General features: G+C 34.3%; 6 protein-coding genes, 1 long non-coding RNA gene and 1 other non-coding gene across 10 annotated transcripts; 3 read left to right on the top strand and 5 right to left on the bottom strand.

The window, feature by feature from the left end:
• Positions 1 to 15,084: 15,084 nt before the first annotated feature.
• Positions 15,085 to 15,751, bottom strand: LOC120272460. Its single transcript, XM_039279286.1, has one exon. It carries the CDS (start codon positions 15,699 to 15,701, stop codon positions 15,177 to 15,179), a length of 525 nt encoding a protein of 174 aa, XP_039135220.1. The 5' UTR covers positions 15,702 to 15,751; the 3' UTR covers positions 15,085 to 15,176.
• An 8,021-nt stretch (positions 15,752 to 23,772) lies between these two features.
• On the bottom strand, positions 23,773 to 23,879 carry LOC120272778. The gene has a single exon (XR_005540314.1). It is a non-coding gene; the product is annotated as a small nucleolar RNA R71 (small nucleolar RNA).
• A 15,615-nt stretch (positions 23,880 to 39,494) lies between these two features.
• On the top strand, positions 39,495 to 46,356 carry LOC120272081 (cyclin-dependent kinase F-4-like). Of its 2 annotated transcripts, none has more exons than XM_039278822.1 (16): positions 39,495 to 39,629; positions 41,379 to 42,114; positions 42,195 to 42,273; positions 42,368 to 42,436; positions 42,518 to 42,607; positions 42,706 to 42,844; positions 43,628 to 43,730; positions 43,808 to 43,860; positions 43,957 to 44,023; positions 44,195 to 44,303; positions 44,875 to 44,946; positions 45,084 to 45,152; positions 45,231 to 45,297; positions 45,394 to 45,516; positions 45,594 to 45,719; positions 45,877 to 46,356. In XM_039278822.1, exons 2-16 carry the CDS (start codon positions 42,107 to 42,109, stop codon positions 46,125 to 46,127), a joined length of 1,425 nt encoding a protein of 474 aa, XP_039134756.1. In that variant the 5' UTR covers positions 39,495 to 39,629; positions 41,379 to 42,106; the 3' UTR covers positions 46,128 to 46,356. The 2 variants fall into 2 exon arrangements, with proteins under 2 accessions (XP_039134756.1, XP_039134757.1); XM_039278823.1 differs by having other exon boundaries at positions 44,881 to 44,946.
• A 1,932-nt stretch (positions 46,357 to 48,288) lies between these two features.
• Positions 48,289 to 51,167, bottom strand: LOC120272570 (growth-regulating factor 4-like). The gene is made up of 3 exons (XM_039279428.1): positions 50,822 to 51,167; positions 49,596 to 49,977; positions 48,289 to 49,012 (listed from the first exon to the last, which is right to left on the bottom strand). Exons 1-3 carry the CDS (start codon positions 50,985 to 50,987, stop codon positions 48,532 to 48,534), a joined length of 1,029 nt encoding a protein of 342 aa, XP_039135362.1. The 5' UTR covers positions 50,988 to 51,167; the 3' UTR covers positions 48,289 to 48,531.
• A 1,254-nt stretch (positions 51,168 to 52,421) lies between these two features.
• Positions 52,422 to 57,709, bottom strand: LOC120271923. Its single transcript, XR_005540079.1, has 4 exons — positions 57,366 to 57,709; positions 56,323 to 56,410; positions 53,324 to 53,427; positions 52,422 to 52,736 (listed from the first exon to the last, which is right to left on the bottom strand). It is a non-coding gene; the product is annotated as an uncharacterized LOC120271923 (long non-coding RNA).
• Positions 57,710 to 68,126: 10,417 nt separating this feature from the next.
• Positions 68,127 to 73,256, top strand: LOC120272476 (MOB kinase activator-like 1A). The gene is made up of 7 exons (XM_039279308.1): positions 68,127 to 68,264; positions 68,921 to 68,969; positions 69,561 to 69,669; positions 69,944 to 70,037; positions 70,111 to 70,244; positions 70,349 to 70,512; positions 72,981 to 73,256. Exons 1-7 carry the CDS (start codon positions 68,242 to 68,244, stop codon positions 73,053 to 73,055), a joined length of 648 nt encoding a protein of 215 aa, XP_039135242.1. The 5' UTR covers positions 68,127 to 68,241; the 3' UTR covers positions 73,056 to 73,256.
• A 41,768-nt stretch (positions 73,257 to 115,024) lies between these two features.
• On the top strand, positions 115,025 to 122,735 carry LOC120272537 (protein ENHANCED DISEASE RESISTANCE 2-like). 2 transcript variants are annotated; one of them, XM_039279375.1, is made up of 22 exons: positions 115,025 to 115,337; positions 115,426 to 115,500; positions 115,834 to 115,887; positions 116,095 to 116,160; positions 116,533 to 116,633; positions 117,183 to 117,238; positions 117,330 to 117,449; positions 117,622 to 117,662; positions 117,764 to 117,864; positions 117,939 to 118,034; positions 118,476 to 118,540; positions 118,639 to 118,710; positions 118,802 to 118,957; positions 119,433 to 119,668; positions 119,745 to 119,784; positions 119,874 to 120,007; positions 120,118 to 120,219; positions 120,823 to 120,867; positions 121,270 to 121,410; positions 121,554 to 121,649; positions 122,078 to 122,179; positions 122,344 to 122,735. In XM_039279375.1, exons 1-22 carry the CDS (start codon positions 115,200 to 115,202, stop codon positions 122,467 to 122,469), a joined length of 2,163 nt encoding a protein of 720 aa, XP_039135309.1. In that variant the 5' UTR covers positions 115,025 to 115,199; the 3' UTR covers positions 122,470 to 122,735. The 2 variants fall into 2 exon arrangements, with proteins under 2 accessions (XP_039135309.1, XP_039135310.1); XM_039279376.1 differs by having other exon boundaries at positions 116,536 to 116,633.
• A 128-nt stretch (positions 122,736 to 122,863) lies between these two features.
• Positions 122,864 to 124,357, bottom strand: LOC120271552 (abscisate beta-glucosyltransferase-like). The gene has a single exon (XM_039278238.1). It carries the CDS (start codon positions 124,355 to 124,357, stop codon positions 122,864 to 122,866), a length of 1,494 nt encoding a protein of 497 aa, XP_039134172.1.
• Positions 124,358 to 144,179: the final 19,822 nt, after the last annotated feature.

Below are 144,179 nucleotides of genomic sequence, written 5' to 3' on the forward strand. Positions count from 1 at the left end.
ATTGAAAAAGTCATTTTAAGAATGCACATCCAAACAACTTCACACATATAAAAGTAGTTCTACATTCATTTATCCAAATATAAAATATAGAGAAACATTTAAATTACTCTGAGAAGCATTTTTTTAAAAGTTCTTCTACCAAACTTAAAAAAACACTTTTTTTTAATCCAATCCAAACACTAAAAAGCATTTACTCTAATCTTGTTATTTAGTAAAGAACAATCAATCGATCAAGAGTAAACACTAAAATAGCGATCAATGATGAAATGAACTAAAGTCAAGGAAGTTAAGAAGCAATAGACAATGGGAGAAGATGGTGCCCAGATATGATTTCACTTGGAAATTAAACATTAAAGTTATTGCACTTAACATAGATTGAACCCTAGTAGATTGGACCGAGGGATTTTAAACATATCCGGTGCTCTCTTGAGGTGCCCCAATACCTAATCCTATACTACAGTAGGAATGAATATCTTCTAATCCTACTTTCACACGATTGTAAAGAGATCAAGGAAATCCCTAATTAGAAGTTAGAGCTCTCGCTACACAACCCTAGTCAAAAGAATCACAAGTGACGTATCTCTAGCACACACTCTTAATTCTCTTCATCTATGAGTGATCTCACTTGATTAATCTCTCGATCTCAATCACACAATCAAAATGAAATAGCTACTCTCGTTACACTAAATTAACAATATAGAGACATAGCTGAACCCAACAAATAGAAGAAAATCTATATTAAAGCAATAAAGTGTGAATATCCCAAGCTACATCAATCCGGACACCCAAGGAAGTTAGCCCTCTTTGGGGTCAATATTAAAAGCAAAGCAATGGAACTAAAGCCCTCAAATACTATCCATGGAAAAGCCGCGACCCCCTTCTGTCTCCCTGGATCGTCACTCCGGTGACTCCTTCCTCTTCCTTTGATTCACCTTCAAACCCTAGCAGACAACCCTAAAGTCACTTTCCCAAAACCAAGATGATGAGTACCTTTTTCAGCTTCCTTTTATACCCTCATGAATCTAGTAAGTACATGGGCAAGTACACAAGTGTGTATTTTATTAGTGTAGATCTCTAGATGAATTGAAAACATAATTCCTGGGTATATCTCTTCATCTTACTATGTATATCTCTAGAAGATCTTCTCTTTAGTTCTTGAGATACACAAGCGTGTGGTTCTCTTCGGCTCGTGTTCTCCTTTGGATCATACTTTATAACTTCCTGTACATACATAAGTGTGCACATCATTTACATGGTCGTGTTCTTTATAGAACTTTGGGCTGGGAGTGCACGGTCATGTACATGGCCATATGCATGGTTCATGTATTTCTTTGGATGCTCAACTTGTAGATGCTTTAAAGGATTTACTGGTAGGTATAGGGGCGTGTACCTTACTCATGTAGTTCTCTGTTTGATGTTTTCGGCTCCATTTTACTCTCGATTTCATTCCTTCAGTTCTAGTTTTTTTTTTATCAAGACCTGTGAGTATAATGGAACAAACTAAGTACCAAATTATCGATAAAAATACTCTTAAATACCACTTAAGTGCAAAATATAATCAATATGATATGTATAATATATCACTTAACAACACCATCTTTGCTTCTTTGTGCCATGGGACATAATCAACCATTTCTTATTGTAATATGTTGTAAAGTTGGGTAAAGTTAGGTATGACGCTGGAGCCTTACTTCACCATCTGGTAGAAGCTTGGATGGCAAGAGCAAGCGCCTGGGCACTTCGCCGAGAGCAAGTGAGAAACTTCATTGCCATGTCTTGGGCGAGTCAGGGTCATTAGGACAGATCCAAAAGATAGTGTAGACATAAGGAGCGACCAGTCTGGAGACTAGTAGAGTTATGTTTTTATGACAAAAGAATGACTTCCCGTGCTAAGGGGCCAAGGAGGAGGGCTAGTACCACTGCCTCTTTGTTTGGTAACATTTGGAAATGATACCAAAGACTTCTCAAGTTGTGAAGACTTGTGACTTCAACTTCGGCGCTATGGAGACAAGGGGATAGAAGTTGAAGACTTTGACAACATAGAAAACTTCTTAAATGATGGTGAAATTTGTAAAAGGATAATTTTAAATTATCTGAATGCCTTTAATCAAACGAGGGCATTGGACTCTTCAAGTGGGGGAAGTTTGTAATGGCCCAAATGGGCGCCCAATGGTAATGCGGTGCTGTTGAGCAAGCTTAGCCAAGAGGAGGAGGACCAAGAAAATTCTAAGTCTGGGAGCAGTCAAAGATGGTCGATCAAGTGGAAAGGTAGCAGCGCACATACTTGGGCATGCCGAGGCCGGCTGTCACACAAGAGCACCATGCCAAGACCGAGCAGACACAACCAGGTGCAAGCCAGTAGGTTGTTGCGTGTGTGTGATCGAGAGCCATGATAGGTTGCTATGTGCCAATGGTCAGGCGGGCATAGAGTAAACTTGCCTTGGCGAGGTGCATGACTAACAAAGCTGAGAAATCCTGTCTTAGCTGGGCAAGCCAAGCAAGCATGACCGAAAGGCATGGGCGTGCTCGCTTAAGTAGGCTGCATCGCGCGCATGGCCAGGCGGGTGCTAGCATGGGCAAACTGCTGCACTTGCATGACCAAGAGACCTGCAGAGTGGTGTACACACATGGCCAGAGGGCATGGCAGAGAGTTGGGCATGAACGATTGCACCGACCAGTTGCCAGAAGCAAGTTGAACCACTTTCTCAAAGACATGGACACCTAGTAAGCGATGGAGCATAGTCAACCCCATGCCCTAGTTGTGGTTAGCTATTATAACAAGCATGTTCTCTCTTATAACTTGGACAAAGGCATTTGGTAGAGAATTTTGTAGGACGATTCATTATCGAGCGATGAAATAAAAGTCTAACTATTTTGGGTTGCCTCTCTTTTGTATTTCTTTTCATTTGCTTGTTGTGATACTTGTGATGAGGCAATTTTTGGCTAGCTGCGAGCACAGGAAGCGACCTGCCATCATAGCCTTGATGGGAGAATAAAAAACTAAGTGTGGGAAGGAGAATTTCCCTTCAGTAAAGCTGTGACTGTTATTTGGTTGATGACTTTACCCACATTCTCCAACCAAATACCCATAAATGATCCAATCAATCATTACTTACAAGATTTAATTATTTTAATTACTTCATTTATATATTTCTAAAATATTTATATTAAAAATATACATTTTTAATTATATAAAGTAAAATTTAAACTTTAAAATATTTAACTTCGATAAGTTTTAAATAAATAAAAAATGTGGTAAATCGTATAAATTTTTTTCCTCTAAACTAATTTGTCCAAAACCAATTCTTTTAAATTACATATTATAATTTATTAATTAAACATAACCATAATATTTTCACATGGCGTTTCACATGGTGTTTAACATGGCAACATATTTCACATATCTCAATAATTGGGTACACTCTATTATTCACCCCAACATATTATAGGCATCCATCCTAGGTTGAATATTAGATTGATTTGGTTTAAGAAAAAAATGAATGATATTGCATCTACATTTCCAAAATTTGAAATGAGAATAAAAACATCAACAATTAAACTGATTTTAAATCTGTTTTATTGTTAAATCCATTTTATGAAGAGGAGCCTTTGAGCTTGTTTGTTTTCAATTCTAATAACCAATTTAATCAAAGAATGTACACTATCAAACTTTAATTTCATTTCTTCTATTATAATGTAGATCAATAAATACAAATCTAACCAAAGTTAGATTTTAGAAAAGTTAAGAAGGGAATATAGAATGCATTTTAGGTATTTCTTCTTTAAAATATGGTTTACATACCATGACAAATATCCTCAAAACCCGGCCCCATCCAACACTACTCAACCAAAGTTTGATGGGGAAAACCTACTTTGATTGAGTTTTAGATCAGATTTGGGTAAATTGTGTAAAATCCAACAACTATGAAACTGGGGGGGTATAGGGATCTTGATACCCGACCCGAACCCTCCCCCGAACTCGACCCAAAAAAATAAAATTATAAAAAAACCCATATATCATGTATATAATATTAATGACAAATATCCCAAAACTTTATTATTTTGGATTGACAATTTTAATTTCTAGTTTTTATATGATGGGTGCTTTGTCAAAAATTATACTTCCCATGGTTTTCCAACATTATATTTTTTTTTATTAAATATTTTTAGGTAGAGGCGAGGCGGGGGCTGGAATCCCCACGAGTACCCTAATCGCCGTCAAATTTGGATGTGGAATGTTTTGAAAACCCAATGGATATCAGGGGCGGGGTAGCTGTAGGGGTGCTGGTGGGGGTCCAAGGATGGGGGAGGAGAAGGCAAAACCCACCCTCGACTCGATCTATTGCCATTCCTACACCTAGGTTGGTCTAGGCCAAAATGAAACATCGAAAGGCCAGGGATGAGTCTTCCAAATCTTTCTAGATGATCTATTATTCCGTTGCTTTCCCTAGGTATGTATTCCACCGACAAGCCCGAATTGCACTCAATGAGTATCTTCACTTGTCCTACATCTTCCTGAATTCTCTAATCATATAGCGAATCATCCAGACTTAACAAATCCAATATAGTTGGGCATCTATAAAAATACTGTTCATATTCAATAATATCATTCTGCACCACTCTAATCCAACCTTTACTATATTAAGCTCAACTTCCAAACTAGTTGCTTTTAGGTCACTCGTCGCACTTGCAAGTACGATTCTATCTCGATCATCAATGATGACAAAGCCTATGCCACAAATAGAGTTATAGTTAGTCTAAGATGCATCACCAAAAAGAGAAGTAGAAACTAAGGAGAAAAAGTTAGAAATAAGCTCCTTAAGTTTTCCTTTATCTATCTGAAGTAGTCTCATGCATTCCTTAGGGTGATCTGCAAAACGTGGCTCATAGATGGGATTTTTTGTTGAATACCATCTAATATCTACTCTTCTAGATTGTCCAAGCACCAATGGCAATTAAATTCTTTAGGTCTACTTTGTGATCTCCTACCCACCAGTCTTCTAGAAGCCATTGATCATCTTTAAAATTTTCCCTATCACTAATACTCACACCTACATAATTTTCAATTAAGACCCATAATTCCATACCACATAAGGAACCTAGCAGCTATGAATCAATTCTTAATTTGAATAGATACTTGAATGTTGGCATTCTGTCATGTAGAAATCTCCACAAGTTTTGACTCGTGGAGCTACTGGCAGCCTTCATAGAATGTGCCAACCTTTCCACTCCTCAGAATCAATAATTTTGTTCAATTGATTATAAACAACACTAGAATTCCTAACTGAGGAATCACCCGAAAGCCAAGTCCAATGATTATATTATCACATGAAAACACCATATTAGCTAATAGGTCTTAGTCCAAAAAATTTCACAAATAATTAACTATAGCATCACAGTTAAGACCATTGCCAATTATAAAATCATAAATATGAACGGAGTCCAATGGAAGCTCCATATTGAGAAATGTAGGTTTGCAACTCAGGGACACATCAAAAATCTAGGGGGTCTCTGAGAAAACAACTAGTCAGAGGATTACACATATCAATTCCTAAGTTAAGCCTAAAAACAGTAGTACTCTTACAAGGCATGTTATAAAACCAAGAGGCCTTATAAGGTTGTGAGTTGGTCCAATATCTAATTTACCATATTTCAACTCCAAAATATGAATCCAACATCTATCCTCCCTGTTAAGAACATCAAAAACCTTTTTTTTGCCATGAGGGTAGTTCTGCCATTCCTTAGATTCTGAATTTTCAAACCCCTCTCAAACTTGGAAAGAGTAGTAGTATCCCATCCAAGGAAGTGTAGGCCACTACTATTATCACCCTTGCTCCATAAAAATTTAATAGCAAGACTAGAAATTTTGTCAAGAATAGAATCAGGAACATGATAACAGGATAACAAATAGGTAGGAATGGAGAAGATAGAGTTATTAATAAAAACAACTCTGCCAACTAGGGATATAGCTGAATGATTTCAAGCATTAGCACAATTAGAATCTCTCTCAACAAGGTAATGATATTAGTGAACGGTCAACCTTTTTGGGAAATAAGAACTCCCAAATATTTAAAAGGAAGACAACCTAGTTTCATGCGAAAAATAGTTTTGATGACATCACTGATTCTTTTGTTACAATAACTACATAAGTGTATTGTAGACTTTTCAAGATTAGGTTTTTGGCGAGTTAAATATTTTTTAGATGACTAAACACATTTCAGAAAATCCAGCCGCACCCCTAGAAGCTTGAGTAACAATGATAAGATCATCGGCAAACATAAGGTAGTTAAAGTTGGTACTCAATCTCCTATCAAAATTTTTTTAGGAATTAGAACGATGTAGGTCTTGTCCTAAGAATTAGGAAGAGTGACAATTTGAAAAAAAAAAAAAAGTATTTAAAAGCTTTAAACAAAGAATCTTTGATCACATTCCAATAAAAAAGATAAAACTCAGCATTTAAACCATTGGACCTAAAACTCTTACCCCTAGGCATAGTTTAAGAGTATGATAAATTTCACCAAGGGTAACAAGCCTGGTGAGGCACCTCCCATCCCAATCAAAAAGAGTAGGGAGGTCATTTGAGAGAACATTCAAGTGATTAGGGATAGAATAGGTGTTATTGGAATTCTAAAGTTTATCATTAAAATCCAAAAAATAATTGCCAATGTTGGAATGATCATTATGGATCCAACCATCATCATCAACAATAGTCAAAATTTTAATTTTATAATTTCTAATCCAAGCATGAGTATGAAAAAATTCAGTATTAAAGTCCCCATTCTTAATCAACGTGAGTATAGCCCTTTGGACCCATTAAATAGCATTCTTCTTGAGTAAAATTAAATGTCTATTACACAAGGACCTAAGGTTGAGACTATCGGTGTTAAAGGCAGTGTTAGAGGTTTCAAGGGATTCTAGGTTGTAGTACCTCTGAACCTTTGAATAATTGTTGGGAGGTATATTCATGGAATTATTACAATAGTAGTAGGACTATTCTGTAGGGAAATTTTGTTGAAGAATCCAAGCGAAAAGCATAAGGACCTAAATGTGATAGTTTATAGAAGATTTTGGGCTCACGAGTAAATAGGAGGATTAGATTTGAAGTATTTCTGGATATTGAGGACTGATAGGTAAGTTCGCATGGAGCTTTTTGAAAGGATGTGTTATGATTCAAGGAACCTTGGTGAATTTTCAGGGACCTTTTTGTAGAAATTTTTCCTAGCAGGGACTGACAATAAACCCGCTCAAACTTGGGTTTTAACCAAACTTAAAAGTTGCTTCTGGACATGAGAAACCATTTCAATTGCCTTTAGATTTAGAAAACTCTTCAAGCTTCTAATCCTTCTTTAGCTTTTTAATGGCATCCTTAAGCTTAAACTTAGAGAAAATCTCAACCTCACAGTCTTCATCTCCTTCATCGTTGCCGACGTAACAACCTTCTTTCTTTATAGCACCAAGTCTTTCCTTTCTTCTCCATTCTTTCATTGAGGTGAGTTCTTGAATACTTGGCTTGGATGATGCATCATACTTGGTTAAAGCCTTGGAGAAACATTGTAGAAATCTAGCATGTTTTTGTGAGATTTGATTTGGATTTGAGTAGTAGCATAGTTTGTTGTTGTAGATAATTGGTGTTTCAATTTTTTTTGAAAATACTTCTATTTTTGAGTTAGATCATGCCTGAAATGGTGAAAAAATTCTCGAGATTACTGTAGTGGTGCTGTAGTATCCCAAATTAGGGTTAGTCTTGGTTAATTAAGATAAAGTGGTTGTTGTTGATGTTGATGTTGATGATGATGATGATGGTTGGAAATTGAGTTTATTGAGCTTAGTCCAACTGAGTTGATTGAGCCTAGCCAAATTGAGATGGTTGAGCTTAGTCCAATTGAGTTGGTTGAGTTTATTCAAATGGATTTGGAGTTGGGCTTGGCTAACCATGTTGAAGTAGGTCAGGTTCATTTGGGTTTGAGTGAGGTTAAAGTATTAGTTTGGTGCAACCAATTGAGGATTGATTTGATTTGGACCCTATGTGTAATTGAGTGAGTTGAATTCTTGTTTGTTCAGTCTAATTAGACTAAGGGTTCAATTAGGGTTTGGTTTAATTGAACCACCTCGGTTCAAAATTTGAAATTGGTTCAAGTTAAACTAGTTCAATTGGACTTAGTTCAGTGAAATTGAGGTTAGTTCAAGATGGTTTAAATTGGTTCAAGATGGTTCAAGAGGGTTTAGTCCAAATTGAGTTGGTTTAAGTGCAATTTGGATGTCAATTTGATTATGCAAGGTCGGGTTTGAGCAGATTAGAGTGAATGGGCTCAATTAGAGGGTCAATTATTATTATTTTTTTTGTACAGTTCTGTCATTAGTTCATTGTATTTATTTTTATTCCATTCTCTTATTAGGTGGGGTTCAGGCTTGGGAAAGTGTGCCAGGTCTATTTTGAAATAATTATTTAATGACTACATTTTGAAATAATTGTTTAATTATTTTATTATATTATGTTTAATAATTTATTTTGTAAAGGGGTACTTGTGTATATTTTAATTTGCAAATTCTTATGTTATGTCAATCATATACTTACTTTTATTACAGTTTGCTATGTCATAGCAATCGTATTAATACATCTGTTTTCGTATAACTATATGTAGATTCAGTTGTGGCAAATGCCTTTATATATGATTTAATTATTTATTTAAAATATTTATTTTAATGGTTATGTATATCTTGACTTTGAAAATGTTGAATAGCAAATGAAAGACTTTCTTGCTTAAATTATACCTTTGGTGAAAAGTTATATCGGCAAAGATTTCTATGTTGTGCATAGTTGGTTGCTAATATTCTAGAGTTACATAACTCTTTCGTGGTGATGGTCATGAGCTAGAGCTGGGTCTACTACAGTAGGGGGTCTACCCACGGACATACCTGTTTAAAAGGTGGCATGGATGGGCGGGGGAAAGTGGATTCCATTTGGATGGCACGGAGAGTCCACGATGGATAAGAGGGACGCCTCTATGTGAACTGAGATAGAGTGGACTCACTATCCAACGCCAAAATGAGCCTAAATATTATTTTTCTATGAGTATATGTATATATAAATATTTATAATGGGGCCTTGACTGACTCAGACTTAACTGTGATCACAGTTAAGACTAAGATGATTTTGGCTTGCCCTATTTTTGGTTTATGTTTTAATGGTTATGGTTTTCATCAATTATACTTTATGATACTGACTTTGTTACAATACATATATTGTATTTACAATTTTAGGCTAAGCAAAAGTTTGACTAATTGATCTTTGTATATTTTATATGTTTTTATTTAAAATTAAATAGCCACTATCAACCAGCTGAAATTTGTTACAGTTGTAGGAGCAGGACCTTCCTAGATCACTTGTGCTAGTATAGAGCCAATTAGGATTAAACCCGTGGTGGTAGTGGATCCCTATTTATTTATTCTTTTGTGGTGGTCTTGTAGCGGTTGTACCCGCAATTGAAATCTTTTGTATTATTTATGTATATGTCTATAGACTTGTATTCTTGTATATTGAGTTGTTTTCAGTATGTTGGTTGTTGTTCTTAGTGGCGTTTGTTTCCAGTTAAAATGGGTTTTTAACTTATGGGTGCCACATTTACCTCGGTAGAAAGGTTGTGTGTGACACGAGTGACTAATAACATATTCACTATTATAAATATCGACCTCCAAGGAATTCATCCCTATAGTCTTTCATTTAATCAATTGGGTTTTAGTATAAGAAATTAAATGTGACATAACATGCATAGGATTCGAATTGGATTGAAAATTCCAAGCCGATGTAATAGAATTATAACGACCTTCGTAATCAAACCAGTAGTTTTCAAAATGAAAGATCTTAGTCTTATGATAAGTATAAAACTTGGCTTTCAAAAAGATAAGACCATGATTAGAGAAGGTTCTAGGCAAGTGTTTATTAACATAAGAATAAAATCTAGAAACCCAAGCATTATTAGCCAAAAATCTATCCAAGTGGACCCTCCGCCTGGCCAAACCAAACTAACCATCACACCAAGTGAAATCAAGCCCATAAAACCCAAATCAAACAAGTGATTGCTAAGAACAAAATCATTAAAATTCCTAGGTTGATGGTAGAAAAATTGAAATTACCTCCCTTATAATTCAAGATAGAATTAAAGTTCCCAACTAGGAGCCATCGCAAGTCATGTTAATTGTAGAAAGATTTTTCCATAAGGGTTTTTTAATAGCAATACATTGGTCATTATAAACAATAATAAGCACCAATTCCTTAGGATTATCAACAAATATAACCAAATGTAAAGTATGCCTCGTGAAAGCGATAGGAGTTACCTTTCTGGAATTGGGCTTCTAGAAAGTTATAATACCTCCCAACATCCCCTTGACTGGTATAGATGCCTACTACAAATCTTCATCCAACCATGTACAAAAATAGGTGATCCTGTCCTCATTTATATAGGATTCTACCAAGAAGAGGTAGTCAGGCTTGAATCTCATTCTAAAATTTCTGATGTGATTGATAACTCATAAGCTTCCACAGCCCCTCCAATTACAACATATAATTTTAACATAGTCCATAAATCCTAATAAAAGTGGAAAGGGAAGAAAAATAAAAGACTAGGGAAAAGATCCAAAAGGAAAAACTCATTTAGTGGTAGGTGTAGTCCGGCTAACCTTCTTGGACTGAGATCCAGCTTGGATTTTTCCTCGCTAAACCAAGGCTTTCAGCTTTGCGTTTCTTTAATCTTGCACAAAGGGCCTATCGTCATCAAGTTCCTTTGATTCATCAAAGTCTTCCACCATGTCCTCCTTTATATCTTTTATCTCCTAGTCTAGGTTAGCATTGGCTGTTAGGAAACCATGGACAATTTTACTAACTAACTAATCATGGGCATCATAAAGGATGGCGGAGGAGCCTTAAGGCTATGTGGAGCTTGCATAGATGTGAGAATTTGGGGCAAGAGGGGTTATGAGATGAAGCTCTGTCCTTGTTGCCCATCCCATTATCTATCACACTATTAGAGATAACGGATTCCTACGTCGATAGTGTTTTTCTACAATCCCTCTAATCAATGGTTGAATTTTCTTCATTGTGAAAAGGAAGTGTTAAGTGGTTACTTGGGATCCACGTAAGAGACTTGTTGATCCAATTATATTGAAATTTCATCTATTAGATCCAACAGTGCTTCATCCCCCGAGGTGTTATCATCTAGAGAGAGAAAAACTGGATCGTAAGGCAGGTCGCCTATCTTTCCACGCGAGCCTCCACGTCCTTGAACATAGGCACTCTAATGTCACGCCTCTCCACATGTATAACATCATCATCAGGCTTTAGCAATATGTCCATCCTAGCATCAACCTCCATTTAAAGGAGAATAGAGCATGGGTCATGGCATCTAACTAGACCCCAACGCATTAAACCACCAGCCACGGGTCAAAGCTAGAATTGCCATCCAGCACCTCTTCCGGCCCACTACTCAGAGGGTTTTCATGATCAGACCGACACCAGAGTTTACTCATTTCCCCTCCATGCCAAATTGCATGTCGTGTAGGTGGGCATTCTAGTAAGCCTTCAACCTTGTGTTTTCTTCCCTACAATAAACCGATCTGTAAGGAAAGAGGTCATAGTTGCTCTCAGTATGCTTGATGCTACCGCAATGAAAAGAAAACAAGGGAAGTCATTCATATAAGACAACTACTATCCCTTTATTGTCATCATATCCTATCTATAGTTCTTCCTTCATGGGCTTTGACAAATCTATTTCAGCACACATACAAATAAACTTACCCCGAGAACAATTAAGTGTATGATCATCAATTTTGATGAGTCAACCAAAATGTTGGGCAATGTTCTCCGACATCTCAATTTACTAAAACTCCATGAGAATATGATGTGATTTGATCCATATTGCTGATATATCCATCCTTTCAGAGACAGCTTAGAAAATCTCTCCATGAGGTGAATTGAAGTACCATTCCATTGATGGTCCAAGGTCCCTCACACAACAAGGTGGACACCATGTCAACTAACTAGCATTTGATAAAGTAAACCCCAATTAGAAGATTGGCGATAAAGAAGTCTCCCAAACGTCTCCATATGCCTTTGAGTATGGCCTTCACCTAATCCAAGGGAAGGGCTTTGCCAAAAAACTTACTGCAGATAGAGGTCTTAATTCTCTGGAAGGCCCATTCTCGAAGCTCTTTATCAGTATGAAATCATTCACAAACCATTAGTTTCAACCTTACAAAGTTTTCTTTGGTGTCGATGGAGGTATTAGTAGCATCATCATTTGTCTCTCCATCTACAACATGAGCCCAAGACTTGCTTATCTGAGAAAGATGAACTTCTCAAGGAGTACTAGTGTCAAGCTTCAAATTTTTAATGATGAAGCTCCATCCCCCACCCGCCATTGCAAGTGCGAAAGAAGGAGAACAAGTGTCATTTGTGGAGGAGATAAGAAGAAGTTTTGTCTCAAAGGAAGATGAGTGTTTTTAAACAATCTAGAGTTCATCCTAAAGTGGCAAAAGGTGACATGGCGTTTGATGATGTGGCAAAGTTATTTTAGGCTATAGACTATTAAAAAGAAGCTATTTTTTGGAAGAGCTGTTAAAAATAAGGATTGTCTCTAATTGGGATCAAGCATGAGAAAACCAAATTAAGCAACGTTCAACTATTTAGAGGTCAAGTTAAAATAAAGAACGTATGGGAAGCTTAGTTTGGTAAGTGGCTAAATGTAGATACAATCCATATTTGGCAAGGTAACTTGAAGCTCAAACTTGGATGGAGCTTATGACTAAATATGATGAAGATTGAGGACATGATTGTGAAGAAGCAAACTTGGTTGAATGAAATATCAAGTTTGATAGTTAGAAGATTGTTGAATGGGAGATCAAGTTTAGTAACTTGAAGATTGTGAAGAACCAAACTCAGGTGATTTTAAAATCAAGTTTGGTAAAAAATCTTTGAGATCATTGAAAACTCTCTTTTGTATGGTAAAGACACCCCATGGTGGGGTGCTACCCTTGAGAAGGTAATGCTAACGGAACCATGAGGAATTTGGTTAGTTGCTAGCAAGCCGAGATTGGAAGGATTCTATGGCGTTTAACTCAGACATAACCATGAGGGTTCCAGGCACCTTAAGGTCGTGCTACAACTGAAGCTGAAACTCAATCAAGGTCAATATGAGGATCATGGTACAAGCTCAGTTACCACTAAAGTTGCAACTACTAAATTTGGAAAATGTTCAAGGTAATAGCCATGGAGATTCTAAAAAAAGAATGTGCTATTTTTGAAACATTGAGACGTCTATATAAGACCGTACTCTGAAGATTTAAGGTGGCAACATAGGGAGAGACCTAACAATGTGGTTGAGAGAGAGCGGGCATCATGAAATCAAAAAAGAGTGTTTGTAATCCTTATTAAGGACTCATATTTGTTCCCTCTTTTAGTTGATATATCTTTTGGCTTAGCCCTCAGACGTAGGCTATTGTTAAGCCAAACTAGGTAAATAATCCTTGTATCTCTTCTCTTGTTTTTGTGATGGAACTTTTTTTTTTTTTTTGCTATTGTTAATGTTTTCAAAATAAAAACATATTTGATACATAAGTTTATTGTGTATTTTGAAAAACTAAAAACACAAAATAGCACAAAATAATTGCAACCAAAATTATTGTAACGTTTTTTTTAACCATTTTCTCAAATTTGTTCTAGATTTAACATAGTACTTGCACATGGTTTTCTATTATAGTGGTCTTATAGTTTCATAAGGAAAATTTATTCTATATAAATTAATATCAAATCACACTAAGATAAACTAAAAAAAATGTTACATATACTTTATGCCCTTTTTTTAGTTAAGACCTAACCAAAAAACCATGCCTTATTATAGATAAAAACACTAAACACACCAAAAACAAAAGTACTACACAAGCAACATGAAAAAGAAATCTACTACATCATAAGCAAAATCCATCTTCAACACTAATCTCAAGTCTCGTAACAAAACTCCACATAAAACACAACCTTAGACAGCCAAGACAACATCTCACCTCTCACAAAGATTGATAGCCCTCCAGAATGGCAGAATGAGATTGACCAATGGATCTCTCTGTAAGAAAAGAGAGTGTGATTGCTTGGCATCATTTTTTTTTTTATGTTTTTAATGTTTTAAAAACAAAAACACATTTGATTACATAAATGGTTGTAGAGATCAATCACCAAATTTTTATGAGAAAAGATAGTGGGATCAGGATTTAGATTTTTCCAAATAATGAGTGAGATAAGAGGAACAGATCAAAAATCAAGAAGATGAAAACAAAATCTCACTTTTTGAAAGATTTGCGATGCTAGATGCTAGAGAACGAGCGAGCTCTAAACCCTTGACAAATAGAGGAACCAAATCAACTATCAAATCTCTATGAGAAAGTGATGGTTATCCAGCTTTAGACTTTCTACAGAGTTTAGGGTTAGAATAATGACACTCAAGATAAAATGGAATTAGGAAAACATTTTATTTTAATTTCTTTTTTCATGTGCTCGCTCAAACTTTTTCCAATTATATTCTGATAATTCAAGTTAAAGATAAAAGTTCTAATCATCAAATGCTTTAGTAGAAAAAAAAAATTTTAATAACAAAATCATATCACAATTAATCCTAGTTAAAATAAATACATGACACCCAAGATTATTATTATTATTTGTCAGTCATAATTGGACACTTATCAATAATTATTTAATTTCAAATATTGATTTATACAAGGTTATATTTATCAATTCTTTTCTTACACCGTTAGCCTTCTTGTTATGTGGATAAATGCTATAATTTATATTTTGTTTATCATTTTTAGAAATCAAATATATACATCACTACATAAATTATATTTTTAAATTCAGAAAAATAAAAGAAATCATTCAGTTATGTTTATGAATTTAAAGTCAATAGTAAAAAAAAAATAACATGAACTCCAAACTCCAAAAAAATTATAAATTATAGTTTTTAATCAGAAGTCCTTAAAAAGAGAGAGAGAGAGACAGAGATCCAAGTCTATATTGAACATAAAATGAACACCAAATCCAAAAAGATTTAAAACATAAACATCTGAGTTGAAACCCAAGCATTGGAACAATCTCACAAAAATTTCATCTTGAAAAGCAAATATTTCTAAACCAAGACCTAGTTCTTCTTTCTCGGCGAAGTCCGGCGAGGCTCCGAATTCACAGTCTCCTTCGTCTCCTTCTTCGTCTTCTTCTCCGAAGGACGAGGAGTTGGAACTCGGCTTCGAGTTCGAGAAGCAATCCCTTCATCTTCAGCAGCCTGCTCGAACTCCGCCCAGAGTCTACGCGCCCTCTTCCTCTCTCGAATCAAAGGGCTAGCGCTTCCATCCTCGGAGGAATCGGACTCAATGGGATCAGGATCGGGGATGATGGTGGTCTTCATCTTGTGTTTGGGAATTAGGGATTTATATTCCGCTTGGGCCTTGAGCTTCTTGATTGAGCCTTCGATGCGGCCTTGGAGACGGTGGCGTTGGGAGCTGAGACCGCCCATGGACCAGTGCGCTTCGCGAGCCCACTCGAGGAAGGGTTCCATCACTGGAGGTGGTGGATCGATGCGTTCCGGCGAGAGCTTGACGTCGGAGTAGAAGCGAGGCCTTGGGAGACTGCTCCCGTAGAACTTCCCTGGACCCAGAGCCACCACCATCGTCGCCGAGATCTAGAGATCGAGATTGAGAGAAGAGAGGAAGAGAGATTGGGGGGATGGAATTAGGGCGGAATTGGGGCTGATTTATTGGATTTAGGGTTTGGGGATTTGGCGGGAAGATTTGGCGGGGAACAGGATCACGTGGTCAGAAAAAGAAACCCGCGCGCGGGAAGAACTTTTAATTGAATTTGAGTGAAAAGGGTGGGAAATTTATCTGGTTTATTTAATTTTTTTTTTAAAAAAAAAAATAAGAATTTTTTTTTGAAAAAAAAAAAAATTTACTAAAAAAACTCTATCAAGATTTTCATTTTGATTAGGGTTGTCACCGAGCAAAGGATATGCCGGAGATATATTTTCCATCTTGATCTTACTTTCATACACTTTCTCTAGTTTTTTTTTTGTTCTTGATCCAGAGGGATTGATTTTTTTCCTCATTTTTTTTACATGCAGAGATTATTCGGATTCAGAACTATTCATTTCTCTTATTAATTTTTTATAAATATTATTGTTTAAAAAATAATATTAGCTAAAATATTTCATAAAAAAGTTTAATACAATAATTTAAAAAATAATTAGGGTTTACATCACCATGGTCCATATGTAATCACAAATCCATTACAAATTACAACTTAACTAAATAAAATTCTTAAAATAAAATAATAACAAAGCACTTCTCAAGCTTAGTAATGATTTAAAAAATTTATAAAAAATAAAATATAGATTGCACATGTCAAGGGTTTTATTTAGTTTTCTTTTCTTTGGTAATGTTTATTTAATTTGATAATCAAATAGATATATAGCTTCCTTTATTTATTTATTTTTATTTTTTATTTTTTGAAAAGAGTGACAAACGATTATTACTAAAACCAATTTTTAATTTTTTTTATTTAGACATTTATGATATATATATATAATTTAAATTATATGATTTAAAAGGATAGGGTTGAGCATTTGACTGTCCTCATCCTCGAGTGGGAAAGGTAATTTTTGAATTTAATCCCCATTTTTGATGGAGCAAGAAATCGGGTTCCCTAGGACAAAATTAATATCACTAATTCTAATTGTATATTCCATCTAAATTATTTATTTATTTTATAGTGTTTGTTTTTGAATTTTTTTTATGTGGTCCAGTGCTATTAATATTTTAATAGCATGTTGAAAATGACCAGAGCCCATTTAAGCAAAGAAGTGTGAGCTCACTTTAGACTAATGAAGACACAAGCGTAGCATAATGTTTTATAATTTTACTTTAATTTAAACTTTAAAACAAGAATCTAAAAATCAATGATGTTTTCAGGATTTGATAAATTTGAAGAATTTTTTTAGAAATTAATAGAGTTAAACCTACCTGATGTTACTTTTCAAAGTTTTTTTTATATATCGATAGCATTTTATCTCTAAATGGGATTTGATATTTATTTTATGAATATTAAAAAAAAATAGCTAACCTATCAACGGTTAAGAAAAAAAATCTTTTATATTATTTTTTTCCCCCATAAAGGTTCCATCACTGTTATTTTCAAAAGAAAAATTAGAGAATTTTTTTATAAAAATAAAGAAATATAAAAAATATTTTTTTTTTATAAGGTAGGCAAACCACTCCCATCAACCAATAACCAATATTATGAGAGAATTTATCCCTTATGCTATGTTTGGATTGAGGGGCGGGAAGGAAAAGCAAAGTAAATAGAGGGTTTTTTAGAGTCAAGTGAGTCATTCTCTTATTTGTATAGATATTTTTAATTTAACAAAGGGAAAAAAATGGTTAAATTTGACGCTCCGAAACCCTCCAAAAACCCTACTTTTTCTGGCCCACCGGTTGGGGGATAACCTCCTAAAAATTTTAAAATATTTTAAAAGTTCTTAATACCCTTAATTTTTTAAATTAATTACCTAACATCACTTCATAAGTGTTTCTTTTATTTTTTTTAATCTAATTTTATTTTAATCAAGTATTCACATGACACCTATCGCAGATCCTTGTTTTTATGTATTTCTTTGTTGTTTCTATGTTAATTTAATTACTTTATACTTTAGTAGACCTAACAAGCATCAGTCCATTGTGATGATGTAAATAGCAACATTTTTTTATTTATACAAGATAATAATGTATGCTATATTTCCTAAGAAAAGATAAATAGTGGTATTTGAGAAGCGGCAAAATTAAAGTATAAAAATCAAAATAATAATGATAATTATAATAATTATAATATTTATTGAAAAAATCTAATTAAAGTGTGAATTTATTGAGATATTTGTAATGCATGTGTTTAAATAGAAATAAGTACTTTTTTATTTAATAATAAGGGTATAATTGTTAAATCATATTATTATATATTCTTTCTTTTCCATTCCCTTTTTTAACCAAACAAGTTTTATGAAAAACTTTCATTTTCTTTCTTTCTATAAAATTTATCTATCCAAACAAGGAATTGACACTTCCTTTTCTTTCCTTTACTTTCCCTCTCCTTCCCTGTCTTTACTTTCTCTTCTACTTTTGAATCCGAACACTATATTAATCTTTTATTTAGTTAGAAAAAGAGTTATCATTCCTCTTATATGCACGTAGTATATAATATTGTGTACCCAACCATGCATCCAATATTATTAACAACAAATTTAAAACAATTAAGATTAATATTTCAAAATCTTGAAGGATATAAAGCAACTAATATATATACATATTTAAATATGGACCGCTTTTTTTTTCTTTATCATGTTATATTAAAGCATTCCTTTATTATTATTCCCATACTTTATGTTTTATATTAAATAATTGAATTATTTTTATTATATTAAAATAAATAAAATACCTGTCCTTATTTAATAAAAGAATTAAATCACGTTTTAGAGCAACTAATACACACACACACACACACATATATATATACATATTTAAATATATATTTAATAAAAGAACTAAATCACTTTTTAGAGCAACTAACACACACACACACACACACACACACACACACACACACACACATATATATATATATATTTACATATTTAAATATAGACCACTTTTTTTCTTTATCATATTATCCTAAAGCACTCCTTTATTATTATTTCCATACTTTAGGTTTTATATAAAATAATTGAAATATCTTTATTATATTAAAATAAATAAAATACCCATCTTTATTTAAAAAATAACTAAATCACTTAAAAAAAAAAAAAACTAAAATGCTCTTATCTGAGTGACGGACGTAAGTAATAACCAATGTTGTCAGACTCGGACTGGCCCGGTCGGTTCAATCGGAAAACCCGGGAACCGGCCATTTGGCCGGCCCGGGTATACCCCATTGAATCGGGTATGGAAAAACCCGGTGTTAACCCAGTGACCCGGGCAGTTCAACCGGGAACCGGTTGACCCGGCCGGGTCAATCGGGTCACAATATTAGAGTTTTTTTTTACAATATTTAATAATTTATTATTATTTTCTTATTAGAAACTACAAAATCATGTATATTTATTAATATTGTTTTTAAATTTATAATCAATAAATGGAATTACAAATATATATATATATATATATCATCAACATACCAACAAAAAAAATTAGCATTTAAAAATAAAATTTATTAATATGTTATGTAAATACAAATACTTTCTAAAATTTAATTTATTAAAAAAATAAAACAAATGAGTATAATTTTATTATAAAATATAAAAATAAATTATTTTAACTAAATAAAAAATATAAGAAAATTTAAAACAAAATAAAATCTCAATTGAAATTGGGTAAGTTACATAATTTATTGATAAAATGTGTCATCCATATAAAAGATAAGAATTAGTAAATTAAATTTCTTATTTATTACGACAAAATCAACCAATAAATAAACAAATAAATAAAAAACACCGAGAGAAGTTCAATAATTATATATTAATATATTAAATTTATAAATGTTTAAAAAAATTTAAAAATAAATGATATAATTAGAAAACACTAGTGCATATAAGGTCATTTATCAATTTAAATATTAAATTTGAGTAATTTTTTATATTATAATTATAGTTTTAATATTATATTTGTTCATTATTAATTATTATAATATTTTTTATATTTTATTATTGACCCCGGTTCAACCCCGGTTCAACTCGGTCGAACCCATTGACCCCTGACCCCTGACCTTAACCGGGTCAATATCCTAGCCGGATCTGACAACCTTGGTAATAACTAGATGGTAAAATATTTTAACTCTCATGCAATAAAGAAAATAGAAAGTTTGATTTTTTTTTTTTCTCAATGTACGTTTAGGTGTCATAATAAAAAAAATGTCAATTTGAAGTGATTTGTTGGCATTCTCAAAATTTTAAAAAAAAATAACTAAAACAACATAATATCCAAGGGTGTTATGCAATTCATGTATTAAGTAAATATTATATGCTCGGTCATCCATCAAACAAATCAAAACGTTATAATTAAAATACCCATTAATAAACTAATATGAATCAAACAACTCAATCTAGCGCTCTCATCTTTTAAATTTTGCACCTGGAAGTCGATAGGAGAATGTAACATTTTTATTTGTATAATATTTTTTCCTCTAATTAGTGTTTTAATTTCATGTTCCTTTTTATTTGACAACCCCTAAATATTAATAAGTTGCCAGCTATTTTTTTTATAATGTTTTAATTATTTAATTCTAATTTCATCAGTTATTTTAGACCTTACTTGTTGTAAAATATAGAGCCGAATAGAGAAATACAGTAGCAAATAAATGAAAATATATAATGCTGAAAAATAAAGAACACAAAGATGTTACGTGGAAAACCCCTAAATGATTAGGATAAAAACCACGGGTAAGGATAGAAGAAATTACTAAGTGAGAAAATTTCAGGAGTTATAAACTCTCTAATAATAAGGAGAAAACCAGTACTCTCTCTTGTAGTAGGAGAATAGACTAACTCTCAAAATAATTTTTCCATACTTCCTCACTCTTTTTCTTTCTCTTCTCTCTTATTTTTCTTACTTTCACTCTCACTTTTGGTTGTATTAAAATGGGATGAGAACCTCTCATATATATATAGGGGAGAAGAAGCCATGGTTTGGGCCATTAGTTTATGGTCCATTGGTTTGTCATCCATGGATTAAGAGGCCATTGGTTTGGATGAGCCATTGGTTTATAATCCATAGATTAAGAAGTTGATAGTTTGGAGGAGTTGGTATTGAGCCATTGGTTTGTGTTGATGGTTTATGCCAACAATTCTCCCACTTGAAGATTTGATTGAAAGACAATCAGATCTTCACACCATTCTTTCTATCTTGCCATTTAATGTTGCTTACGTCTTTGTCAGACCACAAGAGGATTGACACCATATGAATCTGTCAACGTTGATTGCTTTTGTCATAAAGTCTGCTAGATTGTCCTTGGTATGAATCTTTTGCATGTCCACTGTATCTTCTTCTACTTTCTCACGAACGAAGTGGTACTGAACTCTGATATGTTTTGCCTTTGAATGAAATGATGGGTTCCTTGCAAGATGCAATGCACTCTGGTTGTCACAATATAGAGTGATGTTCTCTTGTTTGTGCCTGAGTTCTTCCAACACCATCTTCAACCACATTACTTCATTCCTGGCTTGTGTAGATATAAAATACTCTGCTTCTGTCGTTGATGTAGCCACGACTGACTGCAGTTTTAAAACCAGCTCACAGCACCTTCTACTAGTGTGAACACATATTGATAAGTGCTTGAGTAGACATATTTTTATATATGTTTTACGTGCATTGAGCATCATTTTTACCATGGTTTATGTCTCATATTGTGTATTTGGTGTTCTTTTATGCATATAGGTTGTGAATGCCTTGAAGAGTAAAAAGGAAGCAAAGATAGGCTATAAAGACTCAATGTTGGGAGTTCTTGTTCAATTCAAGGACCAAGACACAAGAGGAGTTCATAAACGTGGAGATGTATATCAACTTCTAAGAAGATTCAAGTCAATTCAGTAGTTGGAAGGGCACAAAGGCAGCCACATCTTCATGTTCCTTCTCTTTGTGAAGATTGCAAGACCTCTCAAAGATACGTCGATGAAGAAAAGTTTTATAGCCTATCACATAGACGTGTGCCCGGATATGTGGCCTCAAGAGAAGAGTGTTAGGACCGCGTTTTGCGAAAAGTATTGCAACAAAATTACTGTTCACACGCCCCGCGTGGAAATTCCTGCAGACCACGCTTGCGCGTGGGGGCACGTGACAGACGCGGTCTAAAGCCTATAAATAGCCGTTTTGCCCTATTCTTTCTCATCTTTTGTGCGGCTCTTGAGGGGTGAGACGGATAGGGTTTGGAGAGGAGGTCTTTGCCGATTGAGAGGGTGTTCTTCACCAACTTTGATAGTTTCCTTCGCCGTCATAGCATTTGGGAAGCCACCGGCGACCTAACTTCGGAGAGGAATCCTTCAAGACGTTGAACTACCCATCAAGGCGAATCATCACGAATTCAAGGGGGTTTTCTCTATGGTTTTTGTTGCTTTTCATTGTATTAATCATTGTTTTGTAACTTTCCCTGTGGAGGGCTAAACCCTAGTAGGTATTTGGGCATGTGAACCCTAGGATCTATTCTTTTGTATTGATTTGCTTTATGTTTCTAGTTAACCCGAGTTGATTTGAGTTTTAATCTTGTGTTCCCATTGCTTGCATGTTTAATTGATCCTTGTGGTTGATTGTATATGCATGATTTGTTACTTTGATGAGAGAGAGGTCTCCATTAGAGTTAGAACTTCAAGGTTAAAGAGGGTTGAGAGGGTGAGTCATGAGATAGTGGAACGTCCCCTTTCCCTTCCGATTGAGTGTTTCCTATCTCCGTATTCCCTATACTCTATGAAACCATATTTGGTGTGAGGCGTGAGATTGAGAGATTTCTCCGCCAGGACCTTGTAGGCGGTTAGGGATCCTTCGCCGGGATTAGGGTTGGATCTATCTTTAGGAATCGGTTTTACTCTTCGGTGTCCCTAGAGCGTATTGCGGTCATATAGGGTGTGAGGTGTTGAGATTGAGCAATTTCTCCACGGGGACCTTGTAGGGGACTAGTACCGGTGGCTTGGAGGCAAGGGCCGGTTGTTCTTGGATTACCTCGACTCATTAGACTCGACTTAGAAGCATTTAGCGAATCTTAAACTTCATGTTAGATCCTAGGGGGAGCATTACCCGGGTACCTCATCTTTATTGATTGAGATCCTCCCTTCATTTCACCCTTGCATATTCATCTCCAGTATTCATTTCTTCGCACATTAGATCACCACTCCTTTCCATTTATCATTAGGCTAGAAAGCAGAGAAGAAGTTAGTACTCGTAGCCCTGTTCCCTGTAGATTCGACTACCCGACTCACCGGGTATTTTATTACTTCGACACCCGTGCACTTGCGGTTTACACGCATATTCAGACACGTGTCAAGTTTTTGCCTCCGTTGCCTGGGAACGGGATATTAGAAACACTAGGACTTGGTTACTTTAGTCACTCACATTTTCATTTACCATTTCTACTTCATACTTCTCTCTTTCGCCGTTCTTATTGTTTCTTTTCATTGATTTCAGCTACAGGTTATGACCCGAGGGAACCCTTCGACATTGGTTGAAGAGGATCCTGAAATTGAGCGAAGAATTCGTAGAATGGGCAAGGAACCTGTGCAAGAACAGAATTTTCCAGCTGAAATAGAGGTTGAAGAATATGAAAATATGGCAGAACAAGGGGGGCAACCAAGAACACTTTCAGATTTTGCTAGGCCTACAATTCGTGGGACACAATCGAGCATTGTTAGGCCACTGGTAGTAGCCCAGAATTTTGAGTTAAAGCCGGGTTTCATTTAAATAGTTCAACAGTCCGCACAATTTAATGGGTTAGCAGATAAAGACCCAAACAATCATATTGAGAATTTCCTTGAAGTTTGCGATATGTTGAAGATCAATGGGGTTTCGAATGATGCAATTCGCTTGAGGGCTTTTCCATTCTCATTGAAGGGAAGAGCCAAACAATGGCTCCATTCATTGCCAAGAGCTTCTATCACAACATGGAACGAAATGGCCGAGGCTTTCCTTCCAAGGTATTTTCCTCCGGGGAAATCGGCAAAACTTCGTAATGAGATATCATCATTTGTTCAAATGGAGCTTGAATCTTTATTTGAGACTTGGGAACGATTCAAGGACCTCTTGCGCAAGTGTCCACAATATGGGTTCCCCGATTGGATGGTCATTCAATCATTTTACAATGGGTTGAACTCAAGCAACAAACAGCTTCTTGATGCCGCCGCGGGAGGAACATTGGGAAATAAGACCCCCGAAGAAGCCCGACAATTGATTGAGTGAATGGGTTTGAATAGCTACCAATGGAATGCAAGAGAAAAGAATAAAGTGGTCGGACTTCATGAGATTGACACGGTTACATCTTTGGCAGCCCAAGTAGAAGCATTGAGAAAGAAATTAGACACTTTGACTTCATCAAAGATAGCCGCAATCACAAGTTGTGATGGTTGTGGGGGTTCACATATGCCATCGAATTGTCCTATCTCGATTACTACTTCACCCCCAATTGAACAAGTAGATTTTGTGGGCAATTCGGGAAGAGGACAAGGTAATCCGTATAGCAACACCTATAACCAAGGGTGGAGAAACCACCCAAATCTCTCATAGGGCAATCGAGGGCAGCAAAAGACCACTGTCCCACCAGGATTTCAGCAAACACTTTCGATTTCGGAGAGAGTTTCAAAATTAGAAAGGGTTTAATCAAAGTTTATTCAATCGACCGACACAAGGTTCCAAAACATAGAGGCAACACTCCGCAATCATACCCTTTTTTTACACAATTTGGAGAATCAAGTTAGACAAATAGCGAAGTCATTGGCGGAGAGGCCTTTAGGGAGCTTACCAAGTAACACCGAGACTAACCCAAGGAAGCAAGTGAAGGCGATCACTTTGAGAAGTGGTCGAGAGCTCCAAGAAGAGCTCACTGCTGAGAAAAATTCTAAAATTCTTCAAGCTAAAACCCCCACTGGGAAGACTGCTAAATTTCCTCAAGAAACGCCAAAAGATAAGGTGCAAAATAATGAGGGGCCAGCTGCGTCACTTCCTTCATATACTCCAAGGATCCCTTATCCGGCGTGTTTGAAGAAAGACCAAGTTGATGTGCAAAACAGGAAATTTCTAGATCTATTCAAACAGTTACACATTAACATTCCCTTTGTAGAGGCGTTATCTCAAATGCCTCGTTATGCAAAGTTCTTGAAGGACCTCTTGACCAACAAGAGGAAGATGGAGGAAAGTGTGGCTGTGGTGTTAGAAGGGAATTGTTTGGCAATGCTTCAGAAGAATTTGCCAAACAAAATGAAAGATCCGGGATGCTTTATCATACCTTGTGCAATCAGAGGTTTGGGGGAAGAAAAAGCTTTGGCCGATTCGGGAGCTAGTATTAATGTCATGCCATACACATTATTTCAGTAATTGGGGTTGGGAGAGCCAAGGTCAACCCGCATGACTTTACAGCTGGCCGATCGTTTCGTTTGTCACCGTCGAGGTATAATTGAAGATGTTTTGGTAAATGTTGATAAGTATATTTTTCCTACAGATTTTGTTGTGTTAGATGTCGATGAAGATGCGGAAGACCTTTCTTAAGAACCTCCAAGGCTCTCATTGACATGGATGGAGGCGAGATGACATTGCGCATTGGAGAAGAAAAGATCACATACCGTCTCGCCAAAGCAATGAAGCACCCTCTTGACTTTGATGATACTTGTTATTTTTTTGATGTCAATGATGAGATTTCTGATGAGTACCTGCAGGAATTTTTGAATCCAGATCCATATGAGGTGTGGCCGGATATTGAGGAGGAGAACACAACCAATTGTGAAAAACAAGTCCTCAATGAGCAACCTCAAGGAGGATTTTTGAAACAGATTTTTCGCCGAGTCAAGAGGCCGAGACGTCGCCACCGAAAATATTCCAACACACTAGGGGACAAGCACACAAAGGAAGAGCGCGACATTCCCTCATTCAGTAACATAGTTAAAAATTTCTCCTTGAGTATGAAGGATTTCTGTCTATCATGTGTGCAGGTTGCTAGGAAAGAGGTTTTTCATCTTTATGACCCACCATGAGGTAAGAACAGGTACGTCAAGCTAAGTGACGTTAAACAAGCGCTTCTTGGGAGGCAACCCAAGCTTTTAGTTAGTTTTTAGACTCAAAATTTAAATTCTACAGTAATAAATTCATGAGTGTGTGTCTTGATTAATTTTTGTTGATTGCTGGTGTTTTCTTGGAATTTTTCGGTGATTTGAATTGTTGTTCATGTGTATGACATGGTTTAGGGTGAATTTAATGTTTAATGTTGAAAAATTGGTGTTAATTTGGAGTTTCAGGCCCTTTGTGGACTGTCTGCAGAAATTTTGCAGTCCTCACGGCCGCGTGGAATTTCCATGCGGTCGTGTACAGTACCCACACAGGGGTGTGGAAAATCCATACCCCCATGTGCCTATAAGAATATGAAGGGGCACTATTCATCATCTTCCATTTTCATTGAGCCCTTTCATCTTCCACCCTTTCACTCCTATATAACCTAAGTTTTGATCTCTCAAACCAATTGTTTTCAACTTCTTGGAGGATTAGACAAAATTTTCCAGAGTTTTCACCGAGTTATCTTCTCCGATTTGCTCCGGTAAGCCTTCACTCCCCTCCATCCTTTCCATGTTCTTCAAGGCCATTTTCATGGAGTTTCCATGGTATTTTTATGATAGTTCTCATAGGGAATCATGCTAGAAACTTGTTCAATGTATGAGAATGATTTGTATGATGCGTAGGAGCCCAACTCCGGCCAAAACGCCGGAGTTCGGCACCCACGCGGTCGCGCGGCCTGCCCACGCGACCGCGTGGGCTGGCCGCGCGCAGCCCGTAGGGCCACGCGAGCGAGTGGCCCCTTTGGCCGAGAGCCGCCCCAGCCACACGACCATGTGGCTGGGGCACGCCCAAGCCAGCCACACATCCTCAAACACTTGATCTTCTCGCCAGATTCAAGTTTCACCCGCGCTTTGTAAAATTTGAAGACTTGAAACACATCATCCTTCCTCTTGATAGGGTACACCCAACATCTCCTGGAATAGTTATCAATAAATGATACAAAGTAATTTGTTCCTCCCAGGGATGTAACTGGTGCTTGCCACACATCAGAGTGAACCAATTCTAGAATTGCTTTGCTTCTAGAATTAGATGTGTTGAACTTGAGTCGATGTTGCTTGCTTATAATGCAATGTTCACAAAAGGGTAGTGTTACCTTTGTGAGACCTTGAAGTAGATTTTTCTCTGTAAGAATCTTCATTCCTTGCTCTGACATGTGTCCAAGTTTCCTGTGCCATGTCATTGTGCATCTTTTATTTGGACTACTTATGGCAACTGAAGCTTCTCCTTTTTGCAAAGTCTCTCCTTTCAGCATGTATAAATTTGCAGCTATCTTCTCACTCTTCATGCATACAAGCACTCCTCGAATTATCTTCATGATCTTGTTTTGAACTTCAATTTTGCAACCAAGATCATCAAGTTGTCCTATAGACAACAAATTCTTCTTGAGGCCCTCCACAAGTCGGACTTCTTAGATGGTCCGAACTGTGCCATTGTACATCCTCAGTGTGATGGTGCCAATGCCAACGAGCTTCAAGGCTTGATCGTTACAGCTGTACACAAATCCCCCAGAGATAGGTTCATAATGATGGAACCATTCTCTTCGGGAAGTCATGTGAAAAGTGGCTACAGAATCCAGAAGCCATACATCAGTAAATCTTTTACCTGATGTAGTTGTTGCTTCACACACCATGGCCTCTCCATCATCTGAAATGTTTGCAACATTCCCTTGAGGATTGGAATCTTTCTTATTTAGACTCCAACAATCCTTCTTCAAGTGACCTTTCTTGCCATAGTGGTAGCACTTGAAAGTCTTCTTACTCCTTGACTTTGATCTACCACGATTGTAGCTCCCATTGGATTCACGTTCTGTTAGTCTTCCTTTCGTCACCATCAAAGCCTCCGCTTATTGTGAACTTGCTAGCTTGTCTTCCATGTTCTTGCGGTGACTCTCTTCCTCCAGAACAGCAACTGCAATATTATCAAAGACTAGACTATCCGTGGGGACATTATTTGTTAAGTTGATGACGAGTTGATCATACGAATCTAGTAGACTTTGGAGTAGAATTTCTGTACGTTCACCCGACTCTATTATACATCCTAATGATGTGAGTTGGAAAAATAGAGTGTTCAGTGTGTTCATGTGCCCCGTCACTGAAGTAGATTCTGCCATACGCAAAGTATAGAGTCTCCTCTTAAGGAAAATTTTGTTGTGGAGTGATCCCAAATCTCCTTCGTCGTCTTCTTCTGCGCTATGCTTGATAGAACTCCATCAGCAAGTGCCAGATGAAGATCAGCAATGGCGTTCCCATCCATCTCATTCCACTTATCATCTTTGACCTCAGCTGGTTTTTCAGTGATGGCCGCCAAACAGTTGTCCTTCCTCAGGATTGCCTTTATCTTCAGCTTCCACAGTGAGAAATTACTCCCACTAAATTTTTCAATCTCATATTTCGCCGCCATTGCTTCTATTAGAAATTGCTGCAAGAGCAGTAATCAGTCTTTCCAAAAGTGAATAATTATCCAACTTATTTTTTGATGTAGAGGATCCACTAATAGTGGCAACTACAGAGCATACGATAAGTAGATATATTATACCAAGACCTAGCTCTGATACCATTTGTTGTAAAATATAGGACCGAATAGAGCAATACATTAGCAAAATAAATGAAAATAATGCTGAAAAATAAAGAACACAAAGATGTTACGTGGAAAACCCCTAAATAATTAGGGTAAAAACCACGGGCAAGGATAGAAGAAATTACTAAATGGGAAAATTCCAGGAGGTACAAACTCTCTAATAACAAGGAGAAAACTAGTACTCTCTCTTGTAGTAGGAGAATAGACTAACTCTCAAAATAATTTTTCCATACTTCCTCACTCTTTTTCTTTCTCTTCTCTCTTATTTTTCTTACTCTCACTCTCACTTTTGGTTGTATTAAAATGGGATGAGAACCTCTCATATATATAGGGGAGAAGAAGCCATGATTTGGGCCATTAGTTTATGGTCCATTGGTTTGTCATCCATGGATTAAGAGGCCATTGGTTTGGATGAACCATTGGTTTATAATCCATGGATTAAGAAGTTGATAGTTTGGAGGAGTTGGTAATGAGCCATTGGTTTGTGTAGATGGTTTATGCCAACAAATTTGTCCGTGGTTGGTTAATTTGGTACAAATTGGGTTATGAGTCACTGGAGTTTGTTTAGCCACCATAGCTCAGTGGTGGGCCAAACATATATTTAAAATTTTAGTTTGGTGTGAAATTTAATGTAGAGTTTAAATAATCTCTAACAAGCTAAGATTTCGTTTCTATTCACTCATGTATAAGTGGAGACATTTATAATTTGTGAAATTCCTATCGACAACATTTAAAAGCACAACCATACTTTTTTTTTATACAAATCTAAAATAAATCAGTATTTAAGTAATATATTAACATCATAACAACCAAAAGAGTATAACCCGTCTAGCTTACCCATAAGATGGAAAAAAGGTTTATATTTGTTAGGTCAACCACCATTTAATGGAGACCCCATGAATAAATGGAACAATGTCCATAATTTTTTTAACTTTTGTGTTACTCTAAAAGTAAGACAAACATATGAGAGTGAAAAACTATGAAAATGAAAAAATCAACTAGGAGAAGATGATTGAATGGTGATACAATACCGGATTTGATTCAAATTCTGGATAGAGAATCCTTACAAGAAGCTCCTCTTCTTGATCGAGTTTGATCCTTCTTTAGATTCCTTCTTGGTGTCTTTCCATATCCATACTTGTGTGTGATGACATATGTAGTTTAAGAGTTTCTTTTGTGGTTGATAATGTCATTGTGATGTATACCTCTAGTTGAATCTAGAGGATACATTATTATCTTCTGTTGGCATAATGGAAAAGATGTTTAAGTAGCCTTGGGGACTAGTGGTTGTTAAAGAGGTTTCCCATGATAAAATCGAGTCTTGCATTTTGGTGTGTTTGATTGTTTTTTTCCAAAATGTACAGTTTACATACTAATTTTATACACAAAAGAGGGGAGATTGAAAATCCTAAAAAATTTAGAATTCAACACAACTACTACAAAACTGTACTTAGGGCGTGCTGATTACAAATTCCTAAATTTTCACAAGTTGCTAAAGTATTAGGTTACAATGTAATTGCTACATTATCAACAAATTCCGGAGAGTTGCACAAGCATCAACACCAACGTACAGAGACTGTGCTACTTACAGGTTAGAGTTTCTAAGAATAGCACGAATATTATCAAGGTTTTCAAAACCGGATGAGCTTTGACCCTGAAAATGTCATGGGTCCGGGGTTAAAGGGTTCAACTGGGATTGAACCGGAGTCAATTATTTTATTAAAAATTAAATTATATTTCAATTATATATGATTAAAAATTCAAATATGGAAGAATAATAATGATTTTTTTTTAAAGCTTAAACCAATCATGTTACATATTCAAGTACACCAAATAACATAAACATGAATTTGTTCAAATCTCCACATATCAAAAGTTCAAATCATAACCTTGCAGAAAAATTATAAATAAATAAAATATCAACAATAGACAAACATATAAATGATTAAATGTTCACAAAATGACATAAATATGAACTTGTTCAAATCTTGACAAATCAAAACATAAAATGAAGCAAATAACTAAGGTGTAATATATTATATATGTATATTATATTAAAAGTTAAAACTTGACATTTGAAAACTAATTAATTTTTTTTTTTTTTAAAAAAAAGGTAAACCCGGGTTGGTGACCAGGCTGGTTCACCGATTCACCGGTCCGACAGGGAGGGTCACTGGTTCAATCCAAGACTTTTTAAATTCCAGGTTTTGGGTGGATCTGACCGGTCTTAAGGCGGGGTCTGGGTGAACCCGGTTGAACCGGCTTTTCCGGTCTAGGTATGATACCATCACTATAATATCGTGCTAGTTGCTACAAAACTGTAGTGAAGTGCTACAGTAACTTCACTAAAAATGCCAATTTTGTCATTATGATTGCCCTATTCTCCCCAATAGAGTGGTTTCCGAGATATAGTTGGCTAGAAATTTCTTGGGTGCAAAAATGGAAGGAGAAAGCTCAAGTGGAATGATAAAATTGAACCTTTCAAACTGCTCCATTTGGAAGCTCAAGATGCAAGACATACTAATTGTGAAAGATTTGTTCCTACATGTTATGGGAAAGTAAAAGCTAGAGAAAATGAATGATGATGAGTAGAAAAAACTACTGTAACAATTAGGCAATGGTACACCATATCTCTAAAGATGTAAAAGCTGATGAACTCTGTAAGATGCTAGAAGCCATGTACGAGAAGAACACTTTCGGAAACAAAGCCACAATCATCATAAGGCTTGTAAATCTAAAATACAGGAATGGCAAAAGTATGACTAAATACACTAGTGATTTCAAAGATTTAGTGAATTAACTAGCAATCAGGAAGATGACTCTTGAAGATGACTTCTAAGCATTGTTGCTTTTGAGTTTTTTTCTTGATAGTTGGGAGACATTAGTGATATCACTAAGTACTTCAACCTTCCTAAAGATGAAAGATTCAAACTTGATGATAATGCGAAGCCATGCATTTTCATGGGGGTGTGGTCATGAGGAGTTTAGTTACAAACTATAGGATCCAATGTACAAGAAAACTGTTTGGAGTAGAAATGTGGTGTTCCTTGAATATCTGGTTATTAATGATGGTGACAAGGGTGAAAAATCCAGTTCCTTTGTTGAAATTCCTGGTAATTTGATCATATCCCTCCTTTCATGGGGAATACTGATCAAGGGAGAGAAGTTCAAGAAGATGGTGATGAGATAGTTAATGAGGAATCCCCTCCAACTAATGATGTAGAGCCAATAGAAGAAGTAGAGTAATCACCGTCAATACCATTAGTTGAATTCTAGTTCAGAAGATCTACTAGGGAGCACTATCCTTCTAGTAGACACAGTGCAAAATGAGTATATCATGGCTAGTGATAGTGGAAAGTCAGAAATCTACTAGAAGTTACAACACATGAGAATAAGCAAGGGTGACTTAAAGCCATGCATCAAGAAATGAAGTCCTTACATGAGAATCACAAATATGATTTAGTGAAATTACATAAGGGAAAAAAGGCACTTAAGAACAAGTGGGTCTACAACCTAAACATTGAAAATTATAGCTCACATCCAAGGTATAAGGTAGGATTGGTTGTAAAGGGATTTCATAAGAAGAAATTTTCCCATGTTGTAAAAATATCTTATATCAGACTTGTTCTCAGTCTAGCTACTCACTTGAATTTAGGGTAGAGTAGCTTGATGTGAAGACTGCCTTTCTCCATGGTGATATAGAAGAGGAAATATACATAGAGTAACCAGAAGGATTTGAAGTCAAGGGTAAAGTGCATATGATGTGCATGTTAAAAAGAGCTCGCATGAACTTAAGCAATCTCCAAGGTAGTGGTGCAAAAAGTTTGATCATTTATGATGACTCATGGGTACACCAAGATGGCATCTAATCAGTGCATGTTTGTAAAGAAACACTCAAGTGATGACTTCATTATCTTCTTGTTATATATTGATGATATGCTCATTATAAGGTATGATGCCAGAAAAATTGAAGAGTTGAAGAAAGAATTGAACAAGTCTTTTGCCATGAAAAAATTGAGAACTACAAAGAAAATACTTGGCATGAAAATCTCGCCTGATAGGAAAATGGGGAGCTATGGCTATCTCAAGAAAGCTACAGTGAGAAGTTTCTTAAAAGATTCAACTTAGATATAAGCTAAGGCTGTTGTTTCCCCATTTGCAGCCACTTCAAGCTTAGTTCAAAGCAATGCCTAACAAGTGATAAAGAAAAGGAAGAAATGAACATAGCTCCTTATGCATCCGCAATTGGCAATTTGATATATGCTATGGTATGTACAAGGCCAGATGTAGCTCATGCAGTTAGGGTTGTGAGTAAATTTCTTTACAATCTTAGAAAACAGAACTAAGCAATAGTGAAATGGATATTTAGATATTTACAAGGTAATTCAATGGTATGTTTGTGTTTTAACAGTGGTGATCCTATCTTGGATGGGTATACAGATTCAAACATGGCAAGTGACATTGACTCCATGAAGTCTGTATCAAGTTTCCAAGTGACTTTCGGAGGGGCAACATTATCTTGGTAGTGAAAGCTGCAGAAATGAGTTGGTTTGTTCACTACGGAAGCTGAAAATATTGCAATTAGTGAGAGTCACAAAAAAGCTTAATGGATGAAGAAATTTCTTGAATAACTAGGTATTTAATAAGAGAAGTATATTATTTATAATGATAGTCAGAGTGTCATCCATCTCTCAAAGTATTAAATTTTCACTCAAAGTCCAAGCACATTGCTGTCAAGTATTATTGGATTTGGGATGTTCTAGAATCCAAGTAATTATACTTGGAGAAAGTACATACTAATGAGAATGGATTAGATAGGTTAACCAAGACTTTGCTTAAGGAGAAGCTTGAAGTATGAAGGCAAAGGGCAGGCCTTGGTTGACCCCTCTCCTCCCCCCTGGGCAGCCGCCGCGTGCGCGAGAGAGAGAGAATTGTTAGGTCATTCGCCATATAGTGGGGACCTCATGAATAAGTGGGCTCATTTCCGTAATTTTAAAAATGAAGCTATGTCAACCTTGGGTGCTATTCTAAAAGTAAGAGAAACTATTTTACGACAGTGAAAACTGAGAAGAAGGGAAGAAGAGAAAGTGAGTTAGGGCAAGACGATCGATGGTGATACAGTGTTGAATTTCATTTCATTCAAATTTTGAGTAGAGAATCCTTGCAAGAAGCTCCTCTTGTTGATATGGTTTGATCCTTCTTTAAAATCCATCTTGGTGTCTTTCTTTATCCATGCATGCGTGTGATGACATGTGTAGTTCGAGAGCTTCTTTTGTGGTTGTTAATGCCATTGTGGTGTATGCCTCTAGTTGAATCTAGAGAAGACATTATTATCCCCTGTTGACATAGTGGAAAATGGTTTTAAATGATCTTAGGGTCCAGTGATTTTTGTAAGGGTTTCCCACGCTAAAATCAGGTCTTGTATTTTGGTTTATTTTTTTCTCAAAGTGTGTAGTTTAGATCCTAATTTTGTGCAAAAATAGGGGAGATTGAAGATCTTGGAAAATTTAGAATTTAGTATGCATGCTACAATACCATGCTCAAGCTATGTTGCTTATAGGTTCTTGAATTTTCACAAGTTTCTATAGTAATAGTGATAAAATACCAAAATCTATAGTGCCAACATTATACTATTGGCGAATTCCTGAGAGTTGCACGGGCATTAACACTGGTGTGTAGAGGTTAGAGTTTTTAAGAATAGTATGGTTACTACAGTACTTGTGCTTTCAAAAACTGCAATGAAAATGCAAATTTTGTGGTTGTGATTGTCTTATTCTTCCCAACAAAATTAGGGGAAAATATTTATAATTTTATGTTCAAATAAGTGGACAAAAAGTAATAGTAATTTGTTAATGTTATTTGGGTCAAATAATTAAAGTTGGGAAAAATTGTCTTAAGGAAGAAATGTAGAACTAATACTTACCTGAAATAAATGAAAGTTAATATCACTTCCGGTGGTTCTAATATTTATTTTATAGAAAGTGACAAATAAAAAATCTTGAAGTGAGGGGAAGTGGATGGAATTTGGAGAATTAGTTTATATAAAGTTTTATTTCCCTTACTTCAGTGAAATGTCTGAAATGAGTTTAATTCAAAATCAAAAGAATTTCTATATCTAGAGTATGTGTTACTTTCCTCACTTTAAAGTGTAAATGAACACTGAAGTAAAAAAGTTAATTCACTTCAGTGATTCCTCTACCACTTTTTGTTACGTCTGATGACATGGATTGACATTATATGACAAGCCGAGTAATGACATGGCAAGAGGAAGGTGATGTGGCAATAATGACTCAGCAAAGGAAGTAATGACTAGGATGATGATGTGGAAAAATGGTAATGTCATGACATGTGAAGATACAAGGGTTAGAAGATCAAGATGAAGATTATGGTTAGAAGATATTTCTCTCAATAGAGTCATGAGATGATCAACTATTTTTTGGAAAGTGCATCAAGCAATGTTATCAAAACCGGCCCGGACATCGACCCGGTCTAGGCTTCGGGTCTCGGGTCAACTGGTTCAACCGCCGGGTCATTCGGGTCAATGCCGGGTTAATAAAATTATTTTAAATATTATTTTTTTAAAATTATAAATTAGTTTTTAATTCTATAATAATATATAACATTTATTTATTATTTGTTATCAAATAAATAATTTGAAGGGACAAAAAAATAAATTGTAAAAAAATACATGACAAGCATAAAAAGTTAAAAACCGATACATAATAAAATTTCAAAATTCAAGCTCTACATGACATATGATTCAACCTAATATCAAACTCATTCAAATATTCCATACATAACAAAAATACAACACAATATCATATGAATCCATAGTGAAATTTCAAATTTAATCAAACCAACTCAATCCAATACATAACAAAAGTTACAAAAATTAAAGGATGAAAATGTCATTTTATAAACAAGCATTAACCCGCCCGGGTCATTGAAACCCGGCCGGGTCACCGGGTTTGGCCGGGTCACACCGGGTCACACCGGGTTGATTACATGTCCGGTCTAATTAGAGACCCGGACCGGTTTAGTCACCGGGTCACCGGGTCGACCGGTCGAACCGCCGGGCCGGTCCGGGTTTGATAACACTGGCATCAAGTCCAAAGGATCTCTTCAAAAAGGGTAAGTTTTATTTTAGATATGTTTATCTATCCTTGGTAAGATCAGGGATGATGAATCAAATCTTTGATAGAACTTCTTTTTAGAAAGATCTATTTTAAAGAAGGAGAGGAATATTCTATCATTGGCAAGAATTCAAAATCATGAAAAAAGTATGGAGCTTAGTTTGGTGTGAAGATATTTGAAGACACAAACTAAGGCAAGGTATAGCCAAGGTGATTATCAAGACCATATTTAGCAACACAATTTGAAGGAAGATCCAAGAGCTAATTATGGGTGGAGCTATTCAAGGAGACTAATCAGATATGGAGATTGATTTGAGATTTGAAGATCCACTCATGGATGATTGAAGATCATGCTTGAAGATATTGAAGGCTAAACTTGGATGAAGATGAGATTAAGTTTAGTAACAATATTGCCATGAGTCAAACGAAGATCATTTGGGAAGACCAAACTTGGGCCAAGTTTGGAAGCAGATTGGGAGATCTTCGGTGACCATCTTTGGTGAGATAGTTGCGTGTGCCTTAGTGGGCACGACCCTCGGGAGAGGGTGACCTACTGAAGTGACGTGAGGAAGGAAGCAACTGCAGGCAGGAGGAGCTCGGGTCGAGTCAACTGCTACGAGGCAGACTGAAGAAACCAGGAAGGTTGAAGGTCGCAGATTCGGGTGCAATTGACTAGAACTCAGTCATGTTCAGTAAGGTGGGCCATGTTGCAATTGTGTGTTACAACATCTAACTTTGGAAGGTGTCCAAGTTAGGAAGCCGCGAAGAATTCTAAAAGAGGAAGTTTTATTGAGACGTCATTGTGCCTATATAAGAGATCATGTTTGAAGAATTAGGATGAGACACGGAGTGAGAGACCCTTTGGTGAGGGCTGAAGAGAGTGGGCATCGGTCAATCTTAAGGGGATATTCTTTTTCTTGAGAGAGTAAGAGAGTGTTGTACCTTTTATTCTTAAGCCTCTTTTAGTGGATTGATTCTTCGGGGCTGACCCCCAAATGTAGGCAAGGTTGTGCCGAACTGGGTTACCAATTTATTTGTCTTCTTTCTTTTCCATGATTGTGTGTGTGTGTGTCCAATCTTCAAATAAGTTTTTGAGTGATTCTCCTTATCACACCACCCTCTGGAACCATCAACTTTTCCCTAAATGAACGGCTTGAAATTAAAAAAAAAGCTTTAATTCTAAAATAATTTTATTCATAAATAAAGTCACAAGAGTAAGGCCTTGTTTGGATTAGTTTCTCAAAAAAGTGTTTTTTTTCCAGTTTAGTAGAAGTGATTCTAGAAAAAAGTGTTTCTTCAGAGTAAGTTAAGCACTTTTTTGTATTTTGTGTTAAGATTAGCTTTGCTGTAGAACTGAAGCTGTAAAAATAAGCTAAAAAATAACTTTTTTTTAGAAGCTGGTCATGACTATTTTTTGAAAAAAAAAACTTGTTTTTTAGTTTTTTTTACAGCTTCTGCTTTTGCAGAAAAATCAATACAAATAATTTTTTTTGAACTTAGAAATACTTAACTTATAAAAAAGTACTTCTGGTTTTCCAAAAACTAATCCAAAACAAGTCCTAAGAGAATAATGTAAATATAGTTTATCTCAAGTATTCTTTTAACTTAGAATTAATATTTTAAAAAACCATTAATTTGGGAATTTAGATGAGGTAGCCGGAAAGGTGATATGAACATTTTTTTTATGTATTGATTTAGGGGCCATATACTATTTGGCGTGAAAAGACTGAAAACCCCATAAAAAAAAGTATACCTTTCTTTGAAGAACAAATTTTTGAAATAAAAATTATTAATTTAAGCAATCAAAATTTCTACCATTTTGAATATCATTATTGGATGATGATATTATAATTTCATGCGTGGGCAATTCAATAAACAGTTGTATTATTTGATAATTAGACTTTTAATTTTATTGAAGTAATCTATAACCATCATCAAAATGTTAATGATTTAATGATAAGATAATTAATCCAATTGTAAGGGTATAATTGTAATTTTATATTTTTAAATAAAAGGGAAAATTTTGGCATGATTAATTAAGCATCACAGAGGTCATAATCATGTTCTCTTCGCCCTAACCAGACATTAGATAATTTATTATTCTAATAAAAAAAAACAAAACTACCAATCACAGGGGGAAAAAGCAAAAGAAGGAATTTTAAAAAAAATAAAAAGCAATGCCATTAATTTAAAATAAAAAATACTTTAACAAATCCAAATAAGTCGAATTAACTTTAGAAAATAAAATCTGAATTATTAATAAATATAAATATTTCCTAAAAATTCCACCGAAATACTTTTTTATATTATTAAAATAAATAACAATTTCAGGTAGAAATCTTAAATTACCCAAAAAAAAGGGAAAAGAATCCACACAAATATAACAAAGACCAAATAAATTTTAATAATACCACATAATTTCTTTTTTTTTTTTATGGAGAAGAAACATTCCCAAATTTCTGCTATCATTAATTAATTACTATTATTATCATCTTAAAATCTTTAAACATACTCATTTTGTATATTACTAATTCTTTTTACTAAACCTTTCTTTGTTTCTTATACCCGTCAAAAAAATATATCTTGTACTCCAACCCACCACTTCGGTTTGAATCTCTCATATTTTTTTTAATTCATTTTTTATTAATTTATTTAAAGTATAATTTATCAATTAAAATTATATACGATTAAATTTTTTTATTTAAAATATTTCAATAATTTATTTTGGGATGCGCTTGAGAATTTATACAAAACTTATACATAACCACTCTATAATAGAAAATTGGTGTTTTAACCCTAAGCAATTCAAAAGTTAAAAAGTTCCAATTATACCTTAATTTATCTACATTTTTTTAAAACATAAAGAAATTATAATTTTTTTTATTTAAATAATAAAAATCATGTACAAATGTAAATGTGAAGTATATTTACGATCAAATTCATTCATGATTATATAAAATTTTTATGTATATAAAAATTATTTGGAAAAATTATATACATATACATCTCACAATAGCAATAAGCAGCGACAATAAGGATGATGGAGGCCGTATCGATTTTTTTATTTTTTTTTAAAATTTTTAAAAGAAAGATAATTAGTTTGAATTTATTTTCAAACAATTTTGTTTTTTTTGAATTAAATTTGATTGATGCTGTGTTTGAGTTCAAGATTTGATTTATGTTTAAAAACTTAAATTAAAAAATATATATATGACCTATCATTTAGGGACATCCTAGTGTCTACAGACTATAGTAGTCATTGGATTACTATCTGACAATTATGATCTATTCATGAACAATATTAAATAATTTTATATACTGATAATTTTATATACAGTAGTTATAAACAATATATAATAGTGGTTAAATCATCATTTAATGGCTTTAAACAAATATCCCTAGTCAGTAGTTATTGGAGTAATTACCTCGATGATTTAATCTCATATTTTTATTATACATACTATTAAAGTAGATGTATAATATGTCCTGAGAGCGTTTCAAAGAATAATTTTAATTTTTTTATAACATTTAAGTTTTTATATATATTACTTATAATATTAATAATTAAAAAATATTAATTACATTTAATCATTTATATAATAAATATTTATAAAACTTTTAACATCTAAAGTATTATTATATATTTATATTTAATTATATTATATTTTTTATATAAAATATTGTATCAAAAATTATTTATAAAATTTTTAAAATTTCAATGCGACGACGGGAAAATACCTGGCATATATATATATATATATATATACTTATAAGAAAGATATTTTAAAGATTCCGGGATGACAGTTGTCAAGAATATGGCATGGATAGCTTGCGGAGCAGGATAAGCAAAAGCCTTGAAGGAGGTGCAACGGATCTTGGAGCAAATGAGATATAAATAGTGAGTACCGCGTCATCCGGGGGTTCTTTGTCTTTTTCTTTTTCTCTATTCCTTTTCTATCTTTCGGATTCGGAGCTGGACGACGCTTCGGCCCTGGAGTCGGCCTTGGACCATAGCGGAAGGCGACGGAGCTTGCGCTCGAAGCCGGCGAGGTTTATCTCTCTTGGAATTCTCATCCTTCGATCGCTCCTTTTCCTTTTGGATCTGTTTGTTTGAGTTTTGGATGAATAATCTTAGAATTTGATGTTGTTTGGGGTTTTCATCGGTATTTCTGAGTTTATTGGTCTTTGCGATGTTTGGAATTACTGTTTGGATTTGAATCGAGGATTTGGATTGAATTTTTATGATTTTTGGGTTAGATTTATGGTGATTCTAGGTTATCTGAAACCCTCGAATTTGATTCTTTGATGATTAACCTGTTGATTTTTGGGGGATTGGGGGTGATGGTGGGTTTGAATTTAGGATCTGGTTTGATTTCTGGGTTTTTTTTTGGTTAGATTTGTGGTAAATTTGGGATATCTGAAACCCTTGAATTTGATATTTGGATGATTAACCTAATAACTTTCTTTTTTTATTTTTATTTTTTGGGGTGTGGGGGCATCGGTGTTTTCGAGTTTATTGATCTCTGCGATCTTTGGAAGTAGAAGTTGCGTTTGGATCAAGTATGTGGGTTGATTTCTAGATTTTTCTTTGTAGATTTATGGTCGGATTTGATTAACTCAAGAATTTGTCCTTGTTTCGGAGTTTTGATTGGTGTTTCTGAGTTTATTGATTTTTGCAACCTTTTGAAATGGAATTCGGGTTTGAATTGAGTATTTGGATTGATTTCTAAAGAACTTTTGTAGATTTAAGGCGATCCTGTCAGATCTGAATCCCTTGAATTCATCTATTGCGATTTGACTTTGAACTCATGGATATGATCAATCTTGGGGCTTGGAAACGGGCCTGGTTTTAGTTATTTTGCTGAAGGATCACTCCTTTTATTTGTTTGTTCATCTCTTGGATGATTTATACAAAAAATTGCTCTTCGTGATTTTTGGATATAAAATTCTGGTTTGAACCGAGGATTTTTATTGATTTATAGGTTTCTTTGTTCGATTTATGGTGATTCTCAGAAGTCGGAAACACTCACATTTGTCCAAAGCTAACTTACTTTGAATCCATGGTTAAAATAGTTATCTCCTTTGAATTAAGGATCTGGATTGATTTCTAGGTTTTTTGTTTTATCTATGATAGCGAAGGAATTCTGAGACCCTGAATTCAACTAAAGTTATTATGCTTTGAGTTTGTTGATTCTTTTAGAGTTGTTTGGTTTTGGGTTTGGCAACAGCAGAAATGGTTTCCTGTTTTAGCTTTTAGATGGTGATTCTGTTTTTGTCAGGTCTGGTGCTAAGGTTTTGGAGATCACCACATTCTAATTGGGGTTTGGAAACAGAATTTTATTGTTTTTGATCTGTGAGACTTTGTCTTGATGGCCAAGATGTGGCGTCTGATTTATGAGCAGTTTAGCTTAATTCTCTTCCTTTTTCTGTGGCAACTGATTGACATGCTTTGTGAACTTCTGGTTGCACTTTTTTACATTTTCTACTCAATTTATGAATGCCTTCTGCTAGATTTATATCTTTATGTGACCTAAGTAAATATCGCTTTCCCTGATGCTGTAATTGCTTTGATGAAGCTGTCGTGCATATTATTGTTTGATATGTATTTATTCTTCTCAAACTGGAGCATTTAACTCTACTTTTTTGTTTTCTTTAGTTTGTATCTCTTTTTATTTGTATGAATGCATCTTAAATTTGTAAAAAGTGCTTTCTCAAATTGTATTTTTAAAATCTGACATGCTGGAAGTTCAGTTTTTTGTGAAACCTTTGATTGTTAACATATCTATCTTCTTCTTCCAGGTTGTGTCACTTCGTGCACTTTCACTTGAGATATGGAGTCAGTTTCCCTTTCATCAAGCTGCTTTGGAAGCCAAATATTTCTATATAACAAAGTTCTTGATAGGCGTTTTCACATGCGTGGAGACTTCCTTCTTGCTTCCTTTGTTAACTGCACTTAGGTAGCTGCTATTCCATGACCGTCAAAGGCAGCCGGACTTTGACTAAAATGCTCTTGCTGTCAACTTGCTTTGATATCCTTGCTGCTGTGCATTTTCAAGACCACTGATTTTCATAGGTATTTTCATAAAATTGCCAGACAATTCTGGCCTAGGCCTAATGTGTTCCATCTTCTCCGGGTTAGAATGACAAACATGAATTCTTTGTTATCTTAGTCAGTAATCATTGATAATGCCTGCAGCTTGGATCGCATGTGACTTTTGCTTGCGTTCAAGTTGTTCCAAGCAAAGGAACTTTATGTAGAACACAATCTTCAGTGTGCTCTGTGTGAATGAAACAGCATGCTTACATAAATCTGCTCAGCTTCCTCTTTCTTTGAGGTGCTTCTTTAAGAAATTCCCTGTTCTAGAACATGTCCCAGCTCAGAATAATGGTGTTGATCGCCTGAAGTGGTTATCCTATATTAGATATTCAATCTACTCTTCTCAAGCATACAGCAGTGGTATCTTAGATATCCCTAGCAATTTACCCTTTTCTTTTTCGATAATTGAGGAGCCTTGTGCCTGGGAAGAATGGAATGGTGAGTAGTTTGAACTTTGAACCACTTCTTTTCAAGAATTTGTGTGGACATAACCTATGAGAGTCTGCTACTTGTTACAGCTACAAGGTTATTAAGGAAGTTGGCGATGGAACCTTTGGTACTGTCTGGAGAGCCTTAAACAAACAAAGTGGTGAAGTGGTATGTACATGCAAATTTGAATCAATGAAAGTTGCATGCTTGACCATCTCTGGGGAAATTAGTTAACTTTGACTTGAATGGTCTCTTTTGCCAGGTTGCGATTAAGAAAATGAAGAAAAAATATTATTCTTGGGAGGAATGTGTGAATCTTCGGGAAGTTAAGGTGATTTGTAATTTTGATTCCTTCCTTACCTTATTTATTCCTTTTGTCATTTTATTCTAAAGTGGGTCTTGCATTTCTCAGTCACTGCGAAGGATGAACCATCCTAATATTGTGAAGCTTAAGGAAGTTATCAGAGAGAATAATGTTCTATACTTTATATTTGAGTACATGGTATGACCCTTTGATAACTTCTTATTGAGTCTGCTGCATTTGTATTTTGGGAAGATAGTTTTTTCGCTCTGGGTTTGACAAGATTTTGATGTTTCCAGGAATGCAGTCTTTATCAGCTCATGAAAGATAGAAGCAAACCTTTCTCTGAGACCGAAGTTCGGAATTGGTGTTTTCAAATATTGCAAGCTCTTGCGTACATGCATCATCGGGGTTATTTTCACCGTGACCTTAAGCCAGGTATCTTTCATTATTTTTATGAAATGACCACTCACTAATTGGATCTTTGTTTGCACCATATTTAGGTGAGTTGGAACAAAGAATAAATATTTTTGCAAAATTTAATTAATTAAATAATTGCAATCATTAATGTTCATTAACACTTAAAAAAATAAAAATCATAAATTATCAGTCAATGTCATTCATTAATTACTGTTGTTGAATTTAATTACAAAGTACTTATTTTAATTTATATTGATTATATCAAAGTTGGGCCAGATTGGGATAAAAAATTTTCTTCTAGACTAATTTCGAAGTTTGAAGCCTCTAAACCAACTTATTTCAACCCTAGTTAAACATACCCCTGCTAGATTTGATTATGTAGCAGAACATCTTCATGTGACAACCAAAATTTCCAAGATCTTCGTCTCACTCAATATCTGACCTTATTTGTAACTTGTGTTGTTTCATGCCACACCATTTTGCTCTGATAGCCTGTAGTGTTTTTTTTCCTTTAAATTTTAGCATGTTAGAAATTTAGTATTTTGACAATAGATTTTACTTCTCGAATTTTCTGAATATTTTTATGGATCAGAAAGTGAAATATTGATTTGAAACATTAATAATTACTATTTTTATTTAGTTTTTCCACATATTAATTTGTTTCCTTTATGGTGCGTGGCCACTGCTTGCTTCCAGTAAAATCAAGTAGTTTTCCACCTATTGTTTAGTATATTAAGAGTAACATGCTTGGTGCCCTTTTGTCAATTGTATTATAAACTTTTTTTTCGTAATCCTTGGCAGAGAACTTACTAGTCACAAAAGAGACCATCAAGATAGCAGATTTTGGTCTTGCTCGTGAAATATCTTCACAAGCTCCCTACACAGAATATGTCTCCACCCGCTGGTTTGTACTTTTTCTTAAGCTTCATGTATGCTTTGGTTGTTTTCCTATTGTTTTTCTGACTGCGGGTTGTCATTTAGGTACCGAGCTCCTGAAATTTTGCTGCAATCTTCTATATATGACTCAGCAGTTGGTGAGTGGACAGTGATTGTGGACCAGAAACAGATTTCATTTGTTCTGTTTGGATTTTTTATAGTGTTGATGCATGATGGTTTTTCTTTGTTTCTAGATATGTGGGCTATGGGAGCTATAATTGCCGAGCTACTTACACTGCGTCCTATTTTCCCTGGGTCAAGGTATTTTTTCTTGTTACATTTTTTACAAATTATTTGGACTGAGAATATTTATTCTGCTTGATGAGTTTTGCCTTTTGAATTTTTGGAATTTATCAATTTGAGTCTTCACCAAACTATACTTTGCCACCACTTTCCTCTTGTTCTGAAATGGAGCTGTGTCTAATTCTACAGTGAAGCTGATGAAATATACAAGATTTGTAGTGTAATTGGCACACCCGATTACATTTCTTGGGCTGAAGGACTGCAGCTTGCTGATTCGCTCAATTATCGATTTCCACAGGTCTCTTCATTGCCTTTATACCGTTTGTTATTATCTTACAATGCCCTTTTACTGTGTTATGCTATGATACTGTGAGCATATATCTGGATTCTTCCCTTGTGAAGTCGAATGATTTGGAAAATTTGTCAAACCAAAGTCTATCCCGTTTTTCTTCTGCGCAATGTTTTATTTTAAATTTTGTTAATTTTCATTCTGGCTTTTAGTTACCTTGTTTGTCCACGAACGGTTTTTTTTTTCCTCAGTTTTTTGTATCTCTTCCTGTTGCTGTCACCATTCAATGTTCTTCCTGTTTCCAAACGCTCTCTTGTCTGACAGCTAGCCAGAATCCCCAATTTGTTCTGTGGATCAAATCATTTGACTTCATGTTTCACTGTTATTAGTCTAAGTGTAAACACAGTTCTTTTGTCATGCGTGGAGTGCTGGTTGTGTGTATATGCGTGATAGATTTTGGGTATATGATAATGCCACACTGTAAGAAGGGAAAAAAATCCCAACAAACTCATTACTCTGCAAACTATGCAATTGAACCATCTGTGTTTTGAACACCAACTTGATTTAAGGTTGTTTTTAGTTGCAGTTTGCTCCTGTCCATCTTTCGTCTCTACTCCCATCAGCAAGTGAAGATGCAATTAGCCTTATTTCGGTAAATGTTCAATTTATCCTTTTCTTTTTATTTTTCTACTCTTTTTTCTATATCAGTTTTGGTAGTATAAGTTTATCATTTAATATTGTTTTCATTTCATTGTATCATCTTCAGATACTGACTTTTCTTTATGACAGTCACTTTGTTCATGGAATCCTAAGAAAAGACCCACAGCTTTGGAGGCCCTTCAGCATTCTTTCTTTCAGGTAAAACAATCAGTGCTCATATGTCTATAGTGGTCTTATGCTATTCTTGGTGCTTACCCTGTTCTTCTAATACAACAGCCTTGCTTTTATGTACCACCATCCCTTCGCCCTAAAGCACCTGGCATTCCAAAAACTCCAACATCTGGTTGGTTTGAATTTCTCCTGAACTTCTATATCCTTTTTGTTGGCTGTTGCTGCTGTTGTACATTATCTTTAATTCTTCAATGTTTGTGCTGCTTAGCTGGGCTTAAAGGACCTTCAGAACAAAAGACTTATAATCGAAGATCCAGTGGAGTTCAATCCTATACAGCTCGTGCAAGTGATTCCTCTCCTGCAAAGAATTCAAATGCTTACTGGAGGACAGGTGATTCATTTGTGTTCAGTATTTTGTACTTACGGAAGCCCCATATTCTCTAATAATGTTGCTTTATACTCCCACAGGTGTGCAAAGAAAGCTGGAGATGGATTATCAGGTTCAGGAACCTGGGAAATACGGAAAGTCACTAAAGAACATTCCCAAGGAATCATCATCCCCATATCTGCCGCCTGCAAGAAAAAACAATCCAGGCAAGGAGGGAAATCTATATTTTCAAATGAATCTTACCTGTCTTTCTTATATATGAATGTTACCCACTTTACAGACAATGAAGAATAAATTGGGCTAAAATCTAGTTGAAACATATCTTGGCTGACTTGTTTTCCTTTGTTTATTGACAACAAATAGGAGGATATACTGCAAGGAGTGTTGGCAAAGGATGTTCGGATATCTCGGATAAGGTGGCCAGTAACAAAACCGTACCCAACTCCTCCGACTACAACGGTGCTTTAGATGTAAGCAAGAAGTTTGCTCAGCTGAGTGTGAATTCCGATGGTGGAGCACGGCCTCCTCCGAGCTCCATGAAGGCTGGTGGCTGGCGTTCCAATCAGTTTCCTGCTACTACCTATAGGAGTTACTCTAGGAAGGTTATGGGCTGAAGCCAACCAATCCCAGTCGCAACTTATTATTAGTATTTCGTTTCCAGTTAATAATGACTGTAATAATGTGCACACCAATTAATTAATGGTGGTTGATGACTAGAGACGAGTGAGTGTTTCACCTCACCTCTACTGGGTTGTGGGATCATCATTAACTTGGGATCTCTACGTTTGCCTGCTACTACTGGTGTTGTTTATGTTATGAAGCTTTTTGCTCATGTTTTTAGCATATGTTTTTCCTATGTTTTAATTTTGGCAATTTATGTCCGTTCTTGTTTCTTGCTTTTGTTTTGATTCTTTATTATTAGGGTAAACAACTTGGATGACCCAACTATTTGAGAGTTTTTATTTTAATCACCCAATTATAAAAAAATTTAATTTTGTCATTCAACTTCGAAATTATGTTCAATCATGTCATTCAAACTTGCGTGGTTAACGGTGTGCTGATGGGGTGGTATATGTTACTTATTTTTCGCCATGTTAGCACAGTCACGTACTATAAAATAATAAAAATAGTTGAATGGTCACCTAACTATTCGAGTGTTGTTATTTTAGTCATCCAATTATAAAAAATTTCAATTTCGTCATCCAACTTTGAAATTACATTCAATTAAGTCACTCAAACTCATGTAGTTAACAATGTGCTGACGTGGTGATACATGTCATCTTTTTTTCGCCATGTCAGCACAACCACGAGGTATAAAATATTATTTTATTTTTCTAGTCCAAGTTACCATGTGGCTTAAGTTGCCACGTAGATGCCCATGTGAGCATCCACATGGCATAAAGAGCTTTTCCCTATTTTTTTTTTTTTTCATTATTCAGCATTCTTTCTTGTTTCCTCTTTTCATTCTTTCATTCATAATCCTAAAACCTCATTGTTAATAGGTATAGAGAATAATTTTAACCCTTTTCATTCTTCTTTCTTTCTCCTTTTTAAAACCTCAAGATGGTGAGGGTTGCCAACACCGATGATCTTGGATGTTGATACTAAATGATGCTGCCAATGAAGAAAAAGAAAAGTGGTGTCCACACTTAAGGAGATGGTTGCCCTTTATCATTCTTTTTCTAATGTTGATGCTAAGTTTTGATTGATTGGAAAATTTTGTAATTGGCTTTGAGAAAATAGTTTTCCAAGTATTTTTTTTTCCTCAATTTAAGTGTTTTGGGTACCCTAATTGTTTTATGTGAAGCAGCACATGAACTTTCTGTAAGTTGCCAAAGTTTGTGTTGATGCAATTTTTTCAAATAAAATTCAATATATGTAATTTTTTTTTTTCAAATGCTTTGTTATTGACGTAGTTAATTCTCTCAAATATAATATATTACAGTTTATGTATACGGCTATTCTTGGACTAGAACAAATAATATTTTATGCCACGTGGTTGTGCCGATATGGCGTAAAATGGGTGACATGTATTGCCACATCAACACATCATTAACGGCTTCAGCTTGGGATCTAATCGAATATAATTTTAAAGTTGGATGACCAAATTGAAATTTTTTATAGTTGGAGTGACTAAAATAAAAAGACTTGAATAGTTGGTTGACCATCCAGGTATTTTACCCATAATATTTTATACCACATGGCTTTGCTAATGTGGTGTACACCGTTAACGATGTGAGTTTGGGTTAATTTCAAAGTTTAATGACTAAATTAAAATTTTTAAAATTTTTTATAATTGAGTGATTAAAATAGGAATTCAAAATAGCTGGTGATCATCTAGGTATTTTTTACCCTTGTTATTTATGGTGAAAGGGTACTCCTAGTCCTCGAGATGCTGCGGTCTTGTCAGGGAAATTTATCATAGGATTTGCTAAAAAAAAAAGTAATTAATGATACTTTAAATTAATATTGTAAAGTATTTATATATAATATTTTTAATTAATGTCATGTGATTATTGATATAAAATTACATAACAAAACACCTTTAGGCTTTAGACAATTTCGCGCACCAGCCACTTTAAAGGGCTTTGAATGCCAAAATAAATAAATTATTTTAATTTTAGTGCTAAACAGATATAATGGCCTAAACTTCAGAGGATCAATGCGGTTTAAATCCCATTAATTGCAGCAGCAACTCAAAAGATTAAAAAGATATTGATCTCAGAGCTAAGTTTTAGGTGGTCCATATTATGGCAGAGCAAGAAAGAGAAGAGCTAAAGCTTAAACAGAAACATTCATGAAAGAGGCTAATGTATCTTAAGTTATTACAAATTCAGTTCAGAGTAAGGCATGCCACAGATCATGTAAAGACACAGTTGCTAATCATCAGCATCAATGAGAGGTTAAACACAAAGAAAGGCCCTGCCGATCACATTTGTGCTTACAAGACTATATATCACATTGATACCACTAAAAAAGTAACAAGGCCAGAGCATATCACCTTTTACCAATTCGGCCTTAGGCATTGGGTGAGCTTGAACATGCGGTGGTAGAGAAGTCCGCAGACGGCATCGGGATTGACATAGATAGTTGTGTGGCGGAGAAGGATGATGTTGTCCGATTAGAATGATCATCTCCGCTGAAACCTAAAGACCACGGGTGATGGTCCCTCGTCTTTGGCCACTCATCGAATAATGGTCGAAGGACCTGCTGGCCGCTTTCATGTTTCTCCTGCTCTGATGATATTGATCCATACCCGGCGTACTCACTTCCTAACAATGAATGCTGCTGCATTGTCAATGAACTCATTATGTCTGTTTGCCCGAGGTTATTTGCCGCCTGCAGCTGCAACTCAGGATGGTAACTTGATTTTGATGAGGGAAATGAGCTCCACCACCTGTCCAGCTCCCCTCCTAAAAGGCCTTTGTCACTGGCTGATTCTCCTGTTAACACATTATGTCCATCCACATTTGCGTCGCTCTTTCCTCCATGCACATACCTGGATCACTAAAATTAATCAAGATTCTTTCTTTCTACTCCTGTTTGTCTTTTAAGTTATAAATTAAAATCTGAGTAATCATAAGCATAACCATGAAAAACACATCCCTTAAACTTTATTCATTGCCACAATGCACACCAATGAAATAACATACACCTTTCTTGTGAACCATTCTGCTCTTTATATCAGAATCAGAAACTTAGCTGTCTTTAAGAATGAGATGAGAATTTTCTTGCAAGAATAACTAACAATTTAACTTTGAAGTTGGACTGATAACCAGAGAAGCATTAAAAAGTAAATTGACAGGCGAGAAGATTGGTAAGACTGACAACGGCCACCAAACATAATAACTAACAGTTAGAGAAACCTAGCAGCAAAATCATCACTAAAAATAACATACTGAAAGAAGAGGTAGTTGCAAATAAACAAAGGGTCACATCCTTGAACCTTAAAGGAGAACTACTATAAAGAGTGATATAATTAGTAACCAATTGACTGTGCTTACTATTGGGCATTCCGGCATTCCAAGTAATTGTCAAATGAAAAAGCATTAAAATTCAAAGAGAATACAATGAAGAGAAACCTGAACTCTTTATCATCGAACCCAAAAGAGGCACTGTCCATGTGTAGTAAAGGGGCATTAGACTCCATTCGTGAAGTCTGGGGATTATTTCGACCTGAGACAGAGTGCAAAGGGAAGCTCTGAAAGCTTCCAGAGCCACGACCATTCCCGGCACTCACAGTGGGAGACAGGGATGTCACAGTCGATGAAGATGACTGTGACTTGGAGATGGCTTGCGTTTCCACAGGCTTTCTTGAACGATTACGGCTGCGATGCATGTGGCGTTCGCAGTATTTGGAGTCCGGATGAGCGTCCTTGGAACACCTCCACTTCTTACCATCGGTTCTCCGGCACCGGCCTGGTTCCGGGTCCAGCTTCATTCCATAACAGGATGGATAACCCACTGACCTCAATGGAAATAGCTACATAAGTATTGCATTATCATCTTAAACATGCTCATTAAAGGCTAGAAATTAAGCAACCAGGGAAGGGAACATTAATCAATGCAATTTGTTTTTCCTCACATTTTTCATGTTATCTTCTTCTAGTCTCAAACACTCTGAATCAGGCTACTACTTAAAACTGCAAATAGCTTACTTAGTCACAAAATTGCTTTCATAACTAAAGATGCAACCAAACTATGCGTATACGGAAAAAAAAACGTACAAGCTTTGGCTTTGAATAACATTGAAGGACTTGAGATCAGATTAGAGTGAGTACCATAGCATCCACTAAATCACCATAAATAAAATACACATGGACATGGATAGATACACAGTCACTATGATAAACAACCTTGAAAAACGAAAAAGAAAGAGATGCCGAGAAAGAAAAGGTACCAACCTTACTGGACAATAAATAGATAGATAAGAATAGTGGATAAACGCATGCACTATTTCTTACTTCCCAGCAACAAAAACAAACTAAAACACAATGAAAAGTTTAAACAAAGAGAATAAAACAGATTCAGAAAACAGAAGAACAAGAGGCATCAAACTATAGAACCTAGAAAACACAACAAATCACAAAAGGAAACCAGACAAACATCCCCAAATCATAACTTCATGGAAATAAAATCGATAGTGGGGGGTAAAAACACAAGATTGATGAAGACAATATGGAAAAGATTGCATCTTTCTAAACAAGAAGGAACAAACAGGACAGGAGCCGCGAAGCAATGGACAAAGCTCAGCAAAACACCATGGAAAAAAGGAAAACAAAGCGAGAAAAACATGAAAGAGGCTTACAAGCAGAGAAATGGAAGAAGCTCCGGCGGATAGGCAGGAGGAGATCAGGGGGAACAGGGACTCCAGCCATGAGGTACTTGTAGATCAATGCCTGATGCTCAAGCTCCACCCACTGCGACGCCGTGAACGCCGCCGACCTCCATCCCGCCACCGCAGTACTATGCATCTCCGATCTAAGTCAAAGAAACCAGCTTCAAACACCAACACAAACAAGAAGCAAATCCCAAGCAGCTCCAACACCCTCAATGGCAGCCGCCATTGCCGCGCAACACAGAGAGCGAGAGAGAGAAAGGAGTGGATCCGAAATAGAAGAAAGAAGAGGGGGTTAAATGAAGAAAAAGATAGAGAAAAAGAGAAAGCGCGTGTTTCAATGCATGTCTGAAAGCTCAAGTGTAGGGTTTTTGGGAAAGAGAGAAGAGTTCTGGAGTGCCTGAGGTATAGTGTATGTATATATTGATCTGTCTATGTGGCGGGTTTTAATTGGATGTAAAGAAGGTTATGATAATAATAGAGTTAATTATTTTTAATTATTTAAATAAACAAGGTCACAAGAAAGATGGAAACTTCTGGCCTTTGTTGTGTGGTGGGGGAATCACTGACATTACATGCACGTATGTGATGGAGTTAAGTCTGTGGTAACTGGATCACTGACATACATATATGTACAAATGTACTCACACTTTGGATAGGAGTTATTATTATTATTATTATTTTTAAATACAATGATTAATGAATGCTATTGTGTATGTATGTATAGATATTATATTTATAAGATGGATTTGATAATCTATTTATGTATAAACAAAGTTGTTTTTGCCTAACTAGTTGGTATTTTTAATAAATTTTCCATCTGACTGATGGGTGAGAGTGTTGGATGTGATAGTGTACAAACTTTGTAAATTACATCACATTGATTGTGGTCATGACCTTAACAAAAGAAAGTTATTCAAAGATCTATGAAATAAATGTAATTTATATATACATAATAATATTCAGAAAAAAAATAATCTGTTCGGTATTAGACTGTATTTGATTGATAATTATATTATTTATAAAAAAAATAATGTAACAGGTAACGAATTTAAATATTTGATTATTGATTTGGGAGGAAAATAAATAACACTCTTATTTAGATGGTATTAAAATAATTATATAATTCAATCATTTAATTAAGTATTTTTATCATACACAATTGTCACCACATTAATAGTACAATGATTAGATATTTTATTTTAAATTAAAAATTGAGAGTACGACTCTTTTCATTGAAATATAATAATAAAAAAAAATGTTTTGATTCATCCACTATATAAAAAAATTATATATATGCATTTATATATTTATACATCTTACATGATTTTATTTTAAAAACAAAATGATTAACATATTTATATTTAATTCAATTCTACTTACTACATCAACTAAATTAATCTAACGAACCAAAATTACCAAAATTCTTTCTTATCTATACGGTAGATTAGATTTGAGTTATGAGTTATAAATAAACCGAAATTTATTTGGTTCCATAAATTGCATAATGGAACTGAAGATATGAAAACCCTAGTTCACATCAAGTTGAAAATGAATGCATGTTATTGTTACCATGAAAAGTTAACAGTGTACATTACTTTCCCTAGAAAAGAATACATCAAATGTATAACACCCATGACAAGGATTTAATATATATGGCTTCAAACCTCAAAATTTGAAACATATGGTGCCCACAGTTAGAACTTAGAAGCCAACTCCAACAAACAAACAATTTAGAATCACTGTGTGTGTGTGTGTGTTTCAGTTGGAGTGAAGCCGGCTCCATCTTATGCTTTCTTGGTAACAAAAGACTGCTGGTCAGTTGTGGACCATCACTGCTTTCGGTGATAAAAATCTGCAGTTGTCACCATCCCTGAAAAGAATCCTGTTGCACAAGGAAGAACATGAATCAGCCAAATTCTTCGGTTGATCAAAGAACATCCTCTTTAAGTAATAGGAGAACTAGAATCATGAAGCACATGAGAAGCGATCTCACTGCCGGCAAATACATCAGTGAAAAACACCAATTGCCTTCGGATATAACAATGGACAGATCAGTCATAAGAATCAGGTAGAAATGTGATTGATGATAATGAGAATAATATGAACGAAAAAAAAAGGCCTGATTTGCATGAAAGTTTGGATTAGGAAGCAGGTTTTGTTCATCAAAGATTCTTTTTCACTTTTCTGATGGTCAGGTCAGAGAGGTTAGTGAGCCAGAAAAACTGGGATTGGCAGACATCTGAAGTAGCTCACTTATCAGATAAAAAACTATTTGCCCATAGAAAGCACTTTAAGTGGTCCAAAAGTTTTAAACCAGCGAGTAGGAATTGCTGGTTGCTTACCTTGTCTGGTCTCATAGAAGATATCACTGAGAATGGGCTCTCAATGGCCATGTAGTTTTGTCAAATATTTAAAACAAATAGTTTTTTTTCCTTAATGTCATCAACAGTGAGAGCAAAATAAGATTACCAGTGAGTTTAAGGAGGTGGGGGCTGTTGCAATTGCTCAGAACCTTCATCCACAGAAGCTACAGCATTCTGGATGTTATAATCAATTTGGTCAATAATGGATCCCTGCGAGGACAAGCAAGATTAAGACGATGAATCATCATAAGTCTTGAACCGTACTCAAGGAAAGTAAATTTAGTACTTGATCCATTACAAGAATAGAGAGACCCTTCATGGCCCAAGCAAACAAGTGGACTGATTCCACAATCTTTAGATAACAGGAAAATCAGTGAACCAGAGTGTCGAAAGTAAACTAACAAGGGTTGGCTAAAATGTGAAATCCCAAGGAGAAGCGAATAAGTTCTAAGCCTCTACCAGACAAATTGATTATGCAGAGGTGCATTGTGTGTGATTTCCCTCTCCAATTGTGAATGCCTCACTTTTCTTGAGCTTATCCACTAGTTGATCATTCAGATCCTGAAACAATACGGGCACAAATATCTTTGTGCAAGGCAAAAAATTTATTTCCCTCTGGGCAAAATCAGGAACGATAGAAATATCCTAAGCGAACAGTAAAACCTACTGAAATTGGAGGAAATGCCCACTGTGATCATTGAATGACAGTGCTGGGAGGCATATATGCTGTTCAAAATTTTACAGTTAAGTGACATTAAATGGGATCTACTAAACGATGCCACACCAAGCCAAGTAATGCAAACTCTTCTTTAACAGGGATTGCCAAGAAGTATGGCACTTCAATTCACATGAATGCAGCATGGCCCTCAAAATTTAAGTCTTTCAATCTAAAACAAACTTGTACTTTCCATTTATAAATAGGTACCAATCAGGAACTCAGGTCAGTAACACTTCACTGGGGAAGATTTCAGAGCCAGCACAAGTCTTGTCTTCTATACTGAGCAAAAACTTAAACAAGTAATCTAGGAAATAGCAACATACCACATCCTCAAAGTCATCCAAACTATTAAGTTTTAACCTATCTAGATTCATCTCTAAGTCAACACCATCTTGACCCTAGATACCATATGGTAAGCAAATACCTTGTGAAATTGAAGAAAATTAAACAGGACAAGGTAAACTCAAATTACACAGATGAGTCTAAATCATGCACTTCTTTTTCCTGATGAAGTCTTGTCAAACAAGTAAACTGCTTCTTGCAAGGTTCCATAAAATAGGTTTAGTAGATGAGTGTGCTCACCCTTAGGTTTGAAGGATTACCCTTAACAAGAGAGCTGATGGGCTCTAGGATGGGTTCCTAAGGGCTAACCAGAGTCCTAGTGTGAAAAACAAAAATTCAGGTTAGTTTTTTCATCCCCAATGGTTAATTTTCCCATCAAACTTAGTAGGCCTCCACAAAGGGTTGGATTGTGCTTCGGACATGGTGTCCAATGTGTGGGATAATCAAGGGTGAAGGGCAATTAATGTGACATAAAATACAACAGTGCAATAATATGAACGAGTAAAAAATGCAGTAACTAAACAGAGGTAATAAGCAATGAATTACACCTGAAAGGAAGTGTAAGCACCCAGGAATTAAATTTTAGCTGTAATAAAACAGCTCAAATAGTATTTAAAAGGAGTTCAAGCTAAAATATACAGAAAAATTAAATAGCAGTGTTTTTGAATTAAAACAGTAATTATAGTTCAATACCAAAGTATGCACAGGCAGGATAGGATGTAATTCAGCAGAGTGCCAACTGTGTTTTGTTAACAGTGATATATGCAGTTATACAGCAGTGATCAGAGGTGTTAATGGCGACAACACAACAGCTAAAGAACGGTGCAAGAGATGATAGAATGAAGAGTATTTGAGTGATTAAAATAGATTTCCAAAATATGCTATGATGAAGTCAGAATGTGAATTTACAGAACTCAGAAGTAAAAACATTGAATAGCGTTAAAAGATATTGAAAACTGATGTTATGAAAAGCGGTAAAAGCAATGAAATGCAATCAGATTTGAAAGAATTCAGTTGAGATTTGAAAAATATAACATCAATTTCATCACTACAGCAATATAAGGCCATCACTAATATAATCAGCAAGCACTTAATATAAAACCACTACAATTTAGCAGGACAAGCAGTGTAGGATTCAAAAATGCAATGATTGAGATAATGATTTTTACGCTATTATAATTAATTTAGCAGTGTTGTGATTCAAGTGATGATACCATTGCAGTCAATTCAGAAGTGGATTTAGAAATTAATTAAAGATAGTTCCAGATAGCATGCGGCAGTAACTTCAGGCAGGAATTTCAACAATTATGTGACGAGTATGTGAACACTAATACAAGCCCAAAACACTAACTTAAGTGGGCAAGGGAGAAAGGATATATAAGTGTGTGAAAACTTTCTCTCATTTCTAATGGGGGACCATTCCCAACACTATGAGATCAAAGACACGTAGGTTTGATTGTTTGTTGGACACTGGGTTTGGCCCAGTGCCAGCAATGGGCCTGGACCAGCTCAGTTCTAGCAATCCAACACTACAATCACAAACGACCTCACAATCGCAGAATATATGCACACAGAATGATTACCAATACTGAATTTGTAGGAAATTAGAGATTCAAGCAAGATAACATAATGAGCTGTGAATCAAGAATTTAACAATGACAAAGCAAAACATGGCGAAAGACAAAAGGAATAACTTGGGCTTCATAAGATCATAAACTGATAGGAATAGTAGTAAACTACATCTTGAACTACCATCTTTGAATTAAAATTCAACTTTAATAAAGATTTATATGACACTTGAGCAAAATCAAGGTCGGTGCGTTATTTTGCTATGTGCTCAATGCCATTTCATAGAGATTATTAGAGAGTTTGCCTGTGTATTCTTACAGTTGTGGCCTGACATCTATCTCCACACAAGTGAGATCTCCAAAGATACATGTAGTATCAATACAACTTTTGATCTTATTGATAGTTAATCTTGTTGCATGCTATAATCAGCCATATATGTAATAATTTTACCTTTACCATTCATGAAACAAAGTTACCTTGTGATAGGCACTGACAGAGTCACAGGTAGGCAGCAAAGCATAGCTATATTGCAATCATTATGTGCTGTTGGAATGGGTGAAATTCCTAATATAGAATGTGAACAAATAGTGATTCAGAAAGCTGTGTAACATCAAACTTTAATACCAATTTATTTAGTAAATGTATGACATCAACACAATATTTAGAGGCATGTTCTAACCAGAGATTGCATGATGCACGTAGTTATGCAAATGTACAGAGCACACAACATCGCAAGATACTAGGTACATTGTATAAAAGAAGACCTTGCCTGTTATAAGCATAAACGATGCAATAGGCCTTACACAGTTAGCTACAAACCAAAATAACCCTCTATTTCCAAAGAAAGATATAACTTGAACAAAATATTCCTTTGCTAGACAAAATTGTCATTTAAAACTCAATTCATATGCATGTGGATTTCTTACAAGCATCAAGGAGAATCACATGCCTATTCAATTCTCTCCAAATTTTGGTAAAGAGAAGCAGTTCTTGCTCCAGTTGGACTCCATCACCAGACTAACTAATTTTTTTCCTTAAATCATGCCTAAAATAATATCCATTTCTTCGAGCCACTAAAGATTAGACGTCCAATTTTACTTCATTGTAAAATTCCTGCCGTTCAGTTATAACATGAGATGACAATGCTCACAACAAACATACAACACAACCAATTAATAATTTGAATTGAGATTTAGCAGTTATAACAACAGTAGCACAATGATTACCAAAGCTCATGAGATAGTGTCAGTGTGGTGGAATGCAAAACCCTAAAATCCTTCCAACAACCAAGAACTCAAATAATCTCAAGCCAAATATGAGATCTAGTTTAATTCCATTGCATTCCTTGCCGGAAATTCCTATCGTTCAATTAGCAAAAGCAATAAAAACAGATACTAGTACCAATCCAAAACAAAAAACTCTTGGAAAAAACCTCAATTAATTGGGATTCAAAACCCTAATCATATAGAATCCGTAACCAAAAAGAAAAGCAGAAAGGGAAAGAAACAGCGATTGGAACCTTGAAGTGCCAGCCACTGCCAGGATATTATTCAATGTTGTAGCAGTGGTCAGTGCGGAGAAGAACCACGCTGACAAGTTCGATCATCGGAGATCCACCGGATGAAGAAGGCCCGATGGAGGAGAAGGAAACATTCGGAGATCGGAAAGGGGTCCGGTTCCATGCCGCCATGCCCGCGACCTCAAGGATGATAGGGAGACGAGAATTAGAGTCAATGGCGGTGATGAAGAAAGGGTTGGAGGAGCTAGGGTTTGATTGGTATGGTGGAGTTCGCCGGCGGTGTCGAGGTGGCGAGGAAGGAGAAGAGGGCAGTTTCGGAAGTTAAAAATTTCCTTTCTGAAGAAAGCTTGTGGATTTTAATTTTTGTTTATTTATTTGCTTTGTTTAAAGACATTTAATAAATGGATACTCGTTAGATGTATATGTAATAAATATGGAAAACATTATTATAGATTGTGTATATAGATTTTTTTCAATTTTTATTTAGATATTTATACCATAATATATATATATATATATATATATATATATATATATATATTATTTAAATTAAATATTTAATATTTCGGGGTCGGAGGGCGGGGCGGGGAGGATATTCCCCGTCCCCTGCCCCGACCCCGGCGGGGAATTTTTTTTAGGCCCCGGCCCCGACAACCAAAAAAATTCCCCGACCCTGGCCCCAACGGGGCGGGGAATCGGGTTCCCCATCGGGGCCGGGACCAATTGACATCCCTAGCTTTTATGATGGGCTTTCATTTTTTTTCTTCAATGGAGCCTGCAACAGTGTTCAGTGAGAAAAAAAAAAGAGAGAAGAAAAGATAAGAGAAAAGGAATTAAAAGGAGATGGGCTTGGAGATCGCTGGAGATAGTTCGCCGGAGTGGAGCTTCTTTGGTAAGGATTTCAAATAATTTTGTTTTTGTTGAGATGTATGGATATGTGTGCATGTTGGTCATTTGTTGAGAGAAAGTTGGATTTTTGAAGAAATGTTGATCAAGAGGATGAAGTGGTGCTTATTAGATGATTTTGTTTGGAAAAAAAAATCTTTGTATTTAAAATGGATCTTGCTTAGAATTGTGGAGAACTTCTCGGTTTTACTGACTGTAGCACTCGGGATTAGAATTTGTTTTGATTAATTAAGTGGATGATGATGATGATGATTAAGATGGTGATTATAATCGGTGGAGATCAAGTGGTTGAGCTTAGCCAAATTGATTGAGTTGGGCTTGATCAAATCAAGTAAAGTAGGCTTGATTTGAATTAGTCAAGTTCATTCAATTGGATTTGAGTTGGGTTTGAATAGCCAAGTTGAAGTAGGTTGGGTTCATTTGGGTTTGAATGAGAGGAAAGAATTGGTTTGGTGCAACCAATTGAGGATTGATTTGGTTTGGACTAAATGTGTAATTGAGTTGGGTTGAATTTAAGTTAAATTAGTTGAAATTGATTTGAGCTTGATTCATATTTTGGGCTAATGACTTTGGGGTGAACCAATTCAAGGAAAATTGGGTTCAGTTGAACCAAGCTGGTTCAAAAGATTTTGTATAACAATTGGAATTTGTTAAATGATGGTTGGTTAAATTGAGCTTGGTTCAGTGAAATTGAGGTTGGTTTAAGTTGGCTGAGAAGGGTTTAGGTCAAATTGAGTTGGTTTAAGTGCAAGTGGAGACTAGTTTGATTATGCAAGGTCGAGTTTGAACCAATTGGAGTGATTTGGCATAATTAGAGAGTCAGTTATTGATTTCTTATATTTTTTCTTTTGGGTTCAGTTATGTCTTTAGTTTTCGTATTTATTTATTTTATTCCATTCTCCTGTTAGGTGTTGTTCAGGCTTGGGAGGGAGTTTTAGGTCTAGCAAAAAACCGAAGGGAGACTAGGTGAGTTTATAGTGGCTATTATTTTGAATAATTGGTTAATTGTTACTATTTTGAAATAATTATTTAATAGCTAGCATTTTGGAAATAATTGTTTAATTATTTCATTTTATTATGTTTAATTATCTATAATGTTAAAGGATACTTATATTTATTTACCGTTGTTGTGCCATGACAATCATATTGATACATCTGATTTTGTATAAATATATGTATATATGCTTTAATTATTCATTTTAGGTATTTATTTTAATGGTTATGTGTACCTTGACTTTGAGATGATTTATGAAACCATGTGTGCATATTAAAATGATTTTGCCGTCAATGCTTGTGGAATTGGTTTACATTCATGGTATAGGAATGGTATCATGGATCTAGACTTTACAGGTATTATGCATATATTGTACTGTGGATCTTTCACAGATTTTGATGGTGACTACAGACTTTAATCCGATAGGGTCTCATGGTTCGGTCTGATGGGAGGTGGCTTGGTCAACTTTGAGTTTACCCCTAGTCAAGAGGTGCGTAGAGTCATTGACAGGGTTTAGTTCTGTTGAGAAACCCAGGGTCACAACAGGGGATCTCAATGCCCAACGTCAAGGTTATGAAGACCTTGATGGCTCTCAACCTAGTCACTACGACGGCTAAGTCGTAGAGTGTTTTTAGGCCAATGATTTGAGATTTGTTTTACTTTTCATGTTATTTTGGATTGTGATGAGGGGGCGAGCCCAACTGTCTCTCTTAGGAGGGTAGTCTCTCACAAAAATTTATATTTCCTTGGAAGATTAATTTGATGATGATTCATGATGAATTTATGTTTTAAAAACTCTTAAAGTTATATTTTGCCAAAATTCTGGTATTTGGGAAAGTTTGGAAATTATTTGAGAAATTAATGTTTATATACTTTATATACGTTATATTTAATTATTTAAAATTATTGAGCCACTATCGACCAACTAAAATGTGTTATAGTTGCAGGAGCAGGACACTACTAGATTGCCTGTGCGAGTAAAGGACTGGTCATGGTTAAGTTCAGGGTTACAGTGGGTCTCTTTTATTTATATTGTTGGTGTCGTGATTTTTGTAGCGGTTGCACCCGCATGTTGGAGTAATTATGTGCTTGTATTCATGTATTTGAATTTGTAGTTGGTGTAAACAGTCATGTTTGTAAATCCGATTTTGCTTTAAAAGGGCTGTCAGTTTTCTAGTTAAAATGGATTTTTAACTGATTCGTGCCATATTTGCCTAGGTAGAAGAGGTGTGTGTGATAATTATGAATGAATGCATTAAGAATTAAATGTGGAACCATGAATATCCCTTTCGTTACATTAACATTGTATAACTATGAATCCTATATATAGGGGTTCCTATATGTGTTTAATATAGAAGTGTGTTAAATATTATAACTCTTCTCCTCACTATTATTCCTCATTCATTTGCTTTAGGTAATCTGGGTATATATTTTACTTCCATTTATTTATTTCTATTGCTAATTTATATATCACAAATTCTTTACTTTTTAACACGTTATTAGCACGAATTTGCTTTTGATATATATATATATATATATATATATATATATATATATATATATATTATTTTGATTTACTTGATACATACTTTAGCTTTATATTGACTAATATTAGATTTATTATTTGTCGTTTCCATTATTTCAGTATTTTATTTTAATTATCTATTAAATTATTGCTATATTGTTTTTTTTTTTTTAAGAATTTGATATCATGGAGAATACCGCAAGAAGAGAATTTGAGATTCTTAACATCTCTGGGAGCAATAATATATCGTGAAACCTCGATGTTAAGCTCAATCTAAATGCCAGAAACCTGGGAAAACAATTGAGGCAGGTAATAATGAGCCCATTGATAATAAATCAAAAGCATTGATATTCATACGGCATCATCTTGATGATGGCCTGAAAAATGAATAATTGACTATTGAGGATCCACAAGAATTGTGGTTTTCCCTAAAAGAGAGATTTGAACATCTAAAAATGGTTTATTTGCCAAAAGCACATAATGATTGGGTAAATGTCAGATTTCAAGATTTTAAAAGCGTGCAAGAATATAATTTCAAGCTATTTAAAATAGTTTTGGTGTTACGTCTCTGTGGAGAAACGGTGACAGAAAATATAATGCTTGAAAAAACATTAACAACATTTCATGCTCGAGATGTTATATTACAACAACAATACAGAGAAAATAATTTTACTAAATTCTCTTAATTGATTTCTTATCTCCTTGTTGCGGAACAAAATAATGAATTGTTAATGCTAAATCATCAAACCCGACCATCCGAAAAATGCCTTGGCCTGAAACCAATTATGAGCAAGGAAAATGGCATCGTCGTAATGACTGTTATAAGGATCGAGGTGGAAGAAAATATCGTAGTGGTGGTACCAGACGTGGTTGTGCTGGGGGGCTGAAATTATTTCGGACCACACGATAGTAAAATAAATGTGCATCAACAAAAACAACAAAACAACAATGATGGATTAAATAAGAAAAGGAGATACATGTCACAGTTGTGGACTGGAGGGTTCATTGGTCTAAAATTTGTAGAACCCCCAAGCATTTTGTCCAATATTCACTTGAAGACAAAAAGGGTAAAGGTGTTGAGACAAATTTGCAAACAACTCTATAGAAACTTTGTTGATCATATAATTCAGAATACACATTTAGATGTGTCAGACTTTCTCATATATTAGATTTATAATATATGTAGTATGTTTTTATTTTTATTCAATATGTTATACTTATTATTAAAGTTATATTCTTTTGTTATACTTTTTATATAAATAAAATATGACTGATGATGAATGCATTGTTGACTGTGGAGCGATGCACACTGTATTACAAAAGCAAATATGTTTTACATCCTTATTATTGAAAAGGCTTTTATAGCCATAATAGCTGGGTCATCAGACCTGATTGAAGGTTCTAAGAGAGTAGCACTGGTGTTGCCAAATGGGATACCTTTGTAGATTAAAAATGCTCTATATTCTCTAAAATCCAAAAAAAAAACATTTTAAGTTTTAAAGATATACATCTCAATAGATATCATTTAGAGATGGTTGATAAGGATGGAAAAGAATATCTTTATATTACTCAAGATGTTTTATGCTAAAAATGTGTACTTGACAGCTTTCATTGTATATCTTCAGGATTATATTTTACACATATTAAAGTGATGGAATCACATATGGTCTTAACTAGGAAGATTAATTATCCAGAAATATTTAAACTATGGCATGACAAACTTGGGCATTCGGGTGCTATTATGACGTGTCGGATTGTTCCTAGTGCCCATGGACACCCATTGAAGGATTATAAAATCCTTGCAAATAATGAATATGCATGTTCAACATGCTCAATGGGAAAGCTGATAACTAGACCTTCTAAATGTAAGGTGATTGGTAAATCTTCTAAAATTTTTTAAAAAATATAAGGAGATATATGTGGACCAATACATCTATTATGCAGACCATTTAGGTGTTTATGGTTTTAATCTATGCATTGACTAGGTGGCCCCATGTTTCACTTCTGTCTACATGAAATGTAGCTTTTGTAAGGTTATTGGCACAAATTATCAGGCTTAAAGCACGATTTCGAGATTATCCTATAAAGATAGTTCGTCTTAATAATACTGTTGAATTTACATCAAAATCATTTTATGATTATTGTTTGGCAGTTGGAATACAAGTTGAGCATCCAGTAGCTTATGTACATATTCAAAATGGGTTAGCTGAGTCATTAATTAAAAGACTCCAAATAATTGCTCGTCCAATGTGATTAAGAACAAAATTGCCTACAAGTGGGTGGGGTCATGTTATTTTGCATGCTGCAGCTGTAATGCGGATCCGACTTACTGCATGTAACTCATATTTAGCACAACAACTTGTTGTTGGTAAAGAGCCTGATATTTCACAAATAAGAATATTTGGTTGTGCAATATATGGCCAATAGCAACACCAAATTGTACCAAAATAGGTCCATAATACAGACTTGGTATATATGCTGGTTATGACTCTCCCTATATTATACGATATTTAGAGCCATTAACGGGAGATGTATTTACAACAAGATTTGTAGATTGTCATTTTGATGAATCATTCTTTCCTTCATTAGGGGGATATGGTTCTTCAAAATGAGCGAAAAGAAATTGATTGGAATGCATCCCAATTATATACATATGATCCTCGTGCGAAAGAATGTGAACTTGAAGTTCTAAAGATCATTAAATTACAGAATATTGCAAATGAAATACCTGATGTATTTACAAATGCAAAAAGGGTAACCAAGTCATATATACCAACTGTTAATGCTCCTGTAAGAATTGAGATACCTATTACCCCATTAAAAGAAAAATAAATAGAAAACAAACCCTCAGAAAAAGGAAGCAAAAAAAATAAAGCTCTTGAAGAGGGGGATCTCCCATGTGAAAAAAGAGAGGAAAATATTAAACCCTCAGAGTATGTCAATGAAAAAGAATTAATGAGGAAAGATATTTCTGAAAATATTGAAAACTCAATTTGTTATGTTGATGATGGTAAAATAATAAATCGGTGTGAGACCGATATAAATGATATATTTATCTATAATGTAGCTACAGACATACAAATAGATACTGATAATGATCCAAAGCCATGATCTATTGATGAATATCGACAAAGAAAGGATTTGCCAAAATAGAAAAAAACTATCCAGGCCGAGCTAAATTCTCTTTCAAAACGTGAGGTGTTTGGGCTGGCAGTGCCAACACCTGAAAGAATAAAACCACTTAGTTATAAATGGGTATTTGTGAGAAAATAAAATGAAAACAATAAAATTATAAGATATAAAGCAAGACTGGTTGCTCAAGGATTTTCTCAAATGCATGGTGTTGACTATGAGGAGACATATTCTTCTGTAATGGATGGAACCACTTTTTGATTTCTGATTCCCATGGAAGCAAGTAATAAATTAGATGTGCAGTTGATGGATGTTGTCACAGCATATCTATACGGATGACTTGAAAAAGGCAATATATATGAAAATCCCTGAGGGATACAAAATGCTAGATGCTTCAAAGCAGTGACATTTGCACTCTATTAAATTACAGAGATCTCTTTATGTGTTAAACAATATGGATGGATGTGGTATAACCGTCTAAGTGATTATTTGATAAAAGAAGGGTACAAAATGATAATATATGCCCTTGTTTATTTATTAAAAGTTCTACTAATAGATTTGTTATGATAGGAGTATATGTGGATAATTTAAATCTTATAGATACTCCTCATGAAATTGTAATTACAGCATCATATTTAAGGAAGGAGTTTGAAATGAAGGATTTGGGAAAGACAAGATTTTATCTTGGTATACAAATTGAGCACTTACCTACTGTAATATTTATTCACCAGTCAGCTTACACGGTAAATATGCTGAAGAGATTTAATATTGATAAAACCTAGCCATTAAGTACTTCAATGGTTGTCTGGACATTTGATGTTCAGAGAGATCCATTTCGTCCACCTAGTAAAGGAGAGTAAATTCTTGGCCTAGAAACTCCGTATCTAAGTGCAATAGGTGCATTAATGTATCTTGCAAATAATATCAGACAAGATATAGCTTTTGCAATACATCTCCTAACAAAATATAGTTCTACAATCTACACCGATACAAAGACATTGGAAAGGTGTTAAAGATGTGCTACGTTATTTACAAGGAACCGCAGATATAAGTTTGTTTTATCCCCAAGAGTCTTTATCTAATCTCACAGGTTTTGCAAATGCCGAATTCTTGTATGATCCTCATAAAGGACGGTCTCAAACTATATATATATATATATATAATGGTACAACTATTTCATGGCGTTCTACAAAACAAACTCTTGCAGTTATGTCATCAAATCATGCTGAAATCCTAGCTTTCCATGAAGCTAGTCTGCAATGCAGTGGTTGCGATCTATGATTGGACATATACAGTCAATGCAAATTGCCATCAATTACGACAAATGCCACAATAATTTATGAAGACAACAGTGCTTGTATTTCTCATATACAAGGATGCTACATTAAAGGAGATAGAACAAAGAATATATCACAAAAATTTTTCTACACTCATGATTTCCAAAAAGAAGGCGCCATAAAAATCCAAAAGATTCAATATAATGATAATCAAGCTGATTATTCACAAAATCACTTCCAAAATGTATTAATTAGAATCTTGTGCACAAAATTGGGATGAGAAGACTCATAAACATCATAGCTGAAACATGTTGACAGTAATTTTTATGAGGTGAAGGCTATACTCTTAATTTCTTCGCCACAGTTTTTATCCCATAGGGTTTTTCTAGGGCAAGGTTTTTAAAAAGGCAGCAATTACTCCATATTCTAAGGACCATGTACTCTTTTTCCTTCACTAGGTTTTTATCCATTGGGTTTTTTCTAGTAAGATTTTAACATGGTATATCCTTTGGTTATATGCATCCAAGGGGGAGTGTTATGAATGGATGCGTTAAAAATTAAATGTGGATGTGTTTCTCCACCATTGATATCCCTTTTGTTACATTAACATTGTATAACCATGAGTTCTATATATAAGGGTTCCGATATGTGTTTGATATAGAAGTGTGCTTAATATTATTACTCTTCTTCTCATTATATTATTCCTCATTTATTTGTTTTAGGTAATTTGGGTATATATTTTACTTTCATTTATTTATTTTTATTGCTAATTTATATGCCACAAATTCTTTACTTTTTAACACTTATATATTAATTGATCACTGTATTGAATTTTTTTTAAAAAAAAAAGAAAATCAAAACAATGAGAAAGTCAAAATAAATACCATGTGATATTTTGAAAATTTATTGGCAAAAATAATAAAAAATAGAAAAAAAAAATTTATCTATTTTCAATATTTTTTTTTAAGAAAGTGGTAAAGTGACGTTGCAAAACTGGTTAAATCCCACATTGTTTAATTGATGGGAAGTCCATGTGTATATACGTGAGGGGTCAGTCTAGTCTTTTGAGGTTGTTGGTCCTTTGTTATATGCATCATAGTGAGAAGTCAAAATAAATACCATATGATATTTTGAAAATATACTGACAAAAATAATATAAAATAAACAATTGATATATTATTAATATTGTTTTTTAAGGAAGGGGCAAAACAATGTTGCAAAATCGGTTTAGTCTCACATCGTCTAATTGATGGGGAGTCCATGTGCATATATGTGATGGTCAGACAAGTCTTATAGGGTTGTTGGTCCTCTACTGTATCCATCATAATGAGAGAAAGTCAAAATAAATATCATGTGATATTTTAAAAATATACCAATAAAAATAATACAAAATAGAAAAAAAAAACAATTAATCTATTGTTAATATTTTTTCAAAAAACGGGGCAAAGCAATGCTACAAACAAGGTTTAGTCCCACATTGTCTAATTGATGGGGACCATGTGTATATATGTGAAGATCAGACCTGGTTTATGGGGTTGTTGGTCCTTTACTATATGTATTATAATGAGAAAGTCAAAATAAATCATAGTTATCAAACCCGGACCGGCCCGGCGGTCGGACCGGTTGACCCGGTGACCCGGTGCTTCAACCGGTCCGGGTCTTTAATTAGACCCGGTTATGCAATCAACCCGCTCGACCCGCGATTGACCCGCTTTGACCCGGTGGTTAGACCCGGTTGACCCAATGGTCGGACCGATTGACCGTGACGGTCGAACCGATTGACCCTGTGATCGGACTCAATTGACCCGGTTTTGATTTGTAATTTCAATTTTTGAACTTTGGTTATATATTGGATTGAGTTTGGTTTGATACTTTGATGATAAATTTAAAACTTTTATCGTGAATTAGTATTGTTATGTATTGATATTATGTGAAGTTTGAGCTTTTTTCCTCTTTTCTACTACTTCCAAATCAAAGATTAGCAATTGTTTTGTATTTTTTTCCATCAAATTATTTATTTGATAACTAATAATTCATGGATATTATTATGATATATCATTATATAATTAAAACTAATTTATAATTTTAAAATTAATATTTTAAAATATTTTTATTAACCCAGTATTAACCCAAATGACCCGACGGTTGAACCAATTGACCCATGACCCAGAGCCTTGACCGGGTCAATGCCCGGGCCGGGTCTGATAACTATGAAATAAATACCATGTGATATTTTGAAAATATACCAGTACAATATGGCATATTTTCACATATTCACATAATTATGGCATAATGGTTGCTTGAGTCCTTATTTTACACTAGAAAATTATGCTATAATGGGGGTGTTATGACATAAAAAAAATATTTCACTAGTAGTGAAATATTTCTCAGTGTAAAAAATCTCTCTTCTTTCTCGATCCAACCACCGGCCACAGGTCCACCACTGGCCTGACCATCGTCAGGCCTGCCTTTGGTGACCAACTGGCAGTTCGGTAGGCGTCCGACGACTGACCACTATCCGGCTGACCTCTAATAACCCACCAGCGGTCTGGCCGGTCTTCGGTGACCGACTACTGGTCCACCGGTGGTCCAGTCGTAGTCTAACCGATCTCCGTAATTTTTTTTTTGTTTTGCTAACCAAGCACTCATTTTATAAAAATAAAATATGTCACAATTTCTATAATAATCACTTATACTTCCTACATAATAAAATTATCCCATATTTTTTTATTTTGTAACCAACCAGGCCCTTGCGCTTCTATTTTTAATTTTTATTTTTAAAAGGGGTCAAAGCCCAAGGGAGAGCAATACTTTGGGCTGATTAGACCCGGCCCAAACCCGGCCCGTTGACAGCTCATCAAAACACAACGCAACCTCCACGTGCCCCTGCGGAAGTCCTACTGTTTCTCTTCTTTAAAAAGTTCTCAAAAGAGAACTTCTTAAATCCCAGCGTTCAGCGGCAGAGAAGAGCTCTCTCTCTCTCTCTCTCTCTCTCTCTCTCTCTCAAGCTCCATCTCGGAGAAGCCTCACATCAGATCGGCCATGAGCCTCTTCGGTCTTGGCAGGTTCGATTCCTTTCCCTTCTCTTACCTCTTGATCCATCTGATGATTGGTATTTTGAGTTCTACTTTGATTTCTCTGTAGTTTTATGCGGTTTTTTCTGTGATGCGATCCAGGTTTTGGTTTCGTTTGATGATCATAGCCGTCTCTGTGGTTTGTGCTTGTTTTGATTCTGTTCTTGACCCTTGAAATTGGAAGTTTAATTCGTTTGATTTGAGGAATGAGAGAAATCTGATTAGAATTTTGTGATTTGATTTATTCATTAGCAGAAATAGGAAAACATTAATAAGCTTCTGTTATTCGGGTTTTTTTTTGGTATTTGTTTTGATGATTGTTGCTAGATTCTTGCCTTTTTTTAGCAAATTAGGCAACAGAGTGGGCTATCTTTGGGATTCTTTCTTCAATTTTCCTGCATTCATGTTTATTTGTTACCTTTCTAGCATTGTTATTGGTTGGAGTTGCATATCTTTCAGTGGAAATGTTTAGCTGATGCTACAGGATAGTCTATTGAAATCTCAGTCTTGTGGATTGAATATAAACTAGAGAGATCACAGTTGTGGTTCTAGATGCATGACACTCTCCTGCTATGATATGTCACTATGTTTTTTGTTATATCTGTTCCGACAAGGATTGTTCTCATAGCGGTTTGTTCCGTTACCAGGAACCAACGGACATTTCGCCCAAAAAAGAGTGCACCATCTGGTAGTAAGGTACAAAATTGCATTTTGTCATTCTTGCATGTTTTGTACATCGTCGTCAATACATGAATATCAATCCTTTACATCGTATAATTAATTCTTGCTTTTTAATTTTGTGCAAAAAGTTCTTCCATTTTGACAAAATCACATGTTTAATAATTCTGTGGTAAATGAATGCATTCAATGATAATATCATGACCATATACTCTTTGCTGCACAATAGTAGAACTTGAGAATGAAAGTTACTTATTATGTTTTTTAAAGTGTCTTTCTATGCGCCCGCAGCCCAACTTAGTTAAACAACAAAGCTGCCATTTTTTCCATTGTACTTGGTAGTACAAAGTTGGCTTGAGAGTTTGGATACCTACATCACTAATATTCATCTGTGAGGACAACATTAATTTTATTTTGGATTTTATTATTCTGTTTTGGCTACATGGTCTACTTTCACCCTCAGAATGCTTTCAGTGCACGGAAGAGGTAGAAGAACTCAAGTTTGATACTTGAGAATTTATCATGAAGATGTTGAAAGAACTTTCAGACGTCTGGTCCATTGCTTTATTTCCTCTACACTATACAGTTTACATGCTTTTTCATATGCAGGGAGCACAGCTGCGCAGGCACATTGATGCCACTTTGGGCAGTGGAAACCTGAGGGAAGCAGTTAGGCTTCCACCTGGAGAGGACCCCAACGAGTGGCTTGCTGTTAATAGTAATATTCTTCCCCTTGTTTGTCAAGTTTGATGCCATTCATATTCTTTGAACTAAATAATTATCATTACGCATTTTGTGCCTTTTATGGCTTTTGCTTGTGGCATACACAGCAGAGTGACTGAAGTTGGCATCTTCATTTAATTTGCTGTATATCAATCTATCAAATGACCTATTAATACAGATCTGTGAAATCCTAAGGTCTTATGTTTGTTTTGTATCAACTTTCTTGTAGATTTTGAGGAAAGTGATTATTTATTTATTTTGTATTTAAGCTGTGGACTTCTTCAACCAAGTCAATCTGCTCTATGGCACACTCACAGAATTCTGCACACCTGAAAGTTGCCCTACAATGACTGCAGGACCAAGGTAGGAAACTTGTTGAGCTGCAAATTTCATTTGCTTTTAGTAACAACTTTTCTAATGGAAAGAATAATTTCAGATATGAGTATAGGTGGGCTGATGGAGTGCAAATAAAGAAGCCCATTGAAGTTTCTGCACCAAAATATGTTGAATATTTGATGGACTGGATTGAAGCTCAGCTTGATGATGAGTCCATCTTTCCTCAAAGACTTGGTAATGTTTTGAAACTACTAATGTTCACCATCTACATACCTGTCCTTAATTGTACTTCTTCGGCTTCTCTTAACATTTTCTATTAACTGTTGTTTATTTTTCAGGAGCCCCCTTTCCTTCAAATTTCAGAGAGGTTGTGAAGACGATTTTCAAACGTCTATTCCGTGTTTATGCCCATATATATCACTCACATTTTCAGAAGATTGTCAGCCTCAAGGAGGAAGCACACCTCAACACATGCTTCAAGCATTTTATTCTATTTACAAATGTAAGCTTCTACAATGCACAAGTTTTACTTCTATCTATCTGTTTTAGCTGCAATTGTTATTTTCTTGACCCCTTTTCATGTGCTTATAAGGTTGTCTACTTCATGGACTGTGATAAGGATGGGTTTTCAGCTTTCCAAAAAGCCAAAAATTTTCAAACTAAAATTTATTATTAGTTCTACTGTAACAAGGATACACCTTACTTTAAACTAATGTTCTTACCAGATATTTCATTCTTCATCATTTGTGAGAATAAAACCATTTTTATTTGCCGTTTTATTTTTAATCCGTAGGAATCAAAACTGTATGCATTTGACCTTTTATCTTATAGAATCAGGAATTTAAACTGTATACATTTGACCTTTTATCTAATATAATCAGGTATCTAAACTATATACATTTGACCTTTTTTCTATCATACTCAATAATCTAAACTGTATGCATTTGACCTTTTATCATTTATCATCGGAATCACTTGTATATTAATTTAGTATGCATCTCTTATCATCAATCACTCTCATTTTTATTGTCTTCTTCTTCTTCTTCCTTCTTCCCTTTTTCTTTTGTTGCTTTTGGAGAAATGTTATCATCCATCTTTTGGAGCTATTGGTTTCCGAATGTGGATAAATACACCAATAATCTGACTAAATAACACAATCATTTAGAGCTTAAGATATTGAAACATGTGATATGTGCTAAGTTAACTCTTCTACTTGCAATTGTTTCCATTTTTTAGAACCCCACAAATATTTGAGTATAGTTGTGGGTAGCTCATTGTTTAAAATTTCAGGTAATGTAAGCCTGTAGTGCTTCCCAGTCATTTCAATAGGGCTGGCTTTTGCATTGATTGAACTCGTTATGCAATATGGATTGGATTCTTTAATTTGAAACTGCAATGTCAAGGACATGTTTTTTAATCCATGGAGGTGTTAGTGAAGGAATAATTCCTTTTTAGATGCTATTAGAAATTAGAATTACTAGAAAGGTAGCACTTACTTTATGTGGTGGTGTTAAAGAATTACAAAGTTAACGTTTGTATGGAATGAGCTAAAATTGTAATGTCATATAGCATTTCATTGTGGTGTGTGTGTGTGTTTAAATTTTTTATTTTTAAATCACTGATATTCAAATATTGCCCGTGTAGCATGCATTTTAAGGTTCCACATTCAACTTTGATGTCCAAGTTGAAAGTGCTCTTGCCGTCAATGATACTTTTTGACTAAAATAGGCCATACTAAAAGAGGCTATTTGGCTAGTTTATTGACTGTCAGGACACCAGCAACCATTCTGTTCAGAAAACTTAAATATGTTAAAGAATAATGTCCGACAAAAGTCGCTTTACATGGAAAGCATCACCGACAAATGGACAAGAAGGTTTTCTAGATGGTAATTGTCAGGATTCTTTTAAGGTGTTTTGTTGGATTAGTTAAGAGGACCATATTACTCCTTTGCCTTTAGTCAGACTACTAATTGTCAGTGAAATGATGATACTACATCACATTGTACATTTAAGGAATTTCTTACGATACCCACTATTTGTACATTTGCGTAAGCTTTAAGCACTTGTGTTGCCTAGGAATACGACAACCTTGACTGATTTATTATATCAAATCTTTTCATCTGGTCAATTTATTTCATATTTTATGTTTCAATGTATCCTGTTTGCGCATTGATATATTGATGTAGTTCATGCATGCCCTTTACTTTGATTATCCAGTCTTCTTGATGCTAATTATTCAATTTGTTTTACTTGCTTTATTTTATGACCTTAATACAGTTTTGATACTTGAGCCCCTTCGCAGATTATTATAGATCTGTCTTTTCTTTTGTATAATTTTTCACAATTATCTCATATGTAAACTTTAGCCTCTGAAACTGTTTCAGTCTGAGTTTTTTTCCCTGGGATCATGATGTCTATTCATAATTTAACCTTGTCCAGCCTTGTGTCAAAAGAAACATTTATACTAGTTTTGCTGATTCGGACAGCTTCATGTTCGAATTAATTGTACATGGAGAACTGTCCTCATTTTAGTTGCTTTAGTTTGTGGATCAAAATGTTTCACAAAAATTGTGGGTGCCTGATGTATAAGATACCATTGATACTTAAATGGTGCATGATTTTGGATGAGTTTGTACTTAATATGTCATTTTTGTACCTCATATCAAGGGTGTTTTTATGTATCCAATGTCAACCTACTGGTACATTTTTCCCATATTTGGTACATTTTTTTTATCTAAAAGTCAGATTTACTTATGCTGATTAAAATTAGGTTATAGCATTTTTAACCTATATTAGGTTCCTATATTTTTTGGGTGCTCCTATATTTTGCATAATTAGAATGCTATATTTTACTATTTCTGCTAAGCATATTCTGACTAAATACATGCTCTTTTATAGCACCCAATTGAATGCTTGGTGTTACATTAGTTTACTTTCTCTCTGACATTTTCTATTTTACTATGATTGCAGGAGTTTGTCTTGATCGACAAAAAGGAACTTGCTCCGCTTCAGGAGCTCATCGAATCCATTATCGTGCCTTATTAAGCCTTAAACTGTATATTTCCAGTTTAATAGCAGCTATGCTTGCTAATCTGCTGAATATGTACTTTAGTAAAACATGTCTGTGTTTATAGATCCTACAACTAAGCTCTGCAGCAGTATCAGTATGTGTGTCGTGCTTATGCAATATCATGTATTTGTAATCCTTGATACAATAAAATGCTAAGCAGTATTAATAATTATTAACTATGATGCTCTTGTTAGAAGTTTAAGTTTGTGGATACCCTTTGTCCATCAATGCCCGTTTTTTGTTTTTTTTTTCAATAGTAAAGTGAGACTTCATTCAGTCAGGGAGGGCTCCTTTGGGTGGTTGTTGTTGTTGTTAATTGTCAAGAAGAAAAAATAATTTTTTTTTTTAAGTGTTTTCTGGGATAAACAAGCTAAAAGGGTTTGCTTTTGTTTGTGTGTCACTTCAAAATCATTTCTTACTATATTTTTGTGGAAAATGGCCATACTTATTTGTTTTACTACAATTTTTTTGTTTTTAACCCACCGGATGTTGGAATTTTGGTAAATACCTTAGAATTATGTCAAAGTCAAAAAAGGTGTCCATGTTTAGCTGGACTTGTTTTGGTGTTATGTCCAAAAATGAAAGTGAGATTCAGTGAGATTCAGTGAGATTGCAATGAACACTATTATTTGATTGCCACCTCTAACTCATCTTATTTGCTTAACTAGCTGAAAAGGAAAGAGCTTAAAATTTTTATATATTAAATATCTTTACTAATTGTCAATCAAGTTGACTGCATAGTAATAAACAAATCCATGATGACGAAGCCGTTGTAATAGACAGATTCATTTGTTCTTCATTAGACTTGAGCTCCTTCTCTTCTCAAACAAAATGCCAACATCCTTGCTGAGAGATAATCTGCCTCAATGCTTTGCCAACCACAGAGCTACATCAAAATGGAATATTCTGTCTTCTCTTAACAAATTGGTGATGCCATAGTTAGCTCAAACCATGGGGTGATTAATTTAACTGCAGTTAGATTAGATCATGCTCTATCATCATGTATATACATGCCTCGTAAATGCAAATCAAATGAAAAGCTTGCCAAAGCCACTTGGTCAAAGTGGTTAGTGGCACCAAAATAAGTCTCTCGTATGACGTGCAGAATAGTGAAGGTTCAAATTTTTGTTGGAAAAATTAACTCACAAGTGATGTCGCAATTAACTCCACAAGTGATGCCGCAACTAACTCACACACAATAGAGATGGCGTTTGTCTCCATTTTTTTTTTTTTAAAAAAATTAAATTAAATTAAATAAAAAAATAAAAAGCCTTCACACACACATTCGGTCTTTAACCATGCTTTTTGGTATTAGAGTCATGGTTGGCACCTAGAGCCACCAATTTCTCCATCTTTCTTCTTAAATTTACCTCTTTTCAAAATTCATAAATTAAAAAAAAAAAATCATAAGACCTCTTAAAATTAAAAAATTTAACATAAACCGATGTCATAATACAATTGCCAAAAAAAATTTATTCCGAACCCCTTATCTAAATTAACATTCTTATTGCAACAAAACTTTATTGATCGAATTTCCTTTCCTAGAAATTCTAAATTGCACTCCTTGTTAAAGGCTATGGCTTGATGAAGCATCTTGATGACCCATCACCCATCCTGACCATCACCAGCACTGCCGGTCAGTTGGAAGACTAACCCATCTTATTTGCCATGGTGCAAGCATGATCAACTCTTTCTCACATGGTTGCAATCCCAACTTATAGAGCCATTCTGGCCCAGTTCATATGATGTACTATGTCAGTGACCTTTTTAGAGCCTTGTACTAGACTTACTTGGCTTCCTTTAGTGTTAAGCACAATGAGCTTTGTCACTATCTCCAAAGTGTAGTCAAAGATAGTCTCTCATACACAGATTGCCTCCACAAGATGCGTGGCATAGCAAATGAACTAGCCTTCATTGGTCATTGGATCATCAATGATGAGTTGGTTACTTTTGTTTTAAAAAGGCTTGCCCCAAATTTAAACCTTTCCTATGCTAGTTACCATCTCCTTCACCAAGATCTTATATCCTCTGCTCTACATGGTATGCTAGTAATCCATGAGGTCCTTCTATCTTCTAAGTTATCATATCCCTCTACTTTATCTTCTCCTAATTTTACTACATTTTACTCTCATAGGCCACGATCTACACCCAAACCCAACTCCCACTTTTATTCTTATAGGCTCAACACACATAAATCCAACACTAACCAAAGACCCCACTATACCTACCCTTGACCTAACCTAAGATATGGCCTATTTTCAAACCCCAAGCTTATTACCCCCTTCTCCTTTTATTAGAAATCCAAGATTAGATTTCAATTTGCAGAACTCTTTTTGTGGAAAAAAAATCCTATATTTCTTTTTCTTAGAAGACATTTTCCATGCCGCCAAACTCCGGATCCACTGTACCCCCTATTGACCTATAACTCACGTGTCAGATCTACACATGCCAAAGCCACTTTGTCCCACCTCCTCTGCACTCTCAAGTGTATGCCACTAACCCCATTCCAAATGATATTCAATTACTTGCATCCTAGTGGTGTCTTCATTTGGGGGTGACTCACCAAGTGACAGGCAAGCTTAATAACTCATTTTGACCTTAATATAGAGCTAACACATTTCAAATTGGCAAAGGATAATTATTCACCACATTTCCTTTCTGTAGATAGGGGTATGGCTCTCTTACAATTACGAGGTTGTGAGAGTTATCGGAGTGGAGCAAAAGAAGCAAGGAAAGAAGGTTAGGGAATTATGGAGAAGATGAGAAAATAAGAGCAAGCACAAGAGCAAGAGCACCAAAGTTATTTACCAAAGACTTATCTCTTTCATTGATACTCTAAATAGTTACAAGGGGTCTCCTTATATAGAAGGAGAGAATACTATAACAAGATATACCACTAAGTCATCCTACCTAGGGGCAGATTTTGACTAATACATTATTTAATATTACATGGACTTATTAATTAAAACCTAATAACCCTAACTTAATAAATAGGGTTTGACTATATTTTAACCATAATAAGTAACCTCCAAGGTAGGTTAATAAATAACCTCCAAGGTAGGTTAATAAATAACCTCCAAAGAAGGTAAGACACATGTTAGTTCCTTCGGTGTGGTTTGTGGGTTTTAGAGAACACTCAAACACTCATAGAAATCTCATTCAAACCAACAAAGAAAAAAACACACGACGTTGGTAACCCAGTTCAGCGTCCAGTCACCTACGTCTGGGGGGCCAAGCCCGGAGATAAACAATCCACTAAAAGAGATAAAAATATATGAGTACAAACACTTGCCACTCACACTCTCAAAACAATAAAAATCACTACCCTCTTTAGATTGTCTAGTGCTCACACATTCTCCTCCACGAGTCACACTTACAATTTACGAGCAAGGTAGCTTATATAGACGCCTCAATGTCCCAAATATAGCACATACTTCTTTTAGAATCTCCGCGGCTACTAATTTAAAAACCTTCCGAAATTAGCTGTTGCAACTCCTGTTGTAACATAAGTTGCAACATGGCCCTGACTGCTGACTTGACTGAGTTCTGGTTACTTTGCGGATGACCTCAAGACCCATCAATCTCCCGGTCATGCTTAGTCTGAGTCGATGCAGCCAAATCTCCCGATCCCGACTACTGACAACTATTCTACCTCCTTAGTTCCTCATCATGCAGTCCTCTTGCAAGGGGCGCACGTCCTTGTGCGTTTTCATGAAACTTGCCAAACTTAGTCTTCAACCTTCCAAGTTTGGTCTTCAAAGATTCTCCAAACTTGATCTTCAATTCACCCAAGTTTGGTCCTCAAATCTTCCCTTAATAGACTTCAAGTAATCTTCATCAAGGTCTCTTCAAATCATACCATCAATAGTTCTTCAATCATACCATTGATAGGTATTTATGTAATTAAGCTCCATCCATATTTAGTCTTCACTCAAATCACCTAAATATGGTCTTCATATGATCTTGTCTTCAAGTTGTAATATATTACCAAGAATAACTCCACCAAGATATTCAAGATATTTTTCCTCCAAGTTATAGACATACTAAAAAATAGCTCCACCAAGATCTTTAAGATGTTTTGCTTTGCAAGTCAAGTCTCTTTGCCATGTCACCATGCTTTCCATGTCATCAATTATGCATTGTCACCATGGCTGCCACTCATCTTGCCTTGGTGTCAAATCATGCCAATTAAATAATGCGGTTGCACTAACAATCTCCCCCTTTGCATAATTTGACACAACTGCTTCTGCACCCAGACTGACTCCAGTTACAACTTTCAGTTACAACACTGACTGGAACACAGACTATACTAACACTGTTACAACTTCTAGTTACAACATGACTGATACAAGATATCATCTAGTTGCTTACAAAGAGCTGAGAGAGAAATACAAAATTGCAAATAGTGAGACACAATACGATTAAACATAACGAACTAACAAACATAACAGCGTTCACAACAATAAGACCAAATGTTTAAATGTCCAAGAAATGAAAAATGAGTCAGTTTGGTGCTAGCAAAACTTCTCCCCCTTTGTGACACAATTGATGCCGAAGTCTTCATGAATTGTTGCAAGACTTGTTGCACCTTCTCCGGCAGCTCCCCATATCTTCAGGTTTCCTGGTCTTCATCTCCCCATGATTCTGGGCCATCAGCTCTTCTCTTCTTCTTCTTCTCAAGAATTTCAAGCGGGAAAGAATCTTATGCTTCTGTTGGGAAATGATGAACAATTCAGTAGATAATGATCGTTGCCTCCTCTTTGCATCTTCTAGTTGCTCTTTCAACATCTTCTCATATTCTTCTTCAACCAATAGATTAGCTTATTCTGCATCTTCAGGCATTGGTGGTGGAGACGTCCGTCCTACAAGTAAATCAATCTTCTTACCTGGGCTGAACAACTTCTGAGAAATCTTCAGTTTTTTCACCCCAGTGACTGCTTCTCCCTTCCTGAATTGTACTCCATATTGTAACAAATACTGTGACAATAGGGCAGGATACCCAAGTGATGTTGAGGAGCTTGTACAGTTAGCTTCTTTCACAATATTCTGGAAGATCAGCCTTCCCAGATTGAACTTCTTGCTCTTCTTCATTTGCTTTAAACTAGGTGAATAATCTTCAACTTCAACTTTATGATCTGAGAATGATTTGCTTGTAGGCTTTTTCACTATCTTCTTCTTCTAGCTCTTGAGAGTTGGTGCAATCTTCCTCTTCTTCGAAATTTGTTGGACTCTTGCTTGCAAAGGAATATTTTCTGAACTATGTGAACTCTCAGGTGTTGCATCTGGTGTTACAACTACCGTTGCAACATAGTATGAGTTTTTCTCTGGTCTCTAGTCTTCTTTAATTCTTTAATAGTTTTTCTGACAATCTCCTCAAGATCCTCTTTACTGCTTGAACACCTACTTTCATATGTCTCCTCAGACTCTTGTTTTTCTTTTTCAACCATTGGACTCTTCTCTTTGCTATCTTATTTCTTTTAAGCCTTCATTTTCTTTTCTTCTTTAATATCTTTAGAAACCTGCTTCTGCTTGCGTTGATGTGCTTTAGTTTCTATTTCAGTTGCAGCTGTTGATTCATCCTTCTTGCTAGCTTCTGGGTTCATCTTGAAAGGTCTTTCTCTCTAAACTTCCATCTTCTTCTTCTTCTCTCCTTTCTTGAAGATTCCTAGAAACATATTAGAGATCCATGCATATGGAATACCTTGGATGATCTCTTCTTTGAATTTGATTTTCCGGCCTTTCTTTCTTCTTTGAACAACTCCATGGGATCTCTTTGCTCTTCTTCAAAGGTATTGGAGCTTCTTCTCACAAAGGTGTTAGAGCTACGCATGAACCAATAGGCATGGATAAAAACTTCTGATGCTTCAACAAGAGAAGAGCTTTTTACAGTTTCCATGATCTGTGATAATTTGCAAGCCTTTTCTTGCTTCTATAGAACTCTTTGAGCTACACTTTTCACATTCATCTTCGTTTCCCTTCTTTCTTCTCTTCTTTTGAGGTTTGGGATTTGAAAAATAGGATTTGAAAAGAAAAATTCCATTTTTATTTTTGAAAAGTTGTAACCACACTGGTGCCTCTTCATATGATTCTATAACTGCCAATAAGGAAACTTACCCCTTTTTTATTATTTTTTTCAATATTTCCTTTCCTTTTTTTAATTTCCTTTTCTTTTCTTTTTTTTTACACTCATCACAGAGATCATGATTTTTCACCCATAAGGGTGTCTTACTTGTTGACCTTTGGGGTCCTCGGTCAATGAGCCTTTGGTTATAACCTGGTGGTGCAGAATTCATCATCACTTTTGTCATCTTCTGATCTGAATTGGAGCACTCTACATCTTTTCTTGGCACTTCATCTTTTCGAGTCCACAATTTTTTTATTATAATAGTCTTCCCTCTAACTTTCCTTTTAATGATTGCCTACTCATGTCCAACTATTCTTCAACTTTTCAAGTCTTCTTTCAATTTGTTGCACTTGGGTCTTATGTGGCCAGTCTCTCCATAATGAAAGCTTGCAGGAACTTCACTTTTTGGTTTTTCCCTTGCTTTGACTTGCTTTTCTTTAATGTTTTGTTGGGCAATTGACTTGACAAACATAACTCCTGAACTTTTTGTCTTGACTTTTGAAGTTTCCCCAACATACCCAATACCATATCGGGTTTTGCTTGTTCTACCAACAGATAGAATCTCATCAAGCTTGGCTTTGCCTTAGTTTATGGAGGTCAAGGTCTTCTCAGCATGTTGCAACTTTTCTTTGCAATCATTCAACTCCTCCTCTAATCGTTGATTTTGCTTCACCATCTCGTTGAATCTGTTCATCATGAGTTTATAACTTGTGAGAAGATCATTTTCTACTATCTCATTGTACTCACTGTCAGTTTAAGTGGATGTTATAGTTGATGTTGCAACATATTCTGCAACAAGCGTGGATCCATTCATCACAGCAGGAAAAGATGTATGATGGTTACTTAGACTTCCTTCATTTTCTTCCTCCAAGTTGCCGTATGAATCATCAGTCCATCTAGTATTCAATGACTTTCCTTTCTTCCTGAGAGTGTTAGCACATTCGGATTGATAGTGCCCAAAGCCACCACATTCTCTACACTTGACCTTTATGCGATGATCTTCGACTTCTTCCTTTTCTTTATTTAAACCATCTTTTCTTTGGAATTTCTTGCCTTGTGTCTTGTATTTCTGATCATGTCATGCATCTTTCTTGACAAGAAAACAAATTCTTTATCTTCTTCATCTTCATCTTCTGTTACAACAGCCTTTTGTAACTCCTTTTGCTTTGTTGTTTCAACCTTCAAGGCTATATCTTCTACTCTTCTTTCAGGATTGAGATTCATCTCATATGCTTGCAGGGACCCCATCAGTTCATCCAGTTTTATAGTTGATATGTCTCTCGCTTCTTCTATTGCCGAGATTTTTGCATCAAATCTTCTTGGAAGTGATCTAAGAGTTTTTCGGACTAGTTTTTTATCCAAGTACTCCTTGCCGAGCTGATAGGCTTGATTTGAAATGTCCATCAATTTGGCATTGAACATGGCTATGGTCTCATCTTCTCCTATCTTGAGATTTTCAAACATGGTTGTCAACATTTGAAGTTTAGATTCTCTTACCAAGTTGGTGCCCTCATGAATGGTTTAAAGAATCTCCCAAGACTTTTTGGCACACTCGCATGTTGCAATATACTTGAACTACTTCTCATCTACTCCCCCAAAAATTGCATTGAAAGCCTTCCCATTAGCATTAGCTTTACGCATGTCTTCAATCCTCCAATTACTTTTCTTTTTTAAGATCTCGTTCTTGTCTTCATCAACTAGAGTAGGAGGAGACCATCCTTCTTCTACAACAATCCATGCACTCTCATCAATGGATTTGATAAAAGCTTTTATGCGTGGCTTCCAATATGGATAATTGGATCCATTAAGCAACGGTGGTCGTGTGACGGAAGCTCCTTCTTTTTCGGCCATCAATAGAACTTGTTAGGACCTCACCGACTTTGAAACCAAAGCGAACACGATGACCAAGGCTCTGATACCACTTGTTAGTTCCTTCGGTGTGGTTTGTGGGTTTTAGGGAACACTCAAACACTCATGGAAATCTCACTTAAACCAACAAAGAAAAAAACACACGATGTTGGTAACCCAGTTCGGCGTCTACTCACCTACGTCTAGGGGGCCAAGCCCGGAGATAAACAATCCACTAAAAGAGATAAAAATATATGAGTACAAACACTTGCCACTCACACTCTCAAAACAATAAAAATCACTACCCTCTTTAGATTGTCTAGTGCTCACACATTCTCCTCCACGAGTCACACTTACAATTTACGAGCAAGGTAGCTTATATAGACGCCTCAATGTCCCAAATATAGCACATACTTCTTTTAGAATCTCCACGGTTACTAATTTAAAAACCTTCCGAAATTAGCTGTTGCAACTCCTGTTGTAACATAAGTTGCAACATGGCCCTGACTGCTGACTTGACTGAGTTCTGGTTACTTTGCGGATGACCTCAAGACCCATCAATCTCCCGGTCATGCTTAGTCTGAGTCGATGCAGCCAAATCTCCTGATCCTGACTGCCGATAACTATTCTACCTCCTCAGTTCCTCATCATGCAGTCCCCTCGCAAGGGGCGCATGTCCTTGTGCGTTTTCATGAAACTTGCCAAACTTAGTCTTCAACCTTCCAAGTTTGGTTTTCAAAGATTCTCCAAACTTGATCTTCAATTCACCCAAGTTTGGTCCTCAAATCTTCCCTTAATAGACTTCAATCAATGTTCATCAAGGTCTCTTCAAATCATATCATCAATAGTTCTTCAATCATACCATTGATAGGTATTTCTTCAATTAAGCTCCATCCATATTTAGTCTTCAATCAAATCACCTAAATATGGTCTTGATATGATCTTGTCTTCAAGTTGTAATATATTACCAAGAATCTCCACCAAGATATTCAAGATATTTTTCCTCCAAGTTATAGACATACTAAAAAATAATTCCACCAGGATCTTGAAGATGTTTTGCCTTGCAAGCCAAGTCTCCTTGCCATGTCACCATGCTTTCCATGTCATCAATTATGCCTTGTCACCATGGTTGCCATGTCATCTTGCCTTGGTATCAAATCATGCTAATTAAATAATGCGGTTGCACTAACAACACCCACTCATACATACATACTTATATATACCTTTAGACATACATACATGTCACTCATACATACCTTTAGACATACACTCTCACAAATGCATGTACATACATACCTATCACTCACACACAAAAAATCCTCACCTACACACAAAAGAGGCCAAGAAATGATCGACAAATTAACTAGGCTTCCATGAGATTGACAATGTTTTGTTCCGTCAAGGAGTCGGTATCAAGCATTAATTCATCACTAGGCATGTTGGCGAGATCACTATCTCCGAAAGAATAGGCTTTGGCCCATGAGTTGATCTTCTTCATGTGAAGGATAGTAGGTCCCATGGTCATGTGTAGATTAGGGAATGGTGAGTAAATAGGAAAAGGAAGGTTTGGAGCAGTATAAACCTTCATAATAGGTGTCTCAAGGATAAGCTGGCAATGTAGGTGCATATGCTTACGCTTCCAGTTAGTGACAACCATATGTGCTCGCCATAAATGGAGCTGCTGTTAAAGTTCACCAGGAGTTAAGACGCTAGTAATACCATCATACGGCATAGGAAGTTAATAAGGCTCGTGTCGGCAAAATAAAATAAGCTTGATGTGATGGCGTGATTATCAGGGTATGGTCCAAAACCTTGTTCACAAAGACATCCGGTATCTTTACTAGCATTCTTCCTAAAGCGAGTCCATCAAGGATTTGGGCTTCAGTTTGAAGAAGTTGTCGCATTGTAGTTTGTTTAACTAATTGTTGTGCTTGCTCTTTCTGCATAACTAATTCAAATTTTTTTTCTTTTACTTCACTAATTTTTTCAGAAAATATTTAAAACTTTTCTTCTTTTTCTTTTTCTATTTTTTCAATAAACTCTTTTAATTCTTCTGTTTTTTAAATTTTTTCTGCTAATTCTTTTTCTAGGTTTTTTTTCAAGATTTTTACCTATGTTTCAAGAACTGTGATTTTTCTTTTTTGTTCAATGAAGTACTCTACTGTATGTAGCTTTAGGACTTGAGAAGAGATTCTTGATGAGGACAAAAGATTTAGGTTTGTGGAACTTGAGCTTGGGAATTTATTTCTATTATGAAAATAAGTGCTAAGAGAATGGAGAATTGGTATGAGACTTTTTGGATTATTTCTAGAGGCCCAAATGTTATCCAAGAGGATATGTTGATGACCAGTGATCAGCAGAGGTGTATTGAAACGAAAGCTTGATCCTATTGGGAAAACATGAAGTTTTAGGGTTGGTTCTAAAGGAAAGTTATTCTTGTCCATATGCAAAAATAAAGAGAGCCTGGTTAGCTAATAAAAGATTATTTAGCTAATACAAAATTGCTACAGGTAATTAGTATCAACTCAGCCCATCCCATGCTTAGAATCGGGAATGATCAAGTTGGCTTCACAGTCATTGTTCTAAACATTCAGAGATACAAGCCAAGGGTTTAATAGGGGAAAGGTTTCTTGATTTCCATAGTAACAAAAACTCAGAGGAATTTACTGGGTTTGTAATCCCCGTTTTTATCAACGCATATGGACAAATCAAGTAGTTTCTCTAATTATTCTTGACAATTTATTTGCTAAGAATTTATGATTTCCTTTTATATGTTCGATTGTGACTTGGAACTTGTTACCTATTATGTAATCTATAAATTTTACCCATCTATTTTCTGATAATTTGCTTTCTGATTTTTTATTATAAAATGCTACTATTGCTTGGCATTCGGTCCTTAATGTAAAACTTTTTTTCTAATATAATAAATAATTAAAATTTTTTCATTGCTTTTATTGCTGCTATAATTTTAGCATCTATTGCAGTTACTTTTGTTTAATATGCTCCACTATCATATCTATTTATTTTTTTCTTCTTTTATACTAGAAAATATAGTAGGTCTATATTTTAATATAGCTCCCCCTTTGCCTATTTGTCCATTTGATTCAATAATTAAGTAACTACCAGGGGGAGGAAATTCTAATGGTTTTAAATTTCTTATCTTGTCTTTAATTTGATGAACTAAATTTATGTCTTCATTATTGAAATGTCTTTTTCCTGTTTGTTTAGTTTTATTATATAATGGTCTCGCTAATTGACTTCAATTTGGTATAAAATTTCTAGCATAATTTAATTTTCTTAAAAGGGATTGAATTTGTTTCAAATTTTCTAATTTATCTGGCCTTTTTAAAATATTAGAGGCTATATGTTTTTGGAGATAGATTTCTCCTTGCCCTAATATTACACCAAGAAATTCAATCTTTCTACTTCCCATTTTGATTTTCTTTTCAGATAATATTAAACCATTCTCTTGGCATTTTTTAAAGAATATAATTAAATTTTGCACATGATCTTTTACAGACTTACTAAAAACCAATATATCATCTATATAGGTTATTATAAAATCTGCATATTTTCTAAACATATCATCCATTTTTCTTTGGAATACTTATGGAGCATTTTTTAAGCCAAAAGGCATAACAACCCATTTGTAATGTCCATTATGAGTAATAAAAGCAGTCCAAGGTCTACTTTCTTTTGCTAAAGAGACTTGCCAAAATCCAGATTTTAGATCAAATTTGCTATAGATATAAAGGTTTTTTTAATTTATTTATTAGAGATTCTTTATTTGGAAGTGGATATTTATCATCTTTTGTATTATCATTTAATCTCTTATAATTAAATACCATTCTACTTTTTCCTCGGGTAATTTCACTATGTTTATTAACTATGAATGCTCTAGTTCTATGTGGACTTTGAGTTTTAGTGATTAGTTTTAACTCTTCTAACTCTTTCATATGTTTTTTAAATTCTTCTTGTTCATAGGAAGTTGCTTTGATTACAGGACATGTTAACCTTAAGTTAGGATTTATAATTTCTAAATTTACAAATAATATTAACTCTACAAATATTTTTGACAGGGTTTTCTCCTATAGTTCCATCGGTTTTCAATTTTTCTATTAAGGGTTCTAATTTTTTCTTTATCGGGTCATTTTTTATTTCCAAATTGATTTCTTCATAGATTTCTACTTCTTTTGGAATTATTTCTTCCATAAGATACTACGCATTATTAATTATAGATGAAGTTAAAATGCTATCCATATGTTTGCATATAGTAATTTTTTCTCCTTGGACTATAAGTCCACAATTTCTATGTTTTATAAAATTCATTCCTATTAAAAGTCTGGCTGCTTTTTTTTTACCTAATGCTGGTTTGACCCATACAAATGGTAAAGGATACTTAATATTATTAAATATTACTGTGCAATCTACAAGTTTCTTTTCTAATATAGTTATTTTACCAAAAGCATCTTTTACTTCTGCAGTGTATAATGCATTTTCTATATACCTTGAAGGGATTAAATCTGGAGAAATATAGCATTTACTTGCTCCATATCTATAATACCTTTTACATTAACCTTAAAACCATTTTTAAATTCTATGGTACAATCTAAATTTAAAAGATTGTTATTACCATAAGTATTTTGAGATAAAGCTATTTCCTCCTTTTTTTTTCTACTAATTCTTCTTAATTTTCTAATTTTTCTTCAATTGCTTCCGTAATTATATCTCCTTTTCCTTTGGTTTCAAAATAAGATAATTTTTCTTTTAACTCAACATTTTCTTTTTTAATAATTCTATTCTTTTGTTGTCTCTTGCTAATTGTTCAATTATTTTATTAATTGGTCTATTACCTTCTTATCATTTGATTGTATCTGAGTAACTACTAGTTCAATAGTTATTTGACTAATTATATGATTACAACATTCTTTTGCACATAATTTGTATGAAGATAATTCACACCTATTACATGTTGTTCTATATTTAGTGATATGGAAATTGTAACAAATATCACATTTTTGTTTAAAATTTAATTTATGATTTATAAATTCATGTGTACAACTATTATCTAATTTCTGCTTATATGTTTCTAAAAGAAATTTAGGATTTTTATCTAAACTGTAAGCCATCCGTTATCCATTGGTTCTATATCACCAAAAACTTGATTAAATTCTAAAAGATACTTTCTTCAGTAAACTTATTTTCTTCTCCTCCAAATATACTACATAAATCACTGTCATTAGCAGTATCAATACTTTCTACGTTTACTATGTCTACTTCATCTTGTAATTCTAACTGTTGATACATATTTAACCTTTCCTTTTTAACTTTATCTTTAGTACAATGTCTTGCATAATGTCCTACATCACCACATATAAAACATTTACATTTTACAGGTGGTTTATGAATTTTAAATTTCTTTACATGATTTGCTCTAGGTCTTCCTTTTTTATAATATGTGCTACGTTTTAGTCTTTTTCTAGGTTATATTTCTCTATATACCGTTGGTACATATATTTTATTACAATAATTGTAACTTGCTATTTGTCTATTTGCCTCATTTTCTAAGCATTTTTCTTTTATATAATTAAAAGTAAATAAAATAGTTGGTCCTATTCCTATGACATTTTCATTACCTTGGTCTCTTTATGCTTTATAAATTAAATCTTCTAATGGTTTTAATAACTTGCTAAACCATTTTTTAGTTAATTTTGGTCCTGAGAATGCTCTTCTGGTATTTGCAGCTAAAGTTATATAGCTTTGGCTAAATTTTATAATATCATTAAAACTATCTAAATGCAATCTTTCAAAATCTCTTGTAGCTATGTCTTGTAATAGTGTTTCTCCCCTAGAGGGATATGTTCCTAGTATAACTTGTCTAATTAGAGTTATAATATTATATGGATTATCTGCCATGCCTATTAAATGCTAGTAATCATTTGGAAAGTTTATTTTTCAACTATTTATCATATTTCTAACAGTTGTGCCTAATAGATTTTCTACAAAATTTACTATTCCTACATTGTCGAACGCATATGGTAATCTTTCTAATGCATTAATAGCATCAGATTCCTATCCATCTAATAATTCAGGCTATTTTTGAGGATGTACTATACTTATTACTAGCATACTACCATGATAATTTTGTTGTGCCATGTTTCTTACTACTTCTAAGGGATCTGGTCTTTCTCTTATGTTAAAAGTTTTATAAGATTGTTTTGGATAATTATAAAACTCATAACTACTTTGTTGTCTAAGATATTGTGTTGTTCTTGAATCACTTTCAGTAGTTATTAACCTTGATGGGCTAGATGAACTGGTACTTGCGTGATTATTACTAAAACTTGCTTGATTATTACTTTCTACACTTTGCACATTCATGAGTATGTCATCATAGTTTTTTACTATCCCTGATTTTTTATTAATTCATTAATATCTATATCCTCTAATTTCCTAGCAATTTCTTCTTCTTTTGCTAAAAGATATTCTTCTACTTTTACTTTTTTTAGGATACTCATTATATTCATATCTACATTCTATTAGGAAATGCACATCATCTATATCTGTTGGTATTTCTAAGAAATCTTCTTCCCAATCATAATTAGGATATAACTATTCTATTAAGCTTTCCATTAATCAAGATTTAATTGGTCATCTTATTCATCAATAATCTCTTCAATTTTAACATTTTTATTATAGGTTTATGTTTTAAAACTAACTAACCCATTTTCATATTCATAATATTTTATATCTGATGGTTCTGCTATTGCATGTGTTGATATATTAGTTAATTTCCATTCTATCCTTGATAAACTTTCTGAGCTATACATTTTAGTTGGATATGCTTTAATTCCTTGTGACCCTAAGATTTTTATAATTTTATCATTACTAACAATATATCTTATTTCACTATTGTTTGATATTTTCGATATTTTCCCAATAAAAATCTTTGTAAGTAATATGTTAGGTTTTGTATTAGTCATATTATATCCCTTAGATTTTATTACTAGTTTAATATTTTCATATAATGTATCTAGTATTACTAAAAATCCCTGGGAGCATATAAGTTATTTCAAAATTATTGTCATATCTACCTCAGCTTTTGCTATCTAGGCTTAAGCCATATTTTCTATTTATCTAGTACCTACTAATGATAGTGCTAATTTAGTTCCTAATCCCAATCTATGTAATCTTGTTATAGTAAATAACATTAATCCTAAATGTACTAAGGAGTAATTAGCTTTTACTAATTTCTTGTAAGATTCCGCTGTTAAGAAATCAATAACTATTTTTGTATTATTATTATTACAACATATTTCCATTTCATCATATCCCTCATATATTTTATTTTGGAAATAAAAAAAAAAATACCATGTTTATATAATTGTTCACCTTGTCCTAATTTTAGATTTTTCTCCTTAATCCTTTTAATTTGATCATCTGGTGTACCAATTTTTCTAATGTCCTAGTATGTCTAACTCTAAGAATTTAACCTTCTAATATTATTCACTGATCTAACAATTTTTAAGGGCATTTTTATTCATAAAATGTTCTAATTTTTTCCAATTCTTCTAGATATTTTTCTCTAGTTTCAAACCCATAATTATCCATTATTTTTCCTAATAATTTGATATGATAATATATTACTTGTTGTTTAACACTATAATCTTGAAAATCTAGTCTTATTAATTTATTTCCTAAAATTAGGTTAGAGTCTTCTTCGAAGTTCTTAGAATAAATAACTTTTTTAAATAAGTCTTCTATTTTTAATTTTTATATTGTGTTATATCTGGAAATCCTACTTTCATTCATGGGGTTTTCCTTAATTCTTCTTTTGACCGTGTTACAAAAGGAGATCTACCTTTCTTAGTTACTTTTAGATTTGTAAATTTTTTAGTAATTTCCTCTATGCCATTTTCTTTTCTTATTTCATGTCTTAATAATCTAATTGTTTCAACTAACATTAATATTATAACATTATTTTGTCTAATAATTATTTTTTCACCTATTACTTGTGGTTCATTATATGAATTATTTCTTTTGTCTAGTATTGCTACAGGCTTATCTAAAATTGCTTTAGTTTTTCCAAGAAATTCTTCTACAATATCCATTACTGAAAGTTAACTGCTATAAATGAATATGTAGCTCTATTATTTCTCATTCTTTCTACTGCTCTTAAGTATTCCAATCTATGATTTAATTTACTAATTTTATTTTCTAATTTTTTTAATACGGGATCATTTCTCATCATTTTTTTAATGTAATTTTTCAAAATGATCATTTAGGGCTATGTTTAAGCTATTTTCTATATACTCTATTTCTGTCTTTAACATATATCTTAGTATATTAAATCCATGAAGAGTCATGTGGTATTATTTGATATGCTTCTATATTGTTTATATAATTTATGTGTTCAATTTCCCTTTTTATTTCTTCTAATTTTTCCAAGTGATTCCTAAGTTAAACCTCTTAATCTTCTTACTTCTATAGATTTTCAAGCTATATGTTGTAAATATCTTTTTTCCCAATGTTCATTTTCTACTTTGATAAGTTGTGTATTTAACATTTCTATTTCTTATTCTAAGGTTAAGCCTAGCATGTTTTTTCTCCTATTATCTTCTTTATATGTTTTGATAATTCTACTTGTATTTTATAGATTTTTTCTACCATAGTTTTTAGGTGACTAAGTTCTCTATTAATAACTTCTAATGTTTTAAGAGTCACTTGCCTTGTAATCTAATTTTCTAAGACAGTTTTGATATAATCTAATTTAGTTAATATTCCTACGATATTTTGATGGTTTTGCTTCAATATACTAGTAGCTAATGCAAATATTCTAATTTCGTCTAAGATTTTAAATTGTTATTATATTTTATTATTAGTTGTTTCTATGGAATATACTAGTTTTAAAATACTTAATTCTTTTGTGTTCACAGTATATTTTGTTTTGATAGATTATTTTATTAAGTATTACTATGTTTGTGAGCATTTTTGCTATAATTTTTCTAATAGTTATTGCTAAAAGATTTAAGCATTATTGCTAAGATTAATAAACATTGATTAGTATTGCTAAACATCATGCTAATAATTTTTTTTAATAAAAGTAATAAGTATTGCGAAAGTATTTGATAATAATTATTACTACTTTTTATAGTAATTCTTGCTAAATAAAAATACTACTTATTAATAATTATTGCTAGTTTAAATGAAATACTACTTGATAAGAAATATTACTACTTAAAATTAATTATTGCTACTAAACTTGGAAATAATTATTGTTACAAAAACGAGATTATAATAAATATTACTTCTTACTACTATTAACAACTTTTGTAATTTTTTTTTAACCAAACTTAAAGAACTCTTACAGGTTGTTGGAGACTTTCAAATTTTTATGATAAGGACCTCTCTTTCTTCTCCAATATAGTTTTGATATCAAGTTTTAATATTATTTCCAATTACACAAGAAAAGAACACAAGCTTAGTTTTCTTTTTCAGCCTTTACTTCAATAATTCTTAATTCCCATTATCTTGATATAAGATCAGCGGTATTTCAGTTGTCTTGGGACCAAGCATCACAGAAATTTGTCTCAATTATCTTGATATAAGATTAGCAGTATTTCAATTGTCTTAGGGACCAAGCATCATAGAGATTCACTCTAAAGAAAACAATATTAGTAAATGATTATTCTCTCTTATTTCGGTCACCGAGCCTTAACACGGGTCCCTACCCTTCAAGCGGCCACTCACTACCTATTCTTAGAGAGAAATAATCAACACTTCATCTTGTCTTAAAAAGAGCTATGTTACTTGATGAAGCACAAGATTTATGAAGCTCTTGCTAGTGAAAATAAAAGCATATATTCTTAAAACATGTAAAGAGAAATAAAAACTTCATACTAAAACTACATGATTTTAGATAAGAGAAGCAGTAGAGGGCTTTTACCCCTCCATATCCTTACCTTTCGGGCTCTAGTACCACTGTAGATGGGGGTAGGGCTCTCTTACAATTAAGAGGCTGTGAGAATTATCAGAGTGAAGCAATGAAAGCAAGGGAAGAAGGTTAGGTATTTACGGAGAGGATAAGAGAACAAGAGCAAGAGCACCAAAGCTATTTACCAAAGAAGTATCTCTTTCATTCATACTCCAAATGGTTACAAGGGGTTTCCTTATATGGAAAGAGAGAATACTATGACAAGCTATACCACTAAGTCATCTTACCTAGGAGTAGGTTCTGACTAATCCATTATTTTATATTACATGGACTTATTAATCAAAACCTAATAGCCCTAACCTAATATATAGGGTTTGATACTATTTTAACCATAATACGTAACCTCCAAGGTAGGTTAATAAATAACCGCCAAAGAAGGTAAGACACCCACTCATACATACATACTTATATATACCTTTAGACATACATACATACCACTCATACATACCTTTAGATATACACTTTTACATATGTATATCAATATATACATACCTATCACCCACAAAGGTGCCAAGGGTAGTGTTTCTTCCCTAGAGGGATCTGTTCCTAATATGGTATTAGAGCTATAATTTTAGTCAGTGGCAACCATATGTGCTCACCATAAATGGAGCTGTTGTTGAAGTTCACTAGGAGTTTGGATGCTAGTAATATTATCATACCACATAGGAAGTTAATAGTGCTCGTGTCGATGAAAAAGGTTAATTTAACACAAATTATATAAACAATATAGAAGCATATGAGAAAATACTGGATGAATCTTCATGGATTTAATATAACAGGATATACTTTAAAGGTAGAAATAGAATATATAGAAAATAGCTTAAACATAGTCCTAAATGATCATTTTGAAAAAAATTACATTTAAAAAATTGATGAGAAATGATCCCGTATTAAAAAAATTAGCAAATAAAATTATTAAATTAAATCATAGATTAGAATATTTAACAGCAGTAGAAAGAATGAGAAATAATAATGGAGCTACATATTCATTTATAGTAGTTAACTTTCAGCAATGGATATTGTGGAAGAATTTCTTTGAAAAACTGAAGTAATTTTAGATAAGCCTGTAGCAATACTAGACAAAAAAAATAATTCATATAATGAACCACAAGTAATAGGTGAAAAAATAATTATTAGACAAAATAATGTTATAATATTGATGTTAGCTAAAACAATTAGATTATTAAGACATGAAATAAGAAAAGAAAATGACATAGAGGAAATTACTAAAAAAATTTGCAAATCTAAAAGTAACTAAGAAAGGTAGGTAATGACATTTCCAAGCTCACTATTCCCTACTCTTTGCCACCTCTCATCCCCCTTTTCCTTATTTTCATTCAAGCAAGTATAAGAAACCTAAACCTTTCTCACCACTAGCATTACCCCTTTATTTGCCATATCGTTAACATGGACAACCTCCTTTTTTCTTCATGTGTATCACCACCGAAGAGGAGCCCCATGCTTGGTGCCCCTACACCAGGGTTAGCTGAACCTGTGTTCTTTCTCTCCTTTTCATGACCTCCTTGCTCTCACGTGAGCATGATCCAGCCTATAAAATCATCAGAGATACTAGATTAACTCCTTTTCTCTAATCTCTCCTTCATTGCCAAGTTTTTCTCCTATATGATAATCTCTGCGAAGCCTCCATATGAGCTTTTGCTTAACTACTAGATGCCCTATTGCCTTCCTTTTCCTTCCTTCCTACCATTATTGTGAGTTGATCTTGGATCTTCTCCTAGTTTGGTGCCATTGCCGCTGTCATCGGCATCATTGGCACCATAGGCTATTTAACCCATGGTCCTAGCTCCTTCTTTGAAACTATGTAAGGAGGAAAAGAAAGTAAGCAAACCCAACACTAGTGAGCTCTTACCAAGCAAGAAAAGCACAATAAAGAAGAGATAAATGACATAAATTTAATTTTATAAAAAATAATTAATTTTTGTAAAAAACTGATTTGCAAAGTCTTATGGGCAGTTGAATTTTTTAGAGCTCTAAATGGTGATATGGAAACTTCCCAAGGACTTTAGAGTCTTTATCTATATCATGTGAGGAGATTTATGCATGATTTATAATGATAGTAAGTCTTGTTGCTTGCTTTGAAGTCACGAGACATACACATTGAAAACTTAAAATAAATCTTCCCCTAACTTCAATAAAACATTTTGATTAGACAAGTGAACTTGAGAAGAATTATATATTGTCTAGAGTCAGCATGTGTTGCGAACGCACCTATGGATAAAAGAGCATTATAAATTTTATGTGATATTTTGCAACTATTAGGCATTTAAGAGGAAATAAAATTTAAAATACATGTGTAGAAGAAATGCCTACAATTCCTTCATTTTGTCTCTCATGATATGAAGGTTAGAATTATTTAAGGGTAAATTATTAGAACTTTAGAGATCATAAGAAGACATGTTTAGAACATTCTCAATCTTTCCTTGGGCTATATCAAAATTTGTGAAGATACTCAAAGCCTGAATATGAGAGTTTAACAAATGATAAATGGAAGTAGTTTAAGGTACATATAAATATATTACATATAAATTTTTTAAACAAAAATTTTTGTTTGAAAATAACATATACCTTTATAGACTTGCATTAAATTACCTTGTTGCATTAGATGAGCATACGTCAATGTGAATATCTTAGACAATGTCAAGGCTAGGTACAAAGCTAACAAAAATAAGATTACCACAACTATCCTATGTAAATATTTACATGACACAACTTATTTATCTTTACTAGGAGGACAACCAACAAGAGTTGATTCTTGATTCTCTGAGATGCAATATCTCGTAGGGTTTGAAGATAGCTAAGGTAATTAGCTAAAACAAATTATAAAATAAATATAATAAATAGTCTATTCTAATATTGTTTATATTTTATAAATTATAGGCTATTATTATTTGTGTGATGTTGGCTGCATCAATTGTGAGATTTTTTTTTTTAAACTCCATATAAAAAATAATGCTTTTATCTTAATGATTGGAGACAAAATCATCAACTTACCATACTAAATAAAATTTTCAACTACGAGCACTCATCTGCTCATAATGCCATAAAGAGATGATTTGATTTTTAAAAATGTGGTTGGCTATAATTAGGGGCAAATCATTTTATCCAATTAAACTAAATGTAGGATAATCTCAGCATGTGTTCTCATTAACTAATCACACAAGGAGAAAAATATAATCCACTTGAAGCACAACTTAATGATATGGTCATAGTTGACCATGTGGAAGTTCACATGATTACAAGTATTAAAGGTGGGATCAATGAAAAGCTTTTAGAAAGTTGTAATTGTAGTACCTTTTGTGTTAGAGATTTTTTTAAAAACATTGCATATTTGAGTTTTGGAAGCAACATGCTTGTTTGAATATCTTTTCACAATATTTTATTTGAGCATGATATAACTACTTTGCTTGATTTAATAACTTGCATTCTCATAAATATGTCATATTCATGTTGAATTTGATATGTATATGTATTTGCCTTTTCTTATATTTTTCCAATTTGGAATGGAAGTTTTAGCATAGAAGAGTAAAAGAAGAGTAAATGAGGGAATGAAGCATCAATGGACTATGTTCAAAGATGCAAATTTAGTAGAGTGCTTGACCAAACTATCTGTTTTTGGTATTTGGAAATTATAATAACACTTTTACAAGTGGCTATTTATCATAACTTGTGAAATCAATGGACCAAAAAAAAACTTAATTAAAGGCCATTCTTTATATACTGTCTCATTTGAATATTCTAAAAGTTCAATATAAAAGTATTAATTTTCCAAGATTATTAGTCTACAAGCATCATTGTTTGGGTGGAATAAAAGGGATAAATACATTAAGTGTGATGCAAACATCTATGCAAAATGGATAAAAGTAAGTATTACTCATTTTATATCTTATATATTTGGTCTATAATTTAATTAAGATTAAAAAGCTTTTGTTAAGTAGTGTAATGCTACATTTATGTTAGCGCATTACTTCTTTCTTATTATATGATCCAAATAGGCTAGTAAAAACAATAAAAACTGTATGATTGTAGATAATGAATGTCAAACACCACCAATTTTTTACCAACAAGGGTGATATAGTCCTAGAGTTCTCTACCATTTTTTTTAAAAAATCTTAAAGTTGAGTGGAAGGTTCTAGATGCTTGTAGATATTTGAGAAATTTTCTTGTAATATTTAGAATAGAATAGAATATTCTATAGATACATTGTAAGTTGTTTGCTAAAATGCATCTTAGTCATCCATTGAAAAGGTAGATATTATAAATTACCTTAGGGACTTCATTTGTATGCATGAAGTACTTGTAAATCCTTCTTAAAGTAAAACTCCAAATTCTCCATAATTACTGGTGTTCTTAATATTTATGAATTTAATCTAAGACTAAGTTTGTAACAATAACTATGAATTTAATCCAACCATATTTTTGGAATTGATGCAATTAAGTATAAAATCATATGCTAAGTCTTCCTAATATTGTAGGAGGCTTAAAAAATATGCTTTCCATCTCTTGGATGAAATAAATGACTATTTTATTTGGCAAGTATCAAGCAATTAGTACATATGCAGAGATTCTTATTGTTGTAGTTGAGAATATTGATAAAGAGGAAGCTATTCAAGTTGATGATGTTTTTAGACTTGATAACATTATAGGAAAGAAATTATACTTTTGATTTGTATTCACTAGGCAATGAAAAGATAGATGGTGTTATTTCAAGCTATCATAAGTAAGCTAGGGAAGGTGAAGGGATGGCAATGGGTAGGGTATGGGTAGGGTATGTCAAAACCCTTACCCTTACCCGTAACCCTTATCTCATACCCGTACCCTTACCCATACTTCCAGGGTACAAAAAAATTATACCCTTACCCTTATCCGTAGGGAACGGGTATACCTGCAGGATACCAGCTTACCCGTTGTTCAAATATTTTAATTAAATTTAAATAATAATAATAATAATAATAATAATTAATAATACAATGTTTAAACACATGTCCATTATTTCAAAATTACAAGTTTATATATATTTTTTTATCTTAAATTATATAATCATATAAAAGTTATACGAAACAAATTAACTTATACAAAATAACAAGTTTGTTGATTTTCATTAGCGTCTATTTAGGACTCAATGGTAACTCTACTTTTTTTTTTGTATATGTTTAACTATCTTGCCTTTTGTTTTAAATGTTTTCATATATCTACTCTTTATATTTTATATAGTTTCAAATTTTATAAATGTCTAGTGGGACTTTGAATATAGAAAACATTATAAGTAATTCTCATAACCAATTGATTTTGTACTAGTATCTTACTTTTTAGGATGTTTTTATAATTTATAGAAGAAATTATTATAGCATTAGTTTTTATATTTGTTTTATAATGTTTAATCTTTTTAATTTAATTGTAATTCTTAATATTTATATCCAAAAAATATTATGCTATGTCAAATATAAATATAAAAATTAAATAAAATTCAAAATAATATATTAAGAGAAAATTTAAAGTATTATTTTCAAATTAATCACAATGAAAATGTATTTTGGGTAAATTGTTGATAAATATTTATCTTAATAAAAAATTATATATATATATATATATATATGAGGGTAAGGGTAAGGGTAAGGGTACGGGTAAAACTTGTGCCCTTTTTAACTGGTAAGGGTATGGGTAAGGGTACGGGTAGGGTAGGGGCATACCCTTACCTGACCCGTACACACTCAAAAAATAACGGGTAATACCCTTACCCTTACCTGTACCCGTACCCGGTCAAAGAGGGTAATACCCTCTTTGACTGGGTACAGGTACGGGTATACCCATCGGGTTGGGTACAAATTGCCATCCCTAGGAAGTTCAAGAAGGTAGCTCTTTACGTTCTAGAGCAACACCACCATAAAGTCAAGAGGATATCAATAAGAAAAGAAAATAATAATTCCTCCAAAAATACCAAGATTTTTTGAAACCATGTCAACAATGGGCAAATTGTGCCAAGTGCTACTGTTGAAATTTGCAAGTTTACAATGGTAGGGTGAATATTGTCCCCACACCTGTTCATTTTAGTTTCTCAAATTTTATTATGTCTTATGAATTATGCCATGGGTATTGATTATATTCTTGGTTTTGATAGTATTCTTAGGAATAATTTGATTATTTGCTCTTTGTAGATGACTTAGTAATTGTTTCTAAAGCCTCTTGGAGTTGTTACTATTTCATGTATTTTAATCTTAAATTATTTCATACTCTCATTGGCCAACATCCAAATCCTAATAAATCCTTAATTTATTTGCTCTCTTGGTTTAACAAGAAAGTGTCCAAACCTATTTGTAGAATTTTGAATATGAAAATGGATTGTTTTCCTTTTAAATATCAGTGTTCAAATTTCTCCTAGTAGGCTCCATGTGAATTAGTTTCAATACTTGATTGATAGAGATAATAAAGTTGTAGGTGCTTAAAATCATTTACCTTTTATTTATACTTGAAAATTGGTCATCATTAACAAACCTTTGTTAACTATTCCTAATTACCTACTTTCTTCCTGCTTCATTCTTGAAACAATTTTTAACAAAACTCAATGAGGGGATTTTTTCGGTCTAGGGATTGCAATAGAAGTGGCTTCCATTTAATATCTTGGAACAAGACTACACTTTATAAAGTTGATAGAGAGTTGGGTATTCGTAATCTAAACAATGCAAAAAGTACTCTAATGGCTAAAAACATATTTTCTGTTTTGAATGGGGATAATAGACATTGGATGGAGATCTTTTAGGTAAAGTACAACAAGTTTGATATTTGGAATTATGCGAAATCTCCAAATTGTTTTGGGTTTTATTAAGTAGTATGCAAGAATATAGACACTATTATTAGGTTCAATTTGTGGATTAATATTTTTAATTCAAACTATATTAATCTCTGGTCGAATTGTTTTGATATTCTCTTAGTTTTAAAACCCATCTTTATTAATATGCATGGGTCTTTGGATGATTATACTATAACTGATTTTGTTAATGGGAGGTATATAGATGTGGAGGATGTCCAATGTTTTTTGGAGACAATATGGAGTGGGAGAGATTGAACAATTTGAAATTTGATGAGGAGGCCTCCAACATGTAGGTTTAGCAACACATTTCCATTGATAAATCAATTGTTAAAGCTAGAGATCGCAACCGGTAAGGTATGGGTAAGGTATATCAAAACCCTTACTCATACCTGTAACCCGTACCCTATACCTGTACCCGTACCAGTACCCTTCAGGGGAAAAAACATGCCCTTACCCTTATTAATACAGTGCCAAAACCCCAAATATAATAGTGTATGGTATGAGTATACTCATAGGGTACCCACTTACCCATTGTTTAAATTATTGAATTAAATAATAATAATAATAATAATAATAATAATAATAATAATAATAATAATTCATAATCCATTACAATACAATGTTTAAACACATGCCCATAAATTTAAACTTATATAGCATATCACAAAAAGTAATAAAAATGACATTAGAATAACCTTGGTACGATTGACTATCCGAAGAAAGTGAGAGAATTTATAATTAATTTTTAAAATTTAGATTTAGTGTATTGTTTTTAAAAGTTTGAGTAACAATATATTTGGTTAAGTTTCAAACATTATTATTAAAATCATGACAATTATGTCGGTGCGAATATTATTTTTAACATTTGTTTAACTCTCCCGTGCATAGCTCAGGCATAATACTAGTAAATTATTATGACATTATTTTTTTATATTTGTTTTATAATCTTTAATTTTTTTAACTTAATTATGATTGTTAATATTAATCCAAAATTCAATTTTGATATTATTATGCTCTATCAAATATATAATATATATATATATAAATTAAATAAAATTCAAAATAATATATTAAGAGAAAATGTTAAGTATTATTTTTGAATTAATCACCATGAAATGGATCTTGGGTAAATTGTGGGTAAATGTTTAGCTTAATAAAAAAAATTATATATATATATATGGGTAAGGGTACGGGTACGGATATAGGTTTTACCCATACCCTCTTCAACGGGCAAGGGTATGTGTAAAATAGGGGTATACCCTTACCTGACCCGTATTGGGTCAAAAAATAACTGATAATGCCCTTAACCGTAGCTGTACCTTGTCAAAGAGGTATACCCATCAGGTAGGGTACAAATTGCCATATCTAGTTAGAGCCATTTACAAGTATATGAAAAAAAATAATAAGTTTGAAGCAAGTTAGCATGGGTGGAAATCTATATGGAAGTAAAGTATTTGCCAAATAGTTTGGTTCAGTTACTTGGTCAAACCCTGCTCTCTTACTGTTTTACAAAGGAATCGAGCTTCCTAATTGGCCAATTAATGTAGCCTTTTCATTGGATTTATTTTTTAATTTTAGTGTTAAGCCCTTATTCGCGTGCCAAGCACGTGACAAATATTGCGATGTCCTATGTCTCACTTAACTCTGGAACACCACGAGACTTAGTGGTATCTATTTTGGCAACATATCATAAGATAAATAAAATTTACTTGGAAAAAAAATATTGAAGAGTAGATGAGTAACACAGTTCCTCAGTGAAAAGTTTAAAAATATTTCAAATTCAGAAGAAATTTTAAATCTAAAATAAATTTTAGAGCCATCTTTGATAATAAAATATGCTAAATAAAATGCAAGGATAAAACTTAACAATAGTTTCTTAAATATAGAACATAGTAAACAATGTTCAATATAGGAGGTATGAAAATTTGTATACGTTTCTCAAGTGTAAAATTTAATAAGAAATACTTATTGTAAAGTCAGTAAGGCAAAGCTTTGGATTATATAAATAGTATAGCTAGTGTAACAAGAGGGCTTGTATATGAAAATCAAGATTTTAGGTCTGCCAAAAAACAAAGTTCCCAAATTAGCCTTGGTTAAGGCTTTGTTTGGAGTCCACCAAGGCTATGCTATATAGATTAAAAGAAAAATAATCAGGTTAAGCCTGTCTTGGTGGTCGCTTCCGATTAAACACGTGGTGATGTACAATGGCTTAGCATTTGTTTTCGGGAGATGGGTAGCCTTGCCACTTCCCATGAGGTTCAAATGGGGATAATCATACTTCTAGTCAACCATGCCACATCTAAGTAGTCTAGACTATGGAGACCCCTACTGCAGTAGGCAAAACTCCCAGCTTCCTCTCACCGATGAAAATATCCTCTCAATGATTATAATACTACAGACAACATCTTGGGCATATAAATTAGTATAATCTCATAATCAAACAAACAAATGGATATATAAACCAAGTGAGAATGAGTATTTATTTGCAAGCCACATCATTTGTAGAAAATTATTTCTTTCCAAATTATAATAGATAATGTTTCATAATATATTTTGAGATAAATTGTAAAGCATTTTTAAAACACGATAAAACATGCTGAATTGAATAGTAATCAAGCTATGAGGATGTTTTAAAAAACATAGTGAAAACCGTTTAAAAAAAAGTTATGATAATAGATTCAAAAATCATGACAAACTAACTATTAAAGGATTATAGAACAATCCATAAAACATAATTAAAGAAAATATGGAACGAACCAGTATAAACTAGGTTTTGCCATAATGCATTTAGGTACTGAAACTAGCACATATCTTACCTAATCTATCACATTCTTACTTTCTCAAACTCAAACTCAATAATAACTTGGCATTAAACCCAACTATGAGGAGTAGCCATCATTTGGAAACTCTTTTATAATCCACCATAACAACTTATTACTGTCATTCCTAATATCAACAATCATTAAATAGTCCCTATTCTCCTCGCAATCACTATCATAATTGAGCCTTAAAATCATATTACTATCACCACTCTCATCCTGTCCATCTTTTTCATCATCTTTATCATCATCATTTACATCACTGGTCTTTCATATTGCCCCTATTATCCTTGCATCCCTTTCTTATTGCACCAACTCAAATCAATTATAAGGATGTAGAAAGCCTCATTCTTATTTAAAAATGTCCTCATTTTAGTTTTTTCATCTTTCTTTTAACTCACTTAACACCAAAGAATGCAAGAGATATCATGTGAAGAACAATTATATAAATCAAGCTTTAATTCTCATGGTGCTTTAATAGAACAATAGTAACATTAGCCCAAACTTTTCTCATGCATACATACATTGTCAACTATACATTTCTTTTGCTCTCACATGCTAAGTTATTCTAACTCTCTACTCCTAGACCCTTACAACCACCAAATGGTGCTATAATCTACTGAATCACATGTTGCATCTACATCACCATCAATGTAATCATCATCTTCCTTAATTTTTCTTTTCCTAGAACACCATAACATAACCAAATTCCACCATAACATACTTGTATAACATTGTCTCCCTCATCTCATAACATGTACTAATAAATATACTCCAGGACTTACACCATGGTTATATATAACCATAAGCCTCTTTCCAATTAATTTTCATCTATTCAACCAGGCATTTCTGTTAGGCATCAATTCGAACGATATGGCAACATCATCTTTATGAAACCAAATTTCTAGAAAGACAACACCCAATATCATTGTATGCATGAAGCTTCCTTTATCAATAATATCTTCACTACCTCACTTTCAATTCTCATTAACATTGCACCAATGTATTGGATCTTCCAGGGCCCTTTTTTTACTTATCAAAACCACATGATCTTCGATTTTAAATAAACTAGACTAGTAGGTGTATAACCATTAAATTTTCATAATATTCTAAGCTTGGCTTATTATATAGTACCCATTTGAATTAGGGGTGGTAACGGAGTGGGGTGCGGGCGGGGATGCCCCTCCCCGTCCATGTCCCGGCCAATGGCGCGGATGGGGAATCCCCATCCCCGATAACCCAACGGGTGGAATTTTCTTCCCCTTCCCCATCCCCATCCCCGCGGGGATCCTCATGGGAATTTTCTATTTGCAAACATACTATTACATTTTGGAACATAAAAACTACTCTACATACATATATACATAAAATTATGTAAACATCAAAACTACTCAACATAGAGCTCTCATGTCTAATTTTTATTATTATTAGTTTAAAATAAATAGTTTATTTGATTAGTCTAATAAAATTAAAATTATACTTTTTTTATATTATTACTTAGGCCATTGAATTTTTTAATGTTGGGAAAAATTATACATACATGCACATATACAAGATATATATATATATATATTAATCGGGTTGTAGATCCCCACGGGGTGGGGAGGGCATTCCCCGCCTTCATCCCCCATTTAGGAAATGGGGATGGATTGGCCCCCGTCTATGGGGGAGGGATTCGGGAAATCCCCGCCGCATCGGGTCGGGTCTCCGCGGGGATCGGGGATTTTCAGCCCTATTACCATCCCAAATTTGAAGCTCACCTTATTTCTGCGCATTTGTAAAATAGACATACCTATCTATATCTTGAATAGCCCCAAAATATACCTCTAAGTATGGCAATATTTTGCCACCAAGTAACTAAGACACTAATGAACATCTTTCTTATTTTACACTTCACTTAAATCAATCTCTAAGCTTATAATAAACCCTGCTTAACTTTAAAATTTTGCAAGGAGTATCATCCCAACACCCATTTCTAATAATGGTAATCATATCTCAAAATCTATACATGGACCCCACACCACTTAGCATGCATGACTTGGAGCTTTAAATGCTTAAGTTATCCTTATATTTTTCACTTACCTATGCAATCCTAGAGCCGATATCCCAAAGATTGTCACCACACTATCACTTAAATCTTTCTTTAAGGGAGCCTTGCTCATTTCTCCCATCTTTGTAGCCTTGAAGGTGTATTCCTAACTTTGGTAATATTCAAAGCTTTGGTTTGACTCTATAGTTTTTCTTCTAATTTCCCTCTTTTCCTCCAAGCAAGCTCATTATCTTGCATGAATATTTTGTTTTTGATAGTTCTCTAGTAGTGCTGCCTATGTATCTTTAGACCATGATTTTCCTTTCCTTTATCCTACCTATAGTTCTGTTAGTGTGTTTGGTTAAAGCTCAAAGTGTATGTATGCTTCAATTTCTTTATGCTGCTAAACCCCTATCGTTTGTATAACTTGTTAATCTAAGATGAGTGCTTATGCCATCGGTGGTTACCTTTAAATCTTTCTTTCCTATTTGAAGTAAGGGTAATGAGGATCAATAAAACTAGGTGGTTGGCTCATGCAGAATGGTTCATGAAGGTTACCATGAAGAAAGGCATTATTAACATCAAGTTGTTTGATTGCCCAATTTTTTGGGAGAGATATGGTTAGAATAATGTGAATGGTTGTAGGTTTGACAATAGGATTGACTAAAGGTATCTGTATAGTCGATACTAGGTGGTTGATGGTAACCTTTGGCAACCAGACGCACTTTGTAATGAATTAGAGAACCATCATGTTTATATTTTTTTATTAAAACCCCATTTGCAACCAATGATATTAGCATTAGGTGGAAGTGGAACAAGCGTCCAAGATTGGTTATGATGGAGAGCAGGAGCTCATTAAGCATAGCTTGTTTCCAATGAGGGAATTTGTTTGCTTGAGTGTAGGAAGTTGGATCATGATCATGAGAGGAAGATGTGGTAGTATGAAAGGTGATATAATTGGAAAGAATACATGGGATACGGGTGTTATCACGAGTGTGGGTCATCATAGGATGTTGAGGGATTGATGAAACGGGTGGCGGTGGTGGAGATGGTTGTAGATTTAAAAGTGGCGGGGTTGATTGTTGAGGAGGATGTATAAGATGAAGGAGTAAGGATATTGTTACATTGTTGGGGGAAGGGGAAAAGGTTTGGATGATATATTGTTCATAGGGAAAAAAAGTTTCAACAAAACGAACATGATGAGAAATATATACTTTATTGTTTTGAGGATAAAAAACACCTATAACGTTTGTGATTTGAGGAATAGCCAAGAAATAAGCATGGGATAAAATTAGGTGTAAGTTTATCATATAGGGCAGAACCAAGAAAGGGAAAAGAAGCACAAACCAAAACGTGAAGGTCTGATAGGTTAGGTTTTGTGAGATAGAGGGCTTCATGAGGGATTTATGATTGAGGATGGGTGAGGGAAGAAGATTGATGAGATAGTTAGCCATTGAAAAGGCTTTGAACCAGAAAGGTTTGGGTAGAGATACATGAACAAGCAAAGTAAGGCTTGTTTTGGTGATGTGAAGTTTTTGTTTGGTAAGCCCATTTTGTTGAGGTGTGTGGAGAAAAGAGATAGGATAGGATATACCATGAGTAATAAGTAGTGAGTAAAGGAACCCTTGATAAGTTCATTGGCCCCATCACATTGGAACATCTTAATGGTGGTGGAGAAGGAATTTCCAATTAGGATTTTGAAAAGTTAAAATTGGTGAAGGGCTTTGGAGTTGTGAGTTAAAGTATAGATCCATGTGAAATGATTGAAGTCATCAATAAAGATGATAAGTAACGGTAACCAAATAGAGGAGTTATGGATGGTCCCCAAATATTATAGTGAATTAATTGTGAGGCTTTTGTAGACACACAGAATGAGGATAGAAAATAAAGTCTAGTACTTTTACCTTGAAGACATGAAGTACAAGATTTCATTATATGATACTTAGAAGGTAGAATTTGTGGTAAGTAGAAAATGTTTTATTGCAAGGATCACCTAACCGTTGATGCCATATGTCAGATGAAACTTGACGAGCAGGTAAAGCAATGAAATTATTGAAGGTGTGGGAAAGGGGCATCGGATAGAGATTGCCATGGATTTTACCCATGAGAAGGGGTGTCTTGGTTTCTAGGTCCTTCACAATGTAAGCAAAAGGATTAAATTCAATCAAGTATAAATTATCAGTGACAAATTTGGCAATAGATAAAAAGTTTGCGGTGAGTTGGGGAACAACTAAGATATCACAAAGGCAAAGAGGCTTAGGATGTTTTGTGAGTGTTAATGTGCCAATGGAGGTTATAGAAAGAGAATTACCATTTCCGAAGAGCATTTGAGTTGCACCTTCATACGGCTCCATGGATTCGAGGAGTTGCGAGTCAAGGGTCACGTGGGATGTTGCACTTGTGTATAGTAGCCATTCGGCAATATCGTTTGTGGTTATCTTGAAGACTCATGGCTGAAAAGGCATTGTGAATAATAGTAGGATTAATGCGAGGATTAGGATGGGCATTGTGAGAGTCTAAGTAACAAAAACGGCATCTAGCAGCAATATGACCCACTTTGTAACAAATTTGATATTTAGGAGGGGTGTGGGTGTAAGATGGTCGTGGGTATGGGTTTAAGTTGGTAGATTGATGTGAAAGGCTAAAGGATTGTGGTGCAGTGTTTGGGTGTAAAACGGTTTGGGTTTAGGTGGATGTGGAACATGAGAAAAGATGGGACGCATAGTTCCATGGAAAGAATTGCATCATCTGGATGTCCGAGTACCACCATATTGACCACCATATCCACCAGATCTACTATCCAAAAAAGGGACCATTATGAAAGCTACTTCATAATACAAGCTGCTAGTTGAGTCAGAAGTAGCAAGACGTTGCTCATGGAGAAGCAGTTTGGTGCCCAACTCCGTAAAGAAAGAAGGTGTGTCACGATTTTCCATCGTGATGACAAAGATCTCATAGTCTGACAGGAGTCCATTAAGTGTAAGAAGAACGAGAGATCGCTGTAAAAAACTGAATTACCAATGGCTGCGAGGTCTTCTGCAGTGCTAGAAAAGGTAGATAAGTATTCTATAATAGAGGATCCACCTTTCTTTGTTGTGTGGAGGCAGCGTTGAAGAAGAGATCGATGAGCGGAGGTTTATTGCAAGAAGTGTTGTTTAAGAGTCGTCCACAGGTCTTTGGATGTTGTATAGCCTTAAGCCAAAGATGCGACAATAAATGACAGTGTAGACATGAGACAACAATAGATAAACTTGTCATTCTTCTACCATTAAAGGAAATCTGAGACCAATTCTGTAGAGGTTGATTTGTTGGGCTTGGCTTATGAAGGGATAATACAGTCAATGTAGCCAAAGAGGTCCCAGGCCATAAGAGATAGTTTGTTTCATTAAGAGTGATAATGATAAAATTGGTGACATTGGAAATTGGCAATGTGGTAGTTGTAGTTGGTTGAGTAGTTGTCATTATGGTGGGAAGTATATGTCAAGAGAAAGAATTGGATGTGGTGGGCTGAAAGAAGAAAAAAAAACTTAAAGATGGACTCTTGATAACATGAAGAAACTCAAACTTGTATTTTTGTATATGCATAAATGAAAGGTTACAAGGCTATTTATACAACTCTTATGCATCTTAGAAAAGTGTTAGAGTAATATTAATACATATACATTGGTAAGTGCTTGTGTGATAAGAATGTGAAGTGTTCTTTCCTTATGATGAGCATTATTTTTATCAGGTTTTAGCGCTAATATGTATGCATTTATGTTACTTTCATCCATATAAGGTTGTGAAGCCGAATGATAGAGAAAGAAGCCAATGTAGATCGTGAATGCACCATTTGGAGGAAATTCTTGAGAAGGATCAAACGCGAAAACATAAGTCGGGTTCAAGATGCGAGAATGTGTGCCAACCTCCTCGTATTCAAGTCAGCACAATGATTTGGAGGGGCACAAAGGTAATCACATTCAAGTATTCCTGTTTGTGCATATATAGCAAGATCTCCATCAATGTAGCCGTTTATCGAAGAAGCAAAGCGATCTACGACATAAACGTGTACTTGTTTATGTTACCTCGATGAGAACAGAGATTCGGGAGTATTTCGGGCCGGTACTGTAGCAGAGTACTGTAGCAAACCCTGTAGAAATTAACAGTAGCAGATACTGTTCATAGCCGGCCGAGAAAAGCAATTTTCAGAGAATCCACACGGGCGTGTGGAAATTCCACACGGCCGTGTGGTGAATCCACAGGGGCGTGTGGATTCCTGATTCCAGCCTTATTTAAGGTCGATTTCAGCCCCGATTTCAGCAATCTTTTCACCATCTTTTCCCCAACTTGAGAGAGGGTGGCTGCTAGGGTTTGGAGAGGTATTGGCTAGGGATTAGGAGAGGTTCTATGGCTCCAACATCGCTCTCCATTTGGAAGAAGGTTAGTGGGAGAGCTTTCGTCTGTACCAATCAGGCGAGGTGTATCCTAGGCCGGACAAAAGGACCCTTGGACGAGTAGAGGCTTCTCCACAAGACCATCGTCACGACTACTGAGGGGGTTTTCTATGGATTACTTATTTTTTACATTCGATTTCATTGATTGTAACTAGCTCCATGGAGAGCTAAACCCCCTAGTGGGTACTTGGATTTGTGAACCCTAGGATGTATTTGTTTCATCAAACCTTGTTATATTGTTTTCATTAATTGATGTGTTAATTGAGTTCCAATCTTGTATGCTTTATTATTTGAATATTCCCTTAGAGTGACACTAGGGTTGAGAGTTCTTTTTTGCAACCCTTATGAGTGAGTGACACACTACGAGAGTTAGACAAAGCTAGATTGGAGAGGGTTGAGAAAGTGAGTCGAGAGGTAGTGGAGCGTCCCCTTTCTCCTCTGGTGTGATTCATCCTACCTCCATTTCCTCAAGTTCTTTGCGGTTATAGTAGAGTGAATGGGCTAAGGGATGACCTTCCACTGGGGCTTAGTTGCAGAGGCAACAGAGTGAAGTGTTGAAGTGATTTTAGCACCTAGGGCTTAATTGTGACTAAGGACCTTTCATCTGGACCAAAGGGTTAGGTCTACATCTAGGAAGAGGATTTATCACTTGGAATCCCTAGAACTCATTGCAATTCTATACGAGTGTGAGGTTGAGAGATTATTCAATTTCTCCTCCGGGACTTGTATAGAGTTAGGCATGGTTGGCCTTAGATTTGGGACCATATATTGAAGGATCTCCACAATTCATTAATGCATTAGTTAGAAAGCATAATAGAGGGTTTTGCACTTGAAATGATTGTCCTAGGCGGAACAATATCCGGGTACCCCATTCATATCGATTGCCTTACCTCTACTTTACTTGTGATTTCTCTCTTATCTCTTTTACTTTTGTTTACATTACATCTTGTTACACAACTATTATTCACTTTCCGCTTAGTTAAGAAACAATTCAAGTATTTTTAATCCCTACTCCCTGTGGATACGATACCCACTCATCTGGGATTTATTACTTCGACAAACCCGTGCACTTGCGGGACATACGCAAGGGGCATTGTCATACATGTACATTATATTTATACATATATACATATTCATGTGTACACCATTCTTGTATTCATAAGGGTTGGTTTGCTCTGATGAAATATATTCATTCTTTTCTCTTATCTTGTATTTATCATGGTATCATATGCCAGTCGACCTCATTGGATCTTTGTCGGGTTTCATTCTAGCCTCTGGCGTTGATGTCTGTTTGGTCCTTTATTGCCGATGTTGACGTTTGCATGGTCCTTTATTTCTCCATTTTCTTCAGGTCACCGTTGTCTTAATGCCATTATCAGCTCTGGTCGTCGTCGTTTGTGCTTGCCTACCATCTTGATCCTGCAACAAACCATGATCAGTCCATCGTTCCGTCATTTTTTCTCGCCGCTATCAGCGTTGATAAGTCTATCATCATCTCCATGCACCGTTGTCTGTGCTCTCCATTCTGTGTTCCTTCGTTATCCAAGCTCCAGCATCTCTAGGCCACAAAGAAGCTACCATCATCGCCTCCTACTTCATCGCCAGTCTCCAACAATAGTTTCCCTCATCACCCATTCCAACAACAGTTGCCATCACATTGGCGCAGGATCCAAAGCTTGGACATTTCTTAGTGGCGAGCATCGCTATTCAAGCCACTACCCGACATCTCTTAGTAATGTGGTGAAATTATTTTGATGTAAATGTTATTTTAATAATAATAATAATAATAATAATAATAATAATAATAATAATAATGACATCATCTTCATCTTCTCCACATTTCCTAGCTCTAGTTGATATCAAATTAAACGGTTCGAATTATAGAGAATGGTTTACTACCGTTCTCATTATTTTACTTGGTATGGATTTGCTTGGCCATGTCTACGAACCTTTCCCCAACCATCCAACTCTAATGCATCATGGACACTTCCTGATTACTGTACCATGACCCTTATCTGTTAGTCATGTGAGATTGATGTTCGTATAAAAATTGGACATCTTTTCACTACTCATGCAATGTGGGGATACTCGGGTTGTATGTTTGAGCGTTCCATCTCTACTAATCAGTATGCCATTTTGCAGGACCTTACTCATGTACAGCAATGTGAGCGTTCCTTCAGGGAGTATGTTAGTGACCTATGCTCCATGTGGCGTTAGATTTATTCTTTTGAGGAGTCTACTTGCTTGACATGTAAATGTTATAAACTCGCACTTAGTCTCACTAAACATAGCGCATCTTCAAATTCTTGATCTGTTTTCATCCTGATTTTGAGGCTATTCGCAACCAACTACTCAATCAAGATCCTCTTCCATCATTTGACAATGTCATTCGTAGTGTTATTGTTAAAAAAACTCGTCTAGTAAATTATCACCATGACTTATCCCTACAGACACAGTTCTCACTATGACCTCTCCACGCTCCTCTCGGGTACCCTTCGCCCCTTCTGTTCAACTACCTCCTGCTTTATCAGCCTCTTCTAGATCTTCTGTCATCTGTCATTACTACAAGAGTCCTAATGATATGAAGAGTCAATGTGTTAAACATTAACAACAAAAGCAACCGCCGTCATCACAGTCTCACCCTCCGCCTCGATCTCTGGCTTCCTCACCTCATGCTGCTCTTTTTCAGCTTCAGCTTCTCCTTCTTCTGTTGATCTTCTCTGTCAAATCGCTCAGCTTACTAAATATATTGATGCTATATAGCACGCTTTGCCCTCCAGAGTTTTCTCTGCTATGTCTGTTGCCTATGCTTTGTCTTCCTCCTCTTGGATTTTATATTCTGGTACCACTCATCACATGACTGCAAATACATCTAGCCTAGTCTCTATTTCTATGCCTCACAACTTTTCTAGCGTTTACACTACTTATGGGAGCCTTCATTCCGCCACACAGTGTGGTCATCTTTAGTCTATTTCATTTGACATTCCTGACATCCATCATGTCCCTAGCTTAGTTCTCAACCTTCTTTCTATAACTCAGCTCAATGATCATGATCTCACAGTTACCTTTTCTTCTTTAACTTGTGCTATGCATGATCATCTTACAGGCCAGAGGATTGGGATCGGGCATAGAGTTGGCGCACTTAGACTCTCTCCATCTTCCGGCTCTTCTATCTTCTGACATTTCTGCTTCTGTGTGTTCTATTGATCCTTGGCATTGTCACCTCGGTCACTTGTCTAGTTCTCGCCTGAAACTCTTAACAAGTCCAGATGGTTTTGGTTCTATTTCTTCAATTTCTTCACATCCATGTATGGGTTGTAAACTTGCTAAACACATTGCTCTTCCTTTCTCTTAACGAGAATCTACTTTATAATCTACTTTTGATCCTGTTTACTCTAATGTTTGGGCCCTACCCCCTCTCATCTCTTAATGGTTTCTTCTAATACATATCTTTTGCAGATGATTTCTTGCGCTATACTTGGCTTTATTTAATGTGTTCTTTATCTGAGGTTTTTGCCATTTACTCTCAATTTGCACAAATGGTATATAGTCAGTTTAGTAAATGCATTAAGATCTTTCACTCTGATGGAGCATGCAAGTATCTCTCTACATTCTTCTATATATTACTCTCCACTAATATTACTATTCCTCAGCAATCTTGTCTTTGCACACCTGCTTAGAACAGTGTTGCTGAGCATAAACATCATCATATCCTAGACATAGCATGTGCACTTCTTTTTGCCTCTTTTGTCCCTCAAACCTTCTAGGTTGAGGCCATTCTTACCTTCGTCTATCTCATCAATTGTACTCCTACCTCCACTATCCCTGACATTACACCTTATGAGTGTCTTTACTCACTTCATCCCTCTTAAGGTTATTTTTACACTTTTGGTTGCACCTGTTTTGTTCTTTTGTTTACCTTCGAGCGAAACAAACTCTTTCCCCGTTCTGCCATGTGCATTTTTCTTGGCTATAGCTCTAAACACAAGGACTATCACTGCTATGATCCTCATTCTCACCATCTTCGTATTTCACATCACATCACCTTTCTTGAAGATACCATTTACTTCTCTTTATCCTTCCTAAATTTGTCCTTTCTCCAGTCTTTCAATAGTGCATCCTCTTTACTCCCTTATGTAGTTCTTCTGAGTTCCACTACCACTGCCAATTATGTGCTTTCACTCAATGTCTTCACAAATACTTCCTCCGTCCCTCTTTCGCCTTCCTTAGGGTGCATTGATAAATCTAGTGATTCGCCTCCTTTCTCACCAACCATCTTTTGAAAATGCTCCTGCTGTCCCCTGTCATTACCCAAACCGCCATCACTATCCTTCTGCTCTGTACACATTTCTCTCTCCTCTACCTACTCGCCTAATTTCCAAGCCTTTCTTGCTACTATTCACACTCATTCTGAATCGCAGTCTTATCGTGAGACGGTAAAATATCCCTAGTGGCAACAGGCTATGACAGAGAAACTTGATGCTTTTCAGCGCATACATATATGGGATCTTGTTCTGCTTCCGCCTGGTGTTACTCCTATCAGCTATCAGTGGGTCTATTGAGTCATGACCCAAGCATATGGTAATATTGAGCGCCACAAAGTGCGTCTAGTTACTTATGGTTTTACTCAAGAGTATGACATTGATTATAATGAGGTATTTGCTCATATGGCCAAGATGACGACTGTTCATCTTCTTTTCGCTATAGCTACTGCTCGTCACTAGCCACTTCATTAGTTAGATGTGACCAATGCCTTCTTACATGGAAATCTTTTGAGGACGTTTATATGACTCCTCCTCATAGTTTCTTTCATCCTTCTCAACATGTCTGCCATCTTCGCTGAGCAATATATGGACTCAAACAGGCTCTTCGTGCCTAGTTTGAGCATTTTCGCAGTGTGATTCTTGCTCTTAGTTTCACAGAGAGATCTTATGATTATGCTTTCTTCACTTGACAGACTTCTCGAGGACTCACTATTCTCCTTTTTTATGTTGACGATATAGTTATTACTGGCAATGATGTTGATACTATTCTTTCATTGAAACAGTGGTTACACACTGAGTTTTAAATGAAAGATCTTGGCCCTCTTTATTACTTTTTTAGTCTTGAGGTTGCCTATTCTCGTCGAGGTTACTAAGTTACCTGGTGTCTCAACAAAAGTACATTTCTGATATTTTTTGACGAGCTGATATCACTGATCTACGTATTGCCTCTACTTTTATTGAGTTGTATCATCGACCCTTCTCTGTTGATGGTGAGCCTCTACCTGATCTCACTCGCTATCATGCACTTACTAGTGCTCTCGTCTACCTCACCATCACCAGGCCTGATATTGCATATGTTGTTCGTGTTCTTAATCCGTTTTGTGAGTGCACTCGCTTTACTTATTATGTTGCCCTTTTACGAGTTCTTCATTATCTTCATGGCACTATATCTTGATCTCTATTTTTCTCTATCACGTCTTCTCTTAAGTTATACGCTAATTGTGATGATCTACTATTGGTTTCTACATTCTCTTTGGTGATTCTCTTATCTCTTGGAAAAACAAGAAATAATCTACTATTGCTCTTTCCATCGCAAAGGCTAAGTATGGTGCTATGTCTTCTACTGCTAAGGAGGTTCTTTGGTTGTGTCAAATTTTGATGAACTTTGGTGTCTCTATCTTTGTCCCCACTCCTATATACTGTTATAACCAGATTGCCTTCAAAATTGTTGAAAATCCTGTATTCATTGACTGTACGAAACATCTTGAGGTCCTTTTTCACTTTGTTTGTCATCATTACCTTGCTGACAATATTCTTCTTCTTTATGTTGCCTCTACACAGCAGATTGCTAATTTTTTCACTAAGACCCATACTGTCTCCCAGTTTGGTAAACCCTCAGTTCATGACCCACCGTATACATTTACATTGTATTTATACATATATACATACTCATGTGTACACCATTCTTGTATTTATATGGGCTAGTTTACTCTAATGAAATGCATTCATTCTTTTCTCGCATCTTTTATTTATCAAAAAGAAGTGAAAATACTCTAGGAGGATTACATGCCTAAAAATATACAATCACATAGCTAAAAATATACAAAGAATGTTTGCTTAAAGAATATAAAAGATATGCTATATGATATCAATGGAAAGGAATATGCCAGAATATCGCGAAAATATGGAATGTAGATCATGTGTTATCACAAAGAATACTTAAATTCAAATAATACTTAAAAGATAAAACAACAAAATACTACCCACTTACCTAAAAGCTCTTCTTTTCCTTCGTCTCCCTAGCCTCTCGGTTCTTAAAAAAATCTTTATTCCTTTCTTTTATTGAGATACTACTCCACCTTTCCCCGTGCTCCCAAATTTGAAGCTTAAAGAAGAAAGAAAACAAAATAAAACAATACTCTCGAATCTACAATAATATTATTACAGTAATCATTTACAGTAGTACTGTACAAACTAAATTCGGCTACAGTAGTAGACTATAATAAAAATAACTACAAATGACAAGATTTGAGATATTACATTAGTGTATTTATGTAACTTCCATTATTGAGTTTTTGAACAAGCTTTGTAGGTTATTTTGTCAATAAAACTTTAGGGCAAAATATATTTTTCCTTGTTTTTAAGCACATGGTAAAGTAAAAAAGAAAAAAAAAAAAAACAAGAGCTTTTTCATTGGAGCATTTATTCGGTTCCATTTATTTATTTATTTATTTATTTTGGCAAAACTTCGTATAGCAAGCCACCTTGATTGTTATTTGGTCCTGCAGGTGCAATGCAAATATCAGTGACCACTGACCTCCAAATTTTTAACTATTTTTTTCATGGCGTTCAAAATGGTTTATATTTTTGCTGTGTCTGCATGAACAACATGGCTAAAATTATTAATTTTTTTTTTTGGTAAAATATTTAAAATCTAAACTAAAAAACCAATAAAATTAGGTTTGATTTTTTTTTTTCTTATTTCTTAATTTTATTTGCTTCTTTTCTGTCGATGGATTGAGATCAAAGATCATTCAATTCTTCTCAATATTAAAATTTATGAAAAAATATTAATATTTTTTTCTCAAAAAAAAATATTAATATTTTTTCATAAATTTTAAAATGTTTTATTATTTTCTAATTTTGTGGCCGTACATCTCTCCAACTGCATATAAACATCCCTTTCAATCTAAACAAGATGTACTACCAATTCAAAAGTATCGAATCCCTGTGAAATACACAACACGACTCCTAAAGCACGTGCTGTACATTTCTCAACCCATCAATGACGCCCCATCATACAATCCCTGATTCCCTCTCATAGTTGATATCAAACTACGACCAAGTCCATTTCTTCCCGCCATTTTTCATCTCTAACTTTTATTTATTTTTAAATTCCAATAAAAATAAAAATAAAAACTCATTTACTCCATTTATCACTTATTATTCATAGCTTAATAAATCGAATTCAAAATAAATAAATAAGCAAATAAAAAAAATGGTATAAAAATTTCTCCAATTTTTCGTCAAAACTACTATGTAGATAAAAAAAATTGTTATAAAAAATAATTAATACACAAATTTAGAATTAAATTTGAGTTTACGGTACTATTATAATATTGCTCATTTAATAGAATTAAATTTGAGTTCATGGTACTATTATAATATTGCTCATTCAATACAAGCTGAGTTAATAAATTATTAAGAGACGTTAAATTACTATAATTAGTGTTATACCGTACTTGCTGTCTGCCCATTGATACCTCTCTTGTGAGCATCATTAAATAAATAAATAAATAAATAAATAAATATTATTAAACAACAAAACTCTTCTATGTAACAATGGAAACACGTCGGTTTCTTCGGTGTTCCCTCCAATAGCTCAGCTCCATTTGGCCCGAAGGATCAGGTCTCCTCCTCCTTCTCCTCTCCCTCTCGCGCTTCTCCCTCGATCTTTGGATCCAATTCCATTGATTTCCCTTGTTCTTTTCTCCTCTCTGGATCTCCATTGACGCAAAGGGCTTCGCTGCTGTAATTCTCTCGGTCGGAATTGGAAAGGATAATGTCCAAGGTGGTTTATGAAGGCTGGATGGTCCGCTGTGGCCGGAGAAAGATCGGAAGATCCTTCATTCATATGCGCTATTTCGTTCTCGAGACCAGTGTCTTGGCTTACTACAAGAGGAAGCCCCAGGGCAATGTGGTATATAGTTTTCCATCCATGAATTTTTTTTTTTTTTTCATGAAATGATTAAAAATTGTTGCTTTTTATTGTTTTGATGTTGATTTAGGTGCCTCTGAAGACTCTTGTTATAGATGGGAATTGCAGGGTTGAGGACCGAGGCCTCAAGACGCATCATGGGCATGTGAGTTCTCTGTCTGGTTTTTTGTTATTTGTTTTTTTCTTGTGTGGCGGATAAGATTTGGGAGTTGAAGGAAGCCTGGTTCTACTCTGTAAGGTTGTGGCTGTTGTTGCACTGGCACTGGCCAATGGGGGATTAATTCAATTGATGTACAAGTTATCTCTTTGTTTTGAATCTCTGAAATGCTTATCTTTCGTCACTGTTGTCAGTTGATGGCCTTATTCAATTCATGCACTCAATTCTATGCTTGCAGAACTGAATGTTGGTTGAGTTATTTTTTTTCTTTTTCTTTATTCCTGTTTGTCCACTTACTTTTGATTGTTCAATCCTTCGCAGATGGTTTATGTGTTATGTGTCTACAACAAAAAGGAGAGCCATCATCGAATTATGGTGTGTGCTCAATTTCTTTTCCTTTTTTTTTTTTCTGGGTACTTAAGTTTTGCTCAATATGTGTAGTGCTTTAAACAGTATACTTGTCTGATATACTGTTCTCATAAACTGAAGGTTTGTTTTGGTCTTTCACTTTGATCCTAAATGCTAATTGTGCTTGCTGTCCTGCCTCAAACATGTGATATTTACTCTTGTATCTGGTAACAGATGGCAGCATTCAACATACAAGAGGCATTGATTTGGAAGGGGAAAATTGAGCTCGTCATTGATAAGGTATAGTAAGTGGGATAAATTTTGGGACTTCATTGCTTATACACATGTTTCTGTTTGCTTTTCTACTGGTCTTCTAAGCTAGAGAAATTTCCTTCCACAATTTACTTAACGTAGCAATCTGAAATGATTTCAGGCAGTAAGATCAGTTTTGGTTTTCTTCTTTTGGATAATTTTGCTTTGAAACATACATACATACATACGTACATTTATTTATATACATCTTCTAACTTCTTAGTAAACTGTTTTTAAAATTCACATTTAAATGGTTGCTAATGAAAATTCAAAGGCCCTCTGTCTATCAAAATATGGTGTTTAGTGAAGCTTCTTTGCTACATTATCTCCAAGTGTCTTTTAAGTTTCATTTGTGTGCAGCAGCAGGATGCATCTGTTGGTAATGGGAATAAGGTTTCTCCATCATTTGAAACCCCAGTGGATACTGGGCAAAGTACTTTTCCTTATGATCATGAAAATCAGTAAGTGACATAGTCTTATTTATGATCATGCAGACCAAATAAAGAAATATATTTTCTCAGAGTTTTAACTTTATACTTTATATGATTTTCTTTTTCTGCTCAAAATATTGGTTTTGGCTATGTATTTGGCTCAAAATCCATGAGAGTCATGCGATGTTAAGTTTGACATGAAGATTTAATGTTGTCATAGTAACAAATTGATTTGGTCATGAATAACCAAGGTCCACGTGAAGTTCTTTTTGAATTTGAATAATGTTCTAAAGCTATTTAAGATATTTAATAGAAAATTCTTCATCCAAGCAAATCAAGCTCTTAGGATATAAATTATGACTTGACCCATGAGTAATGCCTACCATAATTGATTTGGCATTCATATAGATATAGTTAATTACAAATCCTTAATCTATTTCTCCTCCTTTCTATTTATAAATAATTTATGCCCCTCCTGGCCCCTCTTATTTTAAATTTATCATTTGTTTCACAAGTTATCTGCATTAATTGGTATCTTATTTATGTGCACTACAACTGACAAGTTTGTGGTATGTGTAGCCCTGGAGATGAAGAGACCCACCCAACTTTGATGCGGAGAACAACAATAGGAAATGGTCTGCTATTGCTCTGATTACAATGTTTATGGGCTAGTTGCTAATTCTGTGTCCAGTAGTTTCTCTTTGAGACTTTTTCCCCTATATGTAGGTCTTCCTGATTCATTATTTGATTGGACTCGAGAGCCAGATACTGGCATACTAATCCAGGATAATATAGATCAAATTTTACCTAGCAAAAGGCATTGGCATCTGGTCTCATGCCAGAATGGTAAGTTGATGTACCTTTTCCTCTCAAGTCTCCTTTCCATCCCTAGGCATGCCATCGACAATTGTAGCTTTAGTAGTTTGTTTATCAGCCTTCAAGAACTGCTGAATCTCAACTAAGTTATCCAATTTTCTTGGGAGCATTTAATTTAGAGTTGCACATACTTAAATTGCAGGACTTCGCATCTTTGAAGAGCTTCAACAAGCAGACTACTTAGTATGTACTTAATGTGTGTTCCACATCTTCATGCTTGTCCTTAGTGATACTAAGAGTTTTATTCAGGATAAAAAATCCATGTTGTCTTGTGTATAGTGCAGCCAAGGAGCTGTAGTACTGCAATGAAGGCTGTGGGTGTAGTGGAAGCCACATGTGAAGCCATATTTGGCCTTGTAATGAGCATGGATGGAACACGTTTTGAGTAAGTTCCTTCTTTTCTGTGACTCTGTTTAGACATTTGAGTTTAATACCTTTCTTTTGTCTCTTTTGTTTTAGATGGGATTGCAGCTTTCAATATGGTAGCTTAGTAGAGGAGGTTGATGGACACACTGCAATTCTCTACCACAGACTGCAGTTCGATTGGTTCCCCATGTAACTTTTTAAGTTTCATGGCAGTTGGTAAATTTTTTGTATTAATTGATCTTTGCTCCTGTTGACAATTGTGCTGTGCATGATATGCTTGAGAACATAATCTGTGTCCCCTTGTACGGTCCAGGTTCTTTCATTGAAACCCATAATGGTAGCTAGAAATTGATTTTTTTTAAAAAAAAAAAAAATTATTCTATTGTCATTTTCTTTTGCTTCTCCTTTGCAACTATCCATGGTCCATGGTTTTACCAATGAAACCAAGGTCACACTTTGTCATGAACATGAAGCATCGTCACCAATATATTGCTCAAAATTAGAAAAGAGTAGGACACGTCTTAGATCAGGAATGCTTTCTTTTCTGTTTTTTCCCGAACTCGTAGTGGTGACTTCAGCATTCTGTCTTGACTTGTGAGAGTTCACATCAAATTTCATGTACTTGTGCAGGTTTGTATGGCCCCGTGACCTCTGTTATATGCGTTATTGGCGGCGTAATGATGATGGAAGTTATGGTATAAGTGTTCCATTTACATTATTTATTTTCTTCATTGCAATATCTACTGAATGATTATGTTGTCTAACTCCTGTGGATATAACTGTCTTTATGCAGTTGTCTTATTTCGATCTAGAGAGCATGAGAACTGTGGCCCACAACCAGGATTTGTTAGAGCACACATTGAGAGTACGTATCACATTTACTTTTGATCTCACCTCATTGATGGTGGAAAAAGTAAGGATTATCACCTTTATTATCTTCTTTCCTTCTATTTCAGGTGGCGGATTCAAAATTTCTCCGCTCAAATCTCGAAATGGGAAACCTCGCACTCAAGTGCAACATCTTATGCAAATTGACTTAAAAGGATGGCTTGTGGGCAATTTCTTATCATTTCGACAACATGCTTTGCTTCATACGTTGAATAGTGTTGCAGGTGTTACACTCTTGAAACTTGATGGTTTGATTAGACTCACTGAATTAGTGCATGAGTAGACTTCTTGTCATCAAATGATTATCATGTTCATGGTAGTTTGTCCAATTTGATTGTTTTCGTATTTGAAATGAGTTTTAAATTTCAGTATCATATGGTAAACATTGAAGATATTTAGAATACCTTTCTAAAGCCTTCTTTGTTATGTGTTTAAAACATATGAGTTCTCCCAGTAGTTCAATGAGCAAGGTCTATATAAGATGTTTCGGTTTATCATGTTCATCTAATTGGCTCCTTTAGGCCGTTTGAGTTTTAATTGCCAAAGAGTTCGCCTGTTAGGCCTTGTAGATACTCATAAAAGTAAATTAGGAAACAAAGAGAGAGTTTGCCAGAGAGTTTTGAAGAAGAGTTCATCAAATTGATTCTTTCCAAGTTTGAGTTGACTGGTGGGTGTATTTATATTTTTGATGTTGGGCAGGCCTACGTGAATTGTTTTCCCAAACAGATGAAGTCCATGTCTTTCCGAGGATTCCAGCCATGGCTAACATGGCTTCAAATAATGTTGCTAATAAGGAAATCAAAACCCCAGGAGCCTTTCCTCATCCTGTTCAATCGCTAGATCAAATGCATTCTGCTAGCAGACACTCAGTTATGATGGATGAGGACTCTGATGAGGAGGACGATTATCACATTCCTGAGCTTGAGCCCGAGGAGGTAAATAATATTCTTTTATCTCCCTATAACTGGAGCCCTTTCTTTTTATGAAATCAGAGTGCTTTACTATCTGTAGGCAGAGTCAGTGAGATGTGAAGATGAAACTAAGCAGACAGGTTTGTTATGTTTCTTTGTTCAGCATTAAATCTGACTCAGATTTGCCATATAATATTATTCATCATAATTTGGAATAATGGACATTCAGATCAAATCGATCTTTCCGGCTTTTCTGGAAATATACGCCGAGATGATGATGATAAAAGTCGTGATTGCTGGACAATATCAGATGGGAACAATTTTAGAATTCGCGGCAAAACTTTTTTCAAAGATAAAAGCAAGGTCATTATTACTCTCTTGGGGTCGAATGTTCCTGATGTTTCTGGAGCTTACTCCATCAGCACTTTAGCATTTTTTTACTTCTTATGTGAATTCTGTTGTTTGAGTTGTAGATTCTGGGAGGTAAGCATCTTATGGAGCTCGTTGCGGTTGATTGGTTGAAGGACACAAAACGTGTAGACCATGTTGCTAGGCGACAAGGGTGTGCAGCTCAAGTATGCATTGATGACTTGGTTTACAAATTTTACACCTAAAATTTTTCTTTCTTTTACTAGCTCTGTGAGAAACAGCATAATATCTTCTGCAAATGATGGTTGTTATCTGAATTCTCATCTGAAGCTGGATTAAAACCTTTTATTTTATTTTATTTTATTTTATTTTTTATAGACAGAGCTCTGTTTCTACTTTAAATTCTGTGGTTTTGCATTAGATATTTCTTCTTGTATTATTCCAAATGGTAAACATTCTCCATGTGTAGTTCCTTGAAAAACTCAGAACTATTAAAGGCTGAGGTTTACCAGATGCATTAAATAGCATTAGTTAATAAATAGATCTAATTTGGTTGAATGAGAACTGCTATATTAGCTGTAAGATTGGATTTTCCTTTATGGAGAAACTCTTCATTTTATTGTAAATGTGTTAAAACTGCTAACAAGAATAAGTGCCATACCAATTTATGAAAGAAAAATCGTCTAAATTTATTTGTTATTTTTTTTGGCACTAGTAATGACATGCCAGGTTAAATTTTATTTCTATATATTTTTTTTATTGTCAAAATTTTTAACTTTAATTAACTGGAAGTTTTCCTTCTGATGCAGGTTGCTTCTGACAAAGGGTTATTCTCATTTGTAGTAAATCTTCAAGTAAGTCTTCTTTTCATCTTTGGAATGTTTTGCTATCCTTGCTCCCTATATTGACATGAAGCTTCTATGTTCCAAAGGACATGGATATCTCTTACAATCCAATCCAAAATAGATTTTACCAGGATAAAAGGATGAGTTTTTATCAAAATTACTGGACTAGTTTGTTGCCAAAGAATTACCATTTCAGCATCCATGAATGTGTTTGTCAAGTGACTCCAGCTTGACATTATTTAAGACATTTAAAGTTTAGCCTGAGTGTTGTCCTATCTCAAAGAATGACAAAATGATCAATTAGTTCGTAATCTTCCATGTCACTAAATCGTCGTGTAGTTAGCTGGATACAAACAGCTTATGCTTTGTTATCACATGCACGAATGAAATTTACTAGCAAGTCTTTTCCAGGTTCCAGGCTCAACACACTACAGTATGGTCTTTTATTTTGTAACTAAGCATCTGGTTAATGGATCACTAACGCAGCGCTTTGCTGATGGTGATGATGAGTTTCAAAATAGTCGGTTGAAGCTCATTCCATCTGTTCCAAAGGTGTTAGTAACCTCCTTCATCCTCTTACTCGTAATAGAATTCTTGACTTTGCAATGGACCAAATGAAACAAAACATATGAAAGACAGCGTTCAACAATATATGTTGTATGAAATGCATAAGCTCTTTTATCTATGTTTTGCAGGGTTCATGGATTGTGCGTCAGAGTGTCGGAAGCACGCCTTGCCTACTTGGCAAAGCAGTTGACTGTACATATGTTCGTGGACCAAAGTATCTAGAAGTAAGAATATCACTCCGAATGGCTACCAAAATCTATAGCCTTTACTATCAGTTAGTTTATTAGCAATGTGCGCGCTTTAGTTAGTCTACCATTATAATTTTGAATTTGGTGGTATAATTAGGCAACTCATTTATGTGATAATGTATGAACTTTGTCAAGACTATTTATTGTTATTCCATGAGCATTAATAACTTGCTTATATTCTTTCAAAATTATCAGCTCTGTAACATGAACTTCAGTAAAATACATATAACAATGTTCAAACACAATAAGACCTGAACCTATTCATAAGCTGTATTGGCAGGTCATTGATGACTATTTGCAACCTTTGAAACAGATTTGATTAGTTCTCTAAATTATTAGAAATGTAACCTTATGCCCTTGTCTTCGGCGAAGTTACTCATGTCTAATAGAAGACATTTATGCAGATAGACGTTGATATTGGTTCTTCTACAGTTGCCAACGGAGTATTGGGACTTGTTTTTGGTGTAATCACAACATTAGTGGTCGATATGGCTTTTCTTGTACAGGTAATTCATATTATACTCTCTTGAACGTTGCAGAGAACTAATTTGCTACACATCGAAAAAGTTAATGAGTGATATTCATTATCTTTTTCATCAGAAAGTAGAATGAATGGTTATTTGTTTGAGTCTGGCTTCCACGAATAGCATTACTTATTTTACAATGGCAGGCTAACACCGAAGACGAACTTCCTGAGCAGCTTCTTGGCGCTGTTCGTGTATCACACATAGAACTATCCTCAGCAATAGTTTCCGGCCTACAGGACACCAGCCACTTTGCTAAATCAAATGACTGATTTAGATTATAGTTTTAATTCATTCGCTTTAGACTAAATTTTTCATTACTTTGGCCTTAAAATAATTAATCAACTCTTCAGATGCAGCAGCCTCACATCTTTGATTCTCAAGTGGCAAAGGTGATCCAGAACTCTAATTTTTTTTTTTATATATATATTTTTTTCTTCTTCTTCTTCCTTCTCTCATTTAGAACTTGTAAACTTATTCCCCCCACATTACTTTATTTGTGAATTTGGCCATTTATTCAGAGCATTCAGAAAATGAGACTAATGGAAACATAGTATGAACATAGATTATAAATTATATAATAATAAATATAAGATTTTTTTTTTCGAGAAATGTGGAATAATACATATAAGTTGTGGATGCAATGATGATTATTATTACATTACATTACATTAATTTGGTGCTCAAGAAGTCTAAGAAGGTTTCCAGCGAAGCCGAGGAGCTCCGCGGGAAGCCATCTTTGAAAATCGCCCGCAACGAGGCCGCCCGCGTGCGCATCTCAAAGTCCATCATGAGCCGCTCGATTCCTTGGACCACATGATCCTTTGTGACTCCGCTGCCGTCAGCAACAGGGTAGCCGGTCTTGAGCCGGCTCGTCACCAGCTTGGCGTTATACACCTGGTCCCCGTGGACCGGCCACGTCAGCATGGGCACGCCAAGCCCGATCGCCTCCACCGTTGAGTTCCACCCGCAATGCGAGATGAATCCTCCAGTTGACTCGTGGCTTAATATCAGCAGCTGCGGGGCCCATCCTTCGACCACAAGCCCTCTATCTCCGGCTTGGCGAGCCAGCTCCCGGCTCGTCTCCGAGCCGGCATGCAGAACCCAGATGAAGGGCCGATTCGACTCCTCTAGACCAGCCGCCAACTCCGCCAGCTCATCTTCTCCGAGACCCACCACCGTCCCGAAAGACACGTAGATCACTGAGCCACGTGGCTTGGAATCCAACCATTGGATGATTTCCATCTCGCTAAAGCTGGAGTCACGCGTGGGTCGTATCTCGTCATCGTGGATCATCACCGAGGATCCCAATGAGGCCTCCCAGAAGCGGGCCGGAAGTAATGGACCCACAGCCCAAACTGGCCTTTTCGTTTCTTTGGCTATGTACTCGATAAACGGACGCTCTAGATCGTCACACGTGTTGAACAAAAGGGCGATCGTGCCGTCCGTCTGCTCCAGTCCCGGAGGCGGTGGCGGACCAGAAGGCAATGGGTGACCACTCTGTGCCGGTGGCCCAGGTGGGTGACCGCCACGTGGCGGTGGTCGAGGGGTTAGTGCGTGACTGCCACCTGGCGGTGGCACACCATGGTGATGAATAGGTCCGAAAGGTGGAGGGGGAGGTGGGTGACCGCCACGTGGCGGTGGAGGGCGTCTAGGGGCGAGATCAGAGAGAGTTATGGAGATGTCATCTGGTAAACCAGGAACTGTCAGGATCTCACGAGAGCTGAGATCATCCAGCGAGATCTTACGCGTGGCGTGATCGAAAGCAGTGGAGCAGGCGCTGGAGGTGAAGAAACTAACGGCGGGGATTGAGAACTCTTTGCAGATCTCGAGTTCCCGTCTCATCATAACATCGACGATGACGCAGAGTGGAAGCGAGGACGGATCTCTGCCGTCCGTACGCTTGGTCAGTAGATCGCGAAGGGGGGATGAACGGTCGTGATGATGGTGTGGCTCAGGGGTTGCATCGCTCTCTACGATGTGGATCAGAGGGTGGAGAAGAGGCGTTGATGATGGTGATGATGAGGTGGAGAACGGGAGTAGGAGGGTAATATGGTAATTTAGGGAGGCAAGGCGGTGAGCGAGTTCAGTGGCCGGGAATACATGGCCGTGGCCGGGAAATGGGACGATGGTGATCTCACCGCGAGTGCTGGTAGTCATATTTCTTTGTGATTTTGATGATAATGGAGAAAATTATATATAGAGAGAAAGAGTGGGAAATAACTTTTGGAGTAAGGAACCATGTTTGACAACTTTGAGATTAAGAAATCATGCTTGACAAAACTGGTTGTTGGTTCATGTATTTGACTTTTGGTTGAAAAGCATTTCACATTGTTTTTCTAAGAGATTCCATAAACTTGGAATAAGACATAATTATATTGATTTTCTTATAATAGTTTTTTTAATGCAATATAATTCATTTTTAGAGAATTGGTATGTCCTTCCATGTCTAAAAGTTGAAAATTGAGAGTTTGAATCATTGATTTATTTATATTTTTTAGAAATATAATAAAAAAAAATAATAAAAAATTAAAAAATCCTCATTTTAATTTATATTGTCTCTAACATTCATCACACTTACTAAGACATAAATATCTCAATTTGTTGAAATTTTCACTAATTTGTTACATATAAAATCATCTTTATCTATACCACAAATATTTGTAAAATTACTTCAATAAATAAAAGTTATTTTATTTATGAATTTATTATTGTGCCATTTATATTTTTTGATAGGACTAGTGATAAGCAATAAGTCCCGCAATTAAGATTTCAAATCCTCGTTGTTTTAATGGGGAAAGGGAATGAAGTATTATTCCATTGCAGAGGTGTTGGTGGAATTAATTAATTAGATTAACTTGCCACATCATACTAGCATATCACTTTAAATTTTTTTATTTAAGATGTTTTCACTAAGAAAAAATTGGCTACCGTCAAAATTCCGTCATTAAAATCTCAATTTTCGTCACTATGTCTAGTTTCATGCTATATCGACGGACCATAAACCCTATTGCAACAATAAAATGCTCATCAAATTATACCTCAACGCTATATGTCTATATTGACAAAAATTACAACTATTATGTACAACATCGTTTCAGGATATACTGACGGAATAGAGTTTGTAGCATAAACCTATACTGACGGAGGCTTCCATCCCTATACTTATATTTCTAAATCAATTTTGAAAGTCTTTACTGACGGATAATACCTAATCTCTAAATAAATTTTAAAGTTTTAACTGACGGTATATTTATAGCTTCCGTCACTATATCTCCAATTTTAAATCAATTTTTAAAGTTTTACTAACTGTCGGATAGTGTTGTCAATATATATATATATATAGTTTTTTTTTTTTTAAAAAAAAAGTGGATAAACAACCAATTCATTGAAAAAGAAGTCACCAAGAATCGAAAGCAACAAAGAGATCAGGTCACCAGAGGTAAACCCCAGCTAAAACCACCAATTCATTGAAAAAAAGCCACCAAGAACAGAAAGCAACAAAGAGGCTGGGTCACTAGAGGTGAAACCCAACTAGAACAGAAACACACCCACAACAACGAAAAAAGGGAAGCATAGAAAGGGCCACACAACAATCGGGAGAGGTGCATCATTTGTGAGAATGGTGCACGCCAAAAATCTTAAATTAGACTGGCACCATCAATGGAAGTGGGTTATGGCTCGCTTGACGGAGCTAACAGTTCAAGGTGATCTTGGACCCTTGGATCCACAAAGGTCAGACTGCCCTTGATCGTAGGAAGAGATTCTTCAAGCTGAGATCTAATCGAGTCAGGGGCTGACGGATAGTCATGGAAGCTTCCGTTACTATAATTTATTTTTTATATCAATTTTGAAAGTTTTTACAGATGGTTAATACCATCAGTGCATTTATAGAATTTTTGTATATTATATAATTTGTAATATATTTCTCATCTGATAATAGATTAAACACAATAATAATAAATCACAATATATAAAAGAAATTTACCTCATCAAATCAAAAGACACATAACAAAAGTGTTTGTAAGTCATCAATCACAACAAATATAAGAAGAAATAACATGGGTTACATCATAAAATGATATTGCCTACAAACAAAAGAATGTCAATCATTTCCTAAGAAGAACAAAATGAAATATATAAACCAACAAAAGAAAACAAATCATATAATTTAAGGCAACTAACATGCGATGAGATCATCTTAATAGCACCTCTCGCCATTAATTCCTTAATTGCTCTCCATACAAATAAAAAAAAATCATATAATTTATAGATAATCTTTAAAAATTGCATAAATAGATGGGTTTGGAAAATTCTTATGTAGACTTGGTGAAATTACAAGACAGTCATTAAATATGAATCACTTGTGCATTAGAAAATTCATTAATTAACTGGTCATTAAATAGGTTGAATAACCTAGAAAGAGCATAAAAATAGATTTAGCTACACAGTTTTTTGATCCTGTAACGTAACAAGACAATATCACAAACACTATCTCAGAAAATTAAAATTAAAAACTAACAACAAAAATAATAGATGATAACTTCCAAGACGCTTGAATCTATGAAACCTCAACTCATTTTACTACTACTCTTGATAAATAGAGGTGGCTTGCAAGATAATATCATCCAATATATAACATGGAAAATCAAATCAAAAATCAAAAACAAAATAAACTTTCAATCTTATTCATTATCAATAGCAGAAACTACAAACCAGCAAGCAACATAATAAACATTAAATCTTATAAATGAAAGAAAACATGCAATCTTTAGAATATTAAGAAACATATTAGACTGACCTTTTCATTTCAAATCATTTGGGGATCCTTAGATGTTGCTTGTGAACCTATTATAACAAAAAACATTCAATGACATGGTCACAATAAATGGTAAAGAAAATTTATAAACTATTTGTGTGATTTTTATAACGCAAGTGTACGCTATCGCAAACAAGTAATATAATGATAAGAGAGTATCGTCCCACGAGGATTGAGTTTATTAATTACCAAAATTACTAACTCTAATTCTACTTTACTAATGAGATTGAAGAGAAGAGATTTAATTTAGAAAATCTAATTCAAGGACTAGAGAAAGATAGTTAGATGAGAAGAAATCAATGTCAAGAGATTCCAGAGTTTCCGAGTTCACCTAGACTAATCCCACCTAGATCATCTAGTTTAATCAATCAATGTTTGTTTCTTATGTTGTCATCAAATTTTCCTAAATTACATATTGATCTTTCTCAAGCATCAATAGCATATTCTGCTAGATAAGTTAACACCATCTCTGAGATAATTGTGAACCTATGGAACTATTAATCTCTAGAAATTTATAATGATGCATACAACCTCATAAATATCTCTATCTTATGATGATTGTATGATATTTCAACCAAGACCTAATTCAATTATCATCTCTCGGTCTCAAATCAAATTACCAATCATGCAATTGGTGATCAAGCAATCACAAGCATTAAGCATAGATTAAAATATCCAACATAGTCTTGAAACAAGCATCAATTGAATTAAACAAACATGAATTTAGGGTTTCATAGTATGGCTACATCATAGCCCTAGAAAAAGTATTTAGAACATAATAATTGCAAAGTTCGACATATAAATAAGGTTCATAATCAAATAAACAAAAAAAAACTCAAAAGTAAAGCCTGGCAATGAATCCGATCTTTGCTCCCGGCCTCTTGATCTCCGAAATTCTCCTCTCTTTTTGTCTCAACCCTAGCCCTTTTTATAACTTGAAATCAGGGTAGCAGCTAGGCGCCAAAGACTGTAGCGCCTAGGTGCTATACTTTCTGTTTAGCACCTCTTGATGTTGTAGTGCCTAAGCGCTGCATGCTAGCACCTAGGTGCTAGATTTTTTGTTTTGCTTATTCCCTCTTTGTTGAAACTTTGCTCTTATTTCTCCAATTTTGTGCTTTTTAAATGTTCTTCCTTCAAATTATTCTCTTTCTTTCCTATAATGCAATAACAATAAGATTAGGAGTAAAATTGGTTCAAAATAATTCAAAATTAATTCATTATGAGTTAAAGAAGGTCTATATATTGAGTGCAAATTATACTCATCATAAAGTAATCTGCAAAACATTACAGAGAATGATTTTATTGACCGATAAGATCATTGTTCCTTATAAATAACTTTCAAAGAAACTAGGAAGAATGAACAAAATATGTGAATATTATAAGCCCTCTATACATGGATATTGAAAATTTGTCAAACAACAACATTTGGCTATTAAATACTTACTCTATAGAAAATTTCATGCGGTACCAACTAGACTGACATTGGTAAAAACATACATGTCCTTTGGAAAAATATGTAGCATTAATTTTTTACATATATCAATGAAACATTGACAAAACTTAAAGTGCTAATAAACATAATGTGACAAATTCATGCAAGTCTAATAAAATGTTTGTCAATGTCATATATAGCAATACAAAAAGATAAAAAAACTATTTACCTTAGACCTTGTTAGGTTAAAAACTTGAATTTGAAGGTCTGTTTATATTTGGAGAGATATTTGGTGCACTATTAACATATGCAGGCTATTAAAAAGAGGCAAGAAAAAAAATTTTAAAGTCTAATATTTATCATTTACATTGCAAATTCAATACATATGTATATATATATATGTGTGTGTGTGTGTGTGTGTAAAGGTAAGAAATAAAATTGCGTGAATAAATATCCCAACAAAGAATCAAGATAGATTTAAATCAACAAATCAACACCTTATTATTCCCCATAACATATCAAAACTCTTGCAGACCTATTGTTCCTGATATTTAATTTAAAAAACCAGCAACTTCATAATTTAGAGTAAATAAATAAACACCTCTTGATTCATCAAGCGATTAACTTCTCCTATGACATCATTGACATTTTCATTAGGAAATCTGTTATTTAACAATGAAATGACAACAACCAATTAATCGCTTGTGATTATAATTCTACTTTTTGCTCTAATTTGTTGACGTATGACTTTAAACTTATGCCCTCTTCATTTCTTTTGGTTGATGAATCCAACTTGGAAGATGAAGCATATACATCTCCAATGCAATGGACAGGACCTTTGTTTCCAGGTCCTTTGACTTTAGTGTACACAATATTTTACCAAAACCATCCTTTTTTATTAGAAGAATCACCAAAGTCAATCATGTGCATCTTCATTTCCTCCTATGTAAATCAATAAGATGAAAGAACATCTATCACATTACTAAATGTTTGGAGTTTCAAGACATTCAGAATATAATAAACATATTGCATAGTTTTTAGAAAAAGAAAACATTATTACAACTTATGCTGCCTTTTCACTAACAATAGTTCCATCATTTTTTGTGCTGCTTAAGATATACATTTTCATATATGATGGTGGTATGCCATTAGCATCTTTGCTCTTCAATAAAAAAATTTTGATGGTCAAGAACTGGATATTTAATTTTGATTTAACTTTCATAAGAAAAGAAATCAAGGTTAAAACATCTATGTTATACCAAAATAACTATTCTAATACTAAAATTTTGATTTAACTTACCTTTTGATCCATAATCCTAACAAATGATTTTGTTCCAGGGCAATGAGGCTCCTCCAATTTCAAGCAACTTGCTTGGTTTATAATTTCCTATAACAGCAGTTTTAGATAATAATTAAATCAAAAATAAGATGGTTACTTTAAAGCATTTAATATATATTAAACCAACACCTTTGCTTTCTCAGAACACCAATATCCAACAAATTTTTTGTATTGGTCAAAATATCAAAATGGTGCCTCTATTTTGTGTTTACCCCCCTTTTAGTCCCTCTAATATAAAATCCGTCTTTTTGGTCCTCGTATTTTCACATTTTTATATTTTTGGTCCCTCTAATTGACGGATCTGCCCTTTTGGCCCTTCTAGCTGATGAATTGGAGGGACCAAAAAGGATGAAAATGTGTAAATACAAGGACCAAAAAGGCGGATTTTACAACTAAAAGGACGAAAATATGCAAATACGAGGACTAAAAGGGCGGAATTTATATTAGAGGGACTAAAAGGACAGAAAATATAAATAAAGGGACCATTTTGATATTTAGAGGGACCTTGCTTTTATCCACCCTAGAATAGGGTAATTCTTTAACCATTTCATCTACTGTCTTACTTGGGTCAAATCCTGTAAATTTTTAGTAATTCTTTCATTATCTCCATTTTCCACTCATGTTTTTAAATACCCAACCAGTAACTACTTCAAGTTGTTTCTGCAATATTTCTTTTGTGATTTCTTCATTACAATCATCCTTGTATGCAAGAAATTCAAACTTTGACTACAAAAATAAGTAATTATTGTATTAAAATTAACAAACAATCTTAAAAATACAATTATTTATAAATAATAACGTTTTTGTACCTCAACTACATCCCACATCTCTACCCTTTTTTTTCCATTGGCATTTCTTTCTAGCTTGTGTAATCTATAGGTGCAAAAGAAAACTTTCAGATCATATTGCCAATAAACTAACTAAGAGTACAAGATTCATCACCAATTGGTATATATTGAGGATTCAATTGAACAATAATGTGTTTTTTTGCATTCAATTCCCAAACATCTAGCAAATATGTCAGACTTTGAACATTTTTAGACTTTTGGGTGCCTGGTATATTAAGAAACCTATTCTTGATTAACTTTTAATATTAATGATAAAAAATTTAAATTAAATGAAAATTAAATGGATTATTAAATATTTAGACCTGATGAAAGTTCTGTGGATGCTTGTTTCTTAAATTGTGATTGCGATGCTTCCACAAATGCTTGTCTCACCTAGTGATAAAGTCTTTGAAACTTCTCTTTGTTAATGTTAAGGAGCATTTTCCAGTATTTGCTTATGTGGAAGTTGATTTTGAGATTGACTAGAAGATTTATTATTATAAATTACTCCTTCATGCATTGTCACTCAATTTCTCGTTAATTTGGTTTTTTTTAATTATTACTTTCATGAATATTTTCTATGTATGTAACATTGGATTGCAAGAATTTGTTCTTTTATGTGAATCTTGTATTCTATCGTACATGCTTTCCAAGTTACTGCATTACATAATTAATGGAACTATAGTAAATTACTCTTTCATGCATGATATCTTTGCTCCTCATTAATTTGTATTTCTTTAAGCATTACATATTTGTGTTTTTTTGGGTTATTTCTAGTTTTGGTATGCAACTTTTTCCTACAAGATTCTATCTTGTATGCTTTCTTAGTTACTGCATTGCATTATATGCATCTTCTTTCTCATTTCTTTTGTATAAATTATAAATAAGTTTTTGGATAACGTTTTGCATCTTTCTTGATTAAGGGATCATCTCTAAATCTTTATGGATAAGGCAGCAATTTAATGCCCTTATTACCTTCCAGCTATAACTTCAACCATATTCCATGCAATTAATAAGTTTCGTTATGAATTAAATAGATTATGCTTCTCCTATTCATTAATTATAATCTCATTTTGTAATGAATTATTTATCTTGTATCATCTATTGGAATTTATTCTCAACTAGAATTCTCAAGCATATTGACTCCTCACCTATCTTATTCCATTGTAATATCATTCATTGTTTCTTGTTGTACGTTATTTTGTATATTCAGATGGGGAAAAGATGAAAGGCAAGGAAGTGTATCCAAAAGCGCATTTAAGGATATTTGTGGAAAACTGAAGACGTTGATGTTAGAAAAGGTGAGGCATTTATTTGAATATATTAATCATAAGTTTTTAATCAGATCTTATGTTAATAATACTTATGTTTGAAATTAAAAAAAATGTCATTATTTATTGTTGAATCAACTACTTTATACCTCATTTGTTAAATGATCAGATACTCAAGTGATTGAGTTTACTTCTAATCAAATGAATCTTTTCCTCAAACAACCACAACCCAAGGCTGAAGAAGCATATCATGGCTATAGTGGGAAACTTCTTGTATTTGTGAATCAAGTTTGCAAGACTGAAGAAATGCTCAAGGTAACATTAAAATCCATAATTGTATAAACTAGCACAAATATAATATTAAATTATATGTGTGTGTGTGTGTGTGTGTGTCTGTCTGTCTGTCTTAATTGTTTAGTTTTCTTCATTTGAATCATTTCATTAAAAAAGTTGAGGAAATTGTCTAAATTTTCCCATCAAAATATCGTGAAGATCATTGGGTACTATGAAGCTAATAATATTCATCAGAATAAAAATAGGCTAGTTGTTGCTTGAGTTCATGCCTGAAAGGCACCTATCAGATTACTTATATAAGGGCAACAACCCATGCTTAGATAAAAATAGATGGATTAGTATCTTTTTCAATGTATCAAAAGTATTAGCATATTTGTATGATAAGAGACTGGTGTACATGTATCTAAATGCTAAGAACATTATGCTAGATTTAGTAAGTTTTCTTCTTCCTTCCCTATGATTTACAATTCAAATAATAATGCATGGCTTTAGTCTTATATTCAAATTATATGTGCATGTGGTGCATGTATATGTAGGAACTTACAATGAAATTTGAGTTTGGATCACTAGTTCCTAATCATGACTCGGTTCCCTTTGAAAAGATGGCATAATTCAAGCTTGTGTAAGAAAGGATGGAAAGTTCATTATATATATACATATGTATATATATATGGTTTAATTCTAAAAAGATGTGTATATCTTCATTTGTAACATCACTAAAAATATTTCATGATGTTCCAAACTGCTAATGCTTGAAGTGCTGCAGCACAAACTTGCAATATATCAATGAAAAGAATAAACAATCAGTTTTGCAAATATATATATATATATTATGAAATCATACCTGCCATGCAATAGGTAGTATTAATATCCTCAAGAGTGGCTAATGGAGATTTTGATCTTGGGATTTTAGTGTCTTTATTGAAATTAGTTGGAAGGTGTTTTTTTTAAGATCAAGTCAGCATGAAGATGATGATGGAAGAGTTAGAGAAGTGGAAGTGATGATGATTTGTTTGCTTTTTATTGTTTTTCTTATGTGATGCCTATTTGTTTGGAGTGTTATATACTGATGGTGGTTGTACTTCATAAGAGAGCGGTCAAGGGATGTTATATATAAAAAGGACAAGTCACCACAACTATCAGCAAACAAATTCAAGGAGACGCAATTAATAAAAAGGGGATAGACACAAAATATTCCCTCAAAGAAAATGTATGGTATGTTTAATCTTCCTTCTTTGCCTGTTCTTCCTCGAAATTGCCAAGTATAAATTCAATGTATATGTATATATATATATATATTGTTAATTATCCCAATATTATTATTATTATTATTATTATTATTATTATTAGTAGTAGTAGTAGTAGTAGTAGTAGTAGTAGTAGTAGTAGTAGTAGTAGTAGTAGTAGATACATATACATAGATACCTGATATTGATAAGATCAGAAGAGATTTTCTATGTATGACATTGAACTATCCCAATCTATATTCTTTGCCTAACTCTTATCAATTCAGTTTTATTCACTATCCCAGTTTACTGGATGTTGGTATTCAAACTACCAGCTTGGGTGATACATGACATTGATAAGATCATAAGAGATTTTCTATAGAAAGGACCAGATCTTGGTTCTAATGGAATCAAATTGATTACCTAGAAAAGGATCTACCAACCTCGTAACATGGGTGGATGGGGAATTCTTAATTTACAGGAATTCAACAGAGGCTTACTTGGAAAATGGTGGTGGAAGATCACACTGAACCCTAATAGTTGCTGGACCAAAATCATCAATGCCAACTATTCGATAAAAAAAAAACCACCCAAAGTCTTATTTTAGCACCCACCGAGAAATAAATCCTTCTTTTGGGCAAGGATTAACACCATTCTTCTATCATTCCAAGTGTGTATCTCCAAAACAATAAGAAATGGTGTTAGCATAGCCTCTTGGATCCCATCGTTAAATTCTAGTCAACGGAACCTATGGGATCTTAATTCCAAAGAAATTATCTGGAATATTTGGCTGGAATGGAATAATCACATTTTTCAATTAAACTGTTTACCTTTTCATTATTAGGGTTTTAAGACTGCTAATATGCTTCTTTTTTGGCTTTTTACAGCTTTAGAGTCTTATCAACAAGCTAACCTTGAAGCCTCCTAGAGAATCAAGTGCTCCCTCAGCTTCATGAGTGCAAGAATTATAGGTCACACCGGCGATACAGAACGCCACCTAGATTGGGAGTAGTACTCCCCCTTTCGCAGCTCGGGCAGGCCTGTGTTACCAGATGATAGTTTTCGTCGTCCCAGCTTCCTCCTTTCTTTGCTTTATTTTCTCTATTATGTTCTTTATGTTCCTCACCCCTGGTGAGGATTTTAGTCTGTTTGCTTCTTTCTTAGTGGTTGTTTTTTCTTTCCTTCGTCTGTCTTGTTTCCTTTTGCTTTTTTTTTTTTCAACAAAGTTGTGGTTTATCCACTTTATTCAATATATACATATATATATATATATATATGTTCGTATAAAAAAATTAAAAAATTATTATTCATATAATATATAATAGATTCTACTGGTGATGTATGCTCTCTCGGGGGAAAAATCAAAATTTAAAAGATACATATGAAATTTGATTTCTATTGTGAGGTGCACACAAAATTAGTCTAAATTTCATGGATATAGAAGCAAAAACCTATATATATATATATATACACACACAAAAAAAAGACTAAATTAAGCTATAATAGGGAACCACAAGATGTGGCATTAAATATAGCAAGAACACATACATAAATTCTAAGTGGGAGTTGCTACTAGCAAACAATTGTTTATGAAGATAAAACAGTAATTAGCTTAGCATATGTATTAAATTAACTTATTTTAATTGTATCATAATATAGGCGTGTTTTCTCGGTTGTGTATTGTTATTTTATATAGTTGTATTTTAACATAAATAGCGATAATCTCTATTAACTTTATACATTCAAGTTTTGTATATTCTTAATATTTAGTAATTTTCTAAGTTTTAGATTCTCTCAAATATATTACTTATCTATCATTAACAGTAAAAATTATTAAAAAATTAATTAAAATATGAAATTAGATCGAAACCATTGAGAAAATAATTCTATAAGAGCTGACTCTTTTATATAAAATTCAGTTGTAAACCTTAAACTTAAAATCAAAAAAATAAATTACCTAGTGGAACTCAAGCTTATTCATTTGTCATGAGTACTATTACTACTACTACTACTACTACTACTACTACTACTAATAATAATAATAATAATAATAATAATAATAATAATAATAATAATAATAATAATTCACGTAAAATAATAATCATAACAATGATAATAATTAGTTCCAGTGTTAGTAGGGTTAAGGGCATTCAGGACTTCGAAGGTATTTATTTATTTATGATAAATTTATTTTGATCAATGAAAGAAGAAAATGGTTCTTTCCCCTCCTTTAAGATCAAGTTCTCCATGTTCAAACTAAAATAGAAATCCATAAGGCCTAAACTCATAAGGAAAAGGCCCATGGGAGCACCATGATATCTTATCACTTGCAGTTCATTTGCAATTTTATCTAACCCCAATCTTATCAAAATAAAATTACACTTACACCGTTCTTCCTTAGTATTTGAAATAATTCAACTACTTCTCTTGATATATTTTTAATGCCCTTCACTCAATTTGATAATATATATATATATATATATATATATATGGCACCCATACGATAAGATAGTTCATATTTTACTTTTCTCAGAGATCAAAAATTGAGGATTCGAATTTATCCCTCAACTTGTTCGCTTCTCTCAATAATAAAAAAAAAGGGTATTATCGTTTGATCGCAATTCTATTTCAAAGCAAGGACATGCAAACATTTTTGTAATTAAATGAAATCAAGGAGGTTTGTGCAATTATTAAAAATCTTTTCTAATCAAATATCTTTATTATGCAGCTGTGCAAATGAAACGCTCTATACATTCAACTGAGTCAAGTTTGCCCAGAATGCAAGACTTATTTAAAACAATATAATTGGATATTGTCTTGAATTACTTGTTTGCCTTGTTGAGTGTGATTCCAAAATATGGTAGTCAAATGAATAGTTGACCTTTAATGAATTCTTGATTTGAAAAATGTGAGTGCTCTTAATACAATTATAAATGAAACTATCATTAGTTACATGCAATTTGATATGGATAAGATTATATGACTTAAATAAAAATTGGGATACCCATAAATATATTATTTTTTCGTACTTTCAATTTTTCATGTTAATATAATAATAATATTTTTCATGTTAATATAATAATAATATTTATATTATTAATATTAATTGTTGTTGTTATTATGCAAAATAAATCTAATAACACAAAAGTATAAAAAATAAGTGATGATGGTATTGGTTTAATAATAATAATAGTAGTAGTAGCAGCAGCAATAGTAGAAAAATGAGATCAAGCTCTTTAATCACACGTGAGCGTGAGAAAAATAAGGAAGAGTGAGAGAGATAAAAAAAAGGAAGTATCTTTTTTTGCTATCACAAGAAAGAATTAAATTGTTTAGGAGATTTCTTCATAAAGTGTGACTGTCTTTTATCTTCATTATTATTTTTAATTTGTTTTAGGTGCAACGCTGCTCTATCAGATCTATTTTTGCATGACAAAGGATCACTGCTCGATTTGACTCAAAAAGGACCATAAAGTATTGTTTACTTAAGTTGAGGCATCATTACAGTCCGAATAAATTTCTATTTACTCTAGTCTTTAACAGGCTTTAATGGCCCTAAAGCCTACTTGAAAACTTGATTTTTGAAGGACCATAAAGGTTAAAATTAGCTATAGGGCACCACGAAAGTTCTATTACTTGAGTTATGAGGATCACAAAAGTTCTATTGTAAAACCCTAGTTTCTTTTTTTTTTTAAATATTAAACACAAATTTGTTAGATAACTAATCTTCTCTCTCTCTCTCTCTCTCTCTCTCTATATATATATATATATATATATATATATTAAGTAAATGGAATGGATATAGTCAAAGGCTTCTGATAAATGCAAATATCGATTAGAATATGCTTATTATTTTTAGTATCTCATCAATCTTGGAATTAATTTTTTTTAGTATTGATGGTCAAAGTTCACTTCATAAGCATTCAACTTTCTTGCAAGGATCAACCTTTAAGCTCATTATTTGGGATATTCCCGATCAACTGTAAGTGAATCGGATGTGGCTTCACTTGCAATTTATGATGCTAAGGTTTAACATAATAGAATATACCAAATTTCTAAATTTATATGTACTATGATACGTTTAGTTTTTGTTACATCACTTCACTTGCTACAGCTAACTTGACTTCATGAGTTCCATTTACGAAGATTATTGATTTATGCTGGGTACCTTTGTAGGAAAAAAAAACCTTACCAAAAACTATGACTAGACTAGAAGACATCCAAAGGTTGCTTAACTCAACCGTCTTGGGTTATTTAATCTAGAATTATGCAGCATGATGTTTAAGGATGAGGTACTTAGAAATTTTTCTAAATTCATTGGTTTAGCTAACCACAACACAAATGCCACTGAGAGGGCATCTCAATGCCACCAAAAGTTCCTTAGGATAAAAACAAAGATCCTAAGGAGTGGCTCCAGTGGGGTGATTAAAGATAATCGTAACTCAACTTGGATATGAGAAAGGATGACATCAATAGTGATAAAATATCATTACGAGTGATGATGTAGAAGTCATAGATTTTTATCAAGGCTTGAGTTATGGCATTGGTTAGACCCTTAATTGTTTTAAGCAATATTAACAGAGGAGATGAGACTATTTAGATTAAGAGGACACCATTAAGTAAGGTATAGGTAATGATAAGAGTGAAAGCGCACTCTTGTAATAGAGAGGAAAAAACATAGAATATGGTCAATATATGCTCTTGCTCGAAAATGTATGCATAGCTATAATAAAAAAAATATATTTAAAAATAGAAACATAATTATGATAAAAAAGAATATATGACCTAACTTGGAAGTCATTGCAGATCTCAATGATTTTTGCCATATATCATATATTACTTTTATTCTAAATCTATATGAGAAAATACTACATTTTAATTTTTTATCTTTTTTAATCGTATTAATCTAGATAATTTTAGATCTGATAATTATTTTTATTTATTTTCATGCCTTCGCCTCTATCATTTTACATGTAAAAACAAAATTATGACCAATACACAATTAGTGTGGGTGAATCCCAATTCTATTGTTGTATATATATATATTTTTGAATTACCACGAGTTGTTTATAAAAAATGTGTTGATTTACTTAACAAATATGTATATTTTTACTCCATATATTCTTCAACTTTTGATTTTCAAACAAACATATTATGAAACCAAAAATAAATTATATTTTATATTAAGAGAAAATTACTTATAAGTCCTTGGGAAGTTTCAAACTTCCACTGCAAACCCTCTGACTTTTCAAAATTCCATTACATCCCTCCTTTTTTCATCCAAATTCTTTTTGGTCCCTGCCATTTAGTCTGTTAGTTTAATGGCATGTGAAAAGTATGAAATGCCCATTACTTTTGAGTGGAAAAGTTAGTAGAATTTTTCCCACCAAGTCATGTCACATTAAATATTGTCAGAGACTTTTTCCTCTTCAATGTCAGAGACTTTCCTTTTCTCCTCCTTCTTCTTCTCATGTTTCTTCAACATTTTCTTTGTCTTCTTGCTTTGGGTTGGTGGAGGAAGTTGTGAACAAGTAAGTTTGATCTTCTTTTTTTCCGTTTGTTCTTCTACTTCTTCTTTTTATTTTTCACCCTTTTCTTGGCTGTGGCTAGAATTCTCCATCATAGGTTTTATCATGTAGGTTTTTTTAAATTTTATGTAGGTTTCATCATTAACGAAAACTTTTTGTGCGATGGCATAGAAGTGAGTGGGTCCGCGGATGGAAACTCAGGCTCTTTGACCCCATCATTTACAACAATGATTGCTAATGTTGGTTTCTTTTCATTTATGTGTTCATGTGTATTTCTAACCTTTCCTGTATATTATTACTACTTTCTGTGTATTGTTTAATGGTTTCTGTGTATTTTGTGTTATTCATTGCCCACAGGGAGTCCTTCTGAGAGAGCATGAATGCTGATGTCAAGACTTTTCTCTCCCAACACCCTCCTGCTAGGGTGCTCAGTATTGCTGGGTGGCTAAGGAGAAAGATAATCGAGTCACATAGTATTGATATCTGTGATTTACATTGTAGTCGGTGTTATCTGATATGCTCCAATTTGGTGAAGAAGAAGGAGGTCAAGATGATGGCCCGATCTTCACAGTGTAGGACCTAGGTTGAGGGATAACTAACTGCGAACAGCTGGGGATGGATACGACCCGTACGTTGGGGAGAGACGATATGAAGCTTTAAGAACTCTGACTTGCTGTCCAAATAATCACAGAACTACAAACCAAACACTAATCCACACAAAATACCCCAAAGCGTAGAGCACGAATTAGGAGAAAGCCGGAACTTTCCTCTCACGAATACAGGAGAACTCAGAAGAATAATGCTAGTAAGACAACTCTTATTTCGTGAATAATAATCAAAGTTCTATCCTTCAAAAGAGAAGGTACAAGGCTATTTATAGCCAACTTAAACTTGGGATACAAAAAAACTATCTTATTAAAATTGGCTAGGGAATCAATCTAAAAATAGAAAATAAAAATTTGCTAGGAAAACTATCTAAAAATAGGAAAATAAAATTAGCTAGAAAATCAATCTAAATATGGAATAATATTCCGCGAGTACTGTAGCATGTGAAGATGGCAGGCGAATCTCTCCACTCTTAATCTTGGAATACTTGATTTTCTGGTTGATTAGGATTTGATTTTGTTTCCTTCCAGAAATTGGGTTGGTTTAGGAATGGGATATTTTGGGCTGATTAATCATAAAAGAAAACCACATCTCCCTTTGTTTGCGTGGGGCTAGCAAAGATAGGCACAATTTTCTTCTTGGACGTGCATGTGAGTGTGAGGCCCATATGTGGCGTAGCCCCAAATGCTTCTCTCTTGCTATCCTCTTGTTTGACTAAGTCTGAAATTATGTCCTCACTTCCGGTGCACCTAAGTACAATTAAGGTAGAAGAAATTGAAAACACCACCATTTCAATATAATTTTAGAATAAGCTTAAGTTAGCATTCACTTGGTTTTTTATTTGTTTAGCACGGCTTTGTGTAAATTGTCTTTGATATGCTTCCTCTTCTATACTAGCTGAAGTATTACCATCCTTAGGTGGTGTAGTTGGCATGGGAGTGATGTCCTTATCATCATCAGTCTAGATATAATTGTTGATCATGTAATGTAGTCATAGCGGACTGAGCGGGCTATGCATAATTCAAGTGGGGTTTATTTCTACTTTTTCTTACAATGAAAGGTTTCTGGGTAATATTATCCTGAACTGTGTATATTTTTTGTTGTTGTTGTTGTTGTGTATTACCTACATTTCATGTTCATTATATATGCTTATTGTGTAATATCTACGTTTCTTGTGTATTATCTATGTTTCATGTATATTATGTACGTTTCAGGTGTAGTATCTATGTTTCATGTGTATTACCTACATTTCCTGTGTATTATGCACATTTCCTGTGTTTTTTTGTAAAAAGTATTTTATTGTTCAGAGGGCAATACTGTCATTTCATGTACCTGGGTTTGTGTTTTTCTACTCAGGGGTAATTATGTAATTTCTAATGCCATTTAACCAAATGTTTAACACTATTTGAGGAATATGGATTCAAAAGGAATAGCTCAATAAAGGAGGGACTTTCAAGGAAAGTGCAAACTTTAAGGGATTTATTGTGAAAGTGCACGTTTTACAGGGATTTTTGAGTACTTTCCTGATATATTAAAAGTGGATTAATTTTTTCATAAGTCACTAAGCTTTGAACTTATTTCTTTTCAGTTCCAAGTTTTAATTTATATCTTAAAAGTTACTTAAGTTTGATTTCTTTTCTCCGGGAGGTCACCCGCGATTAACCACATCCATGGATCTGATGTGCATGTCGGAAAAAACATAGTCAGAACTGCGATCACCACGTCCTCAGTCTGAGATGAAGCTTCCACGTCAGTAGAGGTATCCACATTAGTAGAGTTGTCCATGTCAGCCCTAAATAAAAACCTTGTCTTCCCTCTTAGACGACCCCTAACCCCATCCTCATCCCCCATAGAGCGGCGGCCTCTTCTCCATGTCTCTTGGAAACCCTAGTCTTCTTCCCTTAGTCAAACCCTAACCCTATCCTTATCTCCCACAATGAGCGGAGGCCCCTTCTCCACGTATCTTGAAATCCTAGTCTTCTCCCCTTAGGCAAACCCTAACCCGATCCTCATTTCCCACGCCGAGTGTCGGCCCCTTCTCCCACATTTTATCTTAAACCCCTAGTCTTCCCCTTCAGCCGAACCCTAACCCCATACTCATCTCCCAAGTCGAGCAAACCGCCATCTCCCACTGTTCATCTTGTAAACCCTACTCGCCCAACTCTTCTTCACCCTTCCACGTCCCTTAGGTTTGTCTTCCTTTGACGACCATTAGTTTCTTTTATGGTCTGCCCAGTGGTGAGTTTTTTCTCCCGTCCTCTTTGTGCAAACACTTACATCCTTTTCTTTTAATCTTTGCAGTTCGGGAAAGCATCTTGTCTTCCAAGTGAAGAGGTTCAAGGATTGCTGGGCGAGATGTCGATTGATTGGGAGGTTCGTCCTGCGGGAGCAGAAGCATCAAAATTTTGTAAGAGTGATTTTTACCTATTTATTTATTACAGTTTGGATACAATATGACTTCAAGGTTTCTATCAATGTGAGTTTTATGTTTTAAACTCTTTTTTATTTTATTTTGGCTTTGATTAGAATTTGGAGTTTAGTGTTTGATCTTTCCACCATTTTGTTTGTTAAATAATAAGTTTGTATTGAATTTGGGGTTGAAGGTTTCTGTTTTTTCACTATTTTGTTTGGTAAATAATCAGTTCTGTATTAAATTTGAACCCCCAAAGCTTCCGTTTTTCAACTGGTTTGTCTGGTTTCCTCTCCCTAGATCTTCATTGTTTTGTAATGGTTTGTTGGGTTTCCTCTCCCTAGATCTTCATTGTTTTGTAATGGTTTGTCTGTTTTCCAAGGTTAATGTACACTTGTGATGGTTTGCTTTTATTTTTATGAAGTGTGTGGTCATGTTAATTTTTGAATTGAGTTTTTTTCTATCTTTAATTCAATGGAATGTGCAGTTTGAGATGCAATTGACAATGTCATTTCAATGTCCTTGTGTTTGCTAAATTTTCTTATCATGCCCATTAATTTATTTTTTATTAAGTGTGTATGCTCACCTTTGAATGTGTTAGAATAGAACCTTACCTTTCGTTGCTTTAGAGCAACATAAGCTACGGGTTAATGAGGCTTTTGAGCCCTAAAGACTGTCCTTAAATCGTTCAGCTTTAGAATGGGCCGTTGGGATTTATAACACATTCAAAGAGAATGTCTATTTGCAGGGTTTTTAAACTTTGTGTTGAATTTCAAGGTTAATATGCACTTATGATGGTTTGCTTTTATTTTATGAAGTGTATGGTCATGTTAATTTTTCAATTGATTTTTATTCTGTCTTTAATTCAATGGAATGTGCAGTTTGAGATGCAATTGGCAATGGCATTTCAATGTTCTTGTGTTTTCTGAATTTTCTTTTCATGCCCATGAATTTGTTTTTTATTAAGTGTGTATGCTCATCTTTCAATGTAACAGAATAGCATCTTCCCATTTGTTGCTTAAGAGCAAACCTGAGCTACAGGCTAATGAGGCTTTTGAGCCCTAAAGCCTACCTCAACCTGTTCGGCTTTAGAATAGGCTGGTGGGATTTATAATACATTAAAAGAGAATGTCTAGTTGTAGGGTTTGTAAACTTTGTGCTGAATGTCAAGGTTAATATGCACTTGTGATGGCTTGCTTTTATTTTATGAAGTGTGTGGTCATGTTAATCTTTCAATTGATTTTTATTCTGTCTTTAATTCAATAAAATGTGCAGTTTGAGCAGTGGAATTTCAATGTTCTTGTATTTGTTGAATTTTCTTTCCATGCCCCACAAATTTATTTTTTATTAAGTGTGTATGCTCACCTTTGAATGTGTTAGAATAACACCTTCTCATTCCTTGCTTTAGAGCAACATGAGCTACGGACTAATGAGGCTTTTGAGCCCTAAAGCGTATCCTCAAACTGTTCGGCTTCAGAATGGGCTGGTGGGATTCATAACACATTCAAAGAGAATGTCTATTTGCAGGGTTTTTAAGCTCTGTGTTGAATGTCAAGGTTAATATACACTTGTAATGGTTTGTTTTTATTTTATGAAGTGTGTAGTCATGTTAATTTATGAATTGAGTTTTGTTCTGACTTTAAGTCAGTGGAATGTGTAGATTGAGAAGTAATTGGCAATGGCATTACAATGTTCTTGTGTTTGCTGAATTTTCTTTTTATGCCCATGAATTTGTTTTTTATTAAGTGTGTATGCTCACCTTTGAATGTGTTACATAGCACCTTCCCATTCATTGCTTTAAAGCAACATGAGCTACGGGCTAATGAGGCTTTTGAACCCTAAAGCCTGTCCTCAAACTATTCAGCTTCAGAATGGGCTAGTGGGATTCATAACACATTCAAAGAGAATGTCTATTTGTAGGGTTTTTAAAATTTGTGATGAATGTTAAGGTTAATATGCAATTGTGAATGTTACTATTTTCAATTGAGTTTAATATGCAATTGTGGGACTTTAGCATCTAGGTTAAAGCTCATATCTAATATGTAGAGGGCAAGTAACTTAAGTTATTTATTGGATTCAATTTCAGTACCAAAAGTAGACTTATTTACAATTGAGATGTATTACATTCTATATGGAGTAGAAAGGCATATAGGGTATGTAGACTTTGTCTGTCCAGATCATATATCAAAGATTGAAATCCTAAACATGGCTCAAAAATTGAACATAGTTG

Source organism: Dioscorea cayenensis, chromosome 11 (genome assembly GCF_009730915.1).
Source record: "Dioscorea cayenensis subsp. rotundata cultivar TDr96_F1 chromosome 11, TDr96_F1_v2_PseudoChromosome.rev07_lg8_w22 25.fasta, whole genome shotgun sequence".
NCBI classification, from domain to species: domain Eukaryota; kingdom Viridiplantae; phylum Streptophyta; class Magnoliopsida; order Dioscoreales; family Dioscoreaceae; genus Dioscorea; species Dioscorea cayenensis.

Bases quoted from the DNA above. Each gene is read 5' to 3' on its own strand.
- LOC120271552 (XM_039278238.1), bottom strand. From the start codon at position 124,357: ATGACTACCAGCACTCGCGGTGAGATCACCATCGTCCCATTTCCCGGC.
- LOC120272081 (XM_039278822.1), top strand. The intron at 42,274-42,367 runs GTATGTACATGC...CTCTTTTGCCAG, and splicing joins ACAAACAAAGTGGTGAAGTG to GTTGCGATTAAGAAAATGAA. The intron at 45,153-45,230 runs GTAAAACAATCA...CTAATACAACAG, and splicing joins TTCAGCATTCTTTCTTTCAG to CCTTGCTTTTATGTACCACC.
- LOC120272476 (XM_039279308.1), top strand. From the start codon at position 68,242: ATGAGCCTCTTCGGTCTTGGCAG. The intron at 68,970-69,560 runs GTACAAAATTGC...TTTCATATGCAG, and splicing joins GTGCACCATCTGGTAGTAAG to GGAGCACAGCTGCGCAGGCA. The intron at 69,670-69,943 runs GTAATATTCTTC...TTTGTATTTAAG, and splicing joins CGAGTGGCTTGCTGTTAATA to CTGTGGACTTCTTCAACCAA.
- LOC120272537 (XM_039279375.1), top strand. From the start codon at position 115,200: ATGTCCAAGGTGGTTTATGAAGGCTGGATGGTCCGCTGTGGCCGGAGA. The intron at 117,663-117,763 runs GTATGTACTTAA...TGTATAGTGCAG, and splicing joins TTCAACAAGCAGACTACTTA to CCAAGGAGCTGTAGTACTGC. The intron at 118,711-118,801 runs GTACGTATCACA...CTTCTATTTCAG, and splicing joins TGTTAGAGCACACATTGAGA to GTGGCGGATTCAAAATTTCT.
- LOC120272570 (XM_039279428.1), bottom strand. From the start codon at position 50,987: ATGCATAGTACTGCGGTGGCGGGATGGAGGTCGGCGGCGTTCACGGCG. The intron at 49,978-50,821 runs GTAAGCCTCTTT...CATTGAGGTCAG, and splicing joins CTTCTTCCATTTCTCTGCTT to TGGGTTATCCATCCTGTTAT. The intron at 49,013-49,595 runs GTTTCTCTTCAT...TTAGTGATCCAG, and splicing joins TTCGATGATAAAGAGTTCAG to GTATGTGCATGGAGGAAAGA.
- LOC120272460 (XM_039279286.1), bottom strand. From the start codon at position 15,701: ATGGTGGTGGCTCTGGGTCCAGGGAAGTTCTACGGGAGCAGTCTCCCA.